Here is a 121,896-nt window from a genome sequence, read left to right on the forward strand (position 1 = left end):
ACACTTTCACACAGATCAATGGAACAGGATATGAAGTCCAGAAGTAAACTCATACACTTACGGTCAATTAATCTATGACAAGGAAGGAAGAATGAACAATGGAGAAAGGACAGTCTGCTAAATAAGTGGTGCTGGGAAAACTGGACAGCTACATATAAAAGAATGAAATTAGAACATTCTCTAATATCATATACAAAAATAAACTCAAAATGGATCAAAGACCTAAATGTAAGAACGGATACTATAAAACTCCTGGAGAAAAACATAGCAGAAATAAATCACAGCAATTTAAGTTAAACACAGAACAAAATAAATCACATATGTTTTTGGATTCATCTTCTAAAGTAAAGGAAATAAAAGAAAAAAATAAACAAACAGGACCTAATTAAACTTAAAAGTTTTTGCACAGCAAAGGAAATCATCAACAAGACAAAAAGACAACTTATCGAAATGGGAGAAAACATCTGTAAATAATTTGGCCAATAAGGGATTAATATCCAACATATATAAACAGCTCATACAACTCAACATCAAGAAAACAAACAACTCAATTCAAAAAATGGGGAGAAGAAATGAATAGACATTTCTCCAAAGAGGAGATGCAGAAGTTCAACAGGCACATGAATAGATGCTCAACATTGCTAATCATCAGGGAAATGCAAACCCAAACCAGCATGAGATATCACCTCATGCCTGTCAAAATGCCTACCGCCAAAAAGAACACAAGTAACAAATGTTGGCAAGGATGTGGAGGAAAGGGAATGCTGTGCAATGTTGATGAGAATATAAATTGGTAGAGAAACTGTGGAAAATAGAAATGGAGGTTTCTCAAAAAACTTTAAATAGAATTACTATGTGACCAAGCAATTCCATTTCCGGGTATAGGTCTGAAAAAAAAAAAAAAAAAAAAACCCTAATTTGAAAAGATACATGCACCCCAGTGTTAATCTTGGTGTTGTTCAGTTGCCCAGTCGTGTCCGACTCTTTGTGACCCCTTGGACTGCAACACACCAGGCCTCCCTGTCCCTCACTCCCACTTCTGAAAAGCCATGAGCATCTCTAAGACGGAAACCGTCCAGAATTCCTCTTCCTCTCCCTAACTTCTAGTATACTTGAGAACCATGGTGAACATAATGTGCTTTCCGTGTACGAGGATGCTATATACTTGGCATGGAACAAGGACTCCATAAAAATGTGTTCTATAAACAGATGCTGACAGTTAGTGTTAGTTGTGTCTGACTCTGTGACCCCATGGACTGTAGCCCACCAGCCTCTTTTGTCCAGGCAAAAATACTGGAGTGGGTGCCATTTCCTTCTCCAGAGGATCTCCCTGACCCAGGGATCCAACCTGGGTCTCCCACATTGCAGGCAGACTCCTTACCATCTGAGCCACCAGGGAAGCCCAAATACTGACAAAACACTATTTCAAATCTTGTGCTCTCTACTCACCACCTCCAAAGTGTAAGATTTGAGGGGGAACTGAGTCAAGTTTCACTAGAAATTCCTGTGTCAACGTAGACATCTATGAAACAAAGTCACATCACTATTTCCCTGCTTTCTCATTAGAGGATCTCAAAGCACTACACCAACCTCAATTTTCTTCAGTGACATTTTTCCCTTCAGTGTACCTCACAGTACATTCCACATGTTCAGACCACATGCAAAGCCTGAATACCCTTTACTGGTGACTGTAAAAGGCCGTTAAATCAGACTGGCTATAAGTTCCAGTAACGACCTACTACTCCCGGGTCTTGTTTTTTCTTCGAGGATTTGGTTTTTCTTTCAGGATTTGCTTTTTCTTCTCCTGGGTCCTGTTCATACTCTAAACGCTCTCCTGTGCCGCAGGAAGCCCTGACTTTAAATAGCACCCTTGAAATGCAGGAGACCCAGGTTCGACCCCGGGGTTCAGTAAGATCCCCTAGGGAAGGGAATGGCACACCACTCCAGTGTTCTTGCCTGAAGAATCCCCATGGACAGAGAAGCCTGGCGGGCTGCAGTCCATGGGATCGCACACAATCGGACACGACTGAGCGACTAACACACACACACAGCAGGCAGTGCGCCCCCACACTCCCTCCTCCACGCCCCGTCTTCTCACCACCCCCCCCCCTATGCTACTAAGTAGATCTAATGCTGTTTGATCTCATCTCCAATTCTTTGCGGTTTAGGGAGCTGTGCAGCCTTGATGTACAAGACAAATACACACTGTAGCTCTGGGCTTACAAAATCATCTATCATCACCCTGCCTTTGGACGTGACCAGTACATTGTGTGTTTCACAGAAATTAATCTGGTGTTTCGGAGGAGAAAGGCATTTCGGAATCAGTCTGCGTGCAGAACCCTTCCTGCAGACGCAGTTTCAACGCCTTTCGCCCCTGCTCAGCAAGTCTCAAACTTGACCTTCGAGAGGATTTCAAGGGTAATGCCTTCCTCCCTTTCCCCGGTAAGGCCTCCTTCTGGGAAGCAGCTGCCTGGTACCAGGGCTCTGAGAACTGCACATTCCAGGCGCTCGGACAAGGCGGGGGAACCAGAGGAAGCGCGGGTGGGAGGTGGGGAGGGGACCGAATCATGGGGGGCGGGGGAGAAGGGGGAGAGCCGGAGAGGATGGAGGGAGGAGGAAGATTATCTGCATATGCATGAGGCGCCCGGCACTGCCCTCATCCCCCCGCAGCTGCCGGGGCGGGAGCGAAGGAGGGCGCGGGTGGAGAGCGGAAGAATGAGGCGGGGGCGGGGCGGCTAGAGTAGTGTCTGAGGCCGACGCCTGTTTGGAGAACGGAAGAGGCGATTTGCATGGCGCCCGGTGATTGGCTGAGGGCGGAGGCTGGGCCTGAGAGGCGACTCCTGAATGGCTCAACGGACAAATCGCAGGATTCGTTTGGCCTCGGAGAAGCCGTAGAGGACGAGGTCTGCGCAATATGAAGCCTGGCCGCGAGGGGGCGCGATGTCCCACCTTTGTTCTCGTGAAAGGCTCCTTTTCTCGCCGCCTCCCCGCCCCCCGTCCGTGTCCCCACCCCCCACACACACAGACACGCAGAAAGTGCAGAGAAATCCTGTGATCCAGTCAACTGGCTCTGCCCCGTCTATTAAGAAAGATGAACACTCCTTTCTCTTCCATCTCCTTCATGGGAGACCACTTTTCATTTCAGATTATCACAGCAATAAATATTCTTCGAGGGATAAAAAAAGGCACTTTGCCAAAAGATAAGAGAATATATATGAAGTGGGTGGGTTATAGAGAAAGACAATGCATGTAGGCAGGGAAACAGGCACACGTATGTAAATATGCACATAATCACCCTAAGAACACAAAACGTGAAGGGGGGTGCAGAGACACACAGGAGAGAATACACATCACTCATAAGATGCTCACAGGTTATACACACTCTCCCACACACCCACTAACCAACACACCACCACACACACACGCACACACGCACACGCACACACACACACGGACCTCAGAAAAGGCATCCCAGTGAATTCACATGCAGTGGAAAGACTGCCGATAAAATATGAGAAGAATTTAAATGGCTCATCCCCTCCCCCTCCTTAAAAAATACTCAAGCCGAATGGTTCTATTTGCATAATACTAATATACACAGGTCGCTGGCAGGGGCAAAAAAAAAAGGCTCCATTTGAGGCACACAGTAGAGAATGCGTGTATACACGCGTGCGCGCGCACGCACACGCCCGCGCAACTGTGGGCGGGACACACCCACAGCCTGTGTCCTCCGCCCACGGGCACAAGAAGACAGATGCCATCAACAGCGCTCAGTACAGTTTTCCAGAAAACACTAAACGCGAGAAAAACGTAAAGAAACCACCCTGCTCAGCCACGGAAGCCCTATTAGTGAATCCACGTTTTCTAAATACACACACACACACACACACACACACGCTTGTCAGACAGAAGATTTGGGTTCAAAGAATAGGATGCACAATAGAGAACAGAGCTAGAGCATGTCATCAGGTTAAAGAACACTTTGAAATTACTTCAGCCTGGGATGGCTTCCTGGGATGCTCCTGAAAAATCATATCCAAGAGAAACAAAACATTTTCATTTATTCTGCTTTTCCTTTTTTTCCCTCCTGTCCTTGTTTTTAAGATAGTATAGAAGAATCTCCCTTCCCCACAGGAGGATCGCCCTCCCCTCCAACCCCCGCACCCCTCCCCCGACCCCCTGTCCCCCCGTTTTTGTTTTGCGAGCTTTTGAGCTGTCCTGTTGATTTGCCAGGGAGGAAGGTGCTAGGGAGCGGTCTCCCAGGCAGACAGCACCACAAAAGGCATTATTACACATTCCAAATAACAAGGGCTGTCTATATATTTACAAATCTGTTCAAATATTTAACCTCTTAACTTGCTAAATATCCCCCTCTTCTCCCTTTCTTTCTCTCTTGTGCTCTCCTCTCTCCCTTTTTCCTCCCTCTATCTGTTCCTTTTCCTTTCTCTTTCTAAATAGGTTAGAGGCAAGAAGTGCCCTTCTGGGGTCCAAAATGCAGCCAGGGGTGCTGGGCTTTACCTGACCCTCTTTGAATGCCAATTTCGTTTCCAGGAAATTGCTCCTTTGCCTGCCAAAAGACGGAGTTTGAACCACCAGAGCTACCTTTTTTTCTAAAGGAGAAGCTTTCATGTTGCCTCTCAGGTTTTAAACTGCCTCCAAAAGCCATCTCCTAAACAGGAGGGATTTTCCTGACCCTTTAGGAGTGCCAGTGCCTCCAATCCGGAATGTTTTCTCTACGCTGTACCTCCAACCCATCCAGGAACTAGTTAGTAGAGGGGAAACTTGCATAATCGAGAACCTTCTAAAGACAGCCAGGGAGTTTGGACAGTATTTGATGACCCAACCAAGGCCAGGGTTTAGGCACATGCCTATTGCAGGAACCAAATCGGAATGCCACCGTTGAGAATGTCTTAGCGCCCTAATCTTTGCTCGCAGGACTAATAAACTCACTCTGAAGACCAATATAAAGTTGTATAGCAGTGGGCCTTTAAAGCATAATCCAGAACGGAAGGGTTCTCATTTTGATGCATAAAGGGAAAGGAAAGTTGTGCGTGAGCTCAGCGGGAAAGGAGGAGGCAACCCCCTGGGGCAGGGACTCTGCTCCCGCCCACCCTCCAGGCAGGTGACCTGGGTAGACTTGCCCTTGAACGACCCACAAGCAACCTCACTCTAGAGTCTTCTGACTTCACCCAGAACCCTGCTGTGTGACGCAATTTAAGGTTCCCTAAGGAGGCTTCCCTGTGCCACTCTAGGGTTTCCTTTCCATCGAAGCAAAGAATTGCGAGGAAAATCGGATGCCTTTTAAGTTGACAGCGAAAGGGACACTTCCTCTAGGCACGTTTCCTCTGGCCTCAAATAACTTTATGCATTTTGTTTGTTTGGGGGCAATGGCAAAAAGTGAAACCACAGTTTGGTGAGATAATGAGATGCATGTCTCCATGTCAGATTTGCCCAGGTGACCACCTTCAGACGTCTATTCTCCTTTGGGCGCCCTACCCACCAGTATCGCCAGAGATCACCTTAGACAGAACAGCCTTCACCTCGGACCCAGGCCCTCTGCAGACTCAAGTTGGGGATGTACGTCCGAGTGGTCCAAGAACTCCCCAAGTATCTCCCAGTCGCTGGCTCTCCCGAGAAGCTGAAACGCGCCTGCCCGCGCGGTAATGACCTTTGCTGGCTGCTGTCGGGGCTGGCACGAAGCGCCAGGAGCGCTCAGGGCCGCCCAAGCTTTGGGCAATGGGAAGGCGGAGGGAGGGAGAAACTCAGGTATACATATGTTTTTAAAGAGGTGCTAAAGAAGAGGAGAGGGCTAAGTGAGTTGCTGTTTTTTTTTTTTTTTTTTTTTTCTTAAGTATGTTTACTCTTTGTGCCACGCCAAACCTAGAGGAAAACGTTGGCACTGGCTTCTTATGCTATGTATTCTGTAAGATGCCGTCTATTTGCATGATCATAAGATGGTCAGGACATTTCTACCCTATTGCACAAATCCCTTAGGAAAACTGTGTTTGAGTTTCCCCACTTTTACGCTGATCTGAACTCATCCAGAGACATTATCTAAATCTGTGAAAGAATGAGGGCTGCTTGTCATGCGTCCTTCGTCTCCACTAACGTGTGCCACCCGATTAGAAGCAATTTAAGCAATCAAGGCCGTTATGAGAAGGGGATGTTAAAAATAGGTTTTCTATAGCCTCAGCACTCTAATTCAGAAGAAAATCTAAAATTACATATGTATCGTTTCTTTATATGAAATATATAATCCCAGTGTCTCCTGTTCGCTCTTTTTTCCCTCCATGGTCCCTACCCCATCTCTTGCCTTCCTTTAGGAAATTCTTAACAGAAGCGAAGTGTAAGGCTCCGATGGAAAGAAGGGACTCAGGTTCCTAAAAAGTCTTTCTGAGACCAAACGAGAGGGTTTGTGGGGTGCTTGGCCCAGCCTTTCCTGGGGCTCCTCGCTGTGGTAGCGCCCATAACTGTGGTTGCTCTCTGACTTTGAATCCGTGGTGGGAGGAAAAAATCCCTCAACTGTCCTGCCCAGAGCGGAAGGACCCCACTCCTGGAATCGAGTTGTAGAACCCAAGGCTCTGGGGGTTCGAGGGCTGGCGGATCGAGGGGGTGGGCTCTGGTCACTCGAGGCAAATCTGGCTAACTGCTGACAGACGTGTCCACCTTGGGCGTCCGCAGTGCAGAGAAAGGGCAAAGAGGATGTGTTGGGGGAAAGAAAAAACGGAACGGGGAAAGTAGAAAATTTTTTTTAAAAGTAAATGAAAACAAGAGATAGACCGCAAAGCAATGTCCTCTAGAGGAAGCAAGAATGCCGTCCCCCCTTCCCCAGGTCCCACCGGGTCGGGGCGCGTGGATGGAGGCCCGGCCCCGGGGCCGAGGGCGGGCGTGCCTGACGCCTGCGCCTCTTCCCCAGGCAGCGGGTCGGGCCCTCCTAGCCCTGCGATCCGAGAGGCAACTTGACCCTCCCCTCTCTCCCCAGAGAGCTTTGGAGAGCGGCTCAGGACAGGGAGCGACGCGAAGCTGTCCCAACTTCCAGGAAGTGGAGGGCCGGTCCCCGCGCTTCCTGCGGGCGACGGTCCGGAGTCTTTGATCCCGTTGGTCAAGCGGGCCCGAGTTCTCCGCAGCGAGTTGTACTCAAAGCCAAACGCCTGGAGCCCCAACCCTGAGAGCCCTGGCAAGGGCGTGGAGGGCGGAGAGGGGTGGCACCCTGAGCCCAGCTCTGGGCCCAGGGTAGGGGGGCGCGTGGGGCTGGGGGCGCCCAGGGCGCCCAGGGGGTGGTCCCTGCACTTACAAGTGGACCCCAGCTTTCTGCAGGGCCTCCAGAGTGGGACTGCATCACCTGGCGGTAACACCCTCCCGCACCCAGACTTCTGGAAGAAACTTCAGGTCCAAACAACACCGCCTCTTCTCAATCGCTGAGGATAAACCATGAATGAAGTTAGGGACGACTCTTGTCAGAAGTGCCCCTGTTTTCCAAAACAATAGCAATTCTAGAGGAGGCAACGATGCCCCCACGGGACAAGCTGAGAATCTACGTCTGGGTTTCTCAGAGTGTGAGCCCCAGACCAACAGCCACACCCGCAAAGGCAGAGATTAGGGCCCCCCTCCACCCACAGGCGACTCCGCACAGAAGGTTCTCACACACAGTTGGGAAATGTTGCAATATTAAAATATTTCCTAATAGCACCTAATTTATTTCCTATTTGTTCTGCTTGTTGGTGTCTGATTCATGGACTGGAAACCATTTGATTTTTAGCAAATTGATCGATTTAATAATTCAAAAATTATTTCTGTTTTCAAATAATCTTCCCTGGAAAGTGATGTTGAAATTGTTTCTTCAAGTTAAAGCTTCATGAAAATTGCTTTGAAAATTCCTTGAAAAAATAAATAGACTCTATTTTTACACTATTGAATTAGAAATTGATGACATTTAAAAATATATAGATATTAGGAATATTTATACTAATGAGGTTTTCTGATTTGACAAATATAGTTACAAGCATTTATTAATTTATTTCCTCATTTTGCTACATAATGCCTTAATATGTTGGGGTAGAAATCAGAGTAGATGTTATTGACAGGGAATGGTGCCCTTTCAAGTTAAATTTGTCCTTTAAATCTACTCTTTTCATAAAGCAGTTTGAAAGCTCAGTACACACACACACATATGCATAAAATATAAAATTTTCTGTGTTGTAAATTAGCTGGATGAACTCAAGTCTTTCATCCTTACTGGGGTCTTGGTCTTGTTAATTTTGGAGATTGAACTAAATAATCTACAGTTCAAACATTGTAGAATTTATGAAATATTTTACTTAAATGTAACTTGTGGTTACATAATAGCAAAATATTAATATAAAATAAATATTTTACACAAATAGCCTATATTTAAACTGTCTACTCTATGCAATATTCTGTTTTAACAGTCTAAGAAAACTTTCTAACATGATCCATTACCCTTAACACTCTAAGGGACCATGAATGTACAGGAAGGATCATAAATAATTTTATATATTTATCAATATATCTGCTTCCCAGGTGGCACAGTGGTAAAGAGTCCACCTGCAATGTAGGAGACACAGGTTTGACCCTTGGGTCGGGAAGATACCCTGGAATAGGAAATGGCAACCCACTCCCGCATTCTTGCTTGAAAAATTCTATGGACAGAGGAACCTGGTGGGCTACAGTCCACGGGGTCGCAAAGAGTTGGACACAACTGAGGGTGTGCACACAAGCATATATCTATTCTTCTGTAAATGAGGCCACATCTTCCCAAAGAGATTCTAAATTCCCAAAGAGATTCATGATTGTAAAAAGTTTAAGAATAACTGATCTACCCTGGAAGCATTCATAAGCAAAAACACAGCCACCACCGTCATTGCATTTGCATTCCTTTGCATGTATGAAAGTGTTGCTTTTTATAGTCATTGAAGAGCACCAAATGTTATGTGAACTTCTAAAATAGCACTCCATCTCACTGTGGAAACCATTTTGGGAATGGTGTTATCTCTAAGACTTGTATGCCCCTAAAAAGAGCTTAAATCTTTCCTCCAGCTATTGAAGTTGGTGAATTAATACCTTTGATAATTTTACAGCAATACCTGGAAGACAGCTAGTTTATTACAGCAATTATGAGAATCACAAACTACACAGAAACTACGGTCTCTAGAAAGTTCTCAAAGTTGTCTTTTTCTCCATCAATAATTTTTTCTCTTTTCTCTTCCTCCTCTTCCCCCATCTCTCCTCTATTCCCAACACCCAGTCCACACTTGGGCCCATTCTTCCAGGCTGACATGAGCTCATTTAATCTGAGCAACATTTTCAGGACTCAGCAGCAGCAAATTACACCAGTGAGTTTCTTTTTTTTTTTTTTTAATTTGACCCCAAGTCTATGAAATTAATTTCTATGCCAACCATTACAAGACTTCCTTTGGAAATATCAGTGACTTTACAAGCCATAGACAGATCAAGTGTAGGTGCTCCATATTCTGAATGGGGTTGGGTTATGTTTTCAATTGGAACAAGGTATTAAGTGATTAAACTGTGCCAGCAGACATAGCACTTTTATCAAGCTCTTTTCTTTCCAAGCAGGCACAGAAATAGTCAATCTCTGGCCTTGAAAGTCTCTGAGGAAAACTTGGAATGCTTCAGGAAATCATGTTTGCAATTAAAGCATTGGCATTTTTGTCCTCATCACAGAATAAAGGCTGAATACCATTTTTGAAACTTTACTCCCCCCCCCTTTTTTTTTTAAATTTCAATAAGCCGCTTAAGATCCTCTTGCATTCATTGACAGGATTTTGGGCACCATTCTGCTACACTAGTTCACAACCATTTAATTGTTAAATGTTAACAGATTACAAGTGACTTAACAGAGGCACAGTCAGAAATTCCAGACACCATTATTTTAAATCCTACCACTGCCAGATTCACACAAGACAGAAGATCAAATACCGACTTGGGCACCATGATTTGCCTGCCTTTTTGTTGACAGAGGTAGAACGCTGGTATGTCTTCACCGGATTCCCATCACCTTACCTGGCACATGGCTCAGAGAACAAGTGAAATTGCAAATTTTAAGGAATAAATGTGCAGGCCAAGCTATCTAATGTCTATTTGACTACTTGGAACCATAGGAGAAGTGGCAGCTTTTTAGTGATTCCTATTATGGGTCCTTTATGGTAAGTGCTCTCAAATGAAAAACATAAAATGAACACAATAAAATACTAAATACATATCATAAATCTGAAATAAAATTATCAAGCAGTTCATTACAAAATTATTTCTAAAAGTCTTCCGACTGATGGAAATGGGGTAAGTAAAATCTAAACTTCCTTGGGAGGATCAGAAGGTGATAGCGTCTGGCATTGTTCTTAGCGCTTGTGTGGATTATCTCAATCTCCCGGGAAAACCCTCTGAGATATGGACTATTATGACCATTTTACAGGCGAGGAAATTGAAGCCGGTAAAGGCTAACTTACTGCTCAGCATCATATGATACAGATGATTGGTCTATGTTGAAGCTGAGATTCAAAATAGAGGCACTTTAATTCTAGAGACAGAGCTCTCAGCAATTAGACAATAGCTTGTTGAAAGAAATATACAAACATGAAAACTACAGAAATACTCAAAAATAGCAGATACTTGCTTCCAAGAATCCAAGGATTACACTTATCCTACTAATGGCAAATAGGTAGGTAGGTAAGTAGATAGATTGGCAGGAAGCATAACGTGGACCGGAGAGTCAGGGAGCTGGGTCTACATAATTTTTTTTTCTGCTCCACCATGCAGCCTGCAGAATCTTTGTTGCCGGATCAGGTTTTGAACTCTGGCCCTAGGCAGTGAAAATGCTGATTCTTAATCACTGGACTGCCAGGGAAATCCCATAATACTTTAAACTTTTAATCAAAGCATATACCTGTTTCTACAAAACAGTACAGAATGACTTAAAATGAAAAGCCACAAGTTTCCTGCCCTAACTTACTCTACTTCCATTATAGTCCCCCATCAAGAGTCTCTTTAAATGTTTTAAACTGTTCCCGGTTGTTCTTTTTCTGATGATTACCACCATACTGTTAAACAATATGTTTCTATATTTATCATGGGAAATGCAGATATGAGTTACCTATACCACTTCCCATACCTTTCCCCATTTGTTTTTACATTGCCTTTTAAATTCTAAATTTTCACATATATTTCTTGATACAAGCACCTCAGATAATATTCTTTGTTTTCACACTTTAGCTCTCCTCCTGTCTTTTACTACCCAAAGAGAATTCTTTGTATTTTGCATTTCTCTTGCCAAAATGGATGACATTACCTTCTGCTTTTTTGTTGTTTACAAACCTTTTATAAGTTAAATATAAAATTCAAAATCAATAAAGTTTTTAAATCGTTGTGACAGTGTAAACATTAATTGTACAACCATAAGGATATTTCATCTTATTTTTATCTTGGAAGTTCTATTGTCTTTTTTTCTTCAATTATCTACTGCCTCCAAAATTTTTGCTGTATCTAAGATGGTATATCTTTAGAATCTACTCTGTCTAAAACCTCCCTCCCTAAGCCTCTCCTTTTCTACTCCAATCTTGACAAAATTCTCTCCAAGTTTTCTGCACAATTGCCAGGCTAAGGCTAAGCAATTCTTTCATTACTTTGTGGGCTGTAGCCAATGTTTTCCACATAGGATGTCAAGTCATTCTTTTTGTATCACTCCTTCTTTTTGCTCAAAGTAACCTCCTCATTTTACCCCTCATTTTGCTCAAGTAGCCTCCTAACCTCCTAAGAATGCAGGAGACAATTTTTCTGAGTCCTTTCCTGTCTGAAACTGTTTATTATTAATGTATCAAATATGAGTTTGCATTTATTCATTGTTCTCAACATGGAGTAGATACTTTCATGGCCTTCTCATACTGTTCATGGGGTTCTCAAGGCAAGAATACTGAAGTAGTTTGTCATTCCCTTCTCCAGTGGACCACATTTTGTCAGAACTCTCCACCATGACCCATCCATCTTGGGTGGCTCTACACAGCCTGGCTCACAGTTTCAGTGAGTTAGACAAGGCTGTGGTCCATGTAATTAGACTGAGACATTGCTTTGCCAACAAAGGTCTAGTCAAGGCTATGGTTTTTCCAGTAGTTGTGTGTGGATGTGAGAATTGGACTATAAAGAAAGCTGAGAGCCAAAGAACTGATGCTTTTGAACTGTGGTGTTGGAGAAGACTCTTTAGAGTCCCTTGGACTGCAAGGAGATCCAACCAGTCCATTCTAAAGGAAACCAGTCCTGAATATTCATTGGAAGGACTGATGTTGAAGCTGAGACTCCAATACTTTGGCCACCTGATGGGAAGTGCTGACTCATTGGAAAAGATCCTGATGCTGGGAAAGATTGAAGGCAGGTGGAGAAGGGGACAACAGAGGATGAGATGGCTGGATGGCATCATCGACTCAATGGACACGAGTTTGGGTCAACTGTGGGAGCTGGTGATGGACAGGGAGGCCTGGAGTGCTGCGTTCATGGGGTCGCAAAGAGTCGAACACGACTGAGCGACTGAACTGAACTGACTCATGCCTTCAATTCTAGCTCCTGTCTTTTGTCTTTTTTCCTTTGTTTCTGAAATTCCTATCCTGGGGGAGTTGGTTTTTGAGATTAATTCTTTCTTCCTTGCATGTCCATTGTATTTTCCTACTTGCTTTACTTTCCTTTAAATTCACTTAATCTTGGGACTTCCCTGGTGGTCCAATGGTTAAGACTGCAAGCTTTCACTGCAGAGGTCATGGGTTTGATCCTGGTCAGGGAACTAAGATCCTATATACTGTGCAGCCAAAAAAGAAAAAAAAAAATTCACTAATTATAATTTTCAACCAATTGATTTTTTTAGTCTGAAAATCACATTTTTAAATAATGAGAGCGTTCAGTTGATGCATAATTTCTTTTTCATAGCATCCTATTCTCTCTTATAGCATCTTGTTCTTATTTTATGGATTTTTATGTTTTCTAATCTTTCTGTGGTATGAATTAGAATGTAAGTTTTTGTGGCTGTTCTTCCAAGTTACCTGTTTCCTTCATAACATTGCCATTTCCCTGCCCGTTTCCCTTTTTTTAAATGACTGGTTCTCTTGGCTTTTTTCACTCATATTGCTGGCTTTTCTCAAGCAATTAGAGATACTTGTTTCTGTTTATAAGTAGGAAACACTAAAATGGCTCACTGGTAGCTCTCTGAACACTTGTAGGATCCTGTTCACTAAGAGTTCAATAAGTGAAATGTGATTGGAAAGCTGCTGCTCTGTGGAAACAGTCACACCTGCCACAATTGACAGGCCTTGTTCTGGGGTGTCACTGCCTTGGTCTGAGGTGTCACAAGCTTCCCTAGAGCCATTCTGGCAATTGCTCTTGAGAATGTTCTTCATCGTACGGCCTGAAAAATGGGATAATTTCCTGTACTCTGTGCCCTGGGAATGGGGGCTTTGATTGTATCCTATGTAATCAGTCAGATGCCTGTTTTTAGTTATACATCTTACTCGCACCCTCCCTCACACCTGCAGGTTCTGAGTTCTGAGCCTGTCAGGGTTCCGCAGGGCAGACTGGCCCATCTTTGGCTGCATCAATTCGGCATATATTCTAGGTAATGGAGGTTTCCTCCCTGGTGCCTCAGGCCACTCCTGCATCTGTTTTTCAACTTCTAGAACATTTCAAAATCTCTCTTTTGCAGTTAAAACTCTTAAGTTCTTTACTTTATACCTTTAAAGATGGTTTTCTATAATCTACTAATGGTTTAGGAAGGTCAGACTGCCATATTGAGTTGGATGTTTATGTTTAAACATTTTGAAGCCTTTTCATATTGTTTATATTTCTTACTACACCTGATTTATTGCTTTTTATTGGCAGATTCCAATTAATCATGAACCTGAGTCTAATTTACAGTATAAATTGGAAAGAAAGTTCTAAGAAACAAGCTTTGATGATTTAAATGGCCAAATGTAACTCTTTTTCAAATTTATGCTTTGTAATACAAAATGGATATGAATATTTATTTCTAGGGGGTCCTATGTCAAGAGCCTAGAAAAGATAATGTTGGATTTATTGAAATCTATTTATACCACACATATTTTCAAAAGCTACTTAAAGAAGCTAAAAATCCTACTTGTAGCAAAAGCATATACACCAACAACTGGCATACCATTACTAGACAGATGTAAATTTGCTTAGCAACACAAAATATTACAATTCTTCCTCCAAAGTATCTAGGACCTTGACAATGACCACAGCGTTTTACTTGATAATGCAAATGATACACATTCTTTGGCCCTCATTCATTTGTTCACTTTATAGATGAGCTCCGTAGAGGCTATGGTCACATCTGGTTTTCGCCACTGCTTCTCCTGTGCCTAGCACAGCTCTTGCACACTGTGGTCAGTTGATAAACATGCATCAAGTAAATGCTGAATGAACTATGTGTCCAGACTATGTGTCCAGAGGTTCTAAAACTGACAGGTTTGGGAAATTAGATGTATTAAGATGTATTAGGAGTAAAAGTCTGCAGTGTGTGATAAATATCATAGGGGTCACCTGAGCAAGTGCAATAATAGGCATTCAAAGGAAGGAAAGATTGCTCTAAGCCAGGATGATTGCAATATCAAGCAGAAAATGAGGGATGAGATTTTGATAGGAGAAAGAAGAAAGGAAGAGCTTTACATGGAATAAAGGGTTTAAGTCAAAATAATAATCGAGCTTATAAAATGTTTGTACTCATTCAATATATTTAACTTAAAAAACAAAACCCTGACTTACAGACTTCAGAAGTAATAGTTTCATAAAGAAGCACTGAATTCAGGCAGATCAGATTTTCCTCCTTAGATCAAAGTTACTGACTAGACATTTATACATAATCATTTTGGTATATAAAACCACATTCTCGAGGCAAGGGGAAAGAGCTTCACACCACATCTGTTTGGCTTTGGAGCTGAATTAAAATATACTGCTAATTCAATATTCAAATGTCCCTTACTTAGGCTTTTTTGTCTGCTTTTTGGAAATAAGAATATCTCTAAGTATTCATTATTTTACTAAGTTTTGGCAGTTTCAATTTACAACTCTTAAATTTTCTGAATAAAAACAGAATGCCAGGATGTTTTAATATTTGTTTACAAATATCTGGGTGCTTGCATTTTAATCAAATAAAACACAAACAGGGATCAGGCAGAGCTAAATGAAACTGGATGAAAATCCGCAGTAAAGCACTGCCAGCAACAAACTGGCATTCAGAGCGGGTGGGTACACACACCTGCCACGGTATGTAGTATCTGCTGCCCCCACTGCAGTAGAGTTGAGAGTTGTCATCAATTCAATTTTTCTGATAAGAGAAAGTTGCATGTCAAAAAGACAGGGATACACATGGCTGTTTGGGGGAAAAAAATGTAAAGAAGGAGAGAGAGGAGGAAATAAGAAAACAAATAATAGAATGGTAACAAGAGTCAAGCATTCTAAGTTCTTTACATGTATAAATTCATTTAAGGAAAGGAGGCAAGCAGAAGGAGGCAGAAAATAAACTTATTTTCCTAGAAAGCAAACTTATTTTCCTAGTTATAAGCTATATTCTAACATGTTAAATCCTTTTCTGAAAGAGCTACCTCATGCTCTTAAATAGAATGAAGGATCAAGAGCATGATGGTAAAAAGCAGACTGGTGAGAGAAGAGTTGAAAATGTGGACTCTACCCTTAGCTTTGGTTAAGAATCACCTGTGTGAAGTTACCACGTGGACAAAGGTTTTTTCAAACACTTAGTGTTGCCAAATAGTTGCATACTAAAGAGCTATTTAAAGGCCACCCTCCCCCGACTCCACTGTTGAATTGGGTACGCTTTTAAACTGACTTCTCTGCATTTAGCTTTGCTCTGATGTAAGATTATGCTCTTAATGAACTAGTTGAATTCTACAACTCTAGTTCTAAAGAAATTAAATGTTGTGCCGTTTATAGCCATCACATGAAGAAAATGTACTAGGCAGGACATCTCAGCTGCCTAAACCCATGTTAAAGGGCAGAATTATCCGTGTGCTTTACTGGAACCCCACACTACAAGTCAATATTCAAACCACCTGGTCATTTTAAATTTCAAAGATGATGCCTTATCTTTCCTACGTTCACATAAACAGGGCTTACTTACACTCTAAACATGCAAATTAAAGTCCAGAAAAATAGTGCAAGTTAATGGCAAAGCAGAAAAATATGGTTCAAAGCTGCTATTACAAAGTTACCGACTCTCTCAAAAGTATTAGCTGTTTAAACATGAGTCTCTATGTGTCTCAAAGGACTAAAAGGTTATCTTCTCGTTTTTCAGTGTCTCAGCCACCTTGTCCACTCTTATCCCACTTGTTTTTCCACTCCTCATACACCTACACTCATTCAGACACCAGTATCCCAGTAGTTTTTTACACCACCATTTTATAATTCTGGCAAAGCCAAACAACAGAAGGCTGGTTTGCAGCACTGCCAAAAGGACACCCATGTGTGAGCGCTTCTTTTGTGGTGTGCAAGTCTCCAGAACAGAAGCTGTTAGCAATACACTATCTCTGGGCGGAACACTCAGAACCCCTGCGTGTAAAGGAGCTACACCTGGGAAGATTATGAGTGCATTTGGAGGCTGTGCATAGGACTAAAAGCTCTGCTGAATCGTTCCACTGCAGCTGTAGTCAGTAACAAATTGAAGCACTTTATAAAATTTGTCGCTCTTCAATAATTTTGAATCGCTTTAAAGTGCTCATGCTCCAAAACCATAAAGTCTTTCTTAACCATTGCAAACTTATAAAAGGCACATCATCAAAATGACAGTAATCAACTCCTTCAATTTTAGGTGTGAAACTGTTCTGTGTTTTTTTCTCCTTGTTTTTGTTGTTCACCAAGTTGGGGGGAAAAAAAGAGGTCATAAGGACACGATGTAAAAAAATTCTCAGTTTTTCAAGAGCATCAAGTAATCAAAATTCTAAGATATTCTCAGATTAAGAAAGACTTGATTTTTAGGTAAGATTCCCCTAAAGGGAGAGAGAGAGTGTGTGGGTGTGTGTGTTTCGTCTGTCCAGGAACCTAAATGAACAGAAAGAGGCCATTCACAGGTACAAAGAAGACCGTTGATGCAAGTTTTGGGGCATGATCCTGCAATAACATGCTCTGTGTTAGAGAAAGTAAGAGGTAAGATAGCTAAGGAAATGGGTTATGTACTTTACAGGGTATGAGTTTCTTTTTGAGGTAAAATTAATTCCCTATGGCTTAAACCACTAACTGAAGAGCATTAAAAGTGTCATGTCAACACAATTTTCTAGTTTACTTTTGTCTTTATATTCTGGAATGGATCCCATTCAGATTACATCCTTCAAGAATTACATCAGCCCCAGTTCAAAGTTGTTCACCTCCAAACCATATAAATCCACACATTACTTTCTAAGTGAGGGCATTCACCAGACTAGTGTAATACTGTCTTCCATGTCCTGGGACGGCTGGAAATTATCTTAGTTCCCTGACCAGGGATTGAACTGGTACCCTCTGTGATCAGACCGTGGAATCTTGAGCACTGGACTGCCAGGGAAGTCCCCATCACTAATTTTCTAAATCACACCAAGTGTTCATATGGAACTTACTCTCGAGTCTAATATGATTTTTTTTCAAACATAACATGTGTTAAACCTTATTTTTCCTTCCTCTGCTTATGCAGTTGGTGGAACTAGAATTTTTTTCCCATCTAAACAAGAGCTCAAATTCATAAGGGCAAGACACAAGCAAGCTTTTACTCTTTTGAATCCCAATGTGCAATGGACTAAATATGTCCCCCAATTTATGCAGAAATCCTAACCACCAATGTGATAGGAAGTGGGAACTTTGGGAGGTGGTAATTAGGTCCTGAGAGTGGAACCCTCATGAACGGGATTAATGCCCTTATAAAAAAGATCCCCATGAGCTCTCTCGTCCCTTTTCCCGCAAGCCAGTGATAGGACACAGCTCTAGATGGCTGTTTGAAATTCTGTGGGAGGGCCCTCATCAGAACCCGACCACGTAGGTATCTGATCTCAAGCTACCAACCTCCAGAACCATAAGAAATAAATCAGTTGTTTATACATTGCCACCCACTCTGTGGCATTCTGTATAGCAGCCCAAACGAACTAAGACACAGCAGGAAAGATGGCTAGCTGAAGGGCCTAGCTTCTTTCTACTGCAGGTTGGCTACCGTTTACACCAGTGGTGAGGAAGGGGGATGAACCTGTTCCAGCCTGTGGAGCCTGAGAAAAACATGACCCTTCCGTGTCCAGTCAGAGATGGAGTACGGCCTTTAGCACCTCAGTAGGTATGACAGACTTGGGCCACCCAGGAAAGAACTTTCTCTACGGATAAGTCTGTTAAGTGTAGCTCTGGCTCTTAACCAGATTTGACTTGCCCAAACCCAAGTACTCTACCACTGCTCTGAAAACTATATAGCTAACAAGCCAATTGCTATTGCTAAGTCACTTCAGTCGTGTCCGACTCTGTGCGACCCCACAGACGGCAGCTCAACCGGCTTCCCCATCCCTGGGATTCTCCAGGCAAGAACACGAGTGGGTTGCCATTTCCTTCTCCAGTGCATGAAAGTGAAAAGTGAAAGTGAAGTCGCTCAGTCATGTTCGACCTTCAGTGACCCCATGGACTGCAGCCTTCCAGGCTCCTCCATCCATGGGATTTTCCAGGCAAGAGTACTGGAGTGGGGCGCCATTGCCTTCTCTGAACAAGCCAATAATACACATTTTATATATGGTGTCGTGCTGTGGGCTACTCAGGTGGTGCTAATGTTAAAGACATGAAAGTCACTCAGTCGTATCCGACTCTTTGAGAACCCACCTCCAATGCAGGAGACATAAGAGACACAAGTTCGAAACGTGGGTTGGGAAGATCCCCTGGAGGAGGGCATGACCACCAACTCCATTATTCTTGCCTGGAGAATCCCATGGACAGAGGAGCCTGGCAGACTACAGTCCATGGGGTTGCAAAGAGTCGGACATGACTGACTTAGGAGCAGCTGTGCTATGCTCAGTCCTGTCTCATTCTCTGAGTCCATGGACTGTAGCCTAGCAGGCTCCTCTGTCCACGGGATTCTCCAGGCAAGAATACTGGAGTGGGTGGCCATGCCCTCCTCCAGGGGATCTTCCTGACTTGGGGACTGAACCCATGTCTCTTGCATCTCCTGCATTAGCAGGTGGATTCTTTACCACTGCAACACCTGGGAAGCCCCCTATATATGGTATTGCGGCCTTAATTTAAACATTGATAACCCAGGTGCTTCAGGCAGCTTTGTGTTTATGGCTTGGTATACTTCTTAAGAGACATTTCGATAACAGAAGAAAACCTCTTTTCAAAGCAGCATTTGGATTTGGGCCTCTGAAGCCCCCTCCAAAAATCAACAGGGGACATTTACCAACCCAAAAGCATGTAATTTTTCTTGATCAAAAAAGAACATTCATTTGGCAAGGCTAACACACTCAATGTAAACCGACTGATGTAGTGGAACTGTTCCACCTTGAGTTTCCATGTAAGTTAGTTGAGCTCTTTCAAATCCTGAAAAAGAAAGAATATAGCAGAAAACAGCTATTACACAAGTTGCAAAGAGCTCCAGGGGTTCTCAAATGTGGGAAGGGTGCCTTCCTAGGAGGAAGCTGGAAATGTGTAGGAGTTCTTTGTTTTTGCTCTTTAATTACCCCAAGTTTTTTAGCAGGGGACCTTCAGTGGCAATAGTGAGTAGGGAGTCAGGGATACCAAATGTCTTGCAGTGTGTGGGACAGTCCTACAGTAAAGCATTTCCTGCCAAAAATACTGAACTAAACACACGCGACAACTTAGGATAAAATAAATCAAGCAAGGACTCTATTATATTCTTCTTCCAATGAAGCAGAACTCTCCCTATCACATATCCGGAGAAATGCAGATTTGTCTGGAAAGAGATAAAACACATCAAGAGACTGGAGAAACTTGAGATAAAAGTTAATAACATCTTACGTTAGTTTTTAATTCAGACATTTAAAAAGTAACCTTTGATCCCTTCCTCTTCTCAAATGAAGGCACCAGGTGGGCAGAGCAAGGTAGGCATCCATGCTGGTAAGAGGGGGAGCCCTGCCATTGTCAGTATATATTGATATGTATTGATGGATATGAAAATAAATGACTCCATATTGCGTATGTATGTATGATTTCAAGTGTTAATGTCCTTATACTCCTATATTCATAGCTCTATCCCTTGTCCACTGAGAGCTTGGGAACGATGACAATCCAAAAGCTAATGGTTTCCAAATACCATTCTCCACTAAAAGAAACCAGGAAGATCCCATATGCCGGGGGACAACCAAGCCCATGAGCCACAACTGTTGAGCATGTGCTCTAGAGGCTGGGGGCCACAACTACTGAAGCCCAAGCCTTCGAGCGGGGTCTCCGCAACAAGAGAAGCCACTGCCCTGAGAAGCCCATGCGGCAACACCCAGCACAGGCGGGAAAAAACTAACTTTTTTTTTAAAGGTTTGTTATAAACCAGGCTATTTGCTAAGTCCTAGGGAGATGCCAATGGCACCCCACTCCAGTACTCTTGCCTGGAAAATCCCATGGATGGAGGAGCCTGGTAGGCTGCAGTCCACGGGGTCGGGAAGTGTCAGACACGACTGAGCGACTTCACTTGCACTTCTCACTTTCATGTATTGGAGAAGGAAATGGCAACCCACTCCAGAGTTCTTGCCTGGAGAATCCTAGGGACAGGGGAGCCGAGTAGGCTGCCATCTACAGAGTCGGACACAACTGAAGTGACTTAGCAGCAGCAGTAGGGATGCAGTAATAGGAAAAAAATCTGTTTCCTGCCATTTAATGTTTCTAGGCTGGCAGGGAAAATAAGAGTTGAACAAGTAATTATAAGTGCAAGAGAGGAAGCTGTTCAGCTGCAGAGGTTGAAGGAAGGTCCCCCAAGAAGGTGATCTTTATGCTAAGGATATAATGATGAGCAGGATTAGCCAGATGATGGGTGAATAAGTGTGTGTGTGTGCTGTGGGGCATGGAGATTTTTGGACTTTGCTGATATGATAAAGCTGTGTAAAAATCACCAGACATGCAGCAAACCTGATTTTTTATGATATCTACCACTAATATCACAGGACTTTAAAGTGTAGATACCAATAGTTTAAGCTTTTCAATAAATGATTAAAATGAATTTGAGATATTATTATTGTTTAACAATAATGTAAGTAAAGTGAAGAAGTGAAGTGGCTCAGTCTTGTCTGACACTGCGACCCCATGGACTGTAGCCCACCAGGCTCTTCTGTCCATGGGATTTTCCAGGCAAGAATACTGGAGTGGGTTGCCATTTCCTTCTCCAGGGAATCTTTCCAACCCAGGGATCGAACCAGGGTCTCCAACACTGCAGACAGTCTCCTTACCATCTGAGCCACCAGGGATTTAACACATGTGTAAAGAGTAAATTAAATTTTAAAAGAAAAGTGTTATGACATCTTGATCTTACATAGCTCCTGCTGTCAAAGGAATTCAACATATTTTCAAGAATTAGTCAAATTTTAAGCATTATTGTTAGGGAGTGGTTTATGTCTACTATTTTGCACTTGGGAACACTGAGGCAAATGACTTGCTCAATTTTCACATCATTTTTCAGTTGCAGGGCCAAGACTGTCCTTAATTTTTAACCTCCCACTCCAATGCTTTTTAAAATTACTCGTGTTGAAAATATATCAGCCATGTTATCACGGCAGGAAAAAGAGGAAAGTATTTTCTACTCTTTTCATCATAGAACTAAATATATTTACAAATTAAGAGCAGTATTAAATACTCAGTACAAATATAGAATTACTTTAATCAATGTCCACTTGATTTCCCCCCCCACTGTAAGCCTCACTCTCTTCTGTTCCAGTTCTTTTTGATGACTATTCTAGAGAATTTCAGACTTTTCCCTTTGCAACTCATTCTCAAACAGAAATGAGCTCCTACTTCAAGGATTCTTAACCTATTTGTAGTCACAGATCGGAGAATTTGATAAAAAGTTACAAACTACTTTCTCCTCAAAATGTTCACACCCAGAAACATTGGCATGAAATTTTAAGGAGTTTGCTGAGCACTCTCCCTTCTCAAGGTCATTCATGTACCTCACACTATGAAGCCCTGATCTCCTAGCTGTCAATCACCGATAATTTCATCTTTATTTTCCTAACAACCCTGCATGGAAGGTATTGTTTTCTTCATAAAACAGATGAGGAAACTGGGCCATGTGAACTGGTACTGCTGGGACAGGAATCAATGTGTCTTTCTTTCCCTAGGTCCTTTCACCTACATATTCTTACCTCCAAAGAGGCTTCAAAGCTCACTCAACTAAATCTAAAGGCTTACATTCAGCCTCCATCCATCCAATCAGTGTCAACATGCCAAGTCATTTAACCATTTTCTCACTCATCTGAGAAAAATCAAGTTGAGGAAAGCTGCCAGGCCTCGCGGGGGCTACAGAATTATTATTCTAAGTTATCCTTGCGCTCTGTGGTCTCCTGCAGCAGCTTCCTAAAAACTAGTCCAACTTCTAGGTTTCTGGGAAACTATTTTTAAAAGTTCCTCAGTGAGGAATGGTTCCTTTGTCCACAGTTCCCGTTCATAACTACCACACTGATGATACCTAGGGCAGTGGTCGGGCTTGGCTTTCTCAGCACTCAGCCTCCTCCTCCTGCCCTGTTAACCCCCTGGGTAACAAAGCGCCCTCTTCTCTAGAACCATTCCTGCACCCTTCATCCTCTCTCAGTACTAAACAAAGAAGGAACTATATGGCAGTCAGGAAGAATTTTGGAGTAACTGGCTACACATAACTGAAAGTCAATCAGGTGAAAACATTACTTCAACCAGGCATTTCCTTTTTAAAGATTTGTATGTCTAAATGTGGAATAAAAATTTTTGCCTTGTATGTCTATGCTTTAGCAGGCAGATGGACAAATGATTGTTGTTTGATTGGTTGACTACTGGAGCAGAAGAGTGAATGGTTTGCAGTCCCATAGATAAATTTAACATGGGCAGATTCAAGTTTTGTGGATTCTGAAGCATAAACAATTTCAGGGACTCTCTTTAAGAAACATATAAAACTATGTATAGAAAATTAGGTTAAAAAGTGAAGTAATTGAGAATGAAAAATCACATCAAATCACTATTACAAGCTTGAAAATAATACAAATGCCCCCAAATCCAGAAAAATCATATTTCCATCAGATGACATACCTCTGGCTGACATCTCATCCTGGATGAGTCAGCACAGTAGGAATTAGGAATATTCTAGAAGCCAGACCTAGAGATGGCCAGCAATAGCTGTGCATGGGAACAGATAGAAAGCCACGTAAACACCCCCCACTAAAGCTGAAGGGTGTGTATCTATAATTCTGCTTCCCCTTAACTGGATGTCCCAGCCACTCCAACACCATTCAACCTCAGGTACTGTACAACCAAGGGAAGTCTGAGTCTGAGCCAGCTATCTTAAACAACTGCACATTTTGCAGAGAATGTTAACATTAAAGAGATACAGGAAAACAAGCTGCTACAACTCTTTTGTCTAGTAGCAAATAATTGTTTTTATCTCAGACTATCGCATGATTTTTGCCTTGGCAATGAATGCAGAAAGAGGCTCTGCTGTTTGATTGCCCCTCTCTTCTGTTCAGGGCTCTGCCTAGAGCCCACCTCTAGGCTCCACTAGCTTTGTCTCTGGACAAATGTATGCCCTGTACATTTAGTGTTTTTTGCTCTGTTTCCTTAGCAACTACAAAGAGATTTATTGACTGTTTTTCATGGAAATAAAATTTAAAAATCTAAATTTATATGGGACCACAATAGACTCCTTTTCGTTCTTTTTGCCATGCCACAGCACATGGGAATTTTAGTTCCCTGACCAAGGATGGAACTCTCATCCCCTGCAGTAGAAGCTGGGAGCCTTAGCCACTGCACTGCCAGTCCCCAAAAGACCCCTTTTCTGAGAAGAAAAAAAAATTATAAAATAAAGCTGGAGGTATCATAGTCATTGATTTCAAATTATATTACCAAGTTATAGTACTAAAAACTGGTTTCCCTGGTGGCTCAGCAGTAAAGAATCCATCTGCATGGCAGGAGACTTGGAGACACAGTTTCAATCCTGGATCAGGAAAATCCCAAGGAAATGGCAACCCACTCCAGTAATCTTGCCCAGAAAATCCTATGGACAGAGGAGCCTGGAAGGCTGTAGTCCATGGGGTTGCAAAGAGTTGGACACAACTGAGCGACTCAACAACAACAGTACTCAATACAGAATGGTACTGGCAGGAGGATGGACACACACATGAACAGAACAGACTCAAGAGCCCAGACATAAACCCACACATACAGTCCATTAATTTAGGACAAAGGAACAAAGAAGATACAATGGAGAAAGGATACCCTCTTCATACATGGTTAGGGGAAAACTGGACAGCTGCCTGCAAAAGAATGAAACTACACCACTGCTTACATCATACACAGAAATTAATGCAAAATAGTCTGAGACCTGAAAGCATAAAATTATTAGAAGAAAACATAGGTAGTACTCTCACTGACATTGGCCTCAGGCAAGGGAAACAAAAGCAAAAATAAATAGGACTCTATCAGATTAAAAAGGTTCTGCACAGCAAAGGAAACCATGAACAAAGTGAAAAACAACCTCCTGATGAGAAGATACTTGTGAATCACATATCTAATAAGAGCTTACTATCCAAAATATATAAAGAACTGATATAACTCAACAACAAAAAAGCCAAACAATCTGATTAAAAGATGGGCAGAGGATCTGAAGAGACATTTTTCCAGAGAAGATACACAGATGCCCAAACACATACATGAAAAGATGTTCAATATCATCAGAGAAATGAAAATCAAAACCACAATGAGATACTACCTCATGTCTTTTAGAATGACTATTATCAAAAAGGCAAGAAATAACAAGCGTTGGAGAGGATGTGGAGAAAAGGAAACCAACACATACTGTTGGTGAGAAGGTAAACTGGTGTAGCCATTATGGAAAACAATATGGAGAGTCCTCAAAAAATTAAGAACAGAACCACCATATGATCCAGGTATTCCATTTCTGGCTTTTTACACAGAGATACAAAAACATTAATTTGAAAGATATATGCATGCTTATGTTCAACACAGTATTATTTACAACAGCCAAGATATAGAACAGCATAAGTGCCCAATGAAGGGTGAATAAAAGAGAGGTGGTATTTAAGTATGCAATGGGACACTACTCAGCAATTAGAAAAGATGAAAACTTGCCATTTGTGACTTGAAGGTATTATTTTATGCTACCTATAACAGGTCAGACAGATTAAGACAAACATTATGAATTCATTCATATGTGGACTAACACCAAAATCAAAAAAACCAAATAAAACACACACACAGATACAGAGAACAAAGTAGTGATTACCAATGAGGAAGGGGTGTTGGGGGAGGGTGAAATGCTTACAGGGGGTCCACTGTATGGTGCCAGATGGAAACTGAACTTCCAGGGGTGAGCATGCTGCACTAAATAAGTACAGAAGTTGAAATAAAATGTCATCACACACAAAACTTACATAATAGTATAAACCAACTTTACCTCAATTGAAAAATAAAACAAAATAAACAAAACTGATAAATTATAAAAAAAAGTAAGTTTCAGGAGAGGGATTCTGAGATATATCATCTACTTTTCCCCCCTTCATCTTATAAGCACTCCTGCTCAAAGCAGGAATTAATTCAGATTCCCAGACTTCTCTAAGAGTGGTTTAAATAGTATTGCATATTGCTATCCCTATCTCTGATTCTAGAATATATCTTTTCCTTTCAATATTATGCCAACTACTAAGTTCAGCCTTGATTGCTCTTAACATTAAGAGAATTGATAACTCTTAAGATTTTGATTTGCTTAACATTCAGCAATTTAGCCACACAAACTCTTTCAAGGCAGATTTTTGTCCTTCATGAAGTTTTCCCTAAAAATCAAACTTACACCAATCCTTAACAAAGCACTTACCATCCTGTATGGCAATCATGTCTTCCAACTAGATTAGGAGCCACTTCAAGGCAAAGACTAGACTGTACTGTTCATTTAAATGCACATCACACATTCCAGTGGAAAACAGTAACCACTAAATGTTTGCTGTGTAAACTAATACACAACTGAATGAAAGACACACATCACAAAAAACATGCACTGTTTATAGAGGCGTGACTATTAATGAGAACACTTGAAACCCTGCCTTGTTTAACTTGCTATTGACACATAAGGAGGTTTAAATTATTTTCAGATAAACTCAAAAGATTAGTCAGTGGAACTTTCAATTCATGTAATCTAGGAGGAAAAAAAAAAGAAAAAAAAAAAAAAAAACCAGCTCATTCCACCCTAAAACCCAGACTAAAAACCCACAATTAATGCTTCTGGGGTTTCATTATGGGGAGATTTCTACCACTCACCTTCTGAATCCATTGCCTCCAGATGCTGTACTCTCCAGAGTCTTCATTTCCTACCTCACTGAGAGGGAGTTGATAATGCTCTTTTCTTGGATTCTGAACTTTGGAAGATTCTGGTATTTCCTTTTACTGCTAGAGAAGAGCTGAGACTGTGGGAACTCGGCTTTTATTTGGTTCTTCTGCTTTTAAATATCTCCTTTGCTCAAGAGTGCTAGAAAATGTCAGAAACCTATCTAGACTCTTACAAGTATGTAGAGATAGATGTAAGAGAACCACCATAAAATGAGAGTATTTTGGCTCTATCCAGGAGGAGGAGCAAACTTCTGGAACAGTTTTCAGGAAATGAATTGGTGAAGTTTATGACTCTCAGACTTGGGGACTAATAAACTTTTTATTGTGGTAGTATAGTAAGTAGACCAAATCCACTATCAGCATCATTTCAAAGCAAAAGATATTTTAACATCACAAACTCAAGAAACAATCTTAAAATGAATAAAAGTTCTTTAAATTTTACCAATTCTGCTTCATAAAAAACATACTGTATCGTCAGTTACATTCTGAAACCCAACTGGGAGCTCTGATCTTACTCACTTGGCATTTCTGGAGTTTAATATTAATGTTATTTTTAAACAAACATTTAAATTTTAGAGCAATTTTAGATTACAGAAAAATTTCAAAGATGATACAGAGAGCTCTATATACACTAACCCCAGTTGCTCCTATTATTACGATCTTACATTAGTATGGGACATTTATCACAACTAATGAACCAATACTGTACACTGTGATTACCTAGTAAAGTCTAGCCTTTGTTCAGATTCTATTAGTTTTTACCAATTGCCATTTTTCTTTTCCAGGATCCCAGCTAGGATACCACATTTCATTTGTTATGTCTCTTTAGTTTTTGCTTGGTTCTAAGTTTCTCTAGATTTCCCTGGTTTTGGTATTCTTGACAGTTCTGAGACATACTAGCTAGGTATTTTGTAGAACTCTCACTTGGGATTTCTATGATGTTCTTCTCAGGATTAGACTAGTGTTCGACATTTTAGAAAGGAAGACCACAACGGTGAGGAAGCAGCTAGAAAATGTAGAAGAGTATCAGAGAGGAGAGCTGCAAAGAGAGTGAGCTCTAGAGACTGGCAGAGTTTTCTCATCTTCATCTGAGTTCTGATCCATAGATGTTTCTGAGGAAATCACGCAATGCTGGCAGCATAATCAGCAGAAAGGAACAGGCAGAAAAATCCTTAGGACTCAGAGAGAGGTAGGAGTAGTTCCTGTTTCCATCAGACCAAAGTGAAAAAGCTTTGTAACATGTGGGGCATTGGTAGAGTACTCAACAGAGTACTTCCTCAGTAACGGGTAAAAATTATCACTAACTTAAAGGGTGCTCTCATTTTAAAAGTAAGTCTCAAAAGAATCAAACTATCTCGTAGGTTTCCAAGATTTTGGCTACATTCCAGAACAAAGCTCAGAAATATTTAAAGGAATATAAAAATATCCAGCACCCAACAAGACAAAATTCATTGTCTGGCTTCCAGTCCAAGATTTTCAGGATGCAAATAAGCAAGAATATATGAACCCCAATGACAAGAAAAACCAATCAATAGACACAAGTTCCAGAGTGACACAGAAGATAACATTAGTAGACATAGACACTAAATCAGCTGTTATAAATATATTTTATATGTTCAAGAAAGTAAATATGAACATGTTAAAGAGAGACATGGAGAAAATAAAGATCCAAATTGAATCTCTAGAGATTAAAAAAAAAAAAATCTGAACCTGAGATAAAAAATACACTGGGTGAGTTAAATACCAGATTAGACACTGCAGGGGAAAAAAAAATAAAAGTGAACTTCAAGACATAGCAATAAAAACTATCCAAAATGGAACAGAGGGGGAAAAACAAAACTAGAAAAAAAAATGAACAGGGTATCAATGAGCTGTGGGACAAATTCAATTTTTTAAAATAACAGATAAAAAATTTTTGTTTTGCAAGCCAGTTGAGTAAGTACAAAAATGATACTTCCAAATTCTCAAATGAAGTGACAAGATCAGAGCCGTCTTCCATTAAAATGCTAAAACAGAAATCTCCTACTTCTGCCAAGAACTTTAATATTCTCAAGCAGAAACAATACTTTAAAAGGCAAAGGAAACTATTATAAAATTTACTGCATATGTTTGACCATGTAACTGAAAAGCCTTTTGTGGCTGACCCAGGTAACTTGTAAAGATCTACCATACTTTTCTTTCAACACTTTTTTCTGCAGAAAGAGCTATCAAAAAAATTATTGTAAAATCCAACAATGCAATGCAACTGCATTTCTACTTCTTTCCTCAGGATGGGAAAATTAAGTCAGTTTTTAACTTGGCCTGAGATAAAAACCTAGTGATCTAAGAACTCAGTGCAATAAATGTGAGAAACTATAACAAGGGATGATATTAAAATTTCTACAGATTAAGTACTTTTTCATGTGCTTTTTGTTTAAATGTGAAGTTATCTATATTTCTTGCCCATTTTTTTTAGTAGTTCTTCATTTATCTTGAACATGAGTCCTTTGTCTAACGTTTTGCAAATATTTTACCAAACTATGACATGCCTATTTTCTTAACACATTTTTTATTGAGCAGAAACTTAATCTCTATGAAATTTTACCATTAAACTTTCTGGTTAAAACAGTGTCCTAAGAAACCTCTACTTCTAAAATGATCAAATATTCTATTTCCTTTAAAAACTTTACGATTATATCTTTTACAGTGAAAACTACGGTCCCTCTTAATTTTTGTGTGTAGTATGACATATGGGTTCATTTTAAAAATGAATAAACTGTTTTATTCACTATTTTAATGTGGATACCCAGTTACTCTAGTGACAACAGTTAAAGTTGCATTGTTGCTCTTTGAAAATTTTACTATTAAATTAAAAATTGTTATTAAATTTTTTAAATAAATTTTTTATTACTAGACTTCAGTTCTTTCTTTGATGGGATACTCAGTTTCAACAGACTATTAAGTTGACAGGTTATCAACTTTAGACATCAGTCACTTACCCAAAACAAGTACACAGACCATGGACTAGAATGACAGAAATTTAAATATGTGGGGAAAAACTGCATTTCATGTTTTAAGTAATTGTTAAAAATAGAAAAGAAACAAGTATACACATATAAACAAACACAATTACAGTAATTCCTAATCTTATCATTGCCACTTATTTAAAGTAAGCCAACTAACATAGCTTCATTTGTTCTGCCTTTTGGAATTTCTATTAAGTACAAATTGTTTCACTGTAGAATTTCAGAAAGAGAATACATTTCAAATAAACCAAATAGATGTTAAAGCCAGGTTTTGTATAGAGTACTATTTTAAAAAACATATCTCCCTCACATTTAATTCTTTAGCAATAGGTACTTAATATACTCAAACTGCGCTCTCTATTTAAATTGTTGATACTATTAATCCAAATTCATCATCAGCTATGTTACCTTTGTGTAACAGTATCTGACACTATGAACTATGGGTAAAATCTGTCATGTGCACATCATATTGTCTACCAAACAGACACATCTTCAACTCTTTAGAAACCCTTTGAGTCTTTTAAAAAGTTCTACTGAAATAAAATGTTTAAATGTCCAAATTAAGTTAAAAAGTATTTGACAGAAAAAGTAGACTCAGATTATACTTATTGCATATTTTAGTTCATTAGCAAACAAGAGGCATTTGATTAAATGGTTATAATCCTTCCTGTACTATGCACCAATTGAAAAGGGGAATACACAATATTGTTCATTTCTTAAAATACTTCTTGAGTGACCTCACCCTTAGAAAAATCCAAGTAATCAGGATGTTTTGTTGACCAATGAACCACAGCAATATAAGAAAAACACTATGATGGTGCTCATTTCCTTCAAGGCATTATTTAGAAATTTCCTTCTCAGTGAGGCTTTCCCTCAAGACTCTAAAGTTTTAACCCCAACCCTCCAACTTCATATTCTCCTTTCCCTGATGCCCTACCCACTGCCCTCCACCAAACTCCTGCTCAGTAGCTCAGTGAGCTATCACTCACTGTCTAACCTATCCCACATGTGATTCATATTCTTCTTTGTTTATAATCTCCTAGAGGGCAGAATTTTGATGTGCTATTTACCGATGTATGTAGGGCAATTTCTGGAATACTACCCACTCAAGCTTTTCACTGTGTGGATCACAATAAACTGTGGAAAATTCTGAAAGAGATGGGAATACCAGACCACTTGACCTGCCTCTTGAGAAATCTGTATGCAGGTCAGGAAGCAACAGTTAGAACTGGACATGGAACAACAGACTGGTTCCAAATAGGAAAAGGAGTACATCAAGGCTGTATATTGTCACCCTGCTTATTCAACTTATATGCAGAGTACATCATGAGAAACGCTGGGCTGGAGGAAGCACAAGCTGGAATCAAGATTGCCAGGAGAAGTATCAATAACCTCAGATATGCAGATGACACCACCCTTATGGCACCAAGTGAAGAGGAACTAAAGAGCCTCTTGATGAAAGTGAAAGAGGAGAGTGAAAAAGTTGGCTTAAAGCTCAACATTCAGAAAACTAAGATCATGGCATCTGGTCCCATCACTTCATGCCAAATAGATGGGGAAACAGTGGCTGACTTTATTTTTTGGGGCTTCAAAATCACTGCAGATGGTGACTGCAGCCATGAAATTAAAAGACGCTTACTCCTTGAAGGAAAGTTATGACCAACCTAGACAGCGTAAAAAGCAGAGACATTACTTTGTCAACGAAGGTCCGTCTAGTCAAGGCTATGGTTTTTCCTGCGGTCATGTATGGATGTGAGAGTTGGACTATAAAGAAAGCTGAGCGCCAAAGAATTGATGCTTTTGAACTGTGGTGTTGGAGAAAACTCTTGAGAGTCCCTTGGACTGCAAGGAGATCCTACTAGTCCATCCTAAAGGAAATCAGTCCTGGGTGTTCACTGGACGGACTACTGTTGAAGCTGAAACTCCAATACTTTGGCCACCTGATGCAAAGAGCTGACTCACTGGAAAAGACCCTGATGTTGGGAAAGATTGAAGGCAGGAGGAGAAGGGGATGACAGAGGATGAGATGGTTAGATGGTATCACCGACTCAATGGACATGAGTCTGGGTAGACTCCAGGAGTTGGTGATGGACAAGGAGGCCTGGTGTGCTGCAGTTCATGGGGTCGCAAAGAGTTGGACACGACTGAGCAACTGAACTGAACTGAATTCATATTAATTGAACAAAGAATTAAATGAGTACAAACCAAAATACTCCTGGAGAAAATATTCTCTGTAAAGTCATTCTCAACTAACAATAAATGAATGTCTTCTAACTAATATGATATGTAACCATTCCTGAAGCCAAAAGTAGTTATTCATTTTTCTCATGCTAACATAAACAGAAGTTAATATCAGATTTGGAAATACATAGTTATATATTTAATGTAAACTATTTACTTTATTTAACATATGATTAACCTGAGGTTCTCCCTGGTGGCTCAGACAATAAAGAATCTGTCTGCAATGCAGGAGACCCGAGTTTTATCCCCCTGGAGAAGGACATGGCAATCCACTCCAGAATTCTTGCCTGGAGGATTCCATCGACTGAGAAGCCTGGCAGGCTACAGTCCACAGGGTTGTAAAAAGTAGGACAAGACTGAGACTAACACACACACACACACACACACACACACCCCTGAGGTCAACAGTGATGACAATTCAGTTTTATTTAATTAGTATGGATTGAATGTCTAGTAAGTGTAAAAAAAAAAAAAAAAAAACTAATTGCAGGTAGAAATGGGATGCAAAGAAATGCTTCCTGATTCTAAGATCAACATTCTTGCTACAAAATCATGCTACTTCATTTAATAAAATGGGTAGCTTTCTGCCAAATGGGAGAAAGGGGAGGAATAACTACATACAAGGAGTTTTAAAAGAAATAAAACACAGAACAACAGAACAGAAAAAATGCCAACTCTCTGAATCATTAAAGATTTAAAAAAAAAAGAAGGGAAAGGTTGACATCAGCTCTTTGATCATCCTTAATGCTTAATGTCCATGTTGGAGTTTTCATGGCATATAATCAGCTCAGCTATAAACTCAGAGTACAGACATAATGAGACAAATGGGAATTAGATGATGAGAATGTAGGACTATTTGAGACACTGGGTTCAAGCTCTAGGACAGTGTGTTTAAATCTGATTCTTTAAGCCACCTAAAGCTCTGTGAAGACACAGGATGATCGACATTCAAAAATCACTTAGTTTTATTTTGCTGAATAGCCATATACGATGATAGACCATTTTCAATTATAAGATAGCTCAGAAAGTGTGTATGAATTCAGAGAATGTTGAGACCCCAAGCTTTGCAATACTGAGAATTTAATCTTTCACTTGAAAGAATAAAATCTACCCAGTTAAGTTCCCATTACAGACTTTATAATGAATTCTACTTATTGCTTCCTGGACCTATCAATTCCACTAATAGATGAATATCTCTTCTGAATCATAACTTAAGAAGAAATGTCACTATTTTACCAATGATATTTATATCAGAAACAATAAGACAGTGAGTCCACACTGCAAGGATGCATTGGCCATTTATGCGTAACAACTGAAATTCTGGGGAAAAACCAAAGATTATCAAAATAAATACAATATTAAGATAGAACTATATGCTTTTCATGGAGAAGGCGATGACACCCCAATCCAGTACTCTTGCCTGGAAAATCCCATGGACGGAGGAGCCTGGTCAGCTGCGGTCCATGGGGTCGCTAAGAGTCCGACACGACTGAGCGATTTCACTTTCCCTTTTCACTTTCATTCATTGGAGAAGGAAATGGCAACCCACTCCAGTGTTCTTGCTTGGAGAATCCCAGGGATGGGGGAGCCTGGTGGTTGCTGTCTATGGGGTTGCAGAAAGTCGGACTCGATTGAAGTGACTTAGCAGCAGCAGAATATGCTTTTCATTTTGGACAAATCAATGGGAGTAGAACAGAGCTCTAATTTTTTTTTTTTTTTTTCAGAGCTCTAATTTTTACAGTGCAATGGCCAGGGGATGGGGGCAGTAACCAACAAATTGTCAAGTAATATTCTACAGACCATAGGAAGCAAGATTTTATGGGTTCCCAGTTAATCTGGCAAAAATATAAAATAAAAATAACTGATTTCTGAAGCATTTATACTGATTAGAGTCTAATGTAAAAAATAGTTCTATTGACCTAATTTGAGATATTCAAAAATATTACTTGCAGTCACTTTGCAACATATACATATATCAAAAAAACCACTGTTACACTACAACTTTATATGAATTATATCTCGACTTCAAAATATTACTTGGTTTACATAAAGTACAAACCCTTTTGCATTTAATATAATCCTTGATACAAAGACATGTTTAAATTAACCAGTTAGTAGTTACAATCATCTTTCTCTCAAAATTTGCTTTAAAAGGCTAAAAAAATTAAGGCCACCACTTCAATTAACCAGTGGCTTCTATAAATTCATAGTATACTTAGGGAGAATTCAAGTTTAAAAAGAGTGAAATCAATAGTATTTCAGAAATACATGCCAGTCCATCTAATAATGAATTCTATTCCTTTCCTCCATGTAACTCCACTATACAATCTTTGAAAATCAAAATAACTTTAATTGTAACTTTCATAATATAACTTTTAAAATTAGAATGGTTATAAACAACAGGAGAGATTTTTTCCAAGTCCAACATGTGAGAACTTTCATATACAAAATGAATGTCATACTTCACTGTAATCTTGTTATAAGATACTTATTTCAGTAATGCTGATATCTCAAGATATATTTGGCATGCTTCTTTTGGAAACACACATGAACTATCATTAGGCTATATTCACAATTCTTCAAAGACCTTTATCCAACTTAAGCACTTATTTTATTACTTAGTCTTATTCAAAATATCAGCTATTTTCAAAATATTTAATCTACACCAAAAGATAGGAATTTGCTATACTGAGATTATTCAAATGAATATGAACCACAAGCCTTGAAAACAATGCCAAAAGAAGGAAGAGCCTCAAAACTGCTTTCAACAGTGACAATAGCACTGAAACATAATACATAGCCTCACAAGACAGTTAAACGCAAGAATATTTACCAATAAATTCTATTCATTTGAGGGGGGCCGGAATCTGTTTATCTCTTATATTCATTCCCTGTGTAAAAAAGCATTCAAAAAAATTTACTTTCCCCCCCCATTTTTTGAATTTCTCAAATTACTTCAATTTCTGTCCTATAAAGGAAAAACAGTGCAAATGAAATCTCTACAAAATTACAACAAGTCCTATATAACATAGGCTTAAATGATACCAGATTTGTCTAGAGTGGGAAAGGTTCTAATTTTTTTTTTTAATGATAGAAAAAGAACTTTAGTTGGGGAGCAATCACCTAAGTATTTATAAAATCGGAAGTACTCTCACACGTGTGTGTGCTAAGTTGCTTCAGTTGTGTCTGACTCTTTGCGACCCTACGGACGTTCTCCAGGCAAGACCATTTCCTTCTCTAGACTCTCACACACAGGCAATGCAAATAAACTGCTTACTCGGATGAATTTTCAAAATGTATTTTAATCTCATTCCAGGAAGAAAGAAAATTTCTAGATACAAACGCATCTCATTCAATCACATTTTAACATACATTCAGCAACTTAAAATATTATAAGAATCCAATATTTTCATCTTTTATAATCTCAATATATTATATATTTAATATATAATATATATATGTACAATACATACAGGTAGTCAGCAGGATTACAAAGTAATTTTTTAAAAGTCTGATCAACATTGATAAATACTTTTAGACTATTACAAGGAACTATACTTAGGATCATAGAATAAAATAAAATATGGGAGGTCCAAACCTAATGGCAAGACCTCAAACGTTCATGTAGCCAATCATGTAAAAGATCTCTCAAGTTGGATAGAATGCATTTTAAAGCAATACTCTCACTACTCTCAAGCAGCAGTACTTGTAAATATTAAGCATGTACATCTCCATTTAATTTAAAATTTCTATGCAGCTTTCTTTACTGTAATATACAGTAGCTATTTCTTCCTTTCTGTTGGATTTTGTCATTGTTGCTGTTTGAAGAGTGGTATATTACCAACAGAAGTGACTTTAACTCCCTTCCCTCCCCTAAAGCATGGCTCAGTTTGAAGACTGTTCTATAGGCAGCTACTATGAATATCAACAGTACCTTAATACCATTAACAGAACCAATCAATAACTGGAGTCATATGAGAAGTTCCAAAGACTGATGGAGGTTTCTGTAAACCAAGGTCATTGGAAGTATTACACCTGCAGATAGCCCTCTCACATCCCTTAATGCAAGGAGTTAAAATTTCAATACCATAGTATAGCAGTTAACAACCTATTCTATAATTTAAAATATTAATACCATTAATCCACCCTGAGAATACAGAGGAAGTATTTAAAACAAGATATTCTGATATGGTTTCTTTCCTTTGTATTTGCTTTCTTCTGGTTTTCGTTGGCCCTTCAAGGGTACGATATTTGAATTCAAAGTGTGACTTTGATATCCGTTTTTGTTAACTGAGATTCATGCCACAGTGAGATACTGGTGATAGAAAAGCCCAAAAAGGCTTGTAGAAAAGAGACAAGCAGCAATCCACCAGGTCAGAAAAGACAGAAGTCCTCGAAAAAGCAGAGGAGTGAAAATGTTTTTTAAGCTGCTCAGTGCCACTGTTATTTGGGTAACAGTTACCTTCACCTTCCCATCAGCAGATGGTAATTCAGAGTAAACAGAATTGGAGGGTAGACTATTATCCACTGGCAAGGCAGACACAGATTCTGGATAAATCCCCCAGGAGTGATTACCTTGAAAATTAAAGATGCAAATAAAATTTGAAGAGTAAGTAACTCCAAAGCTTCTTATTAAAAAAAAAATTCCTTAACTTATATTTCAAATTAAGAATAAGAAGTGGCACAACAAATTATTTTATGTTGAAAATAAAGTATTGAAAATAAAATAATAAGCTTTCTACATATTTAGGGAAAATTCACTTAACTTGACCAGACTATAATCTAACCTTCTCAGTAGAACTACACATAAAAGCCAAAAACTAATTTACTTTTAATTAACTGCATTAAAATCTGGTAAAATAACAAAAACATTCTCTTCCCTATATAACCCATGAATCAACTACCTCTACTGGAGTGACAGAATAGATTCTGTAACTTCTTAGAATCTTTTCTACCTCTAGAATATCAGAGTAATTTCTTTCTCAGAAACTATCTGTGATCCCAATGTGAGAGACTATTAATAGCTCCAGAAGTGTTTTCGTCATATACTTTCCTATGTTGATAGGATATGAGTCACATAATTCACCACTGAGCTACTCTTTTATGTTCCATAGATTCCTGAAAGATTATTTACATCTATCATCAGCTCTATAGTATCTGTAAGTCCACCCAACAATGCTTTTAATTCTTTTGGGCTTCTAAAACCCCTACATTGGCAGACTGCCAGATCTAAGCAAAGAAATAATCAACTCGGGTAATAGATAATTCTTGAGTAACACCACAGAGGGGCTTGATTGCTTAGTGAACAGACTTAATAGAAGAACTTTGTTCTGCCACCAAGAAATCTTTATTCTATCCACGTTAAATTATCTGAAGTAGAACCCACCAAAAGATCCTACAATTCATAAATTTAAAAGTACCTCATAATAATTTAAACGCTATGCACTAACACAATCTTAAAATACAAAATATTAAGATTAAAAAGTGTTCACTCAAGTTACTCAGAATTAAACTTTAGCAAACAATTCTTTTAACATTATAAAACCATATGGGTCTGAGTTTTCAAAATCAAGAAGATAAATCAATGAATCAACTTCTAGAGCTTAAAGGCTCCCATGTTTCCTCATAAAACTTCTAAAGAGAGAATCAATTTTAAGAGGCATATTTCTTTGTAGGTAACAGAAAACACTATTAATTACAGGTAGAAAGTAGAGCAGTGAGCGTCCCAGCTGCCAGGATATGCTTACCTAGAGTTTTCAAAAGCAGGGTTGTGTGAAGCAGCATGACCAGAGGAGCCACATACTGCAGCGCAATGACACAAAGGTAATAAAAGACTCGAGCGACCTGAAACAACATGTTAGGTTCTAACACAGCTGACATGTTATGAGTGAGTTAAACTTTTGTATCAAACTGAATTGCTTAAAAGATAAATAATCCTTCCATGGGAAGAAAGCTAACTGGAAATAAATTTGTACTTCATTATAAATGCCCCCAGACTGACTTCAGAAAGGCTAAGTTTGAAGGTTCTTTAAGATGTGAAAAAAACATTAAATCCCTTAAAAATAGTTAAGTGATTAATACAAATTGGAGAAACAAAATCACTGAAATTCAAACGGCATATATTCACTTATTTCAAATATAAAACAAAATGCTAAAATTTCTGAAGACACCTAAAATATCAAAGTAAATAACAATAAGAGTCATATATGAACATAAACCCCTCATAAATAAAAATATTAATCCCTATTTACATTAGACTGAAGTAAAATTCAAAGTATGAAAATACATGAAAGGTAAAACATAAAAAGTTATTTGAATCTTGATAGAGTCAAGATGGAATTCCAGAGTAAAAAACAAGAGGATCTGACACCATGTTTCTTTAGAAAGACTTGATCAGGTTGTGGGCCTAGTCCATTACAACAGTGGATGGATTCCTAGCACCTTCCTCTTCTGGGCTCTCCATTAAGTAAACTTATGTTTACTTATGTTCCATGTTCAAGTACTTGGATTAATGTTAAAAGGAATACATTTAGTCACTAAAACTAGTATTTCCTATTCTTTAAGTCACAAAAGCTATACAATATACTGTGATGTCTTTCAGATCAGTTAGGGGAGTCCCATTTAGCAAACGTAGATAAACCACAGCTTTGTAACCCAAACTGTATGATACTTAAAGTACTTAAGGCAGGAAGGGGCACTGAGACCCTTTCCTCACCTAACACTATAATCAGATCAAGGTCTCTGACATCTGTCAGTTTAAGATTATTCTATCTGTTCATAATAAGAATATCATGGAATGAAAGTACTACTGAAGGAAATCAAGCACTTTTATTTTTGTGCATGTGGTGTTCGTTGCTTCAGTCGTGTCTGATCTTTTGCAACCCCATAACTGCAGCCTGCCAGGCTCCTCTGTCCATGGGATTCTCCAGGCAAGAACACTGGAGTGGGTTGCCATGCCCTCCTCCAGGGGATCTTCCCAACCCAGGTTCAAACCTGGGTCTCCTGCATTGGCAGGTGGGTTCTTTACTGCTAGTGCCATCAGTATTTGCTAATTTTCATTTTGACTACAGTGTAAAACTTACCATTTTCTGAAGCTCAACTGTGCTTATTCGGCCTGCTTCTTTCTTCATTTGATCCACACATTTCTGGGCTAAGTTTAAGTAAGCTTGCAGGTGACTACGCATCATGGCCAACCGCAAAGCACAGAGCACGATTATTAACCAGAGTCGCAGAGTATCGAACGTAGCTTCTGTCATTCTACAGATCAAAAAGTTGATATGGTGCTCTCAAAGACCAACAAATGCTAGCATGCTAGTTATATGTGTTAATGTTCATTGGATAAGATATTTAATACAAGTAAATTTAGACTTAGTTACAACTGGAGACATGAAAAGTGTCCCATTCTATCACAGACTTACAGGATACTTTCACTTGCATAACAAATAAATGCATCATGGAACAAAGAAGTACCAGATAAGTCTAAAAGAAAAAAGTAGAGCAATACTTGGGATTCCCTTCTCTATCTATCCTCCAGCATGGGGGTAGGAGAATGACTCTAAGCAAAAAGGGAAGTTGGGAGTTCTTAAACTGGAGACTACAAGAAAGAAGGAAGGAAACCCCAGGAGCTTGCCCGTGAACTATCAAGTTAACAACCCATCTGTTTCTGGCTACAGTTTTGTTTGATCACATAAACACCTGAGTAGGATCTTTCACTCTGCTGAATTTCTGACTGGGATCAAGAATTCTGATATAATACACTAAAATCAGATGTTCTTTAAAGGACTTTAGAAAGAAGAGGTAAATTCTGATGTCCTTAAGGGGTTTAACATTTTAAAAAGACCATGGTTTCTGCTTTGATAAAAGATAACATTGTAATTTGAAGATAATGCTTACACCGTGCCTGACTCTTCAAATTTCTAGTACACATCAGGTAGTTAAACATATGACTGTTGAAATGTGTCTAGTGATCTGCCAGACAGGATGTGGAACTTACAAGGGTCTCCCCCAAATTCTTAAAGACTAAGAGGGTAGACTGGACGGCTATAAAGAAGAATGAGTGGGAAAAGATATAAAACCAACACTTTGCTCCAAAATAGGCTCTGGTATCATCCCTGTCTTCCATCCAGTGTAAGCACCTACGAAAGGGACTAACACTACAATACAGAAAAAGCTGCCTGTGGAAATACAGTTGAAGAACAGTACAGGAAACAGAAAAGGCAGAGAAGATGGGAAAGGATACAGTCTTGGTTGAACTACTTATGAAACAGAGGTGATGGAGGGATGGAACAAAGGCTTTATTATGCATGCTTTTTTGGGGTTTCCTTTTTACAAGGCCATGAGAAATGCACATTGGTTAGGAAGCATAAAGGCCAACTTTTATCAATACATTTACATGATAATGAACGGTAAGATTAAAGCATCAGTCATGTGAGAATAAGAGTATACAAAGATTTAGGACCGTCCACAGCCTTGAACCTTCCGGGGCTTACAGACAATACTGTGCTCCCTGGTGTGATGCAACCAGGCGGCTTGGCTGGTAGACAGCTAGTATATACACTTTGAGGATGACAGGTAATACAAAGGAAGGGAATGGTACGAGGCAGTGAATCAAAAAATATCTGCCCTGTTTACGAGGAGTTCAGGATTTAGGTAACAGTCCCACTAATAGTTATCTGATTAGTACCTCTAGTTCAGATTGCTTACTTAACTTCATAAGGATTTGGTCAGTTGATACGATAGGGTATCTCAGGAAAGAGTCTGACCTGGGGCAAAATATGCAGGTAAAGAAAAGGCAGAAGAAATTTCTCCAAATTCTTGAAGCCATTCTAGGTACCACTGTACATGTTCTCTTTTGGTTTTCTTAAGAGGTTATAAGCACGCATGGACTCTGCCTGCATTTCATTTCTTGATGCCCAAGCAGAACACATGGATGGATGAGTTTAAATACATTTCTGGGTTGAAACTACATTCTAACCATTTTTGCTTGTCACTACAAATAAAAGCCTTTCACCAACCATTTACTCCATGTGACAGACGAAGGACCTGTGTTAATGGGCAGCCATTCTTTCTCAATCTACCACATGGGCTTTGGATTTTAAACAAAAATTAAAAACCACTGCTGTCTAATCGCTTAATGTAATGATCTAACAAATAAAAAAGGAATAAAATGGAGCACAGATAAGACTATAATTTTGTTTCCTTCATTTACCAAGCAAGAATACTGGAGTGGGTTGCCATTCCTTTCCCCAAGGGATTTTCGTGACCCAGGGATCAAACCTGGGTCACCCACATTGCACTGCAGGCAGATTCTCTACCTTAGTCTAGAACCCTACAATCCTTAGGATTAACTTTTAAATTCTCAGAGCAAACCTGTCAAGTTGAAATTACCATTAAAGCTTACTTATGTGGGGAAAAAATGTAATGACTTCAAAGTATACTTTCTTAGTTCAATAAGGTTAAGTGTTAAAAAAAAACAAATCATGGTCATCACTGATTCTACACTTATTCCAATACAAATCTGTACCAGGATCTATAAGAAATACATAATGTAAAATGCATACTGTGGAATCAATGACTAGTCAAGTTTTTCTATTTTAATTTTGATAAGGCAAAGCAGTGGAAGGAACATTTATTAAGCACTTACTTCTAGCCAGTTGCATTACATGTGTTCATTTAATTCCAATGATAACCTTGCGAGGTAGATACTATTATCTTCATTTCCCAGACAGGGAAACAGAGGCTCAGTGAAGTTAAATAATCTCCCTCAAGTGACAGCTTTAGTGAGGATCAGAACTGGGGTTTGAACCAGCTCTGCCTGTATCTTTTTATTACTCTAATATAGTTCCATTAGGCTAATGAGCTAACATATCAAGTACAGTTACTAATGCCTTTTAACAAACTGTTTGTTTCCTTCTTCTTCTTCTGTTAAAGTACAGTTGTTTAATTGGGGAATAGGACTTACTATTAGATAATAATGTTAAAGCTTTATTTTTAATTTTGATAGGTATGACAATACTGTCATGTAGGAAAATATCTTTATTTTTTAGAGAGGCATACTGAAGTTCTTAAGGGTAAAAATGTTATGCTTCTGATTTACTTGAAAAGATACTTTATCAAAAAATAAAACAAAAAACTGAATATGGAAAATATTAATAACTCTTAAGGGGCTGAATAGATGAACTTTCATTTATAAAATTTGTCCTAATTTTCACAATTAAGAAAAATAACAGAAATGTACAAAATGCCTTAAAAACAAGTGCTATCAAAAAAAAAAGAAAAATCTCAGATATCAACTGGATATCAAGTGAAAAAGCAGAAAAACTTACAACTGTACAAGATAATAATATTGTTTTAAAAATACAAACTTAATATTATAATTAAAAACATGAACATAGTAAAAAACATTTTAGAGAAGTTTTGATTACATAATAAAACAAAAATTAGCCCCCAAATACCCATACTTACAAAGGGACACTTTCTTTACCCAATGGTGGGTTCATAATGTAGTCTTTGGTGATAGGTTTTACCCAGAGCAGAACCATAAACAGAGGTGCCAAGAAGTTGATATGAAGTAATGTTCTGAAAGTATGTAAGAAATAAACATAAAAACCCAGAAGCAAAATACACTAATCAACTACAGAAACTTGGGACTTAAAAAATGAAGGTAGGAACTTTATTTTCAGTATTCTATATTAAGGTATTGTTGCCACCATTATTTTATATTAATCATTATCACTCAACACTAATTTGAGCCCTTATAAAAACAACTCATTATTTTAATATTTCAGATGAGAATGTTTAGATTGAGGAAAGTTAAATGATTTGCACATGGTAATATTACAGGTGAGAAAGAGATTAAGCACTAAAATCTAAATCTGTTCACTCCCACTCTAGGGTTCTTTAACAATCTCCTACTGTACCCCTGATTTAATACACCGGAACTTGAACAATTCTCTAAACAATCAATGAATCCAATGGATTTTCAGGACAGGAGTCATCTTTTGATATTTTTTAGTCCAGCAGACACAAAGTGGCTTCTGATTACTTACAAATAAGAGACCTATTACGAGGTCCAAAATACCAGATGGGACATGGCAGGTGGAAGCCACTACATTTGTAATGATCATGTATAATGTTTTAATTAATTGTTAAAATCCTAAATGATTCACATTTTTATTTCTTCTTGAAGAATTATGAACGTTATCTGAAATGAATTTCCCTATCCTATACAAACCAGGAGAAATTCACATTACTCCTACAAGGCAATATACCCAATACAGCAAAAGGTTTCAGGTGTGAGATGTAACGTCATTGTTAACTCTTGCCCCAAATCTGTACCCTACAGAGACAGGTGACTGATAAAGACTGTCCTTGTTTCAGAAAGACGTTCTTCAGACTATTTTATTACCATGTACTGTTTTCATTACAAACCATGCGAGGAAAAGAGACTAAACTGGAGGGTTTAAAATACACACACACACACACACACTTTAAAATATCACTGCAGTGTAAGTGATAGTGATTTCTGTGAGTAAACGGCTGGCTCAGGAAACCATGAAGACCTACCTGACTGGGCAGAGGTGGAACTCTGGTTCTAAGCTCTGGCCCTAAAGCAAGTACTATTGCCTGGCCACGGGGGTGAGGAGAATGCAGCTCTTTGCGCCAGTCTGCTGCTCTCACTACAAAACTAGCTTGCCACACCCTGGATCCGGGCAGAGTGCTACAACACAATGTGTGTGTGTGTGTGAGGGGGCCGTTTGTAATACATGGAAAATAAAACTCCAGATTCCCAAAGGGAAAAATCGTAAGAAGCTACATTTTTCTGAGAAGGAAAAGAAAATGTGCCCCCCACCCCCCCAACCCTCAGTGTCTCCAATCCCAAACTACCACTAAATGCTTTAAATGTTTTTATAAAGTGATTCTTTCATCCCACAGCCTGGGTAAACCATCGGGTGCGGGGGAAGAAAGCAGCAGTATTAGGTATGCAGTGTTGCTAGGGAACACTCTAGTATCAAGGAGCAGCCCACAGCGGTTTCAGTAGCTGGTGAAGGGCTCCCCTCCACCCACCCTTTCAGCTTATTTAAATCATAACACTGGGGTTAGTGGACTGAAGTGTGTGTGTGTAGAGAGGAGGGGGAGAACCAGGTTTTGTTTTAAAAGAAGCCATTAGAGAGACGGATGGTGGGAGAAAAGCAGGATATAGCCAAGAGCATGCTGAGTAAAAGGAGCGGAAAAGAGAGGAATGAAGGAGTGTGTACTAGGAGGTGAGAATAAGTAAACACACACAAAGCATATGCAGGAAAAAAGGGAGTAGAGGAAAAACACAAAAACATTTTCAAAATTAAAATAAAGGAAAATGACAGAGGTAGGAGAGAGAAGAACGTGAAAAGACAGAGAATTAGCATCATTAAATGTAGGTTTTTAAAGAGCAGAAATGTTAGGAAATATGACTATTAAGAGAAACTTAATAGTCATTAATACATATATATACATATATACATATAATACATATAAATACATATATCAAAATGGAATATTCTCAACTTGGGCTTCTACTGCAAAACAAAAAGAGGACTTGGAAATTTGGATCTGGATATGAAATGATGAAGATAAAAATCTGTTCCTCTGCCTAGGTGTCTACACCAAGAAAAGAATCTCTGACAATCACAAAGAATATAGTAAGTGGGCTCCGACTTATACATAGAGATTCAAATACAATTTCTCTATTTGAAAACTAAAATAGTAAACTGTAATTTAACACTATACAGTATTAGTAATCCCAAAGTAAAATAAGCTTACAAATAGGTCAGTAATATAAGGAAAACAAACATTTCTTATGTACACAGATTTAATTTCAAAACATTTTAAAATAAAATGCTTTAAATACAAAATTAAGTTAAATCAAATCATTTATATGAAATTTAAATAAGTACTTTTAACTTGAAAATTCTAATTGAAAGAAATTCCCATAAATCCTCACATCAGTGGTAGAGATTACAATATCATAAACATTGAACTCTGAGTTCAAAAGAACATAAATATTGATATTTCCATTTTAACAGGAAGAAAAGAAATTTAATAATTAGTGTTTTTTCTTACACAGGACTTAAAGTTTAGAAAAGAATGGAAGAAATTTGCTTATAGTAGAAAGAGGAAGCAGTGTGACATCAAATGGTTATTAATTTTCAATACAATAATTTATGATTTCATTACAATAATATACCTTCATTAAGATGGAAAACATATATTTATCTGCATGTGCTTATGTACATTTTCCGCTTACTGTGTAATTTTTTCTGTTGCCAAATTCAGGGCATCCAGATGCATTTGAGCCAGCCGTAATCCAGGAAATGTCAAAAAAGCCCCAATGAATGAACAGAAAATAGCCAGGAAAAATTTGAAAGTAAGTTTTGAAACAGGACCCCTAAAATTAAAATTTTTTAAAAAGCTGGTAAGTTTTTGAAGTGAACCTTCTAGAAGTTTCTTTTCTTCTAATTAATTACTTTATAAATCACAATAATACAAATAATACAAAGTAAACTCCCACAGAAAGACAGTTCTTATTCTACCACTATAAGGGATTTTAGTGAATTATGAACTTAATCAGACATCTCTTAAGCAACAGTTTTAACAATCTTACCTACATATTCAACAAAAAAATAACATGTGACTCATGAATTTCGTTTACTGTCTGATGGAAGAGGAATTAAGTTAAATAAGAGCAAATTCAAATCCAAATTCTATAAAAGATACTAAGTTTATACAAATGTAAAAAATATGAGTAAGGATATTGCTAAAAGAGACAGTCCTACTTAAAAAAGAACTCTTTTCACTGATTAAAAACAAAGAACTACTTACAGTAAGTGCTATTTTACTAAAAATGGAAAAATTTAACTTGAATAATACTTAATTAAAAAAAAACTTACTGAGATTCTAAACCTTGCTTTTCAAGAAACTGCATCGCACTGTCTGAAAAATTTGTAAACCCTGTAGGGGGAAGAAAATTTACTCTTATCATAGGAGTAAAATACAGAATCTTTCTTTGGAAATAAAATGCTAGAGTATCTTAAATTCTGAAGTGACAAGCTTAGCTCTTTCATGTGCTAATTAGTATGTCATAATGCAATAAAATTTAGTTATTAGGAGAAATAGCCTTTGAAAACATCCCTTTGATATATATATACATTCCATATAATTTACATTATAATCTGCATCTTTATCTATGTGAGTAAACATTAACATTAGAAACACTTATTTAAGTTTAAGGAAAAAATAAGGACGGGAGAGCATTTTTGGAAAAAGCGAGAAAAAACTTAGCTAAAAAAAAAATCTTAAGAATAATAAAGGTTAATTATTTAGAACATTTCAGAATATAAACCTAATTTTAAGAACTTATATAATTATTACCTGTTTCAAGTCCGAATTCCAGATAGTTTTCTGTTACAATCAAGACAGCCATTGCTTTCACAAAGAAAAAAAATCCAAAGGTAACACAGACTGATCTTTCACCACCATCTTCTACTTTAAAATAGTGTGTAGTTAATGAAAATAGAACTTTGCTGCAAAAGGAAAAGTTCAGGAAAAACAACAAATAACTTTGTGGAAGTTAAACACAACCATCTTTACAGGACCTGAACTCCACTAAAATTTGACTACAACATTCATTTTGATTCTACAATTTTTCTCTACAAGGTGTCTTTTGGAAGGAAGTGAAAAACTAATGAAAATCTGAATAGTCTTTCAGAAAATAGGACATAAAAACAAAGCAAATCTAAGCGACGTTTGTAACATTTTAAAATAAAACACGCACATATACATACTACACTGTAATTAAGAAAATAATGTATTTCCAGTTTCTCTAACTCAAATTCATTAGGAGGTTATTACAATAATTTTATGAAATAGGGTCTTGGTGACATGAAAAGCATCTTGGGGAACTTATTTTTATTGGGCGTGATTGTCAAGTAGTTTGAATTTAGAACACACATCACAGGAATCATCTGTAAATCATCCACTAATTTAAACTTTGAGAATTACAAAAATTTTTGTAACAGTCATTGGTAAGCTTCGGTACAAAAACTGAGCATCTGGGATCACCATTTCACACTACGATGAAACAAAAAACAGGTTTCTGTTGAGTACTCAAAATCAACCAAAGACTCAACATGCTCACCTATTTTAAAATATTTAAATTTTATATGAAAATACTACATTATTTTATCTGATCAGATCAGATCAGATCAGTCGCTCAGTCGTGTCCGACTCTTTGCAACCCCATGAATCGCAGCACGCCAGGCCTCCCTGTCCATCACCAACTCCCAGAGTTCACTCAGACTCACGTCCATCGAGTCAGTGATGCCATCCAGCTGACCCCCTCTTAAGAATTAATCAAATCAAGATCAATCAGTGGATGATCCATAGCTAGAATCCAGATTTCTGTTATATCAAATTGTTCTCCTGGAAAGCATAAACCCACCCAACAAAATAAGTTGTTTGCCAAAAAATCTAGAAAAGCAACTTTTACGTAAATTATATGTCAAGCATGGAAAATAATAATAGCTGTCATTTAGTACTTGCCAAGTGCTAAGCATCAGCAATTATTTCATTTCATCCCTACATTAGCCAACTATTATCACTACTTTTCCAGATTTAAAAAAAACTGTGGCATAGGCAGGTTCAGACTTCTCAGGTGGTGCCAGTGGTAAGGAACCCGCCCGCCAATACAGGAGACATAAGAGACAAGGGTTTGATCCCTGGGTCGGGAAGATTCCCTGGAAGAGGGCGTGGGAATCCACGCTAGCATTCATTTTTATTTTTTAACACCAAAAACATTTTGTATTGGGGTATAGCAGTTAACCCCAATTAATTATAGCATTATCACAAATAAACAATGTTGTGATAGTTTAGGGTGAACAGTGAAGGGATTCAGCCACACACATACATGTATCCATTCACCCTCCCATCCAGGCTGGCATGTAACACTGAGCAGAGTTCCATGAGCTACACAAGAGGTTTTTGCTGGTTATCCATTTTAAATAGAACAGTGTGTGTTACCTTTCCAAAGTCCTTAACTATGTCCTCCCCCCAGCAACCATGAGTTTGTTTTCTAAGTCCATGAGTCTCTTTCTGTTTTGTAAGTAAGTTCATTTATATAATTTCTTTTTAGATTCCACATATAAAGGATGTCATATGATATTTCTCCTTCTCCATCTTACATCACTCAGTATGACACTCTCTAGGTCCATGCATGTTGCTGCAAATGGTCTTATTTCATTCTTTTTAAGGGCTGAGTAATATTCCATTGTGTGTGTGTGTGTGTGTGTGTGTGTGTGTGTTTGTGTGTGTACACACACCACATCTTCTTGAGAACTACAACAAAAAAATCTCAAAATCTGTATGGAGACAAAGAAGACCCTGAATAGTCAAAGCAATCTTGAAAAGGAAAACAGAGCTGGAGCAATCAGACTCCCTGACTTCAGACTATACTACAAAGCTACAATCATCAAAACAGTATGGTACTGGCACAAAAATAGAAATACGGGGTCAGTGGAACAGACAGAACACCCAGAAATAAGCCCATGCACCAAAACCACCAACTAATCTATGACAAAGGAGGCAAGACTATACAAATATGGAAAGACAGTCTCTTCAATAAATGGTGCTGGGAAAACTGGACAGCAACATGTAAAAGAATGAAATAAAAACATTCCTTAACTGCATACACAAAAATAAGCTCAAAATGGATTAAAGACCTAAACGTTAGTTGGGCACTATAAAACTACTAGAGGAAAACATAGGCAGAACACTCTCAGACATAAATCACAGCAAAATCTTTTTAAATCCATCTTCCAGAATAATGAAAATAAAAGCAAAAATAAATAGGACCTACTTAAAACTGAAAAGCTTTTGCACAGCAAAGGAAACAATAAACAAAACAAAAAGACAACACACAGATTGGGGGAAAATATTTGCAAATGATGTGACTGATAAGGGATTAGCTGCGTGATCTTGGGCAAGTGCGTGCATGCATGCATGCAAAGTCACATCAGTCAGGTCCGACTCTTTGTGATCCCATGGACTGTGCATGCATGCACACACTTGACCAAGATCATAAAGCTAGATTAGAGGCAGCTGGGATTTAAATCTAAGTTGTCTGGATCCAGAGTACATTAAGCTAACAATTTTGTATACTGTGTCTACGGAAATGCTTAAAGCACCTAGGATACAAGATAGTTTAGCAACAACACATGAAATCATTTTAAAATAGAGCTGCCTTGGCAGCAGTAAATGGTTTGTTCAAACATTCTCATAGTCAGAAGAATTCTTATTCAGGAACAGATAAGCAAGGATAAGGACCCTTGTCCTTCCACTTTAAAAGGAAGCTGTCCTTTGATTCTATTCAAAATATGCTAATATAGTTACTATGCATTCTCTATTAGGATCCTACCTACGATACTGGATATAAATGTAAATAGAGTCCCAGCTGCTACAGCTATAGGCATCTACCCTAAGTAAGCCAACTTGAAGGTAATAAAGACAGGTGATTTTTTTGATCTTCCAAATGCAAGTTGAAATAAATCTCTGCTAGAATGTAAACTTCCTATCAATAATTCTTGTCTCTTGTTCACTGCTCAGATGGAGCACCAAAAAGTGACTGGCACAGAGTAGGTACTTCAGTTCAGTTCAGTTGCTCAGTCGTGTCTGACTCTTTGTGAACCCATGGACTGCAGCACGCCAGGCCTCCCTGTCCATCACCAACTCCCAGAGTTTATTCAAACTCATGTCCATTGAGTCAGTGATGCCATACAACCATCTCATCCTCTGTCATCCCATTCTCCTCCCGCCTTCAATCTTTCCCAGCATCAGGGTCTTTTCAAATGAGTCAAATGACTCAAATGAGTCTTCGCATGAGGTGGCCAAAGTACTGGAGTTTCAGCTTTAGCATCATTCCTTCCAAAGAAATCCCAGGGTTGATCTCCTTCAGAATGGACTGCTTGGATCTCTTTGCAGTCCAAGGGACTCTCAAGAGTCTTCTCCAACACCACAGTTCAAAAGCATCAATTCTTTGGTGCTCAGCTTTCTTCACAGTCCAACTCTCACATCCATACATGACCACTGGAAAAACCATAGCCTCGACTAGACACACCTCTGTTGGCAAAGTAATGTCTCTGCTTTTTAATAGTCCGTCTAGGTTGGCTGTAACTTTTCTTCCAAGAAGTAAGTATCTTTTAATTTCATGGCTGCAGTCACCATCTGCAGTGATTTTGGAGCCCCCCAAAATAAAGTAGGTACCTAAACAATAACAAATTTTGCCATAATGTTTTACATGGTAATCCAGGTAAGCTGAAACAGTATTAATTCTATGCTGTAATAGACCTTTAAATAGACCTTTAATAGACCTTTAAATTGGAGATATCCAGGGTTCAAACACTTGACCATTATACATATATATAACCTGAGTTATGGTGAACATAAGAATATGTATTAGCCCCTCTATAATAACTACCATTATTACAGCTCTTAGAGGGCTTCCCTGATGGCTTACACAGTAAAGAATCCACCTGCAATGCAGGAGACCTGGGTTCAATCCCTGTTGTGGGAAGATCCCCTGGAGGAGGGGATGGTAACCCACTCCAATATTCTTGCTTGGAGAATCCCATGGATAGAGGCACCTGGCGGGCTACAGTCCACAAGGTCACAGAGTCAGACACGACTGAGCAACTAAGCACACAGCACAGGGAACACTTATTTCATCCAAGGATGGACATGATAAAGGACAGAAAAGGTAAGGAGCTAATGGAAGCAGAAGAGATCAAGAAGAGGTGGCAATAATACAAAGAACTGTACTAAAAAGGTCTTAATAACCCGGATAACCACCATGTGGCCACTCATCTAGGACATTCTGGAGTGTGAAGTCAAAGTGGGCCTTAGGAAGCATTACTACGAAAAAAGCTAGTGGAGGTGACAGAATTCCAACTGAGCTATTCAAAATCCTAAAAGATGATAATGTTAACATGCTGCGCTCAGAATGTCAGCATATTTGGAAAACTGAGCAGTGGCCACAGGACTGGGAAAGGTCAGTTTTCATCCCAGTCCCAAAGAAGGGCAATGTCAAAGAATCTTCAAACTACCACACAATTGTGCTCATTACGCATGCTAGCAAGCCAGTCCGAACACTTAATGGCAGATGGAGAAAAAGTGAAAACAGTGACAGATTTTATTTTCTTGGGCTCCAAAATTACTGCAGATTGTGACTGCAGTCACGAAGCAGAGATATCACTTTGCCTACAAAGGTCAGTACAGTGAAACTTATGGTTCTTCTAATAGTCATATGCAGATGTGAGAGTTGGCTGAATGTGAAAGAATTGATGCTTTCGAATTGTGGTACTGTAGAAGACTCGAGAGTTCCTAGCACTGCAAAAAGATCAAAACCTGTCAATCCCAAAGGAAATCCACCCTGAATATTCACTGGAAGGACTGGTGCTGAAGCTGAAGCTCCACTACTCTGGCCACCTGATGCGAAGAGCCGACTCACTGGAAAAGACCCTGTGCTGGGAAAAATTGAGGACAAGAGAAGGGGGTGAAAGAAGATGAGACAGTTGGATGGCATCACTGACTCAATGGACATGAGTTTGAGCAAACACTGGGAGAAAGTGAAGGACAGAAGAGTCTCGTGTGCTATATAGTCCATGGGTCGCCAAGAGTCAGACACGACTTAGAGATTGAACAATAACAACAATCAAGAGCAGTAACTCTCTGGGATAATATACTCAAAGTGAAAAACAAGAAAGAAGACGTTTTACTCTAAGATCTGTTTTCATCCGTGGTAATAACAAAAATATGAATTATTTACCACTCGGGGTTATAAATTTAAAGGATGTTCTAAATTAAAAGGCTTGGGCTTTGTATTCTTAAAGCTTATTTAGAAGACAGCTCCCCCTTTTAAATGTCAAAAAAAAAAAAAAAATGAAGTACAAGAATAGCTCATTTTTCTATTCCTGGGGCAATCAGCCCTTCAGAAGTGTGTGATGGGAAGTATCACTAATAACCACCCTAGTCACTTTTCCGGCAGTATTATCCCCTCTCTCAACTTTCACTGTTCACACCTTGGTTAATTCCACTCTAGCTAATCTTCCTTTCACATGAACCTGTTACTTTTTCTCAAATACCATGATTCAAGATAAACACTTGCTCATATTTATTTTCCTAACTACTTATTAGCAAAAGCATTATTTTCTTTGAAAAATAATGTGGCCGTATGTGCTAGTTACAGATCAAATGAACTTTCATGGGCTAATCTGGGAGGAAATGCCTTTTAGCATTATTTTGCTTAAAAGATTATTTTATTTCCAAGCATTTCAGAATACAATCTACATGCAAGTTGGAGGTACCATCTAAAAACTGCTGTCTTAGCAATTTACCTGAACTCGTTTTTGGCCATACCACATGGCATGTGGAACTTTCTGGACCAGAGATTGAACTTGCGCCCTCTGCAGTGGAAGTGCAGAGTCTATGCCACTGGGCAACCAAGAAGTCCTTATTTCAACTTTTTAATATATTTCCTTACAGGCTATTATAAAGATATTAGTTATAGTGCTACATTCTATGAAATACCTGATTTCCTTTCCAGACAAGAGAAAACCAAGCATGAAAAGCTAGATGACAAGCTCTGCACTTTTTGATTAAAAAGATCTCAACTTTGTAATAACAAATACATGTTTTAGGACATATATAATCAGAAATACATATACTGTAGAGCTCCAGCATACACCTTCTGAAGACATTTACCAGGCACATTACTTTCATTCTAAATGTCTTATGTTCACCATAACTCAGGTTATATATATGTATAATGGTCAAGTATTTGAGCCAATTACTTCTTTAAAGTAAAAATTAAAACTAATAAACAAGCAAATGCCACTGGTTTACATTAGTTCCCTAACCAAATACTCAGCACCCTGACACAGTCTTGCTCAATTTAACTCTGCAGGACTCTTGGTTATAAACCAATAAACAGATATCTCAAACTGTACTGAAGAGCTTAAACCTCATAATAACAGATGTCAGTTTTTCTATGATACTGAACATTAGGAGAAAAGGGAAGCCAAATTATTTTCTAATAAGGGAAATAAATTTACAAGTCTTATATATCTGCAAAACTAACAATCTTTGCAAATTACAGTAAGAATTTAAAGAGTGATATTTACACTCTAGTTCTTACTTTGTAATGTAGAATTCTGTGGTACTTCCATGTGCTATTCCTTCAAAATGCTTTCTTAAATCATCTAACATTATTCTCTAAGTTTTCCCTAAACATAGTTGTCAATCCACTTCCTATTTTGGCTAACAGCTACTAAATCATTTATAAGCACTAAGAGTATACTGCATCACTGTAGAAGTTGGCATGATTTTGTTACATTAAGCCTAAGCAAGGTTGTCAAATTGATAGGATGTTAATTTCAATTAAAATGATTAATGGGTATTTAACAAAGCACATTTAGTTTCCATGTCATTTAAAGATTAAGTGAACTTTTAAAACTTCTCTATAACTTAATCATTGCATACACATCCTATTACTATTTTTTCTCCTTTTCAATTAGAATATCATTCATTTCAGAGTTCTTGCAGTTATGCTCTTAAATGAAAGACATTGATAGTCTACAGTTGCTTAAACTGGAAAGACTCTAGAGGGGAAAAAAAAATTAGGAAGATTAGGTATCCAGGAAGAAAATGACAGTAAACGCCAGTTCCAGCTAGAGGAAATAAAGGCAGGGCCTGCCTCACCCTCAGTGCAAACCCATCCCATTAACCTGGGTGAAGATATATTGTATGTAATGAAAGGTGCTTCTGAGAGGAGTTAGCTGCCAGTGCAGACAGAAAAAAAGGTTACAAGGCATAACTCTAAGCCCTCTTGCATAATCTAAGCTCTTGGAATAGTTTCCTACTCCAAATTTTCTAATTAACTAAAGTAATAAACACTGCAGTTTAAATTTACATTATGATTGATTTTTTTTGGTAATTCAATTAATAAAGAAAAACTACAAAGTTAAGACTTCCCTGGTTAATATTCTGAACTCCTTAGAGGAGAGAACAGCATTATAAGAGTCCATACACAATTATTTTTAAAATTATGTAATTTTAAAGCACAACTTAATTTTACTTATGATTAAGAAGTGATATAAATCACTTCAGTAAGAGCTGAAGCCAGGTTAAGTGTAAAAAATATGAATGCAAATGACAAAGGGAAAATATCTGATTTTTGAACAGAGGACTACTGGCTCTATTCCTCATGCAAACTGTAGCTTTTCTTATAACGAAGTAAAGTACCAAGTTTTCTAAGACAGCAAGATAAGAACAATTTCACAAGTCTTTAACTTCATCTAACTTTTAACATGCAAGATGGAGTTTTATGAAACATGAAACACGGTTTAAAAGTGGTGACACGGGACTTCCCTGGTGGTCCAGGGGTTAAGGATCTACCTTGCAATGCCTGGTTGGGGAAGCAAGATCCCACGTGCCAAGAGCAGAGCCTGCCTGCCGCAACTACTGAGCCTAAACATTCTGGAGCCACACTGCATGAAGGATCCTGCGTCAAGAAACTAAGATCCTGTGTGCTGCAACTAAGACCTGACCCAGTCAAATAACTAATTGTAAAAAAAGTGGTAAAGACATCCTAGAAAACAGGTGCTCAAACTTTTCTCTCCAGGATATTCTGAATCCCATGCTCCTTATCTATCTCTTTGCCACAACTTAAAAATAACACAAACAAAGCTAGTGGTTCATTTTATTAGTACCAAACACTATGGGTCCATCTCTTCACTGGCAATCTGAAGAAGGGCTTACATATTAGGAGATAATAAGGAAAAAGGAGCAATATTTAAAAACACAACATAAAAACTCCAAACACCACAAAAGAAATGCTTCTGAGACTTAGCTATGATTTCTCTCATTGCCTGGGGGACCCCAAGTCTAGGTTGGAAAAACACTGCTTCATTTTTACTGAAAATGGATACAAGAGTCTATAGAGAAGACAATTTCAAACTCCTTCACTTACACTAAAAAGCAAAATAACATCTTCAGCCAGAAATGGTATCAAATGACCAAAAGGAAATTTCTCAAAGATTACACCTACTGCCAAATTTTGATACCACAGAATCATTAAATAACTTACAAGGTATATCAACACTAAAGGAAGAAAAAACAAAATTAGATGCAATCAAATTCAGGTGGGAAGTATAATCATATATCATTAATATGTTAATGTAACACTATACCACAAAGACCTAAAATGTTATAATGCCTACACCCAGAATTCATACTAGAAAAATCTTCAAACCAATTACTTATTGAACGCCATACTGGAACAAAACCTTTCCATAACCCATAATGTAAACACTCAAACAAATATTCTGATGTAAAATACCACGCTCTGGCTAGGGCCAAAGGTTCAAGCTTTCATTCAATAGTTCACAAGCCTCCACTTAAATCAGAACAGTATATTTACAATCTCTTAAGTGTAAAGCCTTTGACTGTGTGATCACAATAAATTGCAGAAAGTTCTTAGAGATGGGAGTATCAGTCCAAATTACCTGTTTCCTAAGAAACCTGTCAAAAAGCAACACTTAGAACTGGACATAGAACAGGAGACTGGTTCAAAATTGGGAAAGTAGTATGACAAGGCTGTGTATGGCCATTTTGCTTATTCAACTTATATGCAGAGTACATCATGCAAAATCCCAGGCTGGAAGAAGCACAACCCGGAATCAGATTGCCGAGAAATATCAATAATATCAGATATGCAGATGATACCACTCTAACGGCAGAAAGTGAAGAGGAACTAAGCTGCTGCTGCTGCTGCTAAGTCGCTTCAGTCGTGTCCAACTCTGTGCGACCCCATAGACAGCAGCCCACCAGGCTCCTCCGTCCCTGGGATTCTCCAGGCAAGAACACTGGAGTGGGTTGCCATTTTCTTCTCCAATGCAGGAAAGTGAAAAGTGAAAGTGAAGTCGCTCAGTGGTGTCCAACTCGTTGTGACCCCATGGACTGCAGCCTAACAGGCTCCTGCGCCCATGGGATTTTCCAGGCAAGAGTATTGGAGTGGGGTGCCATTGCCTTCTCTGGAAGAGGAACTAAAAAGCCTCTTAATTAACCCCTCAGTTCTACCTGAATAGAACACCTCCTTTAAATGCTAGCTTATTTTGCTTTATAAGATCTTCATTTCTGAAATAAACAGAGTGTTCAGTTCAGTTCAGTCGCTCAGTCATGTCCAGCTCTTTGCGACCCCATGAATCGCAGCACACCAGGCCTGTCCATCACCAACTCCTGGAGTTCACCCAAACCCACGTCCATTGAGTCTGTGATGCCATCCAACCATCTCATTCTCTGTCATCCCCTTCTCCTCCTGCCCTCAATCTTTCCCAGCATCAGGGTCTTTTCAAATGAGTCAGCTCTTCGCATCAGGTGGCCAAAGTACTGGAGTTTCAGCTTCAACATCAGTCCTTCCAATGAATATTCAGGACTGATTTCCCTTAGGATGGACTGGTTGGATCTCTTTGCAGTCCAAGGGACTCTCAAGAGTCTCCTCCAACACCACAGTTCAAAAGCAGCAATTCTTCAGTGCTCAGCTTTCTTCACAGTCCAACTCTCACATCCATACATGACCACTGGAAAAACCACAGCCTTGACTAGACGGACCTTTGTTGACAAAGTAATGGCTCTGCTTCTGAATATGCTGTCTAGGTTGGTCATAACTTTCCTTCCAAGGTGTAAGTATCTTTTAATTTCATGGCTGCAGTCACCATCTGCAGTGATTTTGGAGCCCAGAAAAATAAAGTCAGCCACTGTTTCCACATCTATTTGTCATGAAGAAAAACATCTATTTCTGCTTTATTGACTATGCCAAAGCCTTTGACTGTGCAGATCACAATAAACTGTGGAAAATTCTGAAAGAGATGGGAATACCAGACCTGCCTCTTGAGAAACCTATATGCAGGTCAGGAAGCAACAGTTAGAACTGGACATGGAACAACAGACTGGTTCCAAATAGGAAAAGGAGAACGTCAAGGCTGTATATCGTCACCCTGATTATTTAACTTCTATGCAGAGTACACCATGAGAAATGCTGGGCTGGAAGAAGCACAAGCTGGAATCAAGATTGCTGGGAGAAATATCAATAACCTCAGATATGCAGATGACACCACCCTGATGGCAGAAAGTGAAGAGAAACTAAAAAGCCTCCTGATGAAAGTGAAAGAGGAGAGTGAAAAAGTTGGCTTAGAGCTCAACATTCAGAAAACTAAGATCATGGCATCCGGTCCCATTCAGCTCAGATCAGTCGCTCACTCGTGTCCGACTCATTGCAACCCCATGAATCGCAGCATGCCAGGCCTCCCTGTCCATCACCAACTCCCAGAGTTCACTCAAACTCACGTCCATCGAGTCGGTGATGCTACCCAGCCATCTTATCCTCTATTGTCCCCTTCTTCTCCTGCCTCCAATCCCTCCCAGCATCAGAGTCTTTTCTAACGAGTCAACTCTTCGCATGAGGTGGCCAAAGTACTGGAGTTTCAGCTTTAGCATCATTCCTTCCAAAGAAATCCCAGGGCTGATCTCCTTCAGAATGGACTGGTTGGATCTCCTTGCAGTCCAAGCGACTCTCAAGAGTCTTCTCCAACGCCACAGCTCAAAAGCAGCAATTCTTCAGCACTCAGCCTTCTTCACAGTCCAACTCTCACATCCATACATGACTACTGGAAAAATCATAGTCTTGACTAGATGGACCTTTGTTGGCAAAGTAATGTCTCTGCTTTTGAATACGCTATCTAGGTTGGTCATAACTTTCCTTCCAAGGAGTAAGCGTCTTTGAACTTCATGGCTGCAATCACCATCTGCAGTGATTTTGGAGCCCAGGAAAATAAAGCCTGACACTGTTTCCACTGTTTCCCCATCTATTTGCCATGAAGTGATGGGACCAGATGCCATGATCTTAGTTTTCTGAATGTTGAGCTTTAAGCCAACTTTTTCACTCTCCACTTTCACTTTCATCAAGAGGCTTTTTAGTTCCTCTTCACTTTCTGCCATAAGGGTGGTGTCATCTGCATATCTGAGGTTATTGATATTTCTCCCAGCAATCTTGATTCCAGCTTGTGCTTCTTCCAGCCCAGCGTTTCTCATGATGTACTCTGCATAGAAGTTAAATAAGCAGAGTGACAGTATACAGCCTTGATGCACTCCTTTTCCTATTTGGAACCAGTCTGTTGTTCCATGTCCAGTTAGGGATGGAATATATTTTTGCTATCATGTGCTTGACATTTTTAAAGTTCTAATTTAATGTCAACACTTTTCATACTGTAATTAGGCCATAATTTATAGTTGCCAATACAAAAATAAGAACAGAATAAGGACAGGTTGGCAGATTTACTTAGTAGGAAGTATTTTAAATATACTTATCTTTGAGCTGGAGATAAGAGCTTTCAAATAGCGAACAGGCTTAATTTTTTGTTTTAAAAATGGCAAATTTCTCTCATCTAGGATAACAGCTTTAATAACATAGATGTGTTAAAGTACTACCATGTTTTAACTTAATTTACACCTTCAAGACCCAATTCTCGGATTAAGAAAATGTATTCTACACCCTAACCTCATATTGTTATTCAACAATATGTTTAGATGCTCTTTTGAGAAGGAAAGAAATACAAAGAAATCATATTCTGATATGAAATGTTGCTAGTTTTTTTGCCAATACACAAATCTATTGCACAGTATCCTAAGGAATAAACAGAGAGGTTTTCACAGATGTTTCTCAAAAGTTCTTCACAAAATGTATGATTACCTTTTCACAAAATGTATGACTACCTTTTAAAAACAGATCACATTTCCACTGTAAACAAGTTGCATGTAAACGGAAAGTTTTCCTAATCTGTGAAAGATTATATTCTTGGGGAACACTAACAATAACCTAATGTTTTTTCCTATTCAAATGATGAAAGTTATCACATCTAGTTTTCCATAAGAAAAGGCAAACAAAATACTCAAAAATCACATCATACTTTGCATTCTTGCTGCAGAGAAATCTAGAAACTCTAAGGTTCTGCTATAGAATAGATACTAAAAACTAAATTAAATAAAGTAATAATCCTTAAGAGCTACCAAATAAAATCCTCTTATAATAATCTGATCCTATCTTCAAATGTTTAAAAAAACCAACAAAATTTGATAAATTTTTAACTAAAACATTTTTTCATATTTTCTTAGAGACAAAACTTCAATTACTTTATTTTAGTTAAAGAGAAAAGAAACAAACCTAAAATTCTCTCAGATAAATAAAAGCCAAAAACTATTATGCAACTTTAAACCCATCCTATAAAATAGTTTACAGCCAGCCTCAACTTAATCAGACTGTGGAAAAATGATGACCAGATTTTTGAAAGCATAAAGATATTGGCTTTATTAAAAAAAAAATAAAAGCAAACAACAAAAACCTATTAACTAATCTTCTGATTAAAATAAAGCAAAACAATGAAAGTTAGCCTTATATTTTTAGATTCATAAGAAAAATTACCATTTCTTAGCTGAAAGAAAAAAAGTCATACTTGACTATAAATTAATAAACAAAAAAACAGTCCTACTTGTCACTTAAGTTCCCTATATAATGCTAGGTTTCTGACCTGAAAGGTGAATAATTTGACAGTATTAATGTCATAGAAGATCTCCAAAAGTTTGTTAAAGAATCAGGTTTTGACATACTATGGATTTTCCAAATTTTCAAGACAAAACAAGTACCTTGGCTCAGATTCAACAGCCCTGAGTCTGTTCCTTTTTCACTGGGAAACATGATATCTTACACAGTTCACTGCAGGGTTTAGCATTTCATTTTTCCTATTAACCTAAAGCAGAACATTTTTGTAAAGAATAATTTAGAATCGTTTAAGGAATTTAGAAGCTGCGACCAAGTCATGCTACTTTGCTATAGTTGTCTATTTCCTATAGCAAACAAGTACAGCATTTAATTTGTAGACCTTTACAAATCTACATACAGAACTGGATATTTAACACGGAAAACCTAAGAATTTACTTCAATTTAAACCATTCACAACTTTTTGATTTGTATAAAATCTGCATGTGTGGCAACCAAGGCAAATTAAATTTTAAAACATAGTCTTAAAAATATATGTCATGGGGTTTTGTACCTTAAACCATCCACACTGTGAAATACAAGCACTGTGGAAATGTGACTAACGATCCAGGTCTTTAACCAAATATAATAGGACGACTGAGCAGCTTTTCCATTCTTTGTAGAACAGCTTTCTTCTCACTTAAATTCAAGTAATTGACTCAGTATTACTCTGCAATACAGCTTATTCATAAGAAAAGGTTAAAAAAAAATCCATCAATTGTACAATATTTTAATTTTTAAAAGTTTTATTTCTACCAAAGGATCTCTGAATTCTGCAAGCACCATGTTTACCTTTATACTTTTATTCTTAAATGAAAATATATGCTTCGTATTATGAAATCAGTGGACACTTCTCCAGCAACTAAAACTTCATGGGTCATCACACAGGAAAGACAATCACTACACCTACTCCATCCTCATTTTAAGGCTTTCTTTACCCCTTACCTTCTACACAACATAAACCTGGCATAAATGGAAGCAGAACATGCAGACTTGGACAAAGTGTGGTTAGAATTACAAACTGGCAAGAGAGTAGAGCTGAGAATTAATATGGGTTTTGGAGTAAGACTGGAAGTAGGTGTGATAGCTTAGATGCGTGTACATCTCAGCTGAAGAAGGAAGCAGAGCTGATGACAAGAGATGAACCAGTTTTAAGTTCCAGGGTTCAAGATTTGAGTGTCACGTGTTTTAAAAAAATCATTCTATTGTTTTTCAAAACTTTCAAGATTCTGTAAATACTGTAATTGTTGTTCAACACAAGAATGTCAAATAAAAACTGATGAGAAGGAAAAGGAACACAAAAGTAAGACAGTTTTCTTCCTCACTTTGAAGTGAACCAATTATTTAAGTTATATGTGTCTAATTTGCGGACCATTTTAACAAAGGCTATTTCATCAGTAACAACTGCAGAGAATTTCTGAATCGACTGATGTATGTGTGACTCTGGAATTAAGTGGAGCCATTGTCCTATGTAATCAATGGAGACATGTGTTTGACTAATAAGTAGGCACATACAATAAGAAAATAAAGAGAAGCCAGACAGAGGTCACTGCAGCTAGACTGTTCATAGGGTGTGAAAGGCATACCAGATATGTTATAACTAAGATAAAAGGCTATTAACAGACTCTTCTTTGGAGTTAATCTGGATATCAGGCATTTAATTCTGGTTTCCTGCATGCCATTGAAGGTAGCAGGTCATTTTCTCACATGCTACACGTTCGAAAGAAAATCATGTACCCAAGCATATACACAATTCTACTTTCCTTCTTCTTCCCTACCCGCTTTGAGGAGGGTCAAAGTTGGCAGAAAATAGCTTGGATTATAAAGCCCTTCACCACTTTCTGTCCTCCCTGGGATGGAGAGACGGCCAGCGACCAGATCCCTGCAGGGATGCTATTGTGTGGTGCCTTCTGCAAGTGCACTACTTCACACTGAGGAGAGCCAGTTCAGTGCTGAAGACTGCTTAGGACCTTTGCTCTCACATTATCGGGCATTACTGAGTGAAATGAAAGGTAAAAAATGTATTCACATAAACAATACTTTGAATAGCTATTAAGAAGTACATTTTTCTAATTTCTCTGGTAAGTAGACATTAAAGGCTGTATCACATTAAATAAAACTGGGTATCAAGATACGCATTTTACCATAAATTTGTCATAGCTACAAAACAAAGAGAATGAAACAAAACCAAGAATATATCATAATAAACAATATTTCAGAGAATATAAAAACTCACAGTACGAAAAAAGTAATGACATATTCAGCTAGTGCTAATTATCAAGTTATAATAGTTTTAGTACGTTTAATATGACGATGTCTAAGGATGCTGTTCATTCTGACTAAATGATTTTTCACTTATTTAATACTATAGAGCTAAATATTTAATCTGTTCTTCAATAAGTATACCACTGAATATCTGGGGGTCTTATTCAACTAACACACATGATCAGTATTTATACCCAGTACAATATAAATCTTGTGAAGATGTCAACTCTTAAGGCTTTGTTCTGGCTATTCTACTCTAAATTATACCTAAATCAACCCGAAAGAGTCAACAGAAGGATAGCACAGTGGTGCTAAATATCAAATCGCATCATTTATTTCAAATGGTATCCCCTAACAAGTTTAAAAGACAGTTCAGTGGTCACTGGCTGAAATAAAAAATGGAAAACATCTATTAATTCTCTTACTCCCCAACTCTGACTAAATAAACCACACAAGGAAGAAAGCAGAACTCCCCAAAACAAAGACTAGGAAAAGAAATGACAGTAGAAAAAAATTACAACAAATTTTGGAAGGCATTAAGTAAATGGACAAGTAGTAATTAATTTAGGCTTCAATTTTCTCTATGTGAGATCTACAAGGCAAGGAACCCAATGAGAAGAAAGCCAATTCATTTATAAACCATGGTACAAAAGTCAGGAACTAGAGACAGCAGGGACCTCTAAAGGTAGGCTTGCAAAACGTAGGAAAACAAGATGGTTGGTTGAATGACTGTATTAGTATAATTAGACTTTCTAGATCTTCTGTTTTGCCGACTTACAGAGATTAAGGTGATGGCTTTCCCCCAGTTCTGGCAGAACCCAGAAGAATTAAATTTTAAAGATATTAAACCAGAAAAGACTGGGCTTGGGGGTATTAGGTAAAACTTCAGGTGACAACGAAGAGCTGAGAACAGGGGCAGGGGGAGGACCCAGACATGTATTTAAATCAATGCCTGCACACTGAAAATGTTGAGTCTCTGAGCCTTCCCCAATCAGCTCTCATAACACTAGATGTCAGGCTTAGATCCCACATATGGGACATGGCCAGATCTTCACTCAATTAGCCACTAAAAAGCCTACCAATCAACAAGCTCCAGCCATCTGCAAGAAACTTCCAATTTTTAACCCCTCCTTCCAAATATAAACGGATACTCAAAGACCATAAGACATTCCAGAACAATCTTGAACATGACAGTGATTAAAACAAAAAGGGAGGAAGAGGGAGACTCAGAAAATAAATAATGCAAGGTGCAAATTTAAGCATAAAAGCTATTAATGTTCTTAAAAAGATATTACACAACCATGACACACAACTGCTATGAAAATGGAGCTTTCAAAGAAGTCTTAATTTTTTTAAAAAAGTTGATATAAAAATTTAACAAAAGGGTTAAAAGAGAAAAGTAAGAGAAAAATCAAGAAAACTGTATAAAATAAATGGAAAGGGAGAGATAAAAGTTAAAGAATCATTCAAAGAAATCCAACATCTCACTAACTAGAGTTTCTTTTTTACACTGTAGGGAGTCCTGGTCAGGGAACTAAGACCCTGCATGCCATGCGGCATGGCCAAAAAAAAAAAAAACCCCACATAGAGAAAACAAAATAGTGGTTATGAAAGGGGAGAAGGGAGAGGGAGAAAATTAGAGGTATGGGATTAGGAGATACAAGCAAACTACTATGAATAAAATAGATATGCAACAAGGATATAGCTGTTAACCAAACGCGGTTCAAGCCCACTCAGGGATGTGTTTCATCCTTTGGGTTTCTTTGGTGGCTCAGAGAGTAAAGAATCTGCTTGCAATGCAAGAGACCTGAGTTCAATCCGTGGGTTGGGAAGATCCACTGGAGAGGGGAATGGCAATCCACTCCAGTATTCTTGCCTGGAGAATTCCATCAACACAGGAGCCTCATGGGCTACAGTCCATGGAGTCGCCAACAGTCAGACAAGACCGAGTGACTAACACTAATCTAACTAACCTAAGGATATATCACATGGCACAGGGAATCATAGCCAGTACCTTATAACAACTTTTAATGGAGTATAATCTGTAAAAATACCAAATCACTATGCTATAAATATGAAACTAGTACTGCATATCAGCTATACTTCAGTTTAAAAAAAAGAAGAGATGTATCTGAACTACTAAGGTTTAGAATTCTACAGAGAGTTTAGCTTCTATACAATAAAAATAGAAAACTGTTTGAGGAGGGTAATAAGAGGTCCAATCACACAAAATATTCTTAGACACTAACTTCAACAATCCCAGAGTCAAGAAATGACCATATTTTCCCTCTATTTTGTTCATTTGACTTCCTAATTTCTTCTTCTATATGAATCTGCCAAGCACAAGCAACAACTTTCCCAAGCACCACTATCAGAATGGTAACTTCTCTCTGTGTGTGTGTGTGTGTGTGTGAGTGTGCACATAGGTTCATGCATTTAAAATAATTATTGGGCAAAATTTCAAACTCCAAATAGAGTATATTTTATGATTTCTCAAAAAAAAATTATCTCCATATTTAGAAAGAAAAGAAGGAAAGGGAAGGAGGACAAAGGTGCAATAATATCTAAAATCTAAAAAACACCATTATCATGTATTATTTAAACATGAGTAAGGAATGGCATCCGGTCCCATCACTTCATGGGAAATAGATGGGGAAACAGTGGAAACAGTGTCAGGCTTTATTTTCCTGGGCTCCAAAATCACTGCAGATGGTGACTGCAGCCATGAAATTAAGACGCTTACTCCTTGGAAGGAAAGTTATGACCAACCTAGATAGCATATTCAAAAGCAGAGACATTACTTTGCCAACAAAGGTTCGTCTAGTCAAGGCTATGGTTTTTCCTGTGGTCATGTATGGATGTGAGAGTTGGACTGTGAAGAAGGCTGAGTGCCGAAGAATTAATGCTTTTGAACTGTGGTGTTGGAGAAGACTCTTGAGAGTCCCTTGGACTGCAAGGAGATCCAACCAGTCCATTCTGAAGGAGATCAGCCCTGGGATTTCTCTGGAAGGAATGATGCTAAAGCTGAAACTCCAGTACTCTGGCCGCCTCATGCGAAGGGTTGACTCATTGGAAAAGACTCTGATGCTGGGAGGGATTAGGGGCAGGAGGAGAAGGGGACAACAGAGGATGAGATGGCTGGATGGCATCATTGACTCAATGGATGTGAGCATGAGTGAACTCCGAGAGTTGGTGATGGACAGGGAGGCCTGGCGTGCTGTGATTCATGGGGTCGCGAAGAGTCGGACATGACTGAGCGACTGAACTGAACTGAAGGAAAGCTGCAGAGGGAAGGCGCCAAGATGGCGGAGGAGTAGGATGGGGAAAACACTTTCTCCCCCACAAATTCATCAAAAGAGCATTTAAACGTCGAGTAAATTCCACAAAACAACTTCTGAATGCCGGCAGAGGACATCAGGCACCCAGAAAAGCAACCCAACTCCTCGAAAGGAGGTAGGAAAAAATATTAAAGACAATAAAAGAGACAAAAGAGGGAGGGACGGAGTTCCGTCCCTGGAAGGGAGTCTTAAAAAGAGAGAGGTTTCCAAACACCAGGAAACCTTCTCACTGCCGAATCCGTGCCGAGCTTTGGAAGCACAGAGGACGACATAACAGGGAGAAGAAATAAATAAACAATTAAAACTCGCAGATTGCGAGCCCTACAGTAACTCCTCCAGCGGAGAAGCAGCGCAGACGCCTGCATCCGCCATTAGCAAGCGGGGGCTGGGCAGGGAGGCGCGGCGCGGGCTGCATCGCTGAGAGTAAGAATCTGGCCTGAATACCCTGAGCACTATCTGAGCGAAATAATTTGGGCTAGCAAACCAGACTGTGGGATATCTACCATGCGAAAAGCCAGCCCTAACCTAAGACACCGCCAGCCCGCGCACGGAACAAAGGACTAAACAGAGGTAGCCGGCTGCAAACCTTCCCCCTCCGGTGACAGGCAGCCAGAGCCGGAAGGGGGCAATCGCAGCCCCAGAGAGACATTATCTATAAAACTGGCTTCTTTGCTAACTAAAACTTATTGGGGGTCTGGACGGTCAACATCTGCCTGAGAAGGTGCACCGGTTTTACACCCAGATAACCAAGTGGCGGGGAGGCGATAAGTCGCAGCATTGGCGCTCGCCAAACACCTCATCACCTGAGCTGCTCGGACCTGGGAAGAGCACAAAACGCAGCCCCAACTGAGTCTGCGCCTCTGAGGACTACCTGAGTGCTTGAACCTGAGCGGCTTGGACCTGGGAGGTGCATGCAACCCAGGGCCAGCCTCGGATTGTTCCCGGCGGAACAACCTAGAGCCTGAGCAGTGTGGGCAGGGAGGCTACACGCGCCGTGAGCGGGGGCAGACCCAGTGTGGCTGAGGCACTGCGAGCGCACGCCAGTGTCATTTGTTTGCAGCATCCCTCCCTCCCTCCCCATAGCGCGACTGAACAAAGAGAAGAAATACAGCTCCACCCACCAGAACACCGACACAAACTTCCCTAACCAGGAAACCTTGACAAGCCACCTCTACATACCTACACACAGCGAGGAAACGCCACAATAGAGAGAACTCCACAAACTGCCAGAATACAGAAAGGACTCCCAAACTCAGCAATTTAAACAAGATGAAGAGACAGAGGAATACCCAGCAGATAAAGGAACAGGATAAATGCCCACCAAACCAAACAAAAGAGGAAGAGATAGGGAATCTACCTGATAAAGAATTCCAAATAATGATAGTGAAATTGATCCAAAATCTTGAAATTAAAATGGAATCACAGATAAATAGCCTGGAGACAAGGATTGAGAAGATGCAAGAAAGGTTTAACAAGGACCTAGAAGAAATAAAAAAGAGTCAATATATAATGAATAATGCAATAAATGAAATTAAAAACACTCTGGAGGCAACAAATAGTAGAATAACAGAGGCAGAAGATAGGATTAGTGAATTTGAAGATAGAATGGTAGAAATAAATGAATCAGAGAGGATAAAAGAAAAACGAATTAAAAGAAATGAGGACAATCTCAGAGACCTCCAGGACAATACTAAACGCTACAACATTCAAATCATAGGGGTTCCAGAAGAAGAAGACAAAAAGAAAGACCATGAGAAAATACTTGAGGAGATAATAGTTGAAAACTTCCCTAAAATGGGGAAGGAAATAATCACCCAAGTCCAAGAAACCCAGAGAGTCCCAAACAGGATAAACCCAAGGAGAAACACCCCAAGACACATATTAATCAAATTAACAAAGATCAAACACAAAGAACAATATTAAAAGCAGCAAGGGAAAAACAACAAATAACACACAAGGGAATTCCCATAAGGATAACAGCTGATCTTTCAATAGAAACTCTTCAAGCCAGGAGGGAATGGCAAGACATACTTAAAATGATGAAAGAAAATAACCTACAGCCCAGATTATTGTACCCAGCAAGGATCTCATTCAAGTATGAAGGAGAAATCAAAAGCTTTTCAGACAAGCAAAAGCTGAGAGAATTCTGCACCACCAAACCAGCTCTTCAACAAATACTAAAGGATATTCTCTAGACAGGAAACACAAAAATGGTGTATAAACTCGAACCCAAAACAATAAAGTAAATGGCAACGGGATCATACTTATTAGTAATTACCTTAAACGTAAATGGGTTGAATGCCCCAACCAAAAGACAAAGACTGGCTGAATGGATACAAAAACAAGACCCCTACATATGTTGTCTACAAGAGACCCACCTCAAAACAGGGGACACATACAGACTGAAAGTGAAGGGCTGGAAAAAGATTTTCCATGCAAATTGGGACCAAAAGAAAGCAGGAGTCACAATACTCGTATCAGATAAATTAGACTTTAAAACAAAGGCTGTGAAAAGAGACAAAGAAGGTCACTACATAATGATCAAAGGATCAATCCAAGAAGAAGATATAACAATTATAAATATATATCCACCCAACATGGGAGCACCGCAGTATGTAAGACAAATCCTAACAAGTATGAAAGGAGAAATTAACAATAACACAATAATAGTGGGAGACTTTAATACCCCACTCACACTTATGGATAGATCAACTAAACAGAAAATTAACAAGGAAAAAAAAAAAAAAAAAAACATGTATCTATAAAGTTCACTAAAGCAAAGCACAGTAAAATGAGGTATAGCAATAAAAGGCATTAAATTTATCAAATAAAAAAAATAATAAAGTGCTGAAAAATTAAAAAAAAAAATAAAATCAGTTTGTCAATATCTACAAAATTATCTTGCTGGGATTTTGATTGGAATTGAATTAAATCTGTAGATCAAGTTTGGAAGATCTGACATCATGACAGTACTGAGTCTTTCTGTTCGTGAACATGGAGTGTCTCTCAATTTATTCAGTTCTTTAATTTTGTTCTTCAGAGTTTTATAATTTCTTCATGTTGACTCATACATACATTGTTAGATTTATACCTAAGTATTTCATTTTTGGATGCTAATGTAAATGACATTGTGTTTTTAATTTCAAATTCTACTCTTTCATTGCTGGCATGTAGAAAAGCAGTTGACTTTTGTATATTAACCTTATACCCTTCTGTCTTGCCATATTTGTTTATTAGCTACAGAAGTTTTTTGTTAATCCTTTAAGATTTTCTATATAGATGATTGCATCATCAGAAAACAATGTTCTATTTCTTTTTTCTCCAAACAATTTCTTTGTTTTCTTGCGTGTGTGTTTAGAAAAAAATAAAAAATAAATAAATAAACAGCAAGAAAAAAAAAAAAAAGGAAAGCTGCAAAGAACTACCTAAAAGAGGTGAAAGGGGCTCCCTCTGTGACATGAGTCAGACAGGAAAGGAAAGGGAGGGAACTGCTTTCTTTCCTTGTATTTCACCTTTTAAACTATCTACCTCCATTAAAAAATTTTTTTTCCAAGTATATAAAGAGGATTTCAACAAAGAAACATTCTCTAATGATCTAAAATCCTTTCTAAATCAGAGACAAGATCTAATAGTGTTAGCTGTAAAAGGAAAACAAATTCATAAATTAATATTAATGATGTTTTGAAGGATACATTGCAAAAGACAAAACAAGCAGGCACCAGACTAAGCTGATATTCATTTCTTGTGTGGGCTTCACAAAACTGTAGTAGACTTCAGTTACTAGATAGACAACTGTAGCAGCCACTGTGAAATCCACCAGCCACTGGTATTCTGGAAAGTAATGCAATGCTGAAAAATAAAGGTTTAAGAAAGAAAGTTTTACTTAAACTGAAAAACAGCTTTAGGAAGATTTATCTATAATTAACTTCAAATGTGAGATTTTATTGTTTGATGATTTGCCATGTGCAAATATGAGAATCTAAAAATGTGAGAAATAGATTGAGAATACTGCCATCCAAAACTAAACTTTAATACATTGTAAATTAAATAATAAAACTGAAATGATTACCAAAAATTATTTAAATGGTTGTTAAAAATATGATTGCAAAATGAGTTGGTATTTTTTTAAATGATTAGCTTTCACAGAAATTATAAATTATTACTTGAAAAAAAAAAGAATCTGAGCAATAATATTTTAGCTTTAGAATATAACTTGATAGAGTATTATACAGATTTACTTATATTCATTTCTATGAAACAAGCGAGTTGGACTTCATGTCACATTTTACTAACCTTACTAATGGAGGATTAATAATTTTGTGAGTTACTGCAGGCTAAAATAATAAATTAAGTAAATACACTTTTTATTCTCTAGAAGAAAAGTTCAAGAAATGCCTGTCAACTCTCCATAAAACCATACTCCTTCAACAAACTATTCCAACCTTAAGGGTTGACATTAAAATTAACACTGTCTCAAAGTGTAATTCCATTCCCTTTTCTTGGATATTCTGGTTTATTTCTGCCAGAGAATAGTCTCAAAGATCAATATCATTTTGCAAAAGACCTTCTAGAAATGTGGAAATATATCATGTACCAGAACACCATTTCCTATGTTCTCACTGGCACATAATAAAATGATCTACATTACTCCGGGAAAATTTTAGTTGTAATATGTAACACCTGAGGATATTTTAAAATCCGAATTTACAAAAAAAAAAAAAAAAAGACTTTTAAAAATAAAGTACCACTCAAAATAAGAGTTATTTAAAATATAAAAATAAACTAACCAAACTTACATCTTCATGAGGTGACAGCAAAACTTCCAGTTCCTTTCATAATTAGGTATATTCTTTATTCATGTCAATTTAACACACTTACTTTGCCTTCAAGCTATTTTAACTGCTTTAGGTTTTTTGTTGTAATAGACCTAATAACTTCTGAACATCAGTCTGAAAGATTTACCCTAAAGTACTTGAAGAAATCCTACTCTGTAGAACCCTCTCCTCCCCTGTAGTCATTCAGTTGAACTTCTTAAATAACTTTCTGGAAAGACGGCAGAGAAATGGAACAGACAAAGACCTGTTTATCTAAAGATAAAGTTATTTCAGTTTTTACTAACAAAAGTTAAAGTAAATGTTCTAATTCTCCATGCCTGCCCACATTCACACAGGCTTCCCCCAGGGAACTCATTCATAGCAAACAGACAGGTGACATTCAAATGTTCTTATGTCCTTTAAGAGATTTGTCTAACAGATAGCTAACACAAACTGAAAGACTTTTAAGATAGTTATTGGGCTATCAATAATACATACATTCAATAAAAGAACAAATTATATATATTCTTGGTTATGTATATAACTCAAGTATTACATTCTTTTTCTGTATTCAATAATGTAATTATATACATGTATATACATATATTCTCTCAATAGAATATTGCACTAAAAACCGAGAATTCATCAATTCCAGTGATTTGTATTAGCCTCCTGAGAGCACCTAAAAGGCAGGTAGAAAACCCTCTACTTTTACCTAAACAGAGACACAGAGCATGCATTCACAAATGATTATATAAATATAAACATAAATAACATCTCTATTACTGATTAACTAGAATAATCTTGATGTTACATGATCAGTTATTTAACAAGTACGATTTGCAATTATTGCTCAAAATTGTAAAACAAAATACTGAATAAGCTGAAGGCACATTACCCCTAACTTCAATTTTTTAAGTTCATTAAGTAGCCTAATTCTCGCTAAATGTCTCTACCACATTCAGAGTTATTTAACTCCTCTATCTAACAAGTTGAAAAAAAAGTCAGTAATAGTTACATACCTCATAGAACTGTGAGGGCAACATAATACAAATAAAGCACTTGTAACAATGTCTGATAAGTAGTCAATTTAAACTATTATTAAGGTTGATTAGCTGATAATTATCCATTACACATCAGTTATTAGTAAGAACAGCAAAATTCTGTTTTAGAAATCAGGAAACGTGTATAAGTATTCTTGTCCAAGTACCCACACCTATCAGATTAACAAAACAAATGGGATAACTAATCAAAAAGTTCAAGTGCTTTTACATGTTTTAAATATTGCATGAAAAACAGTTAAAAAGAAAAAAAGGGGGATGAGGTAACCAGTCTCAATAGTCTGAATAACACTAGACAACTAACGTATATTGTTCATCACTGACACTTTGTAGGAAACCCTTTCCATACATATATATACACACATACATACAATCCTGTAAATGAAGCATCAACTTTCAAATGTAATGAAGGCACCTTGTTTCACAAAGTAATTCTTTATGAGATGTGAAGTGACTCTATTAAGATTTTTCTGTGGTGGTGTGATTTAATCCAAGAAGGACCAAATTACATAAAGATATACAGCATTACCAAAATTATGTTTAAATGTCATTTTAATTTCTTATCATATAAAACTGTAGTTCTTAAACCTAGTCAAAAAATCAGAACCATGTGGAATACTTAAAACAACACAAATTCCCAGAGTCCCAGAAACCATTGTAGATTTACTGAATCATCAAGGGTAGGTATAAGAGAATCTTTATCTTTAAAGAGCTGCTTAAGTGGTTCTGATATACAGCCAGGTCTGAAAACTAGTGTTCTAAACATATCACCTTAGATGCTTTTCTCTTATAGGATTTGAATAATTTCATATAAATTTCACTTTAAATTTAAAATCATTATAGTTATTACATAATTTTAAACACTAATATACAGGGGGAAAATTGAGTAACTTATTCAGAGATATCCAATAAAATCTTGAATAAGTAAAGTTTTCTATTTCTAATCCAATTCATCATCCTAAAACCATTTTCCTTTCTACTAAGTGTAACATAAGGTTGAATTGCTTTAAATATAGGTAGTTTAATACAAACATACAGATGCCTTTCTACAAGCAACATTATAAAACATGAAAACTGATAACAGATGGCAACTTAGAATTTGAGATAGTAAAAACGGTAACCTCAGCATTTACAAAAACTGTGTAACAAACTTGCATAAGACGGCCTCTTCTGAAAAATGGGGAAAAATAAGGCTTACTATAAGTTAGGTGGATAGAAAAACAAATTCAATTCAGATGAAGTCATTTTGAGCTTCTTAGCTCTGAAAAAGATTTCAGTCTGTATAATGGACTTAATGATTAGGAAAACAAAAGAATCTAACAACAAAAGATAAATTCAAGTACTTTCACTAGCATAATATAAAACTGAGATTTACAGAACACTTTACCCAGATTTCCCTTACCTAAAGTATCCACTTCTGTAACTGACTTTGTTTCTAGATGGAGATCAATATCCTTTGGAATGGTTAGTGGCTTACTTTCAATGTGACCATTATATTTCCTATAAAAATCAGACAAGTGACACAAAAAACAGGTTACCCTCACTGTTATTCAAGTGTTTGTATCAAACTAACTACAAATGAGGTTATATATTTCACAGCGAAAAAGAGGCAGAAGTTCTCATATTTTATCAAAAAGGAGGTAAGGCACTAAAAAGTAGATTTCAAAAGGGGAACTACAAAATATGGATGTAAATTATTAAGAGAACACACAGATTAACAGAAGAGTTACCTATACTAGTGACAGAAACAAAACCTTGACTGCTAGCTTACCATCTCACCCCTTTTTCCTGCTCTCTTCTGGGATTTAAAGACAGCCCTAACATCTCGTTCCTGAGGCACACAAGTAAAAGGAAATGAAGACAAAATGCATTTCACTCTGAAATTATACACATACACACATACAAACATATACACAGACCTGTAGCTATAAACAAATCAGAACTGAAAATATATATGAAGATTTATTTGCATGAGAAATTCAGAAACGTGCAAGGCCAGTTCAGAGCTGCTCTTACAAAGAATCACGGGTGGAGGAAAACAAGAGAATTCTTCAGGTGCATGTGTTTTATTTCCAAATTTAATTTTTAAACACAATCAAACATAAATCAAAAGCAATAAACTAAGTTTCAGTAACAATAATTATAACACCAAGAAATGACTTTGTATTTACCCTTTAATAAGTATAAACTGAGAAAACCTCAATAAAAATTTTAATTCATGTCAATAAATCAAATAATAACTACTGCTACTAAAACAGGATAGTGCTGTTAATGTATCTTTTTGTAAATGTAAAGCATTTTCAAAATATAAAAATTATTATAAAAATAACAAAATTATTGGGTACAAGGCATATAATAAAAATTCAAATGTTTATAAAATAAATACTATACTACCTAAGCTCACAAATGTTGACCATGGTAGTTGTGAGAGGCAAATGCAGAGTAGTTAAAAGGAAATGTAGAAACTAAAAATTGACCTGGATTAAAATTCTGACTCTAATAGCTATGTGAACTCGAGCAATTCATTTAACACCTCTAAGCAACACCTTCCTTACTAGCAAAATATAAATTAATAATGAATATTTAGGGTTATTGCATGATTAAACAAGACTGCATAAAAGTGCTTTGAAATTTTTAATATTTGACAGAAATATTTTATTAAAGAATATAACCACTGGAATACAAAGAAGGAGGATTTACACTTAATATTCCAATGACCTTCAAGGTGTATTTGTAATGATAAGTGAAAAAGAAAATCGTGGCCAAATCAGAAAAGACAAGACTTTTCAAACTTCCAATTTCAAATAATCATTAATGTTCAAAAAAACTTTTCAGTCTCTATAAATCTATTCACCCACATTAATATAATTTTTATGATATACACGAGGAATTGGTGATAATGTTGTCACCGACATTTTAAAATATATTAGAATCACAGATTCAGATCCTAAGACGTTCTCCCCAGTTAAGGAAACTAAGGCCCATTTAGAGAGGCTAACTGACATATACTTTCTATGAAGATTCAATATAAATAAGGACATAAAATTTTAAAGCTGGAAGAATCTTTCAAAATTACTGTTTGGTCCTTCTCCTTCACAGATGAGGCTGCTGGAGTCTATTCAGTGAGGTTTATTAATAGGCAATTTTCTCCATAAACTTTAAATATAATATTTAAGAGCCTGTACAGGATCTAAGAAGTTACAGTGTTCACCCCTTTTATTAAAAAAAAAAAAGAGAGAGAAAAGAGGTAAAAAGCAACTGAATTTGCCCAATTTCTGGGTGGTAGCAAAATCTGGAAAAGAACCCAAACCACCTGGTATCTTTAAATGAGTTGCAAAGACATGAGTTATGGGTCTCTCAACCCCCCACTAACAATTTCAAGTAAAATTATCATTTTTGTGTTTATATATTAGATTACTACATATTGGGTGCTCTTAAAGGGCAATTCAATATTATTTTAGATCATGGATTTTGATTTCAGATTTTCCAATTGTTTATAGCATAATCAGTATATGTTACTTTAACCAAAGTATCAAAATACATTACCATAAATTCTGTAAAATATTTAACACTTTACAAACTGAACAATATAACTTACCTATCTTTTCTGCTTTTCCCTTTTTGCTGCTTTCCTGCAAGAATTCTTAATTCTTCTTCCGTAGGATGTTGATACCATCTCAAACTAAGAAAAAAATTTAATTCTTTTTAAATAAAGAATTAAAACCTCCAGAATTATTCACTTACTCTACAAACATTTATTGAGTTTCCTAATTGGGAAGACACTGCAGGGAAATATCAGGTGAAAAACTCTAACCTGAACAGATCCGACTGCTTAAGCCTTAAAAGGTTTAGATTCAAATTCAACAAACACCCACCAAGCACTTACTAGATGCCAGACTCTACAATGTTGTCTGTAGGTATTTCTCTTACAACTGATACACTATGAATATATATTAAGATCCTACTTTCTTACTTTAACAATAAAGGGTGTGAACTTTGCAGGCAAGCTTGCAGGAACACATTCAAATTCTCTCTACCCATCCTTCATTTACACAGAAGGAAATGTTCAGTTCAGTTCAGTCGCTCAGTCATGTCCAACTCTTTGCGACCCCATGAATCGCAGCACACCAGGCCTCCCTGTCCATCACCAACTCCCGGAGTCATGGAGACTCACGTCCATGGAGTCAGTGATGCCATCCAGCCATCTCATCCTCTGTGGTCCCCTTTTCCTCCTGCCCCCAATCCCTCCCAGCATCAGAGTCTTTTCCAATGAGTCAACTCTTCGCATGAGGTGGCCAAAGTACTGGAGTTTCAGCTTTAGCATCATTCCTTCCAAAGAAATCCCAGGGCTGATCTCCTTCAGAATGGACTGGTTGGATCTCCTTGCAGTCCAAAGGACTCTCAAGAGTCTTCTCCAACACCACAGTTCAAAAGCATCAATTCTTCGGTGCTCAGCCTTCTTCACAGGCCAACTCTCACATCCATACATGACCACAGGAAAAACCAAAGCCTTGACTAGACGAACCTTTGTTGGCAAAGTAATGTCTCTGCTTTTGAATATGCTATCTAGGTTGGTCATAACTTTCCTTCCAAGGAGTAAGCGTCTTTTAATTTCTTTTAATTTAATAAGGAATTGTTATTTGTCTTAAAAAGAGTCCTCTGAATGCCCCCAAAACTACAAGTAGTCTTTGCTCTTCTTTCCTTCCTTAATTTAGCTGGAGAATTTTCAAACTTGATGTAAGAATTAGAGTGAATTGCTGTATTAACAAAACCCTTTACTCTTAACCACATCTAACCCTCTTTGGTTCAGTTCAGTTCAGTTCAGTCGCTCAGTCATGTCAGACTCTTTGCGACCCCATGAATCGCAGCACGCCAGGCCTTCCTGTCCATCACCATCTCCTGGAGTTCACTCAAACTCACATCCATTGAGTCGGTGATGCCATCCAGCCATCTCCCTCCTACCCCCAATCCCTCCCAGCATCAGAGTCTTTTCCAATGAGTCAACTCTTCGCATGATGTGGCCAAAGTACTGGAGTTTCAGCTTTAGCATCAGTCCTTCCAAAGAAATCCCAGGGCTGATCTCCTTTAGAATGGACTGGTTGGATCTCCTTGTAGTCCAAGGGACTCTCAAGAGTCTTCTCCAACACCACAGCTCAAAAGCATCAATTCTTCGGCGCTCAGCTTTCTTCACAATCCAACTCTCGCATCCTGTATACATGACTTTTTGGTTAGGGCTCCAAAAACATGTGATTGTATTTACCTCCACTACCCAGTCAAAATATCTAGACAAGTCATTTATTCCTTCCCAAGCACCCACCTTCTTATTCACAATTTCCTGTCTCACCTGAACTTCCTATCTGTCAGCCACCTAAGTTTGATATTTGGGTTTTACCTTCAACATGCCCTTTCCATATATTAGCATTAATTCTGTTCTTTAACTCTTAAAAGTTCCAAACTTGCCTACTTCCTGAAAGGACCTCAGTTCAGCGTATCTTCCTTTCTAGCTGACTATGGCAAAACTCTTCTTTTCCCCTAGACTCTCCTAAACGCATTCTAATCCCACATTTATTTTTTTCCATAATGCAAATCCTATCAAGGCATATATGCCTGCATAAATCCTTTCCAAGACTCCTCACAGAGTAAACAAGTGAGTAAGACAGCTAAGCAAAGGATACCAACCAATATCCTGTTGTGAAAAAGAAACAAGACACTTCATATTGAAAGATCTTCCAATTTTTCAACCACAAAAATCTAGATTTTTAAAGTGAAATACCTCAATTTTTAAAAAATGCTACTGCTGATTTTCTGTTTTAAAAATATTGCTGAACTGGTAATGTGAGTAATGACCAAATATTTAGTGATATAAAGAAACTGTTAAAAAATTTTTTAGCTGTGATAATGGGATTACAGTAACTTTTTAAAAGTTCATATATTTTAGAGATATACACTGAAATATCTATGAATGAAATAATAATATTTGCTACAAAATAATGTTGGGGGAAGAGAGGAAGGGAGTACAGATGAAACAAACTGGCCACCAGCTATTGTAATGACTACACGGGAGCTCATTATACTTGTTATATATTCATGGTATCATTCTGTCTGTTCTTTGTATATGTTTAAACATTTGCATTAAAGCTAAAATACACATTACAATGCCATATATAGAGTTTGTGACCTCTTATTTTAATAGCCTTTCACAATCTACTGTCTACTTCATCAGACTCAAGAATTCCCTTTTTGGGGATGGGAGGATCCAGAGGGAGGGGACATAAGTACACCTATGGCTGATTAATGTTGATGTAGGCAGAAACTAACATGATATTGTAGAGCAATTATCCTCCAATTACAAAAAGAACCACCCTTTTGAACATGACCTTCTACCTAGACTAAGTGACATTTATTCCACAAATTCTTTCATCCCTTGGCATTTTTGCATATATCCTTCCCTCTGCTTGAAATACCTGTGCTGCTATTGGCAAACTTCTAATTTACTTTGATGCTTTATAAGGCGATCTCTCTGTGGTATAATAAAGAATACATCTGGTTACTGCCCTACTTATAGCTTCAGGATGGAGGTGGGTCACCAGAAATACCACCCAATTAGAACTGGAACTTTCAGCCAGCTGACCTCCAGGAATGGGAAGGGTGTTGAAGATTAAGTTTCAATCATGCGGCCAATGATTAAAATCGCGCCTATGTAATGAAACTCCATAAAATCTCTAGACACCGAAGCTCCGAGGAGCTTCCTAGCTGTTAAACATACTGAAGTACCTGGAGGGTGACATGTCCTGATTCCGCAGGGAGAGGACATGGAAACGCTGTGCTCCTTCCCAAACCTCGTCCAATGTGTAATCTTTATATTAATGTAACTGTAACCACTGCACTTTCTTTGGTTCTAATTGTTATACAGAATTACTGAACCTGACGGGGTCATGGAAATGCTGGTTTTCAAAAGTATGGCTCAGGGATTCCAAGAACTTGCAGCTGGCATCCAAAGCCTGTGCATTCTTATGGAGGATTTTGCCTTTAACCAATGGAATCTGAGCTAACTCCAGGTAGCTAGTGTCAAAATTGAACTGCAGTTGGTACCAGACTGATTGGGGTAAAACGGAATATTCCTCTAGCTGATAGATCTGTGGAGTAAAGATTTTGTGACTTACTTGTTCCTGTATACTTCAAAACTAGTACAGTTACTGGCATATAGTAAGTGCTCAAAAAGGATCAATGAATGAATGCAGTTCTCCTCTTAAGGGTTTTAAAATAAAATATATATATATCCCAACCCAAAATGCCCTAAACTATACTTAACATGGATAAGGAGGCACTTCCTGAAATTTCACTCAAAGTCCAGAATTTTAACTTACAGTTGATTCTCATTATTCGCGATAGTTATGCTCTATAAAGTCGCCACGAACACTGAACCATTGCTCCTAGGGGAAATACACGGTTAGGTTCCCATGAGCCTCCAAGTCACAACATCTTCAATCAATCAATACAAACCCTTGTTTTATGTGTGTTTCTGTTTAAAGATACCTTAATATATACTATTGATTCACTAATATTAAATTCATGGTCAACAGTAATAAAACTCAGGTGTGAACAAAACTTATCTAATAACTGTAATCTTAAGTATAGTATTTTCCTGGTATCTGTGAATACTAGTGAATTTTCTCCATAGGGCACATCATAACCTTCTTGAGCTTAGGAACACTAGATAGCAAGCACTGCAGCACTATACTTGGGGGCCATTTTGAATAGCAAAGTCACCAAAAAAGCAAAAATGTATAAAGATGGACTAGTTAGACCACAAAAGGACACCTGATTACATTATGAGACGTACAACAAGAAGGCTTCAGCTGGGAACCTAGGCCTCAGCTGGGAACAAGCTACCCAAATTTTGTACCACTCTGTATATATTTCTATAAATGACTTCAAAAGCACCACGAGTACGACTTTTGGGATTACAAATAAATTTTAGCAATTAGGCAAATCACAAGTACAGAATCTACAAATAATGAGGACTGAGTATATAACATTTAGGAGAACACATAAGCAATAACTCATTTATAAAGCCTAAAATTAGTTGTTTATTTCTTTGAGGAAATAATTCTCAGTGAAAGAATCTTAGTACTACAGGAAAACTTAAGTTACATTTACAGTCCTACAATAATGAAATATTTTAAGACCCCTACATTTTCTAGGATCTATTTTCTTCTAAAATATTCTCAGATTTAATTGTGTGAATCCATTTTTCTAAATACCTGTAATTTTGGTATTTAAATCCATAGGCATTAATAAGATCACCTAACAGTAACATAAAACATAGTAGAAGGCTAAAGAGTTAATAAGGAAGCGGGAAAACTGAGTTTATGAGAACAAGTATGTACAAATTCAGCACTGAAGTAAAAACAGGGAAATAACCCAAACCTAAGGAATGGATATGGGAGGGGCTTTGCCATTTAAAAAGGAAGGGAGGCAGAGTTGTGACTCTTTATTTGTTTATTTGTTGTTATTATTTTTAATGGGAAACATTTTAAAAATGTGTGTGTGCATTAATAGGAATAGTCCTACAGATATAAAGCAATTAATGGCACAGAGATGGGAAATGGCCAAAGAAGCCAAGTCTGAGTGAAGGTTAGAGGGGATGGGGTACAGCCCACAAATGAAGCTATTGGGTCTTGATAGCAAGAGATATCCTCCATAGGCCAAAATTAAAATATGTAAACAGTAAAAAACAAAAAACATAAGTGGCATGAAGATGAGAGGGAGAACAAAAATAAAAAACAAAGAGAAGCTGCACATGCACCTAGGGCTAGGGCTTTGACGGCATGAAGATGAGAGAGAGAGAGGTTCCTGCTTTAAGAGCTTAGAGTGAGGCTGAGGCAGGAATGTGTAAATGAAGAGAGGTCTGGGGCTGAAAAAGCTGGCTGAGAAGTACAACACACAAGACTTCCAGGCTGCATGGAGGAGCCATCGAAGGATGTGAAAACAAAGGAAAACCTATTAATAAAAGTATAGTTACACACTTTTCTTCAATAGCCACTGCTTCATAGAATTTGATTTCATATGATTCCTATCTAGCATACTTTAAGTTTTGACCTAAATTTTTGGTCTTTTCCTTTGCAAAATGACTTGGAACCTGCTTCCCATGATGCAATTTATCGTCATTCATCAGTCGTGAAGTCGTGTCAGACTCTTTGTGACCCCATGAACTGCAGCATGCCAGGCTTCCCTGTTCCTCATCATCTCCCTGAGTTGGCTCAATATCATGTCCACTGAGTCAGTGACGCCATCCAACCATCTCGCCCTGTTGCCCCCTTCTCCTCTCGCCCTGAATCTTTTCTAGCATTAGGGTCTTTTCCTCTTCGCATCAGGTGGCCAAAGTAGTGGAGCTTCAGCTTCAACACCAGTCCTTCCAATGAATATTCAGGGTTGATTTCCTTTAGGATTGACTGGTTTGATCTCTTTGCAATCCAAGGGACTTGCAGGAGTCTTCTCCAACACCAAGGTTCAAAAGCATCAATTCTTTGGTGCTCAGCTTTCTTTATGGTACAATTCATATCCACACTGGATGTGATTACTGGAAAAACCATAGTTTTGGCTATATGGACCTTTGTTGGCAAAGTAATGTTTTTCCTTTTTAATATATTATCTAGTTTTGTCATAGTTTTTCTTCCAAGGAGCAAGTATCTTTTAATTTCATGGCTGCAGTCACTATTGTCCACAGTGATTTTGAAACCCAAGAAAATAAAATGTCACTGCTTCCAATATTTCCCCTTTTATGTGGCATGAGTGATGAGACCAGATGCCATGATCTTAGTTTTTCGAATGTTGACTTTTAAGGCAGCTTTTTCACTCTCCTCTTTCACTTTCATCAAGAGGCTCTTTAGTTCCTCTTCACTTTCTGCCATTAGAGAGGTATCATCTGCATATCTGAGGTTGTTGATATTTCTCTCAGGAATCTTGATTCCAGCTTGTGAGTCATACACCCCAGTATTTCATGTATCACCAACTCAACAGACATGAGTTTGAGTAAACTCCAGGAGTTGGTGATGGACAGGGTGGCCTGGTGTGCTGCAGTCCATGGGATCACAAAGAGTCAACACGACTGAGCAACTGAACTGAACTGAATTCTGCATACAACTTAAATAAGCAGGGTGACAATATACAGCCTTGATGTACTCCTTTCCCAATTTTGAACCAGTCCATTGTTCCATATCCAGTTTTTCGTTACTTCTTGTCCTGCATACAGATTTCTCAGGAGTCAGGTAAGGTGGCCTGGCATCCCCATCTTATTAAGAATATTCCACAGTTTGTTGTCATCCACACAGTCAAAGGAGAAGCAGATGCGTTTTTGGAATTCCCTTGCTTTTTCTACGATACGGCATATATTGGCGCTTTGATCTCTGGTTCCTTTGCCTTTTCTAAATCCAGGTTGTGCATCTGGAAGTTCTCAGTTCATGTACTGCTGAAGCCTAGCTTGAAGGATTTTGAGCATAATCTTGCTAGTATGTGAAATGAGTGCAACTGTATGGTAATTTGAACATTCTTTGGCATTGCCTTTCTTTGGGATTGGAATGAAAACAGACCTTTTCCAGTTCTGTGGCCACTGCTGAGTTTTCCAAATTTGCTGGCATATTAAGTACAGTGTTTAACAACATCATCTTTCAGGATTTGGAATAGCTCAGCTGGAATTCCATCACCTCTGCTAGCTTTGTTCATAGTAACACTTCCTAAGGCCCACTTGACTTCGCACTCCAGGATGTCTGGCTCTAGGTGAGCAATCACACCATCATGGTTATCTGGGTCACTAAGATCTTTTTTGTATAGTTCTTCTGTGTATTCTTGCCACCTCTCAATCTCTTCTGCTTCTGTTAGGTCCTTGCCGGTTTTTGTCCTTTACTGTGCCTATCTTTGCATGAAATGTCTTCCCTTGGTATCTCCAATTTTCTTAAAGAGATCTCTAGAGTCTTCCCCATTCTATTGTTTACCTCTATTTATCTGCATTATTCACTTAAGATGGCTTTCTGATCTCTTCTTGCTATTCTCTAAAACTTGCATTAAGATGAGTGTATCGTTCCTTTTCTCCTTTGCCTTTCGCTTCTCTTTTCTTAGCTATTTGTAAGCCCTCCAGAGACAACCACTTTGCCTTCTTGCATTTCTTTTTCTTTGGGATGGTTTTGGCCACCACCTCCTGTACAATGTTATGAACCTCCGTCCATAGTTCTGCAGGCACTCTGTCTACCAGATGTAATCCCTTGAATCTATTCCTCACCTCCACTGTATAATCATAGTGTTAGTCACTCAGTCGCGTTCAATTTTTTGCGATCCCATGGACTGGAGCCCACCAGGCCCCTCTGTCCATGGGATTCTCCAGGCAAGAATATTGGAATGGGTGGCCACTTCCTTCTCCAGGGGATCTTCCTGACCCAGGGATCAAACCCATGTCTCATGCATTGCAGTCAGATTCTTTACTGTCTGAGCCACCAGGGAAGCCCAGGTATAATGTAAGTGCTATGTAAATAATTGAAGAAGAATGGAAAATTCAAGTTTGTTTTCTGGAACTTCACAGAATTTTTTTTTTTTCAAATATTTTCCATCCTTTGGTTGAATTCATGGATATGCAGATACAAAGGGCTGAATGTACTTTCTTCTCTCCAAATATCAAATTCCTGTAAATATATAACATCATATATAGTTCCATAGTAAATTCACAGGTTTTCTTGTTTGTTTTATTTTGCTTTAACCTGTCACGTAACATATTGCCATGAGTCTTTGGATGTGGCATCCAACTAAAAAAAGCTGCATATAGTCACTCTCTGTATGAGAGGTTAAATGTCGTAAGGCAACAACATTTCTGTGGACTATTTTTAAAACATGATAAATGGCATTATCAACATTATTCAAGATTTATTTTCACATATACATCACAGATCATCTCCAAATCAACAATTTGTAAGGGGAACACTAGAAAATAAAAATATAATCATAAGGGATTTGATTTAGGTCATACCTGAATGACCTAGTGGTTTTCCCTACTTTCTTCAATCTGAGCCTGAATTTTGCAATAATTGGCCTGATGCACTAGGCCTTTCAAATATGGGCTTAGAAGACAGATATAAAAGTTTATTAGTCTTATACGTGATATTAAGAATAATGGTTACAAAAATACAATTAAAGACAAATGCTTCATGTTAATTAAAAGAAGCATGATGTAAAATTACACATAGAATAATCACATCCATGAGGGGGAAATATGAAAAGATTAGAAGGAAATACAACAAAATTTACACAGAGACTGTCTTTAGCTGAAAGGAATACAGTTTGTTATCTCTTATTTTTTCCTTATTAATTTATTGTCTTTTTCTACATCACAAGCACGTATTATGCTAATAATAATTTTTTTTAAAAAGTAAGTATTAATAGAATTTACAACAAAACTGAACCTTTTGCATTTAAGTTAAACTGTATCTTCTGACATTTACTTTGGCTACTTTCACTTTAATTCAGTAAACAGTGTCTCAGATAACAAAGCCAACTGTGTTAAACTCCACTAAATCACTGAAATAATTTTTCAGTAATTTTCTTACATAAACCTCTTTTATAAAATAATATCAGGCTACAAACAAATCAGGCAGTTTCAAAGACCACTAAAAAAAAAAATACTACAAAATACAGAATGCATTGACCTAGATTCATTAAAAAAAAAAAAATTAAGCAGTAATGCTATTTAAAGTGAACTACTTAAAAAAATTTTAGAAGTAAAAATTTAAGAAATTTAAAATGAAAATCATAACATGAACAAATATGGAAAAGCTGGGTACTGAGAGAAAGCTAAAAACAGCTTTAATACGTAAATAATCATACAAAACTCTTTCACAAGATAGGTCATAACACAGTTTTGGTCTCTATTCTAAATCTCAAAGTAATAATTTAGACATGAAAAAAAACTTGAGAGAAAACAAACACCACCTAAAACCTAGGAAATCTTTCAGTACAAGTAACTAAAATAGTTTATTACATATATATTAATACATTCTCTTGTTACTTATTGGAAACTTTACTAGAATATCATGACATTCTGGAACGGATTAAGACAGCTAAGGCCGGAGAGCAAGGACTCAGGCATTCCGTAAGGGTAGTAGCTGAAGGTTTGAACCTTTCCCTTAGGTCATAGGTCCCACCTACTGTGCATTTGAATAGTAGGTTTCTCTCACCAAAGGGAATTTGCAAATTCTTGGATCAGGCAACATGCGAAAAAGAACAGGCAAAAAAAGAATTAAAAACAAATGAACAGGGTGTTGTCACATCCCTTACCCAATACAGGATGAGACAAAATCAGAATAAATCCAACCATAATATATTTTGAGTCAGGGACATATGAAGGGAAGTATCAGACCAAAGTGAGAGCCTAGGGGGATGAAGGGGGAGAGAAAAATGCATAAGGTTTAAGCTGAACAATCACAGAAAGCAGGTTCAGCAAGGAAGCTATAAAGGACAAAAAGCCAAATCTTGCTCCTCATGCAAAACCCACTATTCAAATGTACAAAGAATGTAACCTACCACTTACCTCTCCATGAAAAGAGGGGCCAAGCAAACTTCAAAACAAAAAGGAACTTTAATTACAACAGAAAGTAGAGAATACTCTGGCTACGAAGCAGTGGTATGCTGGACACGATAAAGAACTAACATCTGTAGGTGATCTGAGCAATGGTTATAACAAATGATCAGAGTAAAGGTACAGAGAAACCAACTTCCCACAATCCTTCTTTCCTTTGGAGAGGAAGAGATGGGAAGGGCAACCTGAGCACTAGACGCCACATCTGAGTTCTTCAAGGTTAGTAATTTGCTCACAGGTAACAGCAAGATCTTGTTTCATAAATTCTTATTAAAGCAGGAATGCCTCAACAGTCTAATAAAAAGGCATGTAAAAAAAGGAGAATAACATTTTCTAGGAGAAAAACATTTTTCTACTATAAAAAAGTAGAAGGATGGAATACAAAATAATTATGACTTAGTAATGTGAAACACATTTAATCTCAAATGGTGAGGAGAGGTATAATTTTAACAGATGATATTTCTTAAACTCTACTTCACACTTAGCATGCTTTTGGAATTAGAAAAATCCTGATGTGCCTTTAAATTTAGAATAAAAGATGTCTATAGTCCTAGAGAAGCCAGAAGAGTAAGTAAAGAGAAACCATACACTTCCTATAATCTGAGGATATCTTCTAGAAGGCTAAGCACACTAGGAAAAAAGGTAGAAAAAAGAAAACCTGAAATAAATTACTCTGTAAACCACCAGCAGAAGTCACAGTGATTGTAGAAAAGTTTACCTCCACCAAATTCAAAATTTGGTTTAAGTACATTCCAGGACAAGGGTCTGGAGTTTGATGAATAACCATACATCAAATAATTACTAGACGATGAGTCAGATTTCCAGGGTAAGAGGCTGGATCTGTTTCACTTTTCAGTACGTGAACATGAGTAAAGCTACAATTTCTCATCTAAAAATGGAGACAATATTACCTACAACATAAGGACTAGGCACTCACCAATCCTGCTTTTACTTCCCAAGCACAAGGAAAAGTATATTTCCCAGCCTGCCATGCACTTTTGGTCTGAACCAGTCACAGGGCTCCAGACTATACAATGTGGGCAGAAATGATGTATCTACTTCTAAGCCTGGACCCTAGAATCTCCTGAAAAAACCAGAGCCCATTCTCTCTTTATTTGCCAACTGGCACAGTTCAGTTCAGTTCAGTCGCTCAGTCGTGTCCGACTCTTTGTGACCGCATGGACTGCAGCATGCCAGGCCTCCCTGTCCATCACCAACTCCTGGAGTTTACTCAAACTCATGTCCATTGAGTCGGTGACGCCATCCAGCCATCTCATGCTGTCGTCCCCTTCTCCTCTCGCCTTCAATCTTTCCCATCAGGGTCTTTTCAACTGGCACAGCATCTAACAAAAAGGACTCCAAAGTAGCAGAAGGAACAGAGGAGCCACAAACAGAAGCAGGAGCCTAGAATCCCTAAGTAACACTTGAATCATCATTTTGTGAAGGAGCTACACGGAGAGTTGCCCTACCCCTCTCAGGTACCCTAATTTGACCTTGATTCCTGTCCTGTCTGTGACTGACAAACTTTTATTAAGTTCAGACACTGAGATTTCGGAGGTCATAAAATACCCCAATACATGTCTTCTTCCAAGTTCAGAGTGTAGAGATGCAAATGGGGTAACAGAAATAAAAATTCTACCAATACAAAGTTTCTTTAACGTTGTAAAGGTAATATTAACGGAAATGAACCAGGCTAAAGATTATGTACTTAATAAAAAAACACCTAGATATCTACAATATTAATTACAAAATAAAAATGTTATTCAACCAAGAGTCAGAAAACTAGTCAATTTTTTAATATAAAAAATCAACAGGCTAATATATAAGCAAAAACTGCGAATTTCTTCAAGGTGCTGACTTCAGGAAATTAGCAGGCTTACTTGTTAAGTCAACATAATAGAAACAGGTGCCACTTCACACCTTCCATTCTAAAAGAGACAGAAGTTGATGAGAGATATGGACAGAAGCTAATTAACGTGATAAAAAGAGAAGCCATAACTTTTAAGAAAAACATGAATACTTACAATCTGAATATATGATAAAATATTAAGTCAACAGATACCAAAACTAAAGTTTCTTCTGTCATACTTGTGATTAAACTATCGTGGTATCTACACCATCTATTCACTTAAATCTCTTCACTACAGCCACTCCCAAACCATCCTACACTATCTGTAATTTTGAAAGTTCTCTCATAAGCTTCTCCCTTTAAATTTCTTCAAGCATTTTACAAACGACAAAGAACGCCCTCAGATCTTCTTCCCTTTCTCTTTCTTCAACTCAGCAACAACACATGGTTTAAAATATAAACTGTCATTTCTCATCAATATTTTTACATGAGCAATTTAGAAGATATTTTAGATTTTCTTAATATTAAAAAGGTGTCATTTCATGTCACAAAAGGTTTGTAAAACAGTAATTATTTCAAAATGATAAAATCAACATTCTTATTCAACAGAATTAGGCAACAACAGTCAGAATATAGCTTCATGACTTAAAAATTTTAAAGAAAAATATCAATAGATGATTTTAAGAATAAAGAGCAAAACAAACAAAGAGGAAATGAAAGTAGCAGAAAAGAATCGCTAGAAAATCCTGATTGGTATTCCTTGGAACCTGATTTGGAATTAGGGACACCATTAACACTAAAGTTAATCTATTTACAAAAGCAAATCAAGATCACAAAATTTATCAACTTCATGTTTATTTTTGAAGGTTGAGCTCCTCTTCAAATTAGCAATATGTATACTTACATGACAGATAAATTGTCAAAAAAGAAGCAATTTTAAATATAATATATTATTTCAAAATTAACAAAGAGAATCAGTTTTCAATCTCTGGAAGTCTTAGTTTTATAGAAACAAATGGGCTGCAGATTACCTATTAGAAAATAGAAACTCCCTAAAAACGGATAAGACTGCCAAGATCTTTAAAGCCAAAAAGGATAGGAAGGCTCCCTGGAGACTCACTGGAAACAAAACCAGAAATGTGCAATTCTCAATAGAAAATAAGCTACCTTAATATGTATTTTATCTAGTTTATTAATTCAGATTCTATTTATTTAGAATTAATGGTATTTGCCCAGCAGATATTCACCCTTTCATGATCTACAAAAAAGGGTTGTTGCTAAGCAAAACAAGTAAGCAAGACTACACAGGGTATAAACCTACATGGTTAAAAACCAGTCACTGATGATTTACTTTTTTCACTTATAAATATCTTTGATGAAGTTTTAACTTTGCTAAAACTTTAGTCATTATTTACTTTGCTAATAAAAATATATATTTTTAAACCACTGTTCTCTCACGCTTTCCATACACATGTGTGTGTGCACATATCAGTGTTCAAAAAACCTTTTTGGACAATCTAAATAGTATTTTCCTATATTTAAACACTGATATGGAACAAGCATAAAGCACAAAGAATATACTTAAAACTGAAAAATAAATTAAGCTTTGTGGATAGAATGGCTTATTATTGGTCTTGCAGTATATGAAATCATTAGGAAGATAATAGCTGTCCATTGCTTTCTAACTTAAAGTGAAGGGAAAGTCGCTCAGTCGTGTCTGACTCTTTGCGACCCCATGGACTATGCAGTCCATGGAGTTCTCCAGGCCAGAATACTGGAGTGGGTAGCCTTTCCCTTCTCCAGGGTTCTAACTTAAAAGGTCTAAACAATAGAAAACTGATATACAAATCAATAATAAAATCTATTTATTAGAGACAAATAACTGTAGTAAAAAAACTATAGTCATGGTACCAAACCTGTAATCTGCCTTTCATAATTACACAAGATTGTGACATGTATTTCTGTATGCAGGGTTTTACTGCTTTTGCCTCCTGATATCTGTATTTAACTTCTGGACTGTTTATTTTATTCTTTAACTTTCAGCAAGGTAACTTAGTTCTTCTCCATCAGGGGCCAGTAGTAGTAGTAAGCTTATAGTGCACTAAACAAAATTAAAAGCCTACAAAACAACTTCACCCCCTCTTTGCTAAATTAAAGTTTAAAATTATTTATTAACAGTAAAACAAAGAACTCCTAACTCTCATAATACTCTCAACTAAGTCACCAGTAATAGGGCAGGTGCTTTGAGTCATTTTTTCCAACAATGGTGAAAATTTAAGCACTTCAATTTATAGTCACTTCCTCTTATTGACCAACTTTTTTTAAAAAAGGTAACTAGAAAAGTCATGTGCTAATTCCAGTGGCCATGTTCAAAAAGGGATAGAGAAAGAAGAGACTAAATTCTTGACAATGATCATCCTATTATCTTTGTACTCAACAAACTACTACTATCTCAAGTAAGAGAAATAAGGAAGCTGGATTTTTCTTGTAATTTTCCTTTTTCATGTTTTTAGAAAACTGGAATTAGCACTTAACTTCTAGGAGGTTAATCAGCCTGGTAAACAGAGAAGAAAGTACTAGTCAGAATCAGCCTGTCCTTGCCTTACCTGCCATTACAGAGTAGCCACCGAGCAAGAGAATAGTGAGGTAGAATCTTCTGCATGGCACTGGCCATCACCATGGTAACAACCAGCTGTATACCTATCACACCCTGTGTAAAGAAACAAACAGATGAGTTTAACAATGAATGAATTTAGATTTAAGGACACCGCTGAAAAGCTTTCTATACATTTCGAAAATTATACTTTGTAAGAAAAATGGGTTTACTATCAAAATACCTATTATTCTGCCATATGGGATCTCACCTCATAATCCTCTACAAGTTATCCAAGGGTCACATCCATATTAACAAAAGTTAAATTAGGGAACATACACATTCAAAATCTATTTCCAAGAAATCTTCTCTATTACCTGAGTGTGCCAAAATGAAGCGGAAAATAGTGATTTTTTTCCCCCATCCTTTTCCAGATTTACTCTATTCAACACACTTACAACACCAGCTTGGCTAGCTCTAAAAGCAGTATGCCTGTTTTTTAATTCTAGGGTGGCAATGAACAACTCAAGAGCATTAACTATACTAAATGTGACGGTGGAAAGTCACTAGAAAAAAAAATTTAATTCATCTTATCATCACAAACTTTCAATGGGTGGGTTTTAACAAGGTCCAAACATGCCCAGTTTGTTCTCATCAATCCCTCTCTTGTTCTCTGCAATACCTAATTCAAACCTTCTCCCATCTCCCCACACCTCCAACCTCCCTCAAACTTCTTCCTTCTTAAAAAAAAAAAAAATTCAATCCTAGCAAAGTGATTCAGTTTCACACACATACATATACATGTACTTTCCACACATATTCTTTTCCATTACAGGTTATTACAAGATATTGAATATAGTTCCCTCTGCTATACCATAGGACCTTGTTTTTACCTATTTTACATATAGCAATTTGCATCTGCTAATCCCAAGCTCCTAATTTATCCACTCCCTCCGAACTTCTCTCGATTCAGTAGAGGACAGGTTCCAGTTCACAGAGAACAAAACAATAGCATCAAATGAGAACTCTCATTTGACACCAACAAGCTCACAATCACTGGTATCTGCACCTGTCTTCTTATACACCCTCTAGAAATATAACAACAGAGTATCTTCGGTGTAAAGCAAATCCCTCGGTGCTTCAGAGCCCATCCTCTCACGGATTTTCAGGAACCTCAACCACTGAACAGCTCCTGTTACTGTTCGGTTGCTAAATCATGATCAACTCTTTGCCACCCCACGGACTGCAGCACACAAGGCTCCTCTCTCCTTCACTATCTCCCGGAGTTTGTTCAGACTCATGTCCATAGAGTCAGTGATGCTATCTAACCATCTCATTCTCTGCCGCCCCCTTCTCCTTTTGTCTTCAATCCTTCCCAGCATCAGGGTCCTTTCCAATGAGTTGGCTCTTCGCATCAGATCTCTTCTCTATTTAAATCCTTCCTATTAGTATTTTAATACCTTTCACCTTCCTAAAAAAATAACAATAATTTCCCCTTATTCTTTATTTTCTCTTCTATAAAATGAAGCTAATAATTCAACCAACCTACTAATCAAGCTGTGGTTAATAATTGTGCCTGTTTCAGAGAATGCAGCCAATACTTGTTATTGTCCTAATTATCATTCCTATTAAGGGATAAGTTTGTTTTTTTTTTTAATTTCAAGAAAAGAAGGCTTTTCAAAAAATAACCATTACTTCTATAAGAAATAAATTGAGAAAACAAAATAAATGGAATCATACCAAAAAAAATAACATTAATCTCCTAAGTGATAAAAGAACACTAAAAATTTTGAAAAAATTAGATTTCAGTGATTTTAACAAACTGTTCAATCAACCGTCCATCACTGTAACAAATGGACTATCATGATGCGGATGCTGAAAGTGTGGGAGGTCGTGCACGTGCCAGGACAGGAGATATGGAACTCTCTACTCTGATCCATCTTGCTGCAAACCTAAAAGTGCTCTAAAAACATGAGGTTTTAAGAAAAATCAAATCAAATGTATTCATAGAGAAACAGTGTAAGTAATGTCAAAATAACTGGAAAAGACATTTGTAACTCATATCATAAAGGGATAATTTATTGTTGCTTAGACTCTTTCGCAACTCCCTGGACTGTAGTGCACCAGGATCCTCTGTCCATGGGATTTCCCAGGCCAGAATATCAGAGTGGGTTGCCATTTCCTCCCCAGGGGACTTTCCCGACCCAGAGATCAAACTAGTGTGTCCTGCAGTGGCAGGCGGATTCTTTACCACTGAGCTACTTGGGAAGCCCAAAGGTATTATTTACTTGTTAGGTATTATATAGAGTTCTTACAAGTCAATTACTAAAGGAACAAATGCCTTCTTTCGTATGTACACAGAGTTCTTTAAAAAAGGGAGCAAAATGGCTCTTAAACAGGACTGTTTTTAAAATGCCTTTGAAACCTGCCTCAATTCTGGTTTCAATGTGGATATTTTAATGCCTTAAATTCTACCAATTGGGTTAAGGTTCAGACCATTTTTATATTCTCCTAACATCAAAGGTTACATTTTTGTCTTTTTTTCTTTCATATTTCCTATCACTTGCTTTTACTATCTTATTTTCTATATAGTTTGTGATAGAAGTTCTGCAATCTCCATACAGTGAATGCCATTACAAAGAACGCTTTCAGGCAGAACAAGGCCAAGAAATATATTAGCAAGTGTGTCAGAAGGTTAGTCTATTTGAGATTACAGACGTAAAAGCAAAAGATAATTTTTTTAGTCGGAATCAGGGAAAGTTTTGTGGACAAAGTGAACCTCCATCTAGCCTTGAAAGAAATCTGATAGTATCAGAGAATCTTCAAGGTCATCTAGTACAATCTCTCACAAACATATGTAACAATTTATTAGAGTGTAAGCTCCTTAATGGAGAAGGCAATGGCAATCCACTCCAGTACTCTTGCCTGGAGAATCCCAGGGATGGCAGAGCCTGGTGGGCTGCCATCTGTGGGGTCGCACAGAGTCAGACACGACTGAAGCAACTTAGCAGCAGCAGCAGCAAGCTCCTTAATAGCAGAAACCGTATCTTAGTCATATCTAATAAATGTTACAGGTATTAAATGGCATTTCAGAAAGACTGATCTGCAAGATATGTGTGTGTGTGTGTGTGTGTGTGTGTGTGTATATATATATGATGGACTGTGATGAACTGGGGAAAAAAGTCATCTTATCAAATTCTCTCCTCTTATTCCAAATCACTGAGCATAATAAAATACTGCTGATAAAACCAGGACTAAAGAATGTAAACCATGTGAAGACCAAAACAAATAAAAATCAGCAAACCGGATTGACTAGCATAATAGCAACTAGGCTTCTGCAATGATCCACACCAAAAAAGGTAATGATTTAAATTACAATGGTATCTCTGGTTGTAAGAAGAAAAATGTATGCTAAAGATATTGTTGAAGAATTCACAGGATGATGGTATACTGAAGCAAATGAGGAACTAAAGAGATCAACCTCATGAAAGGCAAACATCATTCTCAATGTTGTAGCTAATGTTTGACTAAAAAACATTAAAAAATGTAACTTTACTCTATTCACTTATCTTACTATGCCATTTCCATCTTTTTAAAATAAAGTTGAAAGTACTTTCTCAAAACCTCATCTGTTTACTGTTAAATATATAAGTTTTCTTCCAACTTTCTAACAGAAGTCAATAAACCCTTCCAAGAATGAATCAGCTGTTGCTGCTGCTACTGCTGCTAAGTCACTTCAGTCGTGTCCGACTCTGTGCGACCCCAATAGACAGAAGCCCACCAGGCTCCCCCGTCCCTGGGATTCTCCAGGCAAGAACACTGGAGTGGGTTGCCATTTCCTTCTCCAGTGCATGAAAGTGAAAAATGAAAGTGAAGTTGCTCAGTCGTATCCGACTCTTAGCGACCCCATGGACTGCAGCCTACCAGGCTCCTCCACCCATGGGATCTTCCAGGCAAGAGTACTGGAGTGGGGTGCCACTGGGTAACTGTACATGTGGATTAAAAGAAAATGTTGTTTTTTCCCAATAGAAGAATCCACCTAATTTTTTTGAGAAATAATTTTTAAATTATGTGGGGAATATGTCCCCAAAGTTAATCCTTTTCATATTTATTTGGAAAAGAGTCCTTGGAATACATTTTCAAAATGACAACCATTTTACAAAATTATATATTATCAACTTAATATGTTGTTAGTACTAAACTTAGATCAACTTTTGAGACATTGCTATACAACTGACAATCACAGTGTACATGTCAGGGATCAACATATTAAAATACATTCAACTCATTAATTGAGACACAATTATGTGAAATTGAAAAACAAATTCTAATAACCTGCCTTCACTGACCAGCTTAAGTGCCCATGTATATCTAAGTTTGTCCAAACAGAATTTTTGAAATGTTTAGTGTAAAAACCAAATTCCCTGAATATCTTTCATTATTTTTAGTTAAAAGCTAATGCTTAAGTAAATTTAACCATAAACAAACATAAACTTCACACAAAAAAACTACTAAACTGAGTAGATACGCACCGATACAATAAAGTCCATCATGGCTGAAGTTTCAAGCGCACGACCTTATGGGTCATTGGCCAAGTGGCCTTAATGGTTTTATTAGGGCCTCAAAACAATAACTTGACCAAAGAGATGGCTTCTGTCCAGATTGGTTGCCCTAGGCTCCAATTCTCTTGATAACTGGAACTGGGAAAAGTCATTTATGAAATAGCTCGTAAGCTCCCAAGAAGGGTGAAACATTGGGGCAACTTAGGTTTCAACCTTTCCACATCTATTAACCTGAGGCCATGAAGAGCAAGAAAAAGTTATTTGCCTTTAGTTTATAGAAGAATGATCATTTCAATTTTTGTTAGTAATCATTTCTGGGTAGGTTAAAAAAATTCTTACCAAGGAAAATTAGCCAATTCTCTGAGAAATAAAATATATCAAATACCAGTATTTTATCTTGCTTGACAATACTGACAATAAAACCCCCAACCTAAAGAAAAACATATTGTAATTTTAAAATTCAAACTTGGAACAATATTATGTCAACCTCAGTGGAGTTGATATTTTGTTTCATTTCACTAAACTTGCTCTCCTGTTGACAAACAGACTGAAAGCAAAGTATACACTGTTTACAATCAGAAGGCATATCAGCAACATACTTGAACTCAAACCACCCCAAATGGTTTTAATTATCACTCACCCTCCAATAAATGAGACAGGGGAAAAAAAAAAAAAAGAGGCTATTACCCAATGACCTTCCCATTTTTGGTTTTTTAACTTTTTACATATTTTAGTGATAGCTAGACATATTGAGACAGACTTCTTAGAGACACCCAAATAATTTATACTACAAAAGAAGGTGTGAACTTCATTATTTCAATCTAGATTTACATAAAACTTAGAATTCACACATTGAGCATTTAAGCAAACCATCTCCCAACAATTTACAAATGAGGTTATCAGGGTCCAAATAGCAAACCCCATAGAACTACCCAGTCACAAACTTATCTAGAACCCAGATTCCTAATCCAACCTAATGTTTTTTCCTCTGTTTCAGGGCATTCAATGAACATTTACTGGGCAACAAACTACATGCACTGAACCACTTGCACACAATAGGGAGAAACAGCACAGTCCCTGTCACCAGTGAGAAGTCAGGCCAACAGGAGAGTAAATAGCTGTTGGTCAGTTGCTCAGTCGTGTCTGACTCTGCAATTCCGTGGACTGCAGCACGCCAAGCTTCCCTATCCTTCACTATCTCCCGGAGTTTGCTCAAACTCTTAATACAAAGTGATGAGAGCACAGGCAGAGGATTCTACCAGAATGCAGCGTGCATACTAAGGGACAAGAGCTGTGAAAGGGTGTCATGGAAAGTAAAGGCTAAGTTAAGACTCCGTGGACTCAGCTTGGTGAACCACCAGTGCTATCTGCTTCACACAGGATGACAAGTAGGCCAAAACCAGATACTGAAGGGCAAAACCTACAGACTTAAGTTCAACCTGAAAACAATAAAGAAACCCATGAAAAGTCATATGACCACATCAGAACCTAAGAAAAGTCACTCTGGATTCCTTGTAAACACTAGATGAGGGCTAGGCCAGCGGCACTAAGACAGCTGCTCAGGTATGAAAGAAGGGCCTGCACTAAAGGCAGCAACCACTATTCATCATGTAACAAGTGAGTTAGGGTCTCAATCCAACAATGTTAAAAATCTATAAATTCAAATTACATCACTACAGAAATTATATCTATAAACAGGAAAAGCAAACAAAACTTTAACAAATACAGGCTGTCTGCCTAATCCAATATCTTGCCAGCTAGTATTAGAAACTTGCCAGAGGACTTTTCTGTCCCTCTGACAGAAAAGTATCTCAAATACTCAGAGCAATGACATTTAGAATAATTCTAAGGAACATAGCATGGCTGAATGAATGAATGACACTACTACAAAACAAACCGTCTTGACAGAACTTAAAACCCAAGATTATCATATTCAGTTCAGTTCAGTTCAGTTCAGTTGCTCAGTTGTGTCCGACTCTGCGACCCCATGAATCACAGCACGCCAGGCCTCCCTGTCCATCACCAACTCCCAGAGTTCACCTTAAGTCACGTCCATCGAGTTGGTGATGCCATCCAGCCATCTCATCCTCTGTCGTCCCCTTCTCCTGCCCCCAATCCCTCCCAGCATCAGAGTCTTTTCCAATGAGTCAACCCTTTGCCTGAGGTGGCCAAAGTACTGGAGTTTCAGCTTTAGCATCATTCCTTCCAAAGAAATCCCAGGGCTGATCTCCTTCAGAATGGACTGGTTGGATCTCCTTGCAGTCCAAGGGATTCTCAAGAGTCTTCTCCAACACCACAGTTCAAAAGCATCCATTCTTCAGCGCTCAGCTTTCTTCACAGTCCAATTCTCACATCCATACATGACCAGAGGAAAAACCATAGCCTTGACTAGATGGACCTTTGTTGGCAAAGTAATGTCTCTGCTTTTCAATATGCTATCTAGGTTGGTCATAACTTTCCTTCCAAGGAGTAAGCATCTTTTAATTTCATGGCTGCAATCACATCTGCAGCGATTTTTGGAGCCCCAAAAAATAAAGTGTGACACTGTTTCCACTGTTTCCCCATCTATTTCCCATGAAGTGATGGGACCGGATGCCATGATCTTCGTTTTCTGAATACTGAGCTTTAAGCCAACTTTTTCACTCTCCACTTTCACTTTCATCAAGAGGCTAATTTAGTTCCTCTTCACTTTCTGCCATTAAAGGTAGTGTAACAACAAATATATTAAAGACAATTTTGGAACATAAAATTGCATAGTACTATGAACAAGGGTTCAGGGTTATATAAATTCAAAAAATTGTACAGAAAAGTTTCAGAGTAGATGATTAAAATGAAACCAAGGAAGGGAATTCCAGGTTAAATGACAAATGGGAAGAGAGTAACCATGGGACCACTAAGAACTTAGTTCAACCAAAGCAGACATCAATATGTTACAAAGAACTGTGAGAAATCAGATGAAGACAGAATTTTAGATTGTTAAAAATCTTTAAAATCAAGAGGATGCATTGATCTGAGGTATTTGCAAATATTGCACTGGAAGGCTTTTAAACAATCAAGGGTAGGAGAATAAAATAATTCAAGTAACATAGGAAAATTAGACATAACAATATATTGAGCAACCCTAAGACTAATAAGGTAGAAACAGTTGAAACTAGGAAGGAAAGAACAAAATTAAAAAGTATGTTAGTAGGAAACCAATCAACTTTGAGTATGACCAAACATGAAAAAGGAAAACAACTACAGAATAAAACAGGAATGTTTCAAAGGGTATTTACAAAAATATTTTAGTTTTGGTGACTGGTAGAACCCTGGACTCACTGACAGGAAAGGTGCAGACTGAAGGAAACTCAAGGAAGTGGATTGACAAGCTTCCCATAGGCCTCCCACTGAGGCTGTGCCCTCAGCCATTCAGAACACACACAAAACATGTTTCTCTGGCACAATCGATCTACATCAGACAGACTGGCAATAATCAGGTTTGTAAGAGTTCTAACAATTAATATACAGTGAAACATAAGTTACCAAGTGGATCAGATGTTCAAGTTCACTAACTGCGCCATTCCATTACTGTCTTAATGATACAATGGAAGTCAAATAACAGGCAGGCTGCTTGGGAAGGAGTGATTGAGAGCAAAAGGCAGCACTGAGGGACACTTCACTCAGGCAGGGATAAAGTCTGACGAACACACAACAGTCGTCTAGAGCATAAGATACTCTCAACCCTAAACAGTTCTGGGTAAGTTATGTTCAATTCTGATTCTTAAAGCATGTTTTTCTAGACTTTCAAATGACAAAACTACTTTCCAATTCTACTTCTTTAGACAAAACCCTATCTAAAAATTTGTCTTTATCTTTTGACATGTGAATATGATTGATTTGGCCACAATCTAGTCTAGCTTAAGTCTTGCAAACAATCCATATTTAAGTTCAAGGTGAGAGGACAACTTCTTCCATCACATGTTGATCTTATCAAACTCTTAAAATGTTAACCACCCTTCACTGCCACCTACAAATAATATGTGATAAGTGATATGGTAGAGGTCAGTACCCAGTATTATATGGATACATTCCAACGAAGGGGGTGAATAAATCTACATGGGAGGTAGGAAAGACTTGTAGTATCCACTGTCAGAAAGAAAAGAAATACAAGTTCAGATACATCTATCTGTACCAAAGCTAGCGGAGGTGATGGAATTCCAGCTGAGCTATTTCAAATCCTAAAACACGATGCTGTTAAAGTGTTGCACTCAATATGCCAGCAAATTTGAAAAAATTAGCAGTGGCCACAAGCCTGGAAAAGGTCAGTTTTCATTTCAATCTCAAAGAAGGGCAATGCCAAAGAATGTTCAAACGACCACACAATTGCACTCATTTCCCATGCAAGCAAAGTAATACTCAAAATCCTCTAAGCTAGACTTGAACAGTGTGGGAACTGAAAACTTCCAGATGTTCAAGCTGGATTTAGAAAAGACAGAGAAACCAGAGATCAAATTGCCAACATCTGCTGGATCATAGAAAAAGCAAAGAGAATCCCAGAAGAACATCTACTTCTGCTTCATTGACTACGTTAAAGCCTATGATTGTGTGGATCACAACCAACTGTGGAAAATTCTTCCAGAGATGGAATACAAGACTACCTTACCTGCCTCCTGAGAAGCCTGTATGCAGGTCAAGAAACAACAGTTAAAACCAGATATGGAACAACGGACAGGTTCCAAATTGGGAAAGGAGTATGTCAAGGTTGTATATTGTCACTCTGCTTATTTAACTTATATGCAGAGTACATGATGCAAAATGCCAGGCTGGATGAAGCACAAGCTGGAATCAAGATTGCCAGGAGAAAGATCAATAACCTCAGATATGCAGGTGATACCCTTATGGCAGAAAGAGAAAAGGAACTAAAGAGCCTCTTGATGAAAGTGAAAGAGGAGAGCGAAAAAGTTGGCTTAAAACTCAACATTCAAAAAACAAAGATCATGGCATCCGGTCCCATCACTCCATGGTAAACAGGTAGGGAAACAATGGAAACAGTGACCGACTTTATTTTTTAGGCTCCAAAATCACTGCAGATGGTGACTGCAGCCATGAAATTAAAAGATGCTTGCTCTTGGAAGAAAAGCAATGACAAACTTAGACAGTGTATTAAAAAGTAGAGACATTACTTGCTGACAAAGGTCCGTCTAGTCAAAGCTATGGTTTTTCCAGTAGTCATGTATGGATATGAGAGTTGGATCATAAAGAAGGCTGAGCGCCGACGAACTGATGCTTTTGAACTGTGGTGCTGGAGGAGACTTTTGAGAGTTCCTTGGACTGCAAGAAGACCAAACCAGTCAATCCTATAGGAAATCAATCCTGAATATTCATTGAAAGGACTGACGCTGAAGCTGAAGTTCCAATACTCTGGCACCTAATGTGAAGAGCCAACTCATTGGAAAAGACCCTGATGCTAAGAAAGATTGAAGGCAGGAGGAGAAGGGGACAACCAAGGACGAGATGTTTGGACGGCATCACAGACTCGATGGACATGAATTTGAGCAAGCTCCGAGAGATAATGAAGGACAGGGGAAGCCTGGTGTGCTGCAGTCTGTGGGGTCTCAAAGAGCTGGACATGACTGAGTGACTAAACAACAACAACAAATTTGTACCAAGAATGTACATGGCATGAGCTGAGCTACACATGGCTAGATTGTGGTATGGGCTGCACACAATGGATTCTCCTATAAGTACTTAGAAGTCCCGGATCCTGAGCCTGGAAGCAATTAAATCTAATATATTTTGGAAGAATAAATCTGCTACTACCATGGAAAAGTAAAGACGTGAGTAAAAGTAACTGGAGGCAAAGAGCTAAATTACAAATCCACTGAAAGAGTCCAACAAACATCATGAAAGCCTAAACTAAAACAACTTCAAAAACAAGAGCAAAATTAACATTTTTAGAGGGGAAAAAAAAGGAAATAGGCATGAGATTAATAATCATCTCTGCAAGCAGGTAAAGATTACACTTAAGTGGTTACATAAGGATAAAATGCAAATAATGGGCATAATTATTGTTTGGAGAAATTAAGCAATAAGAGGAGAATCTGACAGTTACTAGAATGGCTCACATATAAATATATATATATATATATATATATATGTAGTGGGGGAAATATACATGCATAAGGCAAGAGGGAAGGAACCAATATAAGGGGACTGCTAAATATTCTAATCAAGAGTTAACTGTGAATACTGTTTAAGAATCAGAAATAGATGAGACCAAAGGCCTAAGCTGAAAGTAAAACTTCATGAGACCTTGTTTTACCTAATAGAAGCACACAAAAAAGTAAAGAGATGTATTAAATTTAAAAACCAAGGTCTTTAGAGTTTACATAACTTGGGGGAGGGGGTGGAAACCAGGTCAAGAATTCCTGATGCCCTGCTTTCCACTGGATATAGTCATTTTGGAAAACTCACTATATATCATTTCAAAGTCCTTAGATCGTTCCCTAAAAACCATGATGGGATGGGGAGCTGATCTATAAAACAAAAGAAGGGAGGGAATTTTGTGAGAAATTCAAAAGTTGTGAGAATTTTGACAGAAATGTAATGGGAGAATTGAATGAATAATTGCCAAACAACTTTGTCTAAAAGATGAAGCTTTAGGTACAACATCAGAGAAATAAAAGATCTGGAGTTAAAGGTTAAATCTGCAGGATAATTAAGTAGCTGGTCAAAAGAGCCAAAGAAAATCACCAAAGTGGACAAAATTTGAGAGATCTTGAAAAATGACCACACCAAGGTCAGGATCTTGGCAATGTGACTGCGGGGAAGGTTCAGAGACTTTAAAAAGTGGCTGAAGAATCTGAATAAAGTCACCTATTGATATTTAATACAGATTTATTGATTGAATCATATGAAATCAGATACTTAACTGTTCTGACCTACAAAACAGCAATTTCATATAGTTCAAACTGTTACTACAAACAGAATTATATATACATAATATATAGGTAAAGGTAAAATGACAGAAAGGGAGTTGAAAACCACAGTTATCAACAACTGTGATTTGGACTCAACACGGGTTTTCAAATTTAAACATTTACAGAGTAAGTTCAGTTTGCAAAACATCAATGTTTTGTGCCACAAAATATCTTTTAAATTTCCTTAAAGTAAAAAAGTAGAAGCAGAAATTTTTGTCTCCCAATTCAGAATAAGATGTCTAATGTACTTTAAAACTAAGGTCAAAACCCACAAACCAATAAAATGCCTAGGTAAATATCACCCTAAATATCTTAGTGAGAACCACATAGTAGAATGCATGAATTTCACATAACTATATTCAACAACAGCAGCTCCAGACTTTCTGCTAAAGGTGATGATATAAAGCCATTTTTCAGAATTTGATTAAACTTAGAAAAAAACTTCAGATATTTCCCCAAGATATAAACTGATAAGGCAAAGTGGAAGATCAACAACAAAGAGAGGGCAAGGATAAAAATACTTTTTCACAAGAACAGAGGACACTCTAATTAAACATAATTTAGAAAACATCTTAATGTATTAGAGTTGAAATTAATAGTTGTTTATCTTAAAAGATCATTTTCCAGTTATAGTAGGTTGAATAAATTATGCAATATTTCATATAAAGTAATGCCATATAGTCATTAAAATGTTGATGAAAAATGAAGTATTTTTAAAGATGTTAACAACTTTATCTCTAGCCAAAGAAGGCATAAATGTTTTATTATAATACTGATAAGTAACAAACAAAAGGTTCAATAGAAGAAGACATCCCTAAATTCTGCTAACTCTTCCATAACCCTAAGAATATTTTCTGACAATATAAACAATATCCCTACAATCTATATTCAAAAGAGCTATTAGTCAAAACTAATAAATTTACATTTGACATTTACAAATCATCTTGCTTATTCAAACTAATTATTTCTCATTCCTCACATTCATTTCCTCCATAAAACCTTCCTTGCTACAAAAAAACATACACGTAATTCCAAAACAGCCTTTATCGTGCTCAGCTGTCCCCTTCTAACAGTCTCTCCCCTTCTAGAACTACATTTATCTCATTTTCACTTCTTCAGCCCCAAACTCCAATCCTAGGAAAGAAAGTAGAATATTTACTTTTTAGATGAAATAAGAGGATAAAGCATAATTTGCCCACAGTTCTTCACTACATTCATATGTTCCTATACGTGCCAAATACTGAACTTTATTTTCAATAAAGAAGAAAATTATTTAAGATTGAAAGATATCATGTTTTCTGCATACCTCAGAGTAAGATTTGTAGCAAGTTTTACAAGATAATCCTCTCAATTTAATGCAATATGTGTTGCAAATACTTCCTTTCAAACTTTTGTAAATACACTAATAAAGCTTTATTAAACAAATTTAAAATAAAAATTTCAGCTTATCTCTAAGTTTTAAGCAGAAAAAACAGTCAAGAAAACTTAAAACATCTTTAATGTTAACTGTTAGAAAATGGTTTCATTGTGAATATTTTAATATGTTGAGTAATAAAACATCACAATCAAGATAGTTCTGTCACTAAGTGGTGATAGCACAGCAACAAGACAAACCTTCTCTGGGACTCATTCCTTATCTACAAAAAGACAAGTTGGCAAATGATCTGCAAAATACTGAAAGAGCTTACTGATGATGACTGCAATTACTTCAATTAAATAAACAACAGATTGTTTGCAGTTACATACTTACCATTACTAAGTCACCATCAAACCCTGTGATAGGCAGTCATTCCCAATGGGAAAGAATAACTATTCTTTCCTCATTAAGAATTAAATGAGCTACTATTTGTAAGAGCGCTGAAAGGAAATCAGAGCTCCATCCAAGTTAATGTAAAGAAGTACACCTAGCCCACTGCCCAACATTCTTATCTCAACAAGTGGTTTGCAGTATTTCTCTTACGAGACTTGTGAATGTCAAAAGTTCAGTCTCTCTCTCTTTTTTTAAATTTATCTCAGCTATGCGGTCAATTCTCTTAATATTAAATGTTTTCTTTATGACCTGAAAACATTTTTAGGAACTATGATGATCTTAACAACTTCTGATGGGAATGACTGAGAAACTATCAAAATCAAAAATAAGTGTTAGTTCAAATAAAAAAATAGTTTTAAAGAACAAATATCACAGTTAAACTTACTACATATACTACAACAAATTTTAACCAAAGCTTTCTTTTCTGTCCCTCCTGACTGAAAATTTATTTCTTTGACATTTAATTCTAATTGCAGCTATTCTAGATTCCTTTCAACTTCCTTTCTGTCTTAAAAATTGGATTAGGGAAAGATTAGTATATTCAACATGAAACAACTGACCTATCCAAACAACGAAACTGTCTGGGAATAAATGATACAGTGAGGCTTCACTGTCTTAATGTTAATTAAGAAAATAGGGAACAGAGCAGGAAGGCAGCAGGCACGAACTTAAATGGAAGTAAAATTCTACTAATGAATTAGCTATTAATAAAAGCAAAACTTTTGAGGAAAAAAAGGCATGGCTTCTCTTTTAAACAAGCCTGTAACCAGAAGCAAATGATTGTAATCATGGAACACTTACATACATATGCCCATAAACCATAAAGAACTAGAACTGTTTTCTAGTCAGTCATTTATACTAACCATAAAAATAGCCAAAATCTTCCGAAATGAGAAAAATACTTAAAAATACTTAACAAACACTCAAGTTAATGAAGTTCTGGTTGAGCAGAATCCTCACTATGACTTTTCCTTTTAGGAAAAGAAAGCAGGAAACTCCAGCACTGCTTTTTCTAAGCAGATCACCGCATGAAGGCAAACAGAGGCAATCAACAGGTCAAAGATAACAACAATCAGCAAACCACTGTGTAAAGGGCAGACATTAAAAACTATACATAAAAATAAGCAATTCAAGACTGCTATTTCAAAGGGTTGTATTACTTATCAAAAAGATTAAAAGTATTAAGGTTATTTAAAAAGGAAAAACAGCCATAGCCTTTGAAGTGCCTTATCTGTGACATTAACTGATGGCAGTCTATAATCATATATTTATACTATGGAGCTTATTGAACTTTCTTCTTCATAAGTAATTTCTATTGTTGGAGAAAAGTCTCCCAAGGCCCCTAAGTATTTCCATGTCATCCCTTCACAATCCAAACCTCCTTACTCCCAAGAACTTATTGCAAAGATTGATCACTATCACCAAGGACTTCCATTTTTTCCCCTAAAGAATCTTTGTAATAAATAGCTAGCTAGCTAACTAGTTTATGGTTAGTCCGGAGTTACATGGGGAGGTGACTTCTGCAAATTCTACTAGCAATAAAAACGTTTACTAGAGTGTGCTGAACGTCTGGGAAGGAAGGCAAGATACTCTACAAGACTACGTTCTCCTCTGCAACTCCAGGGGGAAACCCAGTTCTAGGTGTAAGCAGCAGGTAATCCAAGTGAAAAGAAAAGGAGCAAGCCAGTCCTGAGAGCCCTCAGGAAAAGTGGGCTGTGACACACGAGATACACCTGGAACACTGCAGGCTTACACTGAAGAAATCCCAATTCACCAAAGGTCCTTATCCCCAGTTCTCTAATTGTTCCTCACTTTATCAGTGTTACTGGAAGTTCATCCCCAGGCCTAAGGGAAATTCATGCTCTAGTGTGAAGGAGTGCCAGTTAAGGTAAAAGGAATATGAAGGAATCCTCATTGTGACTTACTACAGCAGAGTCAGATGTATTTAGCATCTGAGTTAGAAATGCCAATCATTACAGCTTTCATGACAGTAATAATTAATTTCTCTAATACCATGAGATGTGATACTGGATAGTAAATAGGTTAGAAGGATTTTCTAGAAATATAATTACTAATTATAGTATTACTTCTAGAGGAGAATGTTTTTGAAATTCAATCTTTTCATTAAGCTAAAATTTATCAAAGGTAAACAGTAAGATTGGCACAACAGTACAGTGGTCAAATAGCCTGATTTAGAAGTCAAATTTCACCACCGCTGGATATACAATTTTGGGTGAGCTACTCTAATCTCACTGTGCCTCCATTTCTGTATCTGTAAAACAGAGGTTAAAAAAAAAAAGTACATAAAATATAGAGATTAAAAAAAATAGTAGGAGCCCAAGAGTGATTACTTCATAAGTGTTTAGTTAAGTAGAGCAGATACATATTAACTCTAAATAAATGTAGCTACTACTGCTATTAAGGAAAAGTACTTAAAATTCACTTTCTTATCCACCCAACATACTTCTGCTGCTGCTAAGTCCCTTCAGTCGTGTCCGACTCTGTGCGACCCCAATAGACAGAAGCCCACCAGGCTCCCCCGTTCCTGGGATTCTCCAGGCAAGAACACTGGAGTGGGTTGCCATTTCCTTCTCCAATGCATAAAAGTGAAAAGTGAAAGTGAAGTCGCTCAGTCCTGTCCGACTCTTAGCAACCCCATGGACTTCGGCCCACCAGGGTCCTCCATCCATGGGATTTTCCAGGAAAGAGTACTGGAGTGGGGTGCCATTGCCTTCTTCAAACATACTTCTACTTACACTTAAAGACCAAGACTAATCAATCCTTTGTTAAATCCTTCTTAAACTCCATACAAATTGAATATTCCCTCCTTGATCCCCTCAATGTACATTCAACTAAAAGTACATCAATAATATTCACAAATCCACATATTGAGAGTCACAGACCTTGAAACAAACTATAGAGGTCATTTAGTTCTGGTTCAAGTAGACTTTCAATGCCATACACTTATTGTACTCTTCCCAAAGTCACTTTTAAAGATATGAATGTTTGAGCAGTTGGTTTTAACACAACTTTTAAAAAATAAATAAAACACTATAATCAGCTATCAAGACTCTGAACTTCAATACTGAAGTATCAAAAGCTGAAATTATTTCAGGTTTTTCTAAATCTTTTGTTTATGGTCAAAACACAAAATATATTTAATCTAACAACAGAATTACTGTCTATTTAATGTAAGTAAAAGATACTCTGTAAGCTCAGAATACTTATGAGTGAACAAGTTGTATTCTCTCAAGATCTGTAATAACGTAAAAGACTAAAAGTATGTGGCATAAAAAACGCAATCTATTAAGTAAAATGTAGTATCACCTACTGACGTAAGATTTTTAAAAACACATTTCTATCATTTTTCTGTTCACTATATGGAAAGGTAATCATACATGACTTTACTGAAAGATTCACACTATAGTTAAAGACACTATGAACTTTGTACCTAATACTACAATACTTCTTTGGTGCAATCATAAACAGATTTTCAAAGACAGCAGGTATATTGAACTCAAAGGTGTCCCAGTGCCACCTTCTCACTGTGCTTTCCCTGAAGGCCCTATCTAAAATCACCACCCCGATCATTCCCTTAACTCTGTTCTATCTTTTCTTATTGTATTTACCATGACTAACAAACATTATATCTCAACTGATTATCATCAGACTCTCAATATAACCTAAGATCCATAAAGATAAGAAAGTCTCTGTTTTATAAAGTTATGTCTCTGTTGCCAGGAACAGCATGTGACATACAGATACTGCTTAACAGACAATGAAGGAATGATTAAACAAATACTTTTGAGGTAAGAGCATGAATTTTAAGTGTTTGGTGAAACAAAAGGGACAATCATTTCAGTTAAAACCAAGAGAATGTTCATTTTACCGGGACTTTAGAAATTTTCTTTTCCTGTAACTCAAGAGTAGGTAGTATACAAAGAGTAGCAGCGAAATTTACAAATCAGGTTTATTTCTTCAAAGTTCCTCTAGCTATAGTTTTTCCAGTAGTCATGCATGGATGTGAGAGTTGGACCACAAAGAAGGCTGAGCACTGAAGAATTGATGCTTTTGAACTGTAGTGCTGGAGAAGACTTTTGAGAGTTCCTTGGACTGCAAGATCAAACCAGTCAATCTTAAAGGAAATCAGTCCTGAATAATCATTGGAAGGACTGATGCTGAAACTGAAACTCCAATACTTTGGCCACCTGAAGCGAAGACCTAACTCATTAGAAGAGACCCTGATGCTGGGAAAGATTGAAGGCAGGAGGAGAAGGGGACGACAGTGGACGAGATGGTTGGATGGCATCACCGACTTGAAGGATATGAGTTTGAGCAAGCTTGGGAGAGGACGAAAGACAGGAAAGCCTGGTGTGCTGCAGTCCATGGGGTTGCAAAGAGTCAGACATGACTGAGTGAGTAAACAAGAACAGGGCAAGTTCGTGTTCAAAAATCATAACAGGAAAATAATAAATTCTCTCTTAAAAAATGAACACTTTAGAATATGTTCTGAGTTTCTAAAATCAACTATATTTGCTTTAAGTTTTTATCCCAGAGCAAACAAATTATCTAAAGAGTGGACAGAGACCAAAGCATAAATCAGTCTCAAGAATCAACCTTCAACCAACTAAATGCTAATCAAGAGAACAGTATCTACTATTATTTGAACTAAGCCTCTTTTGGAAAGGAGTGAAGTGGAGGAAAAGTCGGAGAATTGAGAAGAGACCCAAATCTCTGCCACCATGTGGCAAACTGATGAAACCTGACCAGAAACCACCCTTCAAATTGCACATTCTGAGCCATAAAACATTTAACAAATGTAAAAGGATAGAAATCATACAATGTCTGCTCCAATAAGAGAAAATAACTAGAAAATCTCAAAACACACAGAGCCCCAACAACACATTTCTAGGTAACACATGAATCAAAGAAGAAATCAAGAGAAAATATATGAACTAAATGAAAATGAAAACACAACTTATCAAATTTTATGGGATGCAGCAAAAGCTGTGCTTAAAGGGAAATTTATAGCACTGAATACATGTATTAGAAGGGATTTTAAATCACTTAAGGCATCACCTTATGAAGCAAGAAAAAGGGCAAATTAGATCCAAAGTACGCAAAAGAAAAGAAATAGTATGAATTATCTTCAATGGAACTGAAAAGAAGAAATCAACAGAGAAAAATCAATGAAACCAAAAGTTGGTTCTTTGAAAAGATCTATAAAATCAGTAAATTTCTAGCCCTATCAAGTAAGGAAAAAACAGAGGACATAAATTATTAATATCAGAAATGACAGGGGGGATATCACTATAGATCCACAGACATTTAAAAGGATAATAAAGAAGCACTATGAACAAGTTTATGCTCACAAATTTTATAACCTAGATGAAATGAACCAATTTCTGAAAGATACAATTTGTCCAAACTTATACAAGAAACAGACAATGTGAACAGGCCTATATCTACTAAGAAACTAAATCAATAATAACCTTCCTAAACAAAAAGCATCAGGCCCAGTAGGGTACACTGCTGCTTTTATCAAACATTTAAGGAAGAAATTATACCAAGTCTCTACGATCTCTTTCATCAGAGGATAGAAGCAGAGAGAACACTTCCTAACTCATTCTAAGAGCAGTACCCCAATACCAAAATCAAGCAAAGGATTACAAGGAAAAACAAAAAGCTACAGACCAATATCTCTCATGAACATAGATGCAAAAACCCTAAACAAAAGACCAAGAAATCAAAATCCACAATGTATGAGAAGAATTATACACTGCAACAAAGTGGAATTTATTCCAAGTATTTGAGGATAGTTCAACAATCCAAAATCCATTAAAGTAATCTAACACATCAACAAACCACACGTATGATTATCACTCAGCACAAAAACCTCAATATCCCTATCAAAGTTTCTAATGGCTGCATTAGAGTTCCTTCAAAGTGCTTTCAGGACCACAAGTTTGAGACTTAATTGTAAAACTCATTAAAAATTAAATTATGAGACTCCACTCCCTCAATAAGGCAGCCCAGATAAGCATTTTTATCAAGCATCACAGGTGAATCCTATGTGAACTTAAATTGAGAATTAGTGTCCTAATTATTAAGAATTAGTGTCCTTACTCCTTGGAAGGAAAGTTATGACCAACCTAGACAGCATATTAAAAAGCAGAGACATTACTTTGCCAACAAAGGTCCATCTAGTCAAGGCTATGGTTTTTCTGGTAGTCATGTATGGATATGAGAGTTGGACTATAAAGAAAGCTGAGCACAAAAGAATTGACGCTTTTGAACTGTGGTGTTGGAGAAGACTCTTGAGAGTCCCTTGGACAGCAAGGAGATTCAACCAGTCCATCCTAAAGGAGAATAGTCCTGACTGTTCATTGGAAGGACTGATGTTGAAGCTGAAACTCCAATACTTTGGTCACCTGATGTGAAGAGCTAACTCATTGGAAAAGACCCTGATGCTGGGAAAGATTGAGGGCAGGAGGAGGAGACGACAGAGGATAAGATGATTGGATGGCATCACTGACTCAATGGACATGAGTTTGGGTAAACTCTGGGAGTTGGTGATAGATAGGGAGAAGGCCGGAGAAGGTAATGGCACCCCACTCCAGTGTTCTTGCCTGGAGAATCCCATGGACGGTGGACGGAGGAGCCTGGTGGGCTGCAGTCCATGGGGTCGCTAAGAGTCAGACACGTCTGAGCGACTTCACTTTCACTTCTCACTTTCATGCACTGGAGAAGGAAATGGCAACCCACTCCAGTGTTCTTCTTGCCTGGAGAATCCCAGGGACGGGGGAGCCTGGTGGGCTGCCATCTATGGCATCGAACAGAGTCTGAACTGAGACATCATCGAACAGAGACACGACTGAAGCGACTTAGCAGCAGCAGCAGCAGCAGCAGCAAGGAGGCCTGGAGTGCTATGGTTCATGGAGTCACAAAGAGTCAGACACGACTGAGTAACTGAACTGAACTCAGTGTCCTAATTTAACTTTTCAAAACTCAGTTGAAGCCACCTATTATGTGTGTCCATCCCCCCATCAGAATTTCTTTCCCCTGTGTTAGTCATGTATTTGTAACTTTTAAAACATTATCTCTTCCCAACAGCCTTCTCCATTTCCCAAAAAGAAAACTCTCATTAACTCCAATTAAGGCAGAGATTCACAACTTTTTTTTTTAACAACCAACATACTGAGCAGAATCCCAGCAGTAAAGTTACAACAGGATGCTACATAGATAAAATAAGCCATGAGGATTCCTACAATTCTAGGAGTTTGATCTACTTTTCCCCCACAATCAACCTAAATGGTGTAAAAATCTATTTAATTAAAGTTGGTCTGTAATATTCAAAAAGTATAGTAAAAACATAGCTTCATTCCTTTAGTAAATTTTCTATGGACTCTTCACCATTATGCAAACCAAGAACTTCCAGATACCCAAGCTGGGTTTAGAAAAGGAAGAGGAACCAGAGATCAAATTCCAACATTCACTGGATCACAGAGAAAGCTAGAGAATTTCAGAAAAACATCTACCTCTGTTTTATCGACCACGCCAAAGCCATTGACTGTGTGGATCATAAAGAACTGTGGAAAGCTCTTAAAGAGATGGGAATACCAGACCATCTTACCTGTCTCCTGAGAAACCTGTATGCGGGTCAAGAAGCAAGTCAGAACGCTATATAGAACAACTGACTGGTTCAAGACTGATAAAGGAGTACGATGGGGCTGTCTGCTGTCAGCTGCTTGGTTAATCTATATGCTGATGGCACCCCACTCCAGTACTCTTGCCTGGAAAATCCCATGGACAGAGGAGCCTGGTGGGCTGCAGTCCATGGGGTCGCTAAGAGTCGGAAGCGACTGAGTGACTTCACTTTCACTTTCATGCATTGGAGAAGGAAATGGCAACCCACTCCAGTACTCTTGCCTGGAGAATCCCAGGGACAGGGGAGCCTGGTGAGCTGCCGTCTATGGGATTGCACAGAGTCGGACATGACTGAAGCGACTTAGCAGCAGCAGCAGAACACATCATGATTAGTGAGTTACAAGCTGGAATTAAGATAGGCAGGAGAAACATCAACAACCTCAGATATATGGATGATACCACCCTAATGGCAGAAAGTGAACAGCAACTAAAGAGCCTCTTGATGAGGGTGAAGGAGAGTGAAAGAGCCAGCTTAAAACTAAACATTAAAAAAACTAAGATCATGGCATCTGGCCCCATTACTTCATGGCAAATAGAAGGGGAAAAGGTGGAAGCAATGACAGATTACAGGACTTCTCTGTAGCTCAGACAGTAAAGAATCTGCCCAGAATGCAGCAGACCGGGGTTCAATCTCTGGGTCGGGAAGATCCTCTGGAGAAGGGAATGGCAACCCACTTTAGTACTCTTGCCTGGAGAATCTCTTAGACAGAGGACCCTGGCAGGCCAGTCTATGGGGTTGCAAAGAGTTGGACATGGCTGAGCGACTAACACTACTTACACTACACTACACACTACTCCTAGTGACAGATTTACTCTTCTTGGGCTCTAAAATCACTGTGGATGCTAACTGCGGCCATGCAGTCGGAAGATGTTTGCTTCTTGGCAAGAGAGCTGCAACAGGCCTACTCGCCTAGACAGTGTGTTGAAAAGCAGAGGCATTACCCTGCCAACAAAGGTCCATACAGCCAAGGCTATGGTCTCCTAACGGTCACGTTCAGTTGTGAGAGCTGGACTGTAAAGAAAGTGGAACACTGAAGAACTGATGCCTTCAAACTATGGTGTTGGAAAAAGGCTCCTGAGAGTCCCTTGGACAGAAAGGAGATCAAATCAGTCAATCTTAAGAGAGATCAACCTTGAATACTCATTGGAAGGACTGATGCTGAAGTTGAAACTCCAGTATTTTGGTCATTTGATGTGAATAGCTGACTGGAAAAGGCCCTGATGCTAAGACTGAGGGCAAGAGAAGAGGCTATCAGAGGATGAGACGGCTGGATGGCATCACCGATGCAATCAACATGAACTTGGGCAAACTTTGAGAGATGGTGAAGGACAGAGAGACCTAGTATGCTGCAGTCCCTGGGGGTCACAAAGAGTTGGACATATGAGGCGACTGAACAACAATTCATTTTCACAACATGAAAAAAAAATTACGAGTCAATACTCAGTATTTTTGATCTGGATCATGAGTTTATATTGATTAAAACAAAAAAATCAAGATGTAAAATAAAAAAGGCTCTGCTTTCCATTCTGTGATTTGGCCAAACATACTGACAAAAGATTCTAAGTATTACCTACTTGATACGTTAAAAAATGAAAAAGTGCCAAACTACTGCTACTTTAGGTAAATCACTGCCTCTTTCTAAACCTCAGATTTTTCCCTCTGTAAAATTGGGGGTTGGGGAGAGAGAGGAAGGTGGTTAGGCTAGTCATTATCTTTGGGTCATTCTAGTCCTTCTGTTCCTTATCTTTGTCTAATTTCACTGTACAAAGGGAAGAAAAAAGAAAAAACTCTTAATAATTACAAATTATACTATTCACTGAGGTTTAAAGAATACACACCCACTACTGCCTCAAGAGTCAAGAGGTTGGCTGATATAATTAGGAACCACATTATTTTGAAGTTCCTTTGTTTCACAATCCATTACATTTCTGTAAGTCATTCAAAAGTGAATTATCATACACAACTGAACAGTGTCAACATTTGACCCTGAAAAAAAATACGGCAAACTCCAAATTCCAAGGCAGAACGTCCTCCAGACGAGGATTTGAAGTAACGTGACAATTTTGAACCCGACCCCTGTGATACTGAAAAACAACAAAGGTTAAGAAATCCTTCCACCGCCACCTTTCTGGTAACAGCTTACTGCAAAGAACCAACAGTCTCCATAAGACTTAGGGAAGCAAGATGCAGGAATTGGCTGCCTGTGTGCTCCGTGGCATTTGAGTCTTTGCGGTTCCACGGACTAGAGCCCACAGGGCTCCTCTATACATGTGATTTTCCAGGCAATACTGGAGTGGGTTGCCATTTCCTCCTCCAGGGGATCTTCCTGACCTAGGGATCCAACCTGCATTCCCTGCACTGCCAAGAAGATTCTTTTACCACTGAGCCACTTGGGAAGCCCTGTAACAAGGCCAGACATAGCACCTGCAAATTACCATTCTTTTTTTAAAAATGACTAGCTGAACCGCTTGTCCCCATAGAGCAACTGGAGCAAGATATTACCCAAACTCTGAAACAGGATACACCTCCAACAGTTTTTCCTCAGAAGTCTGGTCTAGGGGGTAAAACTTTCTCTGATATATAGTCCAATCATACTACCCTTTCATCTCACTTCCCCACACTCAGTTCTTTCTAGCCTTGTTTCCTCCTCCTCATAAAAGAAAACCCCTTTTGCCTAATATTTGAGGCTCTTACAGATCTTATGGTCAGGGTACTCTCCCTACTCCAACAGTTCCCTCGCCCACGCCCCTGCAACATTCCTTTCCAATCAAGACCCTCCTTATTCAGTCCAGACCTTTTTTTATCTTTGAGACCTTTTCCAATTTCCCAATGGCCAAGTCTGAAAGATAAACTGACTTGGCCGTTTCTTTAGTGACACGTGTTGATCCTTTATAAGAAGGGGAGGTATTGGGTCCACCCGGAAAGGCCAGGAGGATTTCTGAGATCTGAAGTTCTTGGCCACTGCCCTACAGCTGAGAGGAGGGAGGAGGTGATCAACCGGGCAAGGTCAACTCTGGGACCACCTGACCCCACGGCCGTCCACAGTGAACGGGGCCATGAATATTCTGACCACCTATTTCGAACTCCTGGACAGATCCAGCGGCTGGGCTGGGCTGACGTCGCTTCCTCGGGGGCCCCAGCGCCCCGGAGAAGGTGGTAAGGTTCTGCCCTACCGCTCATCTCATTGCTCCCGCCCGCTCCATCCTCAGCTGGCCACCCGGCCGGTTTCCCTGCACAGGACCTCCTGGCCCCGTCTTCCCCCGCACTGCTCTCACTCTAGCCCTCACAGGAGGACTCACCATGGCGCCAAGGAAAGATCGTGGACCCGACGCCCAGGAGTACACCGGGGTCGTCCTGGACCTCCCCTCCCAACCCTGCAGCCGGGAGCCACTCGACACCGCGAGGGAGAGAATCTTCCGGCTCGGCCGGAAGTTCTGCTCGGCGGGACAGGAAGTCCCTCCCCTCTGCCGAACGCCGGCGACCCCACGCCACGCAGATGTGAGGCGACGCAGGACGTCCTCTATTGCCACTTCCGTGGGTGCTAGGTTAGAGGCCGGGGGCGGTGCTGACCTTGAGAGCACGGGGTTGGGGGAGGCGCAGGCGCAGCGCAGGTAGGTGGGTGGGCGGCGCGCTTGTGCAGCGCCTGCGAGGATCCGGAGGTAGATTGGGTGGTGTGGGCCCTACTAGGTGATGGAGATACAGGTTCGTGGACACGGGGAGAGTCGACTCCAGACCCACCGGATTTCGCTCGGAAGAAAACCCCGGTTAAGCCGCGCTCTTGCTGAGACGACGTGGAAAGTGCCTTAGCTCAGCCACGCCCTTTCTTTCTCTTTCTACCTTCTCATTTTTCTGGCCGTCCCTTCTGGGAGACTCCGAATCCTTACAGACCCGTCTCTGCGTCGACTCTGCTCTCTGCTTTGTGGGTCCTCCATCTCTATCCTTCCTCAGGGCAGTGGAATTTGATCGTGAGACGTTTCTGCACTGTTCAGATACCAGCCGAAGTCAGAACTACATCTACCAAGAGCAGAGAAACTGGCAAGAGAATTCTGCCTATTTAATATATTCCAATATGGACGATTTCCTTTTAGATTAAAAAATATCCATCACCAAACTTTCGAATTCCATGTAATATTGTGTTCCCCCCTCCCCCAAAGACAACTTCCATATACCTTCAAAATGTTGTGTTGTTAAGTGTACCTGTCAACTCTCTCCTTTTGTTTGGTTAGTGACAGACTTACAGAGGAGTACTGTTAACCCAGAAATTCATCTCACCACTTAGGGGTCCTTGCTTAAGTCCTGACTGTATCTGCAGTTTCATCTATGGGATGTCTTTTTGCCTTAGGGTCTAGTTTTGTTGGAAAAGCTGGAATTGGAACAGGAATCTAGGAGGCTTCAGAAGAACTCAAAGTTGGGTTGGCAAGGGTAGTTAGAGACGTTAAGTTTCACCCTCTTACCAAAGTCCCTGAAGAACATGATACCCAACCTAAACATGGTCGAAAGATCCTGGGAATCTTGAGAGTTCTGAGCCATCTGAAAGAAACATGCACAGGGCAGTTGCTTTATATTAGTTTTCACTTTAAATTTTATTTATTGGGGAATGTATAGTGTGACAAGATACAGAAATCCTAAGTACTAACATTGGAAACAGGTGGAGATGGCTGGGAAATATTTTGTGAAACAGGTCCTATTGAGGACGAATCCAGAACTTCTCGGAGGGTTCCTCTTCTGCTGTTTGGGACAAGGTTGTAAACAGACAAGCCCCTGGGGATCTGCAGATGGTAACTGTGGGAGAGAGGAATTGGAGTCTGTCGACTGGGGTGTCTGTGGAAAGCAGCTGCTATCCTTAGGGAGGGAAAGGTGGAGAAGGGAAATGGCTATAAGTCTATCACTGACAACACATCCCATGAAGTCTTACTCTCATTTCTGACGCCGTGAGTTTTACTGTGCTAGACCTGGCAGCCTCGTTGAGGTTCACAAAGCATCACCTATGTGGCAATAAGACTGAAATTATTAGGGTGGAATTTATTGCTGCCAGAATAAAACCAGGAAAGAAAATCACAGTCATTATTCATTATCTGCTAATCATTTTTAATAGATCATGTGACTCTATGTTCCTTATTTGGTGTAGAGCAAGTTGATAAATAACTCTTAGTTAATATCCTTGAATGTTCCTAATTCTCTTAGTGTGAAAAATCTGTTACAAGCAGTGTTTTTTTTTATAAGATTAAAAGGCATGCATGTTTTAAGGTTGCAACAGTTATAATGTTGCGTAAGGTTGCAAGCCTTGGAGAAGAGGAATTTACCTACTTCCGTTACTTAAAATAGATGAGTCTTTGACAGAGGAACAAAAAAGGGAAGGATGAAAGAGGAACAAAGATGTGGATGATGGAGATTAAGAAGAAATTTGGTCATTTCTGGCAAGGAAGTTAGGAGTCCAATCTTTGATAAAAAATCAAAGTTGCTCACTATTCAGGCTTTGTGATGAGTTGTCCTGAGTAAGGACTGTTCTCCGATATTTAAGAACACCAACAAATAGTTATCTCCTCCAACACCTCCACCTGTCTGGAACATTTCCAAACATTAAGACCTATCCTTTTTTCAAAGTCCAGCTCCATACTCTTTGCAAAATGTTTTCCAGATTAGCTCCTGTAAGAAATTTCTGCTGCTTTTTCTTTAATAAATGTAATGACTTATGCTTATGCAGTCAGTGCCTTTGTAATCTCCACACCTCCCTGCAACGTATACTGTTTTCCTAATTAGAGATAAAGGCCTGGGACCGTTTTGTGTTGCCCACCCTCTTCCCCTTGAGAAATACCATTTAAATGAATGTTGTAGACCAAAATCACTTCAGTTAAACTGCGCTTAAAATGATTTATGAACAAAAATGTTAGTTGTAGGAATACTAATCATGATTTTTAAAAAGTAGGAACAATCTGTAACAATTAGAGATTGGTCAGTTCTGTCATATGCACTTAGTGGTGTATTATCTAGCTATTTTTTAAAAGCCATTAAGCTAGTCTTTCTAATGGAAAATGTGACCGGTGTGATTGCTTTGATGTGAAAAACTGAGTATAAAACAAAGAGTAAAAAAGGAAGTAACCAAAATATATAAATCATCATTACTGGAATAACCACTCTAAAACAACTGTAAGAAGGCAATTTTTTTTTAATTCAAGTTTTTACTTAGGAGTGGATGAAAGGGGCCTCTCCCCCTTCCCCCATAAAAAACTTATGTTTTATAACATTCACCTATATTACTCTCAGCTTTCTAACGTGGGAAAAACATACAAACAAACATGTTCTTCAGAAGTGTATTGCAACTTTTTAGTAGTTCAGTAGCCTTCCTTTGAAGCTTTTATTTACTTGTTTTTATAGTTATATCTAAGACTATACTACATGTCTGACTTACTGGTGGAAAAACTCCTACAAATTTTACACATTACATAGCGTGTACTTTCAGGGGTCACTACCATACATAAATGGGATCTTGATATCATTTGGTACTTTTGGGATCAGGAAAGTCTTTAAACAGCCAGGGGCTTCCCTGGTGGCTCAGATGGTGAAGAATCCGCCTGCAATGCAGGAGACTGAGGTTCGATTCCTGGGTCAGGAAGATTCCCTGGAGAAGTAAATGGCAACCCACTCCAGTACTCTTGCCTGGAGAATTCCATGGACAGAGGAGCCTGACAGGCTCTGGTTCATGGGGTCGCAGAGAGTCGGACACGACTGAGTGATTAACACTTTCACTCTTTGAACAGCCACCACCAAGACCAATAAAACTGTAAGAAAGGTTTAAAACCTAAACTCATTTTATTCATTCTTTAAATATTTATTGAGTATCTACTGTGTCCCAGTCACTGTTCTAGACTTGGGGAAACTGTGGTAAATAGAGCAGACATGTTCCCTACTACATTTTAGTGATAATAGACCATAAATAAACTATAAGATTGTGCTGCTGCTGCTAAGTCACTTCAGTCGTGTCCGACTCTGTGGGACCCCATAGACGGCAGCCCACGAGGCTCCCCCGTCCCTGGGATTCTCCAGGCAAGAACACTGGAGTGGGTTACCATTTCCTTCTCCAATGCACAAAAGTAAAAGTGAAGTCGCTCAGTCGTGTCTGACTCTTAGCGACCCCATGGACGGCAGCCCACCAGGCTCCTCCATCCATGGGATTTTCCCGGCAAGAGTACTGGAGTGGGTGCCATTGCCTTCTCCAATAAGATCGTGCTAGGTAGGGAGTTAAAATGGGTGAATAATTTAGAATAGGTGACTAAAGAAAACCTCTAAAAGACTGTTATTTAAACTTCTATTTGACAGGAGAATCCAGCTTTGCAGAAATTGGGGAAACAAATGCTTGCAGAGGGGACAAAAATGCAAAACCCAGAGGCATGAACTATCTTGGAATATCTTAGGGATCAAAAAAAGGCCTGCCTGGTTGAAGCATAGTGACTACAAGAAGAGTAAGTTTGCAGGTAGGAAAGAGCAAAGTTAAAAGCAATTGAAAGCAACCATAATTTAGATTTTATTCTAAGTGTTTTTACATTTTTACTTGCGTTATATGCACAAATTTATTTTTTAAATCTAATTTGATAATATTTTTGTAATTAAAGGGTTTAGTTGACTTATATGCAATACTATTAATATACATGGAATTAAATGTATCATTATTTGCTATTTGTCCCATCTCTCTTTTATTGAGTTTCTCCTTTTTTTGCCTTCTTTTAGATTATCTTTTGTTATTCCATTTCTTCCACACCATAAGCTTATGTATTATTTAGTAATTTATATGACACATCTTCCTAGACAATGTAAGGACTCAAGAACACATCATTTACTGCCTCACTGCATGTTATATACATTGTGTCTACTTAATATATATTTCCTTAAGGCATTATATGATTAATATGTGTTTATATTTACTCAAATATTTACTTTGTTGTACTTTATGACTCCTTGAGTTTCTAAGCTTCTATCTGGCATCTTATTTCTTCTTCCTGAAGAACAAGTTTTAGTATCTCCTTTGTACATGGGCTGGAGATAAATTCCGTTTTTGTATCCTGAAACTTATTTATTTCACCTCATTTTCAAATAACATTTTTGCTGAATTAGCAGCTACTGTATTTTATCATTTCAAAGATATATTCCATTGCTTTTGGCTTCCAAAAATTTTTTTGAGAAATAATGTTGGTTTTATTTTTGCCCCTTTAATCTTTTTCCCTTTGGCTGTTTATAAGATGTCCATCTTAAAATTGAAGCAGTTTTATTACAATGTAACTAAACGTTTTTGTCGGAGAAGGCGATGGCACCCCACTCCAGTACTCTTGCCTGGAAAATCCCATGGGTGGAGGAGCCTGGTGGGCTGCATTCCATGGGGTCATGAAGAGTCGGACACGACTGAGCGTCTTCACTTTCACTTTTCACTTTCATGCAGGAGAAGGAAATGGCAACCCGCTCCAGTGTTCTTGCCTGGAGAATCCCAGGGATGGGGGAGCCTGGTGGGCTGCTGTCTATGAGGTCCCACAGAGTCGGACACAACTGAAGTGACTTAGCAGCAAATGTTTTTGTATTTTTTTTTAATAGAATTTGTTTTCTTTTTGAGTTTGTAGTGCTTTTTGAAACTGGGGTCTCATGTCTTTCCTGCTTTGGAAAGTTCTCAGCTCTCATCGGTTATTGTTTCTGCCCTACTTCTTTGCCCTCTCCTCTCCTGGTACTCCACTTAAATGTATAATATATTCGATCATTTCAGTTTATCCCTTATGTTCCACTTATTTGTCGCTGTGGTTCATTTTAGATAATTCTTACCTGTCATTTCATTCTTCTCTAATAGTCTCTAAACTATTAAACTTAATTTATTGAAACATTGACTTCAGTTATTATGTTTTTGGTTGTTATCAGTTCAAGCATTTCTCTTTGGTTCTGTTTTATAGTTTTCCTGTTAGCTATCCAGTAATCTATCTCATTCTGGTCTTTTATTTTCTCAAACATATTAAGCATAACTACTTTAAAACTCACGTTGAGTGGCATTGGGATCTGCTGTTACCAGAAACTTCTTATTTCTTCATTGTGTGTGTTATCATATTATCTTATTTACTTTTATGTATTTTTGTTTATTTTATATCTTTTTGTTTATAAAGTTTTGTTAATTTATGTTATTTTTGTTTAAATGCCAGAACTAGTGAAGGAAACTATACTTTGAGGTTTAGGATGTTGATAGGAAGGATTTATGTCTCCTGGCAGAGGTTCTGGCCACTAGTAATCCAGAATCACCCTAGTGTGGTTAGACGATTGGAAGGTCTGCTTCTAGTTCAAACTTTTGCCTCAGTATAGACGTTTGAGATCGCAACTTGAAGCCTGTAGAGTTAACCAGGGCAGTCTCTGAAATCCAGTCTTTGTGTAACTCACTGAGTTAATCAGAAGCTCTGTTCAGCTTCTCAACCATCTTCTCAAGAATCAGCAGGTACCCCAGATAAGCTATTATAAATGCTGGGTTCAACAACTCTGGGATTTTCTTTCTCTGGATTTTCTACTACCTCATTAGCTCTCTCTGATGCCTTCAGATATGTGTTTTATATTTTGTCCAGCTTTTTGAGTTCTCAGAAGAAGGACCACAGGTATACCTTGAAGATATTGTGGGTTCGGTTCCAGGTCGCAATAAAGCAAATACCACAATAAAATGAGTCACATTATTTGTTTCTCAGTGGCTTAAAATTTATGTTTACACTATACTGTATTAAGTGTGAAATAGCATTATGTCTTAAAAAATAATCTACAGTCCTTAGATTATTTATATTTAGTCATAATATTAATAAGCATTATTAATATTTAAAGGAATATTACTATCCCTTTAAAAATACTCTATTGCCAAAAAATGCTAATCTTCATCTGAGTCTTCAGTGAGTTGTAATCATTTGGCTGGTGGAGGGTTTGAAATATTTTGAGAATTCTCAAATTTGACACACAGACATGAAGTGAGCAAATGCTTTTGGAATAATGGTACCAAGAGACTTGCTCAATGCAACATTGACACAAACCTTCCATTTGTAAAAAAAAAAAAAAACAAACATAGTATCTGTAAAGCACAACAAAGAATCAGTGGAAAAGAATCTGCCTGCCAATGCAAGAGACATAGAAAGTATGGCTTCAGTCTATGGGTCAGGAAGATCCCTTGGAGGAGGAAATGGCAACCCACTCCCTTATTCTTGCCTGGATAATCCCATGGACAGAGGAGCCTGACAGGCTACAGTCCATGGGGTCCCAAAGTGTCAAACACGACTGAGCACGTGCACACACTTAACACTATGCAGAAAAAATCGGTTCCAGGTGAGTTAAAAGATTTAAATGTGAAAAGAAAACCTATTAAACCTTTAGAAGACAAGATGGTGAGATATCTGTATGCCCTTGTGGTGTGTGTGTATGTGCTCAGTCGCTAAGTCGTGTCTGACTCCATGGACTGCAGCCTGCCACGCTCCTCTGTCCATGGAATTTCCCAGGCAAGAATTTTGGATGGCTTGCCATTTTCTTCTTCAAGGGATCTTCCCAACCCAGAGATCAAACCATCTCCTGCATTGGCATGTGGGTTCTTTACCACTGAGCCACCAGGAAAGCACCATGCCCTTCAGTCGCTGAGTCGTGTCCAACTCTTTGTGACCCCATGGACTGCAGCACACCAGGCTTCCCTGTCCATCGCTAACTCCCAGAGTTTACTCAAACTCATGTCCTTTGAGTATGTGATGGCATCGAACCATCTCATCCTCTGTCGTCCCCTTCTCCTCACACCTTGAATCTTTCCCAGCATCAGTGTCTTTTCCAATGAGTCAGTTCTTCTCATCAGGTGGCCAAAGTATTGGAGTTTCAGCTTCAGCATCAGTCCTTCCAATGAATTCAGGACTGATTTTCTTTAGGATTGACTGGTTTGATATTGCAGTCCAAGGGACTCTCAAGAGTCTTCTCTAACCCCACAGTTCAAAAGCCGTGCCTTTATACTAGGTAAATGCAAAATCTATTTTAAAAAATTACATTCAGATACATTACTTTGCCAACAAAGGTCCGTTTAGTCAAGGCTATGGTTTTTCCAGTGGTCATGTATGGATGTGAGAGTTGGACTGTGAAGAAAGCTGAGCGCCAAAGAATTGATGCTTTTGAACTGTGGTGTTGGAGAAGACTCTTGAGAGTCCCTTGGACTGCAAGGAGATCCAACCAGTCCATTCTAAAGGAGATCAGTCCTGGGTGTTCTTTGGAAGGACTGATGCTAAAGCTGAAACTCCAGTACTTTGGCTACCTCACGCGAAGAGTTGACTCATTGGAAAAGACTCTGATGCTGGGAGGGATTGGGGGCAGGAGGAAAAGGGGATGACAGAGGATGAGATGGCTGGATGGCATCACCGACTCAATGGACGTGAGTTTGAGTGAAATCCGGGAGATGGTGATGGACAGGGAGGCCTGGCGTGCTGCGATTCATGGGGTCGCAAAGAGTCGGACACAACAGAGCAACTGAACTGAACTGAACATTTTTAAAACTCTGTTCAGAAGACCTCATAAGCCCTTGGAGTAGTAGTTAATTTCAGTTAGGTATAGGAAATGTACACAATGAGCCTGAAACATTTTGTTGTTCTATTTAGGAAGGAAACTGTCATAGTCTACCAGGATCACATCAAATGATTCAGGAGCCAACTGAAAAGCATTCCTCTGGCCAGAGATGGAATGAATGAGTATCAATAAGGACACGCAGGTTTATAGGAATCCTGAAATCCCCTCGAGTGCACACTGGAACATACCAAATGCAGTGGATTGGAATATCTGTAATTATCTAATGTCCTCAAATTCATGAGTTCTTAA

At 38.1% G+C, this 121,896-nt stretch overlaps 1 protein-coding gene across 5 annotated transcripts; it reads right to left on the reverse strand.

The window, feature by feature from the left end:
- Positions 1-35,090: 35,090 nt before the first annotated feature.
- Positions 35,091-113,449, reverse strand: TMEM161B (transmembrane protein 161B). Of its 5 annotated transcripts, NM_001205673.1 has the most exons (12): positions 113,361-113,449; positions 89,036-89,139; positions 74,558-74,641; positions 72,362-72,459; positions 68,777-68,933; positions 46,215-46,366; positions 45,734-45,794; positions 45,091-45,231; positions 42,273-42,386; positions 38,891-39,065; positions 37,556-37,652; positions 35,091-36,383 (listed from the first exon to the last, which is right to left on the reverse strand). In NM_001205673.1, the coding sequence occupies exons 1-12, from the start codon at positions 113,361-113,363 to the stop codon at positions 36,106-36,108; spliced, it is 1,464 nt and encodes a 487-aa protein (NP_001192602.1). In that variant the 5' UTR covers positions 113,364-113,449; the 3' UTR covers positions 35,091-36,105. The 5 variants fall into 5 exon arrangements, with proteins under 5 accessions (NP_001192602.1, XP_024849842.1, XP_024849840.1 ...); XM_024994074.2 differs by lacking the exons at positions 72,362-72,459; positions 113,361-113,449 and adding an exon at positions 78,327-78,392 and having other exon boundaries at positions 46,215-46,328; positions 89,036-89,122; XM_024994072.2 differs by lacking the exons at positions 72,362-72,459; positions 113,361-113,449 and adding an exon at positions 78,327-78,392 and having other exon boundaries at positions 89,036-89,122.
- Positions 113,450-121,896: the final 8,447 nt, after the last annotated feature.

This window comes from Bos taurus, chromosome 7 (genome assembly GCF_002263795.3).
Source record: "Bos taurus isolate L1 Dominette 01449 registration number 42190680 breed Hereford chromosome 7, ARS-UCD2.0, whole genome shotgun sequence".
Classification (NCBI taxonomy): domain Eukaryota; kingdom Metazoa; phylum Chordata; class Mammalia; order Artiodactyla; family Bovidae; genus Bos; species Bos taurus.

Bases quoted from the DNA above. Each gene is read 5' to 3' on its own strand.
- TMEM161B (NM_001205673.1), bottom strand. The intron at 68,934-72,361 runs GTAAGGGAAATC...TTTATTTTTCAG, and splicing joins TACAGAAGTGGATACTTTAG to CATTGCATTACTTTCCAGAA. The intron at 37,653-38,890 runs GTAAGTTTTACA...ATGTTGTTTCAG, and splicing joins CAGTTGAGCTTCAGAAAATG to GTCGCTCGAGTCTTTTATTA.